Below are 144179 nucleotides of genomic sequence, written 5' to 3'. Positions count from 1 at the left end.
TTCGAGCAAAGCCAACTGTCAAAGCCTCTGTATTTTAAGAAATATTTCAACCTTTTTAGATTTTCGCTCAATATAGATAAAAACGGCATCATAGCCTCTCCCTCATATAAGCTGGTGTCAAAATGTTTGTTCAAATGGAGTCTGATCCACTACAGGCTTCTCTGTCTGCTGTAGTGAAAACCACATATAATTTGACTCATGGTTACAGAGGATGTTTTACACAATTGCTAATGCCCTCTGAATGTATAATTATGCCTTTTTTTTTCTTTGCATGAAGATCAGCTTGTCTCTTATGCAGATAACACAAACTGCTTGGAAGTATGCCAATTTGACACATGTCAAATTGGCTGACGTTTACATGGAAACAAAAGAAGAGGTGGTTGTGAGAGCACGGATTGAAATAATCCAAAATATTGTCTGAAATAAAAAATGTACAAATATTCTATCTGAAGTACTATATCCAGCCTTTTCTTCAAAAAACTGAATTCTTTGAGTGCAAGCATCTGTATATCTGTAGTCCCTTACTGGATAGAGGTATATCTGAACTACAAAAAAAATAGCAAAACAATTTATATGAAAACATTCAAATCCTTTGCAGCGAAATACAACACTAAAATCTATTGAAGTGTGCATCTAGGGGCAGGTTAGGTTCCCTAAAACCAATACGTAATAGGTCTTGAATAAGTATGGTTATTTGAATAACTGTGAGTACATTTGAAGCACAGGAGATGAGAAAGTACATGAAAAGGAGATAACTGAGAAAGACAAAGAGGAGACTGGATAAACTGCTTTAAATCTATATGCTGCTATTAGGACAACAACAAAAAAAAGATCTTATATATCTTAGATGACTAATGTCGAATTATTTTTCTGCTTGTGGCAGTTACAACTTAATTCTGGTTTTATTAAAAAAACAATACTTCATGTTTAATCAATATGAAATGTGGGAATAATTTTTTCAAATTAATAAATGTTACTGTAATTATTTAATATATGTTATAACAGACGTGAAATTTAGTTTTAAGCATTCTCACTCAGGCAAAATCACACTCCACCAAAGGAAGAGTGTATTTGCTTCTCTTTAGATCTTGGCTACACTTTATATATATGTGTATATTCACATACACACTTCATATATATGGTTATACTTGGCCGTACTTCAATACAGCTGTCCCATTGGAGTAAAAAGGGGGAGGCAGGTGAAGCTTTCATGTTCAGAAGGTGGATGGGCTGATAGTAAAAAATAGCAGACTTGTGTATAGTATTTGTTTTAAGATTTTTTTTCAGCTGACTGTCTGTAATTTGTCTGACAGAACCATATCCCACACTGTCCATCTGTAGTTTTAGAGGAAGCCATGACTAAAGACACTGTGTTAACTGATTCCTTTATCTGGGAATGTTCTTAAATCAGCTTTGCAATTCTCAGTAAAAACCCAAAGCCTTCATTAATCAGCTACTGTGCCATTGAAAAAAGGCATTATTTTTCACTGAAAACCTCAGTAACTTTTTTTTGTTATACTTATCTTTCAGAAGAATGCCACTGTGTCTCACCGATGAGAGAATTAGTGTTCTTTATATTTTCTCTCCCACTCGGTTTTAAAGGTAAGAGTAAAGGTTTTACATTTGCAGGTGAAAGACTGTAGCTTTTACATGTTTATTTGTTTATATTTTACATTTACTGCAGTACAGGTATATTGTCATTATTTAGTGTTCCATTTGTCCAATAAGAGCTAGCATTATAGAAAGGGGAGATGTTTGTTCACACACATCCTTCTTAAAATAACTATTTGATTGCTAATCAAACAAGATAGTGATTTCTCTTTCCATTTGTTGTCTTTCATGGGTTTAGTTTGGTCTATCTCATTGCTCTTTAAAGGAAAAGCAAAAAGGAAGTGGAAATAAATGTCCTCTCTTCTCGCTTGAAGTTCTTTATTAGGTGGATAACATTTATTTTCCTAAGTATGTCTTTTAACCTTTAGTTTTGTTTTACAGTATTGAAATATTGAAATATCAGTTCCTACAAAGAGCAAATCTAGCCATTCTGAGTGAAACATACCCAGCTTTTAACAAATGCAAGGGAACACCTAATGCTTCTAATGGAATACAGAGAACCTATTTTCTGGCTTTTGGGAGATTAACCTGAAAGGGAAAAAGCTGTCAAGGGCATAAAAAATGAAGTGCTGTAGCATTAAAGGAGGTTATGTTAATTCTGTTTTAAGAATAAGTCTACTATTTCTTGTATACTGAGCTATATATTTATAATTAATCATTTAAAACTTTTCCTTGTTCTACATGTCACTAGTAGATTTTACAAACTGGAGCAAAACGCTCCAATGTAATTTTTATATGTAAAATCCCAGAAGGAACAGGGAAGAAAATGTACAAAGTAGTTAATAACCCACTTCATAACATATATACTCATTAAAAAGAAAAAAAAAAAGAAAAGAATAAAATAAAGTTTGGACCATTATTCTCAGTTCTACCATTTTATGACTCTGGGGTGCTTGCTTTAACAACCTCACTGATGGTCAACTTCTAGTCCAACAGGACCCCTGGGTCCTTCACTGCAGAGCTGCTTTCCAACTAGGTGTCTCCCAGTACATACTGGTACCTGGGGTTGTTGTTCCCAGGTGGAGGATTTTGCATTTGTTGAACTACACAGTCTTTCTGTCAGCCCATTTCTCCATCCCTCTGTATGACAAAACAACCCTTTGGCATATGAGGCACTCCTCCAGATATCAACCAGCCCTCCCAGTGTAGTAGCAGCAGCAAGTTGAAGGTGTGCTCTCTCCCACCACACAGATCATTTACAGAGATCTTAACTCCTTTTGTGTGACTTGAGTGTGGGCAAGCACTGAATTAATGAGTTATTACCTCTTCTTGTAAGAATTCAGGTATAAAAATGCAATCTCACAAGACCAATAATAACTGGCTGGTTTGTCATTTGATTTTGAGGTTAAATTAAGATGTTTGTATCATACAAAATTCTATAATAATGTTAGCTTACTAGGGTCTTCCTCCAGAGTCCAATGCCTTTCTAAATGATAGAGAATGATAGAATCTGGCTTTTCTTCTCCAAGTCTATGTGCAAGACAGAATTCAGCAAGTCCTCCATCCATATGAAAGCTGTGAGCTCTAACATTTGAAACCCACCAGGCTGTGAGGAAGAATGTGCATGTGCATGAGACATTGCACTCTGCTTACTTCTTCATTTGTGCTTCTTCTTACAAGACTCAAATGAAGAAACAGTAGACCAAAAGAAAAAGCACAAAGAGCTGATACAGCTGCTGCACAATGAAAGCATATTTCAATTCCTATGCGTGGCATTCAGAGAGAAGAAAAAAAAGACCTTGCATAGAATTTGATTATATTGGGTAAAAATAATGAGCAATAACTTCCTGAAATTAATAGAGTTCGGTGTTGTGGAGTTTTGTGGGGTATTTTTGTTAATTTGTTTTTGTTCTGGGGAGATTTTTTTGGGTCAAAGAAATATTACTTTTACATTTTAGTAAATACCAAAGTAGTGTTTAGTGCAATGTGAAGTCTGAGATTTTATATAAATATAATTTATGGCATTCATATTTAGCCTTTCCTATGAAGCTACTTTATTAATGGGACGAAATATATTACATAAACAAAAAATTTAAATTGTTCACCTTCTTGCCACTGTCAGGTTAAGATCTATAAAATTAACATACACCTGGTTCTATTTATTTATTTTTAATTTTCCATTGTCTGAGATTTTTTTGTTGCAGACAATGAGTTAGAGCTTGAAGCCTAAAGAACTTGCTCTCAGTTCATTTAATGTTTCTGAAACAGAAAAGATAAAGAAGAACAAAGAAATAATTTCTTCCTGCCACTTGTGCTGAATTGAAGTTAGTTTACCCTTTTTATTTGTATTAAATAATCTGGAAGTCCTGCCTTTTTTTTTTTTTTTAGTTAGTTATTTCAGGGCTGTATGTAGCACCCTCCACCCCCTCTTTTCCCTCATATACTTCAGTGGTGGTGTCTCTTTCTTTGTTACAGATAAAAGGAAGTTTTGCTGGTTTTATTCAAATTCCAGTGAGCTGGGCATCTGCCTGAGTTCCTTTCAGATGCCTTCAGCTCTAACTACTCTCAGCTCATTTGGAGCTTCAGTTCAGCTGTGACATAAGAAACAAAAATATTTACTAACTCAAATCTTTAAGCTTTAATAATGCATGACATCAGTAATCATTAGCATCTCCTGGGCTACTATTCATGTGTTTTGAGTGCATAGCTAAAAACAGTAAAGCAATTAGATATGTCCCCAGCCTATGTGAAAAGAGTACAATAACTGATGTTTTTCTTTCTCCTTTTTACAGACATAGTATTTTGCATTAGTAGCGTATTGAGATATGTTGGAAGTGTTCAAGACCAGGTTGGATGAAGTTTGGAGCAACTCGGTCTAGTGGACAGTGTTCCTGCCCATAGCAGGGGTGTTGGAACTAGATGACCTTTGAGGTCACTTCCAACCCAGAGCATTCTGTGATTCTGTGATTATATGATATAGCAGTGCTCTAGAAAGAATGATATACATTAAAAGGCTGATAGAGGAGGTTAATAATTAAAAATGCACTGAGGACATAGAACCTAGTTCTTAAAAATTACTTCTTCATTTCATTTTTAGGTCTTCAAAAAGCTACTCAGAATGAGTACATGGGGGAAAAAAATGCACCCATGTGGGAAAAAAAAAAAGAAGTGTGCTTTCTTATCTAAGCCTAACAGGCAAGGTAATAAATTGTGTCACAGACCATTAGATACATGACTCAATAATACCCAGTGTTTAATTGCTATGGAAGTATCAAGGCAGATCTGAAAGAAATGGATGCTCATAACTAAGAATATTATCTGGAAGAGGATAAAGATTGAGACAATCCTATGCTTAAAGACACTAATTTTTTTTTGAGATTCCGCAGCAACAGGACCAAGAAGATTTTTTTTTCCTCAATATCTGTACAATTCCCCAGTTTCTGTACAATATCTCACACCATGCTGATCAACCTCAGTTATGTCACAGTTGATGCCTTAAGGTCCATCTGTTTTTTTGATTTTTCTAATTTTTATAATTTTTATAAGTAATTATATATAGTAGAAGTAGACTGAGAAGCAGCAGGACTTATTCCCTTACCCTTAGCACAAAAAGTACCCTCTAACCCCATTCTATGCTCCCCATATCAATTCTGCCCCTGGATTCCATTAGAACACGTTTAGTCTCACTCTAAGATAGGCCTGTTTTGTTTGGAGAATGTTTGTATCTTAGCCTAAACCACAGAACATGGTCAGAAACTGAGTCACCGTGTACCCTCTGTACCCCGAAGAAGATGAAGATTGATGAAGAGAGGGTCTCAAAAAGCCCCCAGCCCCAATTCCCAGGGGGCAGGATGGGGGTGGATCAGGGCAAAGGCCAGGGGGTGGATAAAATCATTGATTGGATGGAGAGTCTTATAAAATTGTAACATCTGAGATAGAGAGCGTGCGTCTCGTAACTTTATGCGTAGGTACAAATTAAATCCTTTCCTTATCTCACCTTCAAAACTAAATTGTCTCGGAGTTTTTTCTCCCTGAATTTCTTTTAGGCAACACAGTGGAAGGCTAAAATAGTGCCACTTTCTATGTTACTCAAGGTAACACATTCTTGTGGAGAAATGTTTGCTGTGCAACCACCCTTTGTTACTTGGTGTGGATTTGGCAATGACAGTCAAATTGTTTATTGCTTTTCATCCTTTTCTGCTTTGTAGCAGTCTTCTCTTTTCTGTAATTCAATTACATTACTATCTGTAGTGTTATTACATTTTATGTATGACAATATTTGATCTTTGCTTCAGAGGGTAAGGTATGCTTGAAAATTGGGCATTCTGATGTAGCATATGAGATGAACAAAACTTAGATACAGCCCTCAAGTAGTTTATGGGAATGTTACTCTGGCCACTGTGAAGCAAATAGTTCTGTAGGTGATCTTGCAAGTTTTAAACTGATTATATACTTTTAAATCTTTCAGTATACATTGTGCTTTTGGACTTCGGTCATGTAAAATATGTAAATAGAAACAGCTAAATAAAAGATATCAGAGAAACATCAACCATGAGAACTTCGCTGCACATCACTCTTCATTGAGGTCTCTTGCTTTTTTCAGAACACACACAGCACCAGTGCCACCGCCACCAAACAAAATGTTACCATAATCTTCCCAATTTACATTTTCTTGTTTAAACACCCAGGAATCACAGTAAATTTTTCATTTTACAGCTGTGTTCTGGGAAGTCCATTTAAGATTATTCATCTGTCGTTACCAGCTGAAGTCTGGCTACTGAAGGCCAGGGATGGTGGCTCCCAAAACCAGCAGGAAATTGGGATGTCATGTCAGCTGATAGCCTTGTTTGCCACTCATGCAGACATGTAGTAACAGCCCAGCACTCTGTGGCAAAGGCAGGAAGATGCATTTGGCTTTCTCTGGAAGTTGGGTGAAGCACACCTGGGCGTTTGCTCATGTTCACGTGAGGGTAGGGGTGGGCTGTTTCTGTATCAGAAGGAAGAAGTTGCCCGACATTTGGATATGGCCACAGCAATTGCCACACTTTAATACTCTTCGATATTAACAGGAAAGACAGAGTTCATGGCAAAGGAACAAAATTCAGTTAAATGAAGAAAGAAATGTATCTAAAACTTGAGAGCCCGTTTCATTGGGGAGATATAGTATTGGTTTTTAGTCAAGAGGTCTAGCTATTTCTGAGTAACTTTCAAAAATACCTAGTTTTTCCTCAGATAGTGATGCATTTCAATGATAATGGTTTTACCCTGTACCTAATAGTGAGTCATTAAAATTGACATGTCATTTGCACCACCTTTACAAAATGCTGTCAGAGAATTTGTAGTTATTTTTGATGCATTCAGACTCACCATGCTGGTAGAAATCAGATTTTTCTGCTGATACAGCTATGTATTAGGATTGTCTTGCACTGATATAGTGGCAAATGTGTTTTATCTCATTCCCGTGGAGGCAACATGAAGTGATGTTAAAATAAAATCTGTCATTTGACCTAATATGAACTTTATTTCTTTTCTATTATTAAACTACTTATTGTCATGATGTTTTGATGAGAGGAAAAGAGAGAAAACACTTTTTTTTATAATGAAGTGTGAATTAGGATTTTATAGCTGCAGTGAAATGCAGAAAAAGAAAAGGTGTACATTGACTTTAGCAGGCTTTGAATCTTGTCTTCAAATGTTAGCCAGAGACCATGTGAATAGATTCATCAATGGTGTCAAGTACTAGCGCTTGCTATACAAAATTGATCAAAGCTTCATCTCATAAGATCATTTGTCTTTGAGACCTTATGTTTTGGGGATTGTTAGGTTGCTGGAACATTAGAATGTCATATTACAGCAAATGAGAAAATATTGCTCTCAGTGAGGGTAAATCAACTCACGTCTGTGTTAGTCACCAAGGAGCTGTCTGGGTGCAGTACAGTAATAAACGTAAAGCAGATCATCCTTCATTCATTTGTTTTGTAAAAGTATCAGAAATACATATATTTGAAAGAGAGTCAAAGTCAAGAAACAGAAGCAAACATCCCCATAGGAATGCAGCCCAATTTCTTCAAATTCGTTTCATCTTTTTCTAAAGTAAAAGTATTTTTGTTTGCTCCAAGCGTGACGTGCAGCCTTACATACCTTTTAGTACTGCTGTTAGTTTCATTCTCTCATATTCAGTGTCTTCTACAATGTACAATTATGATATGATTCTGATTTTATTTATTTTATACTCACTGAAAGTAAGTATACACCTAGTGGAAGGTGTCCCTGCCAATGACAGTGGAGTCAGAAGGTTGGAACAAGATGACCTTTGCTTTCCTGATATTTCAGCAATCATTTTCTCTCAGGTTTTAGCTTCCACTGTTTATAGAAATATCTGGCTCTTCTAGTGGTTTCTCTGATGCAGTCCTTGTCCTCTAAGGATGCCACTGAAAACATTCATGAGGCTATCAAACAGCTACCAGTTAAAAATAAATTTTTGCACTTAACATGGTGTTATTCTTCTTAAGAGGAGACCCAAAACGCTGGCTGAAGGACATTATTCCCCACATCTTAATGCTTTTCAGTGTAAGACTGTCTTTAGCTTACTCCCTTTTATATTTATTTATATAGTATAGTATAGCATAGCCATGGGAATATTAAGAAAAATAAACCAGTGGAATAATTAATTGGTAGACCCAAGTGTCTGTTACCCTCTGTCTTCTCTTCTACAAGATGTTTGCTTCAAGGGGATCAGTAAGACTAACTGATCATTTGGATCAGTCCTAAGTCTTTTCAGACTTGCAACTCTCTCACAAAGTGTTCTTTCTTGCCCAAGTTTAAAGTTGTCATGATGTCCTATGGCAGGGGGTATCACTTTGGTTGGTTTGGGTCAGCTGACCTGGCTGTGTCCCCTCCCATCTGACTGTGTCTGTCACAGTTGAAAGATGTAACAACCTCCCGATTGCTGACTTGGGGACAATTTATAGTTCAAAATTTTAAGCTTTCATTAAAATCCAGCTGATTCAGCTTTACTTAAGTTATATATACATGAAAGTTTATTCCAGCTAGCAACACTATGGCTTCTCAGTACACAGTAAGCATGTTTCAGTGCTGAGTATCAGAAATTTGAAGAATTGGGTTCAAGAGAATGGAAAATAAAGAAAAATTTAAGTATAAGATCTGAAAGCCACTTCAAACCCCAATGTACAATGTGGTATTTCGTATACCAGAACTAGTTTAATACAAATAGAGCTAATTAAAAAAAAAAACTGAAATTATCTCTTTTTAAAATGAGAAAAATCCGGGTGAATACAAGAGTTGATGTTGAACTTATTTTCAAGTCAGGACAAGGAAACACTAATAGTGGAATAACCTAAATAAATCATCACAGAACATTGCTACTTAAACAGTTGCTACTGTTAATTACTATTAATTCAACCTGTAGATTTTCAAATCTGAACCTTGCTTGAAGGAGTTGGATATTTTAATTTTTAGAGTTTTGGGTCCTTGCTTAATTCTATCTAGAACCATGTGAAAATCTGAGGAAAAAACCCAACAGATTTTTATGTCCTTTTTTTTTGTCTTACCGTTTGCTTACCCTAAGGATGAAGTCAATATAGCCTTTAAGAGAAGAAAAGTTATAAATTCTTTCTATTTCCTCTAAGAACTGACAAAGCTATCATCTATGAAAGATTATTACACCATTTTATATCCGTGTTTGTTATCCTGTTAAGAGCATGGCTGTTTGCTTTGCTAGTAAATTGCTAATAAAATGGAATTTTGAAGTTAAATCCATTCACATGTATATTTAAATATTCACAATCTCAGTTCTTGCTGCTACAACAAATTGCAATAATTGAGAAATAATCTGTTGTTTGTTTTGTTTAATATGTGGGCAGAAAGATCTTTCCCAATTTACAAAGCTGTTTTTAAGAGAGATGAAGAATTGAAGTCTGAATTCAGTATAGAAAACTCTGACTCTTTTTGGAAACATACAAATTACCTCACAAGATGCAAAAGTAGAAAAAAATTTAAAAAATAAATGCAGTTCTTTCCATAAGAGGAGGAAATAATGTGGTTTCTGATGCTTTATTGAGTATTACAGTGCAGCTGTGCAGTAGGACTTGGTCTCAGTTATGTGAACACAGCAATGCTAGTGTAAGTATTGAATCCACTCACATGATAAGAGCTGGATTAACAAAGTAATCTGCAAGGAATGCACAAATATGTGCTTAGTTTCGTTAAAAAATGGGATGTGAATTTTTTATCTTCTGCACACATCTTTGAAATGCATTCCTTCATTTTTCCTTGTGCATTTCTGAAGCCTCAACCAGCTGACAGGTAGGATGTGCCTACATTGTTAAAAGTTACTGCTCAAAAAATTTGCACTGAATATTTGCAGCCTCTGTACACTGAACAGAATCACTAGAGCCATGTGGTAACAACTCTAAAAACGTATTTTGAGGGTGAAAAGTGAAAACTTTAAAGCTGTATATACAGCATGTCTCAGTAATTTATAGGCATCAAAACATGGAAGATTACTTACATTTACTTTTCAAAGATTTGTATCTAAATGCCCAGGTTTGCATCCAGGGATGACATTTGTTTTTCCAGAAGGACTGTCCTGCCTTCAGCCACCACGGTAACACATGCTAAGCTTGTCTTTACTGCTCTGCTTGATGCATAAGACCTAAGCTATGATGTATCAAAGGGCTGGAGAATGAGAAAAGACTGAAGATTCCCCATCACAACAGATTTTCCAGATGTGAATGAAAGGGTGCTAGATAATCACATCTAGGCTCCCTTTTCCATGAAAGGTTGGACCAGGTGATCTCTTGAGGACCCCTCCAGCAGGAGCCGTTCTGTGATCCTTAGTAACATGTTGAGTGGAGCAGTGTTTGCAAGATGCCTGTACCCATCTTGCTTCTTCCCAGTGACCTTTATAAAGGTGGAAATGATTACAGAGAAGCCTCTTGTACGATCTTGATGGTAAATGTCAATGTTGTTCTCTGTTTAATTCTATTAAATAACACCAAATCTCTTGTGGGGCATTGCAATATTTTTGGCTCAGTTGGTTTTGTTTCAGAACAGTTTGTTGGAGGTTGCTTTCAGAATTTCTGTGTTCACAGAGTTCAGATTTAAAAGAATACAAACTTGATGTGCTTGGCATGGTGCATTCCAGCAGTAACTTTAAAGCACCTGCTGTACATGTGGTATTCAAGGAGGACATCTAGATAGATACCAGGTGGCAATAACAATTCACAGTGTTTCCTTCAAGAGGGCAGGTGGTCTGGGACTTAAGGAGTTAGCACAGCTGCCCTGGCATTAAGACTCAAAACCTGTCAAAATTAGTGTGGTTTTGGTTCATAGGATTTGCTAAGAAACTGAAAATATTCTGCTATTAGAGCTGAACTCCAAATGGCTGAGTGGCTCCAGTCCTCATCCAGTTAACACTTGCTGACACCCAGTGGAAGGGCTGCTCAATTCTGGTTGTGGAGGATCAGGCTATTTGATGCCATTTTGAAGTGCTGGTGTTAATGTTAGTGTGCTTGTGGTGGAGGTTTGATATGACCTTAAATGTTTATCTACCAACTGTGATTGTGGGAAATGTGCCCAAAATAACAATTTCTTTATTTTTTTTCTCCCCAAAGGTCATGTATCTGAACTGGATTTGAGTATCCATGAAGACAATGGAAGGTCATGGGATGATGAATTATAACATTTAAATTTAAAATAGCTTGTAAGTTTGAATGGCGGCAATTTTACATCAGTGTTGTATGAGGTTGAAGGGTTACATATGTTACCAACCAAAACTTTATATCCCTCCTTCAGGTAACATGTATTTCAGAAAAGAAATTCTCTTAAAATTCCTGAATGGGAAATTGTTTTCAAGCCTTTGAAGGTGTCTTCTCAAAGTGTATTCTGAAAATTACATTGAGTGATGTTCTCATTTAGGCTCTGTTTAAACTTTCCATAAGTAAATGTTCTCTGAGCGTCACACCGAGTGGTATTCAAACTCCCTTAGTTTAAATATTCTCTATAGAATTAATGGTAACAAGCAGCCCTTTCTTTACTGGGATATAACTCCTAGTTGTGGTTCTGATTTGTCACTTCAAAGGTATTCAGACCTTACATTAGCACAGTGATTTCTACCTATTTCATGGGCCAGGTTTCATTTTAGTTCCTCAAAGAGTAATTATTTCATCTGGTTTTATGCCCTTTCATAGGATTTGAGTGAATTCTTTTTAAGAGAACCAGATAATTTTCATTCTGGTTGAGTGTCTGTATTGAAAACTCTACAACCACCTTAGGCTGCCTTCAAAATAAACATGTCACAGCTTTTACCTGAAAAGGAATGCCATTTCAATGGCCCTTTGTCTGTGATCCTCAATTATGCTTCTAGCATGAAGAGGAAATTCATTAATATGAAAATAACAGAAAAGATAGAATGCTAATCATAAATGTCTTCACTAAGTTCTGCTGTTTTGTTTGGGTGTGATGCAAATACAAAGGGCTTTTTGGAGAAATAATCACTGTAAATATGTCTCTTGCAGATAAGCCAAAGATTTATGAGTTTTATTTCTATTTGGGTGATCTTCTATTTAAATATTCTCTTTATGCTGCAGTTTATATACGTCCTAAGTGGAAACTGTCATTGCACATCATAAAACCAAAATTATACTACAGAGAAATAAATAATCCACAATAAATTATAGCAAATGTGGAGTATCCTATATATGCATCACAAACAACTGACAATGTCATTCTCCAGTACACAGTGTCAAGAAATCCCCTTCCAGAGTAATTATTAACATTAAACTATTCTGCATGTAGCTGTTGTTTTTATCTTCTCTGCTTAAATGAGTTCCTGCAGGACAGCCAAAGGAAGTGGTGAACCATCCCCAAGAAAGACTTTATATTTGGTTTTAAGAATACTTTTACACAAGCTTACTGTGGTTGTTTCAGCAGCTACTGCTAATATTTTACCCTGCTAATATTTTACCTTCTTTTCAAGTGCAAAAAAAAAGTCCTGGAAGTGACAAAATATTAGCAGTCTTGCAAGTACCAAAAGTTATGCATTAGGTTTGATAGAATTTCTGTTCAAGGGGAAGTAATATAGGCAATTATTTGATATTTTCCAAGCTACTGATATCATATTGCTATACAAAACCTGGTAAAAAAATCCTCTGTGTTTCCTGTTGAAGTGTTGTCTCAGTTTGAAGAGACCTGAATGTTTGCTAAAGAGGATGAGTTATGAGACAGACCAAACTCCTCTCTCTCAGCAATTGTAAATTCAAAAATTAAGGGGCTTTAATCAAGGAAGTGTGGAAACAAAGAAGAAATAACAACCCTTTATTAAAAGATATATGTATATTGGCAAGAACAGTAACAGAACAAAAAAACAACTAAACAATAGTCCTGTACCCAGAAGTTCCCTTCAAACAAAAGAAAGTCTGAACACTTCTCTGTCCTTCAGCGCAGTTCTAATCCCGGCCGGCAGGGGGCGCTGTTGGGTCACTGGAGGTGCAGAGCCTGCAGTGCTCGGTGTTGCCCTGCAGGGGGCGCTGTCGGGCTCTGGCGGTCACCGCGCGGGGAGGGGTCTGGGGGTGTCTCGGGTCGCGGGAGGAGCCGAAAAGAAAATGGGGACCCTTCCCCCAGAGGAAGAAAGAGGGAAAGGAAAACAGTCCACCCCCAATGGAACTCACTGTCGTTCCCAGATGACGGTGTCTCAAGGCTCCTCTTCTCTCCCCCTCAGTGGGCACAGAGTTCTCCGATGAAAACATGGTAGGCTCCGGCTGGAGTCATGAGGCAGTGTGCAAAGCCAGCCGAGACCAGGGATTCCGGCTTCACCAGGGCAAGAAGCCAGAAAGACAGGCCTCTAGGCCTTTTCTCTAAATGCACCCACGCAGACCTCTGTATCCATCCCAGTGAGAGAGCTCAGCAGTCCGACCTGTCCTGTGTGAAGGCGGCCAGCAACTCCCCCCGTGAGCCGGGCCAGCTACCAAAATCCCAAACTCCTTCCCCCCCACTCCAGCCTTTGATGGGTCATTAGCTAGGAATGCGGCCTTGCTGACTAGACTTTTTGTAAAGCTAATTGATTCCCTTCCCCCTTCCCTATTTGAACTCCGTTCTTCCCATACCGGAGCAGGGGAAGAAAAATACCACTCCCGGGATTTATAGCCTATAACAAGTGTATTTCTAGGTGAAAGGTTCTATGTTGCTGCACTGTGGATGTGTGCATTGTATTGTTTCATGACCTTTCCTGGTGTATAATCTCCAAGGGCTTTCACTATTGAACTTCCAATTTAATTTGAGAGAGCAAAGTGCTCTTGGACTGTGGTTGCTGTCAGCCTAATAAATTGGAAAAATAATACTGTCATGTACCAGCATGTGATACTTGTCTTCTTAGTTCAAAAGAGCTGTGGCTTGATAAGAGAACTGTGTAATTTTTTGTTTCTCACTATTGCTCTTTCAGTACTCTGTACAGTTTGTTTGTTCAGGATGATGGAAAATATTCATAAATTTGGATCAAATTTGCTGAACAGCTTTGGTCACAGTGCACATTTCCTTTGTTAAAAATTCTTCCAAACCTCAGACCACAAAATGATGCAATACTAGTTGTAAGTCAAATGAGCAACTCTGAAGCTAAAAGATATTGACATCAATGAGTCTCACCTGAGTAGGTGGGAAGTGCTGCTTTCCTGTATGATGAGATGGTTCTTTTTTTGAAGTCCCACTCACAGTGCCTCTGAGGTGTGATTGTCCCAAAAGAATCATGTAATAAATGGAAAATCCAATCACTTAAAGATAATTTTAGTAGCAGAAAGATAGTTATATACCTGAGGTATATAACTGACAACAACAATATAGGTAAGAGACTATCAGTTGGGAAGAGTCTTACAGTGTCCTTCTCCCACAGGCTGAGACTTATTCCAATAGTCTAATTCTAATTCTGCCAGTTTCACCTCTTTGGTAGAGCCCATCCTGAGATCACTGAGACCAGTGTTAGATAATGAAAAATTCTGCTGTGAGACAGAGCCTTCAGTAAGCAAACACTCACCATACAGGGATGGGCCTGATCTCAAGGCACCAAATAGCCTGATCCTCCACAACCAGAATTGAGCAGCCCTTCCACTGGGTGCCAGCAAGTGTTAACTAGATGAGGACTGGAGCCACTCACAGCCATTTGGAGTTCAGCTCTAATAGCAGAATATTTTCAGTTTCTTAGCAAATCCTGTTCACACAGGCTAGGACTCAGAATTTAAAATGCCACCATTACCTAGACTGTGAAGTGAGTGGTCAAGGGAGCACACCAAGTATTTTTCAAGACCTGATGTTTGCAAACCCACTCAGACTACCCAACTTTTGTGATCAAGTCACATTTTTACACCTTGCATCATTTTATATATAAAATATGTTCAGATAAACTGTAAAGATTCCAATCTAGAATTTAAAAATTGTTTCTTTGGTATTTTTGTGTATTTTTAGAGACAATTTCTCTCTATTCATTGAACTCCAGAACCTTGTCAAATATCTCACTTAGCTGTTAATGCTGCTACCCTTAGTCATATGAGAGGTAATGTGTGAATCTGTCCCATTCCAAGCCTACAATTTTGGAAATGTGGTAAACAGGTAAAAAAACACAGTGGTAGCTGTTTTGCTGCTAATGGTTGGAAGTGAATTTATAAGCTATCAATACCTGTGCAGTGCAATCCCTGGCAGCACCAATTCTAAAACACTGTCTGGCACAAAAGCTGTGTCTGCTCACTGACATCTGCTGAGGATCCTAAAACCAACCACAACCTTAAAATTCCCCTGGTTATTTTTACCAGCCCTAAGTGGTCTGCTGAGTTAACAAGCTTGCTGCCTTGACCCCGAAGCTTAATTGTGTCTTTTAAGCTAGTGTTGCCTTTCACTTTTATCACAATCCTTGCCTGTTCTTAACCTAATCTTAGCCTATTTATGTAGACACAATAGTAACCCAAATCAATGGAGAAGTCAACTGATTCCTTGGTAGTTCAAATTTAATTCTGATTATTAAACACTACTATAGCTTTTCCGGTTGGAATGTGGGCCTATAGAGTAGACTGACCTATCTCTGCTTAATGAAGACATCAGAGAAGGGTACTTATTAATTTTTTATTTACTTATGGCTACAATTACCTTAAATGTCAGATCTAGGCCCAACCTCAGCCTTTGCTCAAGATCTGCCTCATTTAGCAGAGGCAGTTTCAGATATTACCACATCCGTCTGTCTACTTCACTCCTTTGCTGGGTGTTACCACTTTCATAACTGAAGGGACAAAATGAAATGTATCCTTACTTCTGTCTAGCCCAGTCTATTAACACTTTTTGGTATTTAAAAAAAAAAAATAATTCAGGCTGTAAAGTATGATAGCTGTAGTTCAGAAATGCTTTTTGCTCTGTTATAAGGCCTGCTATACAAATCTGCTCCTGTCAAATACCAGCTGTGGAGCATGTAAGGGAGGATATGTTCAGAATAACACCCAAGCCCTGAGTTAGAAATCAGTATAATATATCCTTATTTTGCATCAAGGGCATCTATCTAGGGAAGGATATAAAACAATTATCAAGAAGTTAATTAACACCTATGTTTACAGCACACTGATTTCTGCAGATAGGCAAGCTGTGGGAGACTAGTAATTGGCAATAGGTATGATCTTATTCAGCGATTTCATAAGTTTTCCAGAAAGGGGAACAAGCACCACATTGAGGAAATATGCTGATTTTTTTCTAAGCCAGGAGGAGTTGTGAGCTTTTTAAAAAGAGGAGTACCACAAAGGAACCTAGAAGGAATAAAATCCTCAAAATATATACTGGTGTATCAACTAATAAAAATAAACCCCACTACATTTTAAGATGAGTTTGAAGCATGAGACTGTGAAGCTGCGAAACATGACTTCAGCTACTAAGCATCATACAAGAAATGAGTTTTCAAAGACATACTTAATTATGTTCAGTCATATTTCCTAGTACTTACAACCAAAATCACTTTTCATGTCATAGACATCGAAGTGAAGGCTTCAAAATATGTGGTTCAGCTGCAGTTTAGGCAGAATTTACTGCAGAAGAAAGAGGCAGATGCAAGCTGTAGGCTTGCCTTAATGCTGACACAAAACAGTTGTGTCAGTAAGAACATTCAATACAATTTTATGGTCATTTAATCCACAAAATAAAGCAAGGAGATAATGTGTTATATAAGATCACTTTTTGAACCACCTTCTTGATAATGTCTGGAACATTCTGTTCAATGTTTATTACTAGAATATTAGAAATAAACTTACTTCCAGGAAAAATCTGAAGTGATAAGGCCATTATAAGGAAAGGTTTATGAAGTAAGAGAAAGGGTTAAGCTAGCAAAGTTGGCAAACTGCTGAGAAATGAAATGGGAGTTACCAGAACCATGAAAGAAATAGCTAATAGCTAATACATAATATGGAAATAAATAGGGATGGAATCAGCTGAAATTGAGTGCTTAGTCTTTTGCATAGATGAATACCTAAGGTCAGTGGATGAAATGTAGAAATAAAGCCTAACTGGTAATATTTCTTTTAGCTGTAGAAAAGGGAAGCGATGCAAATCCTCATAAATTTACTATTTATAGACTTACTGTATCAGTCTTACAGTTCCTAATTATATGATGAGTCCACATATATGATCTATCATCCCCATTTGTGTTTTCATCTCATGTGACTCTTTTCAGCTCAGTTAAAATATCTTCTATTCAGCCTTAAAGATCTGAGTCTGTTCTGAAGACTTCTGTTTTGTGTAAAAAATCTAAGACTATGTTTAACCCTTCCTTTTTGGGTCACTTTTCTCAAATAGCTTTACCTGTGTGCAAGAGAACTCTGCATGCAAGATGTGTATGCATTTTTAAAGTATGAGGCACATGCAAAAGAGAGCTAGGATTTCCTAGGTGACCAGGCAAAGCATTATTTGCTCACTATCCTGATAAAAAACTTCTACGGTGACAGGGTTGGTACGTGTCTTCCTTATATGTGCCTTCTAGCAGTGACTAAAAGATAGGAAAAAAAGAGAGGAAAATGTCATGTAGGAAGAAAATGGAAATGAAGAGCTGATAGTTTCAACAGACTTCTACTTAGAAATTATTTTTAAAAAATCCCTTTATTCCACTGTCTGACATCAACATCAACAAAGTGGATGATGCAGACTTTATAGTTATTGTGAAATTACCTAGTAAGTATAGGAGATTCCAGGAAATTCCAGGAAATTTATTAATGTTTGCAGTTTTCCATTATTTTCAAAAAGTAGAGCAGCGGAAACAAGCTGAGGTTTACCATATCTCACCTATCTGAATGTCAGTTCTTGTTCTAGCTGGGGCTGGCCTTCCAGCTATTTTTCATTTTTTATAGTTTCTGATATTTCTGATCTAGGCTATGCTGCAACGGTTAGTTAGTGCTACAAATACCTTATTCTTCTATTCAGAAATGTAAATTTGTAATTCTTACAAGATTTCATGTCAGAAAACATATTAAAAACTAATTGATGCATCTGAGTTAAAAAAGTCTGTTGAGGAAAAGAGAAGCAGGGCCAAATGTTACAAATAATAGAGGCTTTAAGGTTATCACATTTACCTCAGCATTAGGGCAGCATCATATGCACTGTTGAGGAATTGCTTTCCTCTGTTGCCAAACACCAGGCTGCTTCTGGCTCAGGTGTTTTATAAATTCTCTCACTCTCAAAGTTCTTTCTCAGTTTCACTTTTGTTCTACAACCCATTTCTTTCTGAGACCGAAATGCAATATCCCACTAAATTACCCTTCATCTTGGATGCCTAATTCTCAATCCTGGTCTGCATTGCAACCCTTTATAATATTTCTCTGTTGTTAACTATATTGGTGGGTAGCTGGAATATAGCTGAACTGGAAAAGAGTAAGAGCCAGCACCACCAGCTGCAACAGCAGAAAGAACAAACCCTCTCCAAAATAGGTCTCTGACACTGCTTAATCTCTATAATTTCCCCTAATAGCACAATGTTTCATAAGCAGCAATTTAAGCATCTCATAAATAAATAATGATTCTACACCCACTGCTTAGGTAACATTTGTGTTAGGTTATAAGGAACATTGGTTCTTAATTCATGTCTTTTTTTGTCAGTCTTTAAATTGTACTAGGATGGGATCAGTTACATGCTGAAATCCCAGCAGTTTATGTTTCTCACATTTTAGTTCTATACATAAAAATAGGATTCCTGAAATATGTTATAGACTGAGCTACATGAATATCTCTAAAATATAAATGTCAAAGATGAGAAGGAGCAGAAGACACAGGGGCTTTCCAATAGAATCTCATCTTGCTTTCACAACTATGAAGTAGAATTTTTCCAAAATGCAAATCTCTTTATTTGAATTGTCTAAAAATTTAAGCACCAAGTATATAATACTGTATTCTCACTTCTGTTTGAAATGTCTTCTAGGAATATCTGAAACAAAAGCAATAAAAGCAATGTTTGTTGGCAAGCCTAACATCTAATTATATTTTCAGAAGAAAATAAGTACTTCTGCTGTTTTACACTGAACCTCAAATCCTCTCTTCACAAGAGACCACAGTTTTTAAAATAAAATATCAAAGGTAGTTTTTGTCTCTAACTGCCATTTGTATTATTCTGCGAAGTGTCATAGGCCATTCTAAAATTTCTTTTCTTGAACTTCAATATGATGATTTGATTTTAGTAGCATTTTTTTTCACTAGTGGTTAATAAATCACATAATTCTATGGATAGAATGACTTCAGGATATTTAATTAATTATGAGGTAAAGGATTCACCCTATTGTCCAAGTTTTGCACATGCAGAAAACTGTGAAAACTAATCCCTCTGAAGTGAGAAGCAACACATGACAACAACACACAGAATAAACTGCTTTTAAATCATGGTCTTTAGCTGGATAGAAACTGATGTCCTACAGTTTGAATGTTAGCATAAAAGTTCCCTATTTATTTGCTAAAAGTAGGTAAGTTCCATAATGTATTTTTTGCCATAGAGAACAAATTTGTGCAAGAATGATGACAATAGATAAGTTTCCTCCAGGTCTGAAAAAATATTGGTCAGCTGGACGGATGGTGGTTCAGTACAGGGTAAGATCTTAAAAAATATCTTTTGCCAAAGTGAGATACAGTTGTGAAAGAAATAAAGTCTAATGTTTCTTTTTAATCAGCAGTGATCTTAACTTGAAATCAGGGTCCCAGTCTCTCCTAGAGAATTTGCTTATAACTAAACTTTAAGGAGTACAGCTCTATATTCATCTGTATTTATTTCAATGGAAATAGGAAGGTTCTGTGCAGGGTTTCCATGCAAAAAGGATCCATACTTATGACTTAATAAGTCAGTGAAACAATACAGTTTTTTAATCTTGTGTACTCAAATAATTTGGATTTTTTACCCCTCTTGTAAAAGGAAAAATGTCTACACTCCACTGATCTAAGAAAGTCAAAAGAAAGAGCAGAACATATATGGAATTATTTTATAAAACTCAAAAATAAAAATAAATACACAAGATGATGTAAGTGTCTAGAAGCTTCTTATCAGGCAATTTCCTGGACTTCTAAGAAATATGACTTAACATCTACTTCAATCCCATTTATAATAATTATTATAATAAACTATTTAAATTAATAGACTTTCCCCATATTTTATCTTTTTCCTATGATTTTTTTTCTAGGTAATGGAAAAAAAAGAATACTAAAAAAACCCAAACGGACTCAAAATTTAAACAGGAAGATTAAAATATTCTATTATGAAGAAAAAAAGAAAGACTTTCAAAACTGAAAGGCTGTAACAAACTTCCATATAGATATTTTTACATGTCTATATGGAAGTTCAAGAATCAAGTGGGATTGTTTTATGTCTGTAGAGCCAAAAATGAACCTCATTGTCAGGATGTAATCCCTTAGACAACAGGTTCTTTCTTCTGCTCACCAGGCTTCAGATGTCAAGTGTCATCTGTTTGTCACTGTCCTGAGCTGTATGTCATATTTTTACATACAAAATTTCTATTTATACATCACTCACTGCCATAGTCCCACAAAATGACATGAGGGGAGAGGAAGGGAAGGGAAGGGAGGGGAAGGGAGGGGAAGGGAGGAGAGGGGAGAACAGAACATGAGCCAGCAGTATGCCCACGAGGTCAAGAAGGCCAAGGGCATCTTGTCTTTTATCAGCAATAGTGTGGCCAGGAGGACCAGGGAAGTGACCGTCCCATGTACTCAGCAATGATGAGACTATGTCTCAAATCCTGGATTCGATTTTGGGCTCCTCACAACAAGAAAGACATGGTCTTTGTAAGAATGATGCTGTCTACTATCTGCTGGTGCCCCTGAAGCCCTCCTGTGGACACTTTTTCTGCCTGTAGCTGAGCACTTAAGGGAAGTGACCAGCAAAGGACTTGTTCCTCCTCCACATAGAGCTGCTTTGTACCTGGATAAGGGAGCACTGCTGGAGGACATGCTTCCTTCACCATGTCGAGGAGCAGCTGAATCTGTGTCCCAGTCTCCTAAGCACCCTCTGCTCCAGCCCCCACCTGGCCATGGAGAAAACCCCCTCTAGTTCCAGATATTTAAATTCAGCTTGGCGCGCTTTGAATCTGTCGGGACCCTGCCGTCTGACGGTGCTGCCTCCCAGGTGACCCTGCAAGCTCTGGCTGACAACCTCTTCGCATAGAACCCTCCCGAGGGAGCTGATGCTTGGGTTGCAGCAAGGTGACTCGGGCACTTTCCTAAGCCTCGAGTATGAAGAAGCCAATGCTTCCAGCAGCACCTATCCTGGGACCTGATGCAGCTGAAAAAACCATTTGCAAGAAGCCTTGCAAGAGAGAATCCCCCGCCCTGCTGGGATGGGGAGGAGAATTGGTTTTAATAGGTTGTTGAAGCTAGACACCAAGTTAACTTGCTTGGTAAACAAAAGAGCGATCGCACTGTGGTTTTCCGGACTAGGCGGGATGGAGAAGCCGTGGCAACAGCTGCGTCTGAGCCGCCCTGCACCCCGAGCTCGGTGCTGGTGCTCGCAGCCACCCGGTGCCGCTGTGAGACAAGGAACTGGCGGCTCCGGCCCTGCTCAGCCCCTGCCCAGGCTCACCAGCGCCCACCGCCTCAGCGTCCACCAGCATAAGGAAGTGGCCGGAATTTTAAAGATGGAATTGGTGGTTTCCCCAGTTTACATTCCGCCCCTACCCCCCCTACCCCCCCCTCTTTTTTAGCCATTCTTTTCTTTTCCATTTCTGGCACCTTTTAGATTAGTCCTTTCTTCTCTTTGAAAAATCTACCTTCTGTTGATAGCCCCTCTCAGCTTCTGTCCTTTCTCCACCATGATGCTGCACTGCTGCTTCTGGGAATTAACTCTCTCCTATGCTAATCTAGAATCATAGAATCACAGAATGGTTTGGGTTGGAAGGGACCTTTAGAGATCATTTAATCCAACCCCCTGCCATGCACAGAGGCATCTTCCACTAGATCAGGTTGCTCCAAGCTCCATCCAACCTGGCCTTGAACACTTCAAGGGACGGAGCATCCATGGATTGTCTGGGCAATCTGTGCCAGTGCCTCACCACCCTCACAGGGAAGAATCTCTTCCTAAATTGTTCAAAGAAATGTTCGCCACAAGTTTCTCCCATGAGCTTAAAAATGCATTTTTCTTATTCATGGCAGTCCTGTTTTGACTCTTGTTTTCAAAAACCTGAGCCAGAGGCAGTGATTGTGCATATAGAGGTTACACTTATGACAGGACTGTCATGTTAACTTTAACGAAAAACAATTTAAATGCAGGGGTTAATAGCAAGTCTATTAGTTCCCAGGATGAAGATACTGACTGGGCAAGCTTTCGGGTGTATCCTTGATGATGAGGAAGTCAGTACGCAGCCCTAATGGAGAAAACAAAGGCAGGCTGTAAAGTTGGTAAGCCTAGGATATGGGAACTGCAATAAGGCCTTGAGCTTTGCCAAATGTATCACCAATAGATCCTAGCCAATGAAAACACTGTTGCTTGCTTACCTAAAATAAGGTTACTGCTTGCTGCTAGCAAGGGGTATAAAAAGGCAGATGAGAAAATAAAGTTAGACATCTTTTCTGCACACAACTAAACTCTTTGTGTCTTTATCGACCGCCATGACTCTACACCAACATTTAAAGTTTGTCAGCTTTAACGAGAAACATGCATGCCTCTTATAACTTTTTACATTTGTTTCAGAATTTAATTGTTTTCCAGAAAAAACAACTTCCTTATCTGCTCCATTTTCATCCATACAACATCTTTCTTGTTTTCTAATCCTCTTTGTCTTCTCCTATTCCTAGTGGTTTGGTAAGGACTTAGCTGGATGCTTTGAATTTTTGCCTTTTAATTTTGAAAGACACTGTGCCCATAAATATGATTGAAAAATTTCTAAAGTTTTGAAGCCTTTGTGGAGATTTCCTCTTCACTTTTAATACTGCTCATTCACATATAATTTTTTTACAATAAATGAGGCTGATGTTCTTTGATCCTGGAGTGGCAAAGTTTTTCAACTTAACTCCTGAAAGAAGTACTGGAAATTGTATGATGCAGAAGGTATCTGAGTATTTAATCATTTTTGGTAAATGTAGTTTGATTACATTTTTAACCCATGTTGCAACTTGGTGTGTCTTCACTGAAACTACATCAATTTGTATCACAAAAAGAATCAAGCTTGGCATAAAAGGTACCAGCAATTTTGAAATATTAATAGACATTGGCATAAGCAGGGACCTGAGTATGGTACATTTGTACTTGTAACACATACTTTTATTTTTATGTATGTTATGGTTTAACCCCAACCAATGCACCATGCAGTGCCTTGCTCACTTCCCCCTCCCTCTCCCAATAGGATGGAGAAGAGAATCAGGGGAAAAAAACCCCAAAAGGTGAAACTCCTAGTTTGAGGTAAGAAAAGTTTAATAATAGAAACAAAGTAAAACATAACATTTGTAATAATAATAATAATAATAATAAATTAGTAGTAGTGATGCCTCAGAGATTTTTGGTTTTTTAACTTTTGTAGATTTTAGTACTTGTGTAGTGAATGTAGATTTTAATGTAGCTGTATTATATTCCTTACTCTTAACATAGTAGTTACACATACCCAACTCTGTTACCCCATTCCATATCAATCCCTCTAAATTCCATCAGCGTGTTTAGTCTTCTTTTCAAGGTAGAATTGTAGGAAAATCACCCTAAGGCGTGGATCAGAAGATATCACACAGACACAGCGACCTTCAAGCCCAGAACTCTGGAGGAACTCCAAAGACTGTGCGTGCTGTGAAGAAGATGAAGATGAGGAAGAAGGGGTCCCAAAGACCCCAGACCCAATTCCCGAAGGGCTGTGGTGGGGGGCAGAACCAGGGTGGACAGATCTGGGATTGGATGGACCTTATTACAAAATCATAGAACCACTGTCTGATGGTGCATGCATCATGTGTATTCCCTGGGCCTCAGGCCTGAAATTAAAAGGCCTACTCTCTTTATCTTATATACTAACTTGGCCTGGAGTCTTTTTTTTTTCCACAGTCGCTTAAGGTAACGGTAGACACAGAGTCTAGCTGTCTGCTACATCAAGCAATAGCTCATCTAAACTGATGAGAGCTGATCCTGCTCTGTCTTGTAAATGTATATGTTACACACTAACTTCACAATGTGTTTTGTCAGCATCTTTCTCTTCTGATGATTAAAGCTGATAATTTCCAGACAGATTTTTTTCACAGCTGTTTTTTTTTGTTTGTTCATAATATGTGTCCATGTGGATAATTTGACTCAAGATCACATCAAACCAACATCAGATATACTTTGCTCACTATTTAAAAGTCTCTAGTTAGCCAAAACATGAGTTTCCTCGTAGTGCTTGGATTGATAGGAATATTGGTGCCCGTGCCAGTACACTATGGTAGTGGGTTGACTCTGGCCAGATGCCAGGTACCCACTAAAGCCACTCTCTCACTTTCCCTCTGCAACTGGACAGAGGAGAGAGAAAAATAACCAGCTAAGGATTCATGAGTTGAGGTAACAGCTGGGAGAGGTCAGTTACTGATTACCTTCATGGGCAAAACAGACTCAAAGTGGGGATAGTATTTATATTTATTAGTAACAGGATAAGAGCCAAAGAGTGAGAAATAAAACAGTCTTAAAGACATCTTCCCCCCACCCCTCCTTCCATGTTCTCCCTCCTCCCTCCCAGTGGTGCAGGGGGACAGGGAATGGGGGTTATGGTCAGTCGTTGTTTCTGCTGCTGCTCAGACAGAGGAGTCCTTCCCCTGCTCCTGTGGGGTCCCTCCCACGGGAGACAATCCTTGATGGACCTCTCTGGCGTGAGTCCATCCCTTGGGCAGCAGTCCTTCCCAAACTGCTGTCCCATGAGTCACTCCTCCATGGGGTACGGTCCTTCATGAATGAGCTGTACCAGTGTGGGTCCCCCACAGGGGCCACAAGTCCTACTTGGGAAAAACCTGCTCCAGCGTGGGCTTCCCTCTCCATGGGCTGCAGGTCTCCGGCAGGACCCTGCTCCATCCTGGGCATCCCATGAGGTCACAGCCTCCTTCACGCATCCACCTGCTCCAGCATGGGCTCCTCCATGGGCTGCAGGGGCACAGCTGCTCCACCATGGTCTGCACCACAGGCTGCAGGGGCCTCAGCTCTGGCACCTGGAGCACCTCCTGCCCCTCCTTCTGCACTGACCTTGGTGTCTACTTTGTTGTTCCCATGTTCTCACTCCACTCTTCCCTGGCTGGAATTGCTTCTGCACAACAATCTTCTGTTCTTAAATATGTTATCACAGAGGTGTTGCTATTACTCCTGATTGGCTTGGCCTTGGCCAGTGGCAGGAAGTTCGTCCTGAGCTGGATGGCATTGGCTCCACAAGACAGGGAAAGCTTCTAGCAGCTTCTAACAGAAGCCATCCCTGTAGTTCCCCGCTGGTTACCAAAACCCAGCCACAGAAACCCACTACACCTACCTTATGTTTGGTTGATGTGAAAAGTAGAACCCAAGTTCTGGGAAGGAACATGAACTGGTCATGCTGTACTTACATGACAATCAGTATTTTAAGCAAACCTTGCAGCAGTGAAATAGCCTAAGGTTCATTAGGTCTATATCTGCCCAGCCTGATCTCATAAATGCCTCTAAATTTACATTCTTTCAGAGGTATTTCTTCAAAGCAGATCCTGCGGGTGTCCACCTGCAAAAAACAGCTTTCTAGGTACAGACTCACAGAGTCAGGCACTCTTTAACAGAATGACCAGTAAGAGACAGATAACTGGTGAGTCCAGATTAGAAATTTCTGTTCATGCTTTCTGCCAGAACTGCTGTGTTCTGACCTCTTTGTCCAGTTCTGATGTTCTTCTCATTTATTCACAAAGTAACCTAGAAATGGACAACCTAACCCCAAAAACAGATTTCATGGATGAAAGTCCATCTACTCAAATACCACTGTTATCTGGGATGTAATTTTAGTCATTCTAATAAAATTTGAGAAGAGATAATTGTTGGAATAAAATCTCCTTAGGCAATATTGAAGGCAACTCGAAGGGAATAATTGTCACATAATTGTTATGTTTGTCTTTGGACTGTAAGCATATGCCTTTTTCAGTTGGTTCAATATATTTTTGATAATGAGACATACATGTTTTTAGGTTTTATTAGATGTAAAAATAGCTGTTTAAAATAACAGAAAACTCACAGCACAATATTTCTTCTACTTGTCTACATGTTAATTATTCTGGTTGAACTCATGCTAATTTTTAAATAGCATAAAAAGTTTAAAATTTTGAGAACTATGTCAGTAAAAGTCCCTGAATGATTGTCTCTGAGACTTTGTTTGCCGCTTTGAAAGTATATGTTCTCTAACTTGGTAATAAATCACCTTGAATTTAGAAGTTCTTTGAAAATTATGTAGAGTGCAGAGAAGTAATTTTAGAACATTTCTTGGCAGGAAACAAAACACAGTGTTTTACTTGTATAGCCATAGTGTTATTTAATCCAGACACATAAATTTTTGCATCTTATCTACAGGCCATTTGGAGAACACTGGTTTTTTTTGCCTATGAAGATAACTTTAAAATTCACCAACTACTAGGAAGGGGAATTCCATGTTTTAAAAAGTTAATTCTCCAGATTACAAAGTAATGCATAAAATCCAGCCAAGAAACTAAATTATGACACAGTAATAGATATGTGATGTGATATGCAAACAAGCCAATTCATAAAACTCATATCTGGGAAATTTACAAGTGTCTTGTAAATAAATGTCTTGTAAAACATAGGTTAGATTATAAAAGAACAGATCTACGTTTTTAAAAGAATGAAAGCCCCGATCCTGCTAAATTCTAGGCATTAAAATAGTCTGAGTGCATTAAGTTCTTTGATGGGTTAAGGACTAAACCAAAATTTGTTTTTCAAAGATGAACAAAAATTATTATCAAAGATGATAAAAAATACACCAACTGTACCAGTAAAGCAAATGCTTAGTATTCAACCATAAATATTTTTTTATTCTTGAATCTTAAAGCAATTTATTTTCTTTTAACAGTTTTGTAAACTCCTTAGTTATTTCTTTCTTCTGCTTTTGTCAAAATATCGTAAAACCATTTCCATCAGGCCTATGACTCTTTTCTATGCTTTCATTTAAGAACAATATTATAAAATACCATTATGTTTTAAAATCCCTAGTTCTTGAAGTTGTATAACTTATGTTTTTATATCAATATTTAATACTTCCCATTTTACCATATTTTTTAGGTAGTAGAAGGCTTCATATTTTCAAATAGTATAATACCATACTTTCTGTCTATATGACATCACTGTTTCAAACCACAGAAAGCTAAGCTTTCGGATCTTTATCAAGGTTCTTTTCCACACTGTAGAAAAATTAAGGAACGTGGTGGAAGATCTGAATGTTTTTTATGACCATATAGAACAGTATATAACACATGAGGTTTTCAGGAGTTTATTTACTTAAGAACATGTAAAAAACACCAAGATTTTTGATGTATGACAAGAAATGTATTTCCATCTAACAGATGAGAAAGGAATGTTTGAGAATAAGAGCAAGTAGAAACCTTTAAATCAAACGTTATTTCTTTCTCCATTAATTTGACACTAAGAATTTTGATTCCTTTCTTCAGTCTCTGTTGTTTCAGAATAAAGGTTTGGACTTTGGCGGTTTGGACTGTCTGGAAAGGTCCCAGCAGAAAAGGACCTGGGGATGCTGGTTTGCACTGGCTGAAAATGAGTCAGTGTGTGCCCAGGTGCCAAGAAGGCCAACGGCATCCTGGCTTGGGTCAGGAATAGTGTGCCCAGCAGGACCATGGCAGTGATCATCAGGACACTGGTGAGGCCACACCTCGAATCCTGAGTTCAGTTTTTGTCCCCTCACAGCAAGCAAGACACTGAGGTGCTAGAACATGTTCAAGAAGGGCAATGGAGCTGGGAAAGAGTCTGGAGCAGCTGAGGGAGCTGAGGGGGCTCAGCCTGGAGAAAAGGAGGCTCAGGGGAACCTTATGAGGTGGAGGTTGGTCTCTTCTCCCAAGTAACATGTGACAGGACAAGAGGAAATGGCCTCAAGTTGCACTAGAAAATGTTTAGATTGAATACTAGGAAAAACGTCTTCACTGAAAGGGGTTGTCAAGTCCTGGGACAAGTTGCTCAAGGCAGTGGTGCAGTCACCAGGAGGGATTTAAAAGATGTGCAGATAGACATAGAGCACTTGCGGACATGATTTAGTGGTGGGCTTGGCAGTGCTGGGTTAAGGGTTGGACCTGATGATATTAAGGGTCTCTTCCAACCTAATTGATTCCATGATTCTAAGACATGGAAAAGCAGTTTATTCCAAGAATATGTAACTTGATTTCCTAGGCGGCAGATAAAGTGTTAAATTTCTTGGAGTTTGATGAGCTGAAAGACTTCGCTTTGGATTTGGTCTGACATCCAGGTTAGGCCCATAATCTTCCATCTGACTCTTGTTGGTTAAACAAGGGAAATTCAGACCTGCTGTGTAGAGCACCCAGCAGGAATAACTGTTTATCAGTTCAACAGAAGTTTCAGTTCACCAGAATTTTAAGTTCATGGCTATTAGACATGTGAGATGCCAAGACCACTCAGTTACTATGAGAAATAAAATAGTCTGGTTTTATTATAAGTAGAATTAAGTAGAAAGCAGGGGTGTTGGGATTTTTTTCTTTTCCTATCTCTCATTTGACTACAGGAATTTAGGTGCCCCGCGAAGATTGTAAGGTGGAAGAGCCCCATCAGGGCTTGACACCAAGGGAATGTTGCAGCAGAGGTAGGATACAATATATAAAAATGTGGTAGGTCTTTGTATGCAAAACACCCCCCTGTACTGTACAGGGGGATACGTCATCAACCAATCAGGCGGGAGGGCGACACCCCTCCCCAGTTTGAAAAATTACCTTTTAAGGTAAAATACCTGTTACCTGTTGAATATTCAACATCTTAGGTGGCCAAGAGTACAAAGGGACGTGCGTTTTTGAATTCGAGGTGCTTTTTCCAGGCATGTAGCTTGGGACTGCACCCAGCGCTGCAATGAAGTATTCTTTCTTGTAAGTTTCCCTGTCCTGCACGTGTTTTTGCCAGTTCATAAATTGGAAGAAGAGATTTTTCTCACATTACAGATACAGCAAAGACAAAATATGTCTTTGGACTATTCTGTCTAGGCTTTCTGCATGTGTTTCATTTATCTTTACCAGCCAGTGAAGCAATACAAGCCATATTGATAATTGCAGTTAAGTTAGTCTTGTATCTGTTCAATAAAATCCACTTGTTCAGACAAAAAAACCAAAGTACCAGCAATGGTTGCAGAGGGTACTACATGTTTTCTTGCGTATTTTTATGTCAAGGAATTTATGGTCTGAAATGGCCCTGATATTCTGTTATTGCAGAAAGCAAAGCTATTCATAGCCCAAGTACATCTTATACACACACAGAACTTAGAGAGGAGAAGCATTTAGGAGCTTATTATGCCCCAGTCTGCTCAGTGGGTTTTAGGGCAAGGTTGTTTTCCAGCCACAAAGTTGCACGTATGCCTTAAAATACAATTTCAAAAACTTCAAGATGTCCTTCCTGTTCTGAGCAGTACAAGACAGCAGCCATGGACTTGCAGCTTTGTCACTCTCTCTAGGGTCAAGCAAAGGGAGTATGCAAAGTTGCAGACTTCACAATAAAAAGGATCAGCAGAGACAGGCAGCCCTGTTTTCTGCCTCGGAAATAGGCATCAGAACTACAGAGTTTCTTTTGCCACACATGCAAAGAATAGCCCCCCACAGATTCATGCACAACACAATCTTCTCTTTGCAGCATATCAAAAGCCAAAAAGGAGGCCAACGCTGACAGGTGCGCTGAAAGGCTCTGTAGAAGCAGAGGACGACTCAGAGAACTACAGAACAGCTATGCAAGCCATCCACAGGTCTGCAGAAAGGAGTAAAAAAAGCCTTCTGACCTCCAGTACTACCACATGGCCCTTTGACAAGGGCACTGCCCGGTCCAACAGATACAGCTTCACTGAGCCAAGAAGCCAGATGCCCACCTGGATGCACCAGCTTTTTGGTCTCACCTGATGGACTTGCTCTTGCATTTCTGCCTTCTCCTCTGCCATCATCATCAGATCCACCTGCAGCTCCTCCTGCTTCTCCTCTGTTTCCCAGAGTTGCTCTTGGAGTTCTGCCTTCTCGTCAGCCATGATCAGCAGATCCACCCACAGCTCCTCCTGTTTCTCCTCTGCTTTCTGGAGTTGCTCTTGGATTTCTGCCTTCTCATCAGCCATGATCAGCAGATCCACCCGCAGCTCCTCCTGTTTCTCCTCTGCCTCCTCCAGCAGCTGCTCCAAGTAGGTCTTCTTTGCACAGATCCCTTTGTTTCCTCTTTCACGCAAGTTCATCTTCTTTGCCATAGGGATCTTTGTTCTCTCCGTCTTGTCCACTTCAGCTGATGGAACTTCCTTCTCTTGCTCCAGCTACACTTGGAAGCACGGAGGAAATCAAATACAGGAAGATTTACCATGAAGAACGTTTGGCTCTCACAAAAAAAGGAACATTGCCATAGTCAGTCAGTCATGCTGCCAGAAGGCAAGAGGTCTGAGGAGGAGAAGCAGCTGTAGACAAACAGCCGGAAAGTCCCTTGGCAGCTCCGCTCACCTGCAGCACACGCTGGTTCAGGTGAACACAACGAGTGCAAGAGCCCCACCGATGCCACCCATCTTCACTGCCGCAAGATGGAGATCTGCTATTTCTGTGCTCAGCTGACTCTGAGCCCCTGTCAGCTCTGCTACTGACTGCTCCACCTGAGGAGACCAAAGAACAGCATGACAACAAAGGCAGCAAAATCCCTGACTTCAAGGAGCAACTCCACATCCCCAGTGTGTCTCTGACGTACTCTCAGCTCAGTGCTCCCAATAAGCTCGTGGACACTAACCACCCCAGGGAACCTGTGTAGTTGGATTGCCATTTTCCAAGAAGGAGAACAACATTGTCCCCGTCTTCTACTGCCCCAAACACCATCCATCTGTGGTGGTCTGGCTACCACAACTTCTTCTCCCACAAGTGCTGCCTAGGAAGAAGGTGACCATACCTTCAGCAGTTCCAGGCCAAACTCCTCCTTCTCTTCTCTATCTCTCAGCAGATCCCTCTGAAGCTGTGGTTGCTCCAGTGTCTCTCTCACAACTCCCAGCTCCCTCTGTAATAGGGAGTGCTTCCTCTCAAGGGCAGCTAAGCCTTTCAGTCTATGAGAAGGGGAAAGACAAACAAGCTTTTAAATAGCAAAACAGTCTAATTTCCAAAACCAAGACTACGCACTTGTCGGTAAACTGACAAGCCCATCACACACTTAGAACTCATATTCGTAGCAACACGTCCTGTTACGGGGGTTGAAATAAATATTTTTCAAAGGAGGTACCCCTTTCATAGCACTTTGAACAAAAACAGACTATCCCAGTGCGTTGATCTCAGTCAAAAAAGGTTACAAGTAGAAAAAAGGGAAATAGAAATTAAGCAAAAGCAGGCTGGTGTATTTTCTTGGCCTTTGTATCTGTGTACACATTCACATCTGAGCAGTTTGCCCAGAAATATCCACTATATAGTTAAATCAAGCGTGTAGTCTGACAAAAAAGAAGTAACTTTACTGTGATTCATATGCCTTCTTTCACATCCTCCCTGGTCTTTCATGTCCTCCTTTCAATCAGTCTTACATAACATAATGGTCTTATCCAAGATTTGTTCTTAAATCACACCAATTGACCTGTGCTGTATCTAGAGCTCTGGACCCATGCAGCACAGTGGGATGTATTAGAGAACAATGCATAAGTAGCCAAAGAATCTGCACATCTTCTAAGGAGACTACTTCACATTCAGCATTGCAAATGCTATTCTATACTTCCTTAATCATTATTTTCTGGAAGAATGGAAAGCTTGCTGTAAATTCAATTATACATTTTTAATGTGATTAACAGATTGATACACTAACTTATAAGCTCTATTTTACCAAGCCAAACACAGACTAATAGATTAGGAGAACCAAAAATACATTCTTGGTAGAAGCAAAGATAAATTTTACTCTACTCCTTAGTTTATGCCTTATATACCTAAGGACTTATGTTTCAGTACTTTCGTTATAGCTTTCCTCTGTTCATTAAAAAATCCTATTAAACAATGAAACAGTTGGAAAAAAATAGCAAAGTAAGCACTTAAAGCAGGCACATCATGAATCAGATACACTCAATAAAACAAGCCATACTGGTACAAGTGTTTTCTGTCCACTACACCCAGCTTGCACGCAGAAACACAACATAACTCTTACACTCATAACTGTTAAAGCAATAATTTTATTAAAAGCATTTAAAAATAAAAAACAAAACAAACATTGTATCAGAAGTTTATCTTCCAGTGAACTCTTTTGCATTTTTGAAATCAAGAAGTCTCTTAGGAAGAGACTACTCTCTATTTTAAAATTTTAAAAATCTATTTTATGAGGTGAAAAAACAAAAAATAAACTTCTTGCTTTATCAAGAACAGGAATTTCTACAAGCAGAACAGCCAGCCTCATTTCCTTATGAGGGTGTTCTTACACAGGATCACAGTGACAGCTGTCTCTTCAATCTCACCCCACACAACTTATATGAAGTCTAGAAAATTAATGTGTTTGTTTGGAGGGAAGGGTGTCAATCAGGACAGGGGAGGAGACAGAACAGAAAGGGGTTTGTTTTGTTACTTGGATTGTAGGCTGTTTTTTTCAAATGGTGTTGGTTGATAAGTCCATATCAGAAGACACACTGAACATACCAGATTCAACAGCACATGCATTTCCTCACTCCATCTTTGGCAGAAGTTTCGTGTGTTCTTTATTTGTGACAGGAAAACTGAATTAAACTCCATACAGCATACTTTGTATGGAGAGCCAAGTCATAAAGCCCACTACGGACTAGTTCTGATACATCCTTCTTCCTTACAGTCAGGTATCGATTTGCTCCTTTTCTGGGAGGGGAAAAAAAAGTATTTTAGGAGTAAGTAACCTACTCTAGGTTCACTTTTATCTGTCAATGTACGGGGTTCTATGCAAAACTCTTGAAAAAAACAGAGCGGGTCATGGTGAGAAGTCTTTTTTATGGACCCATGAAATCCACAAAACAGTATAAGCACAGGCTATCTCAAACTAGCAGGTCACATGCTCCACTGGGGAGAGGAGTGGGAGTGTGTGGCTGAAGGCAGAGGGTTGGAACAGGATGATCTCTAAGGTTCCTTCTAACCCAAGCCTTTCTATGAGTCTGTGATAATCAGCCCTTCAAGTAGTGAAGAACTTTGGAGAGACTTTTTCTGTTTTAACTAAACAAAACCAAACAATTTCTAGCAGTAAAACCTAGTACTACATGGCAACATTTATATTAAGAACATCAGATTCTTTTATTTGTTTTTTTTTGTTTTGTTTTTGCTTTTTGGGTTTTTTTAAACAGAAGCTATTTCTACTTGAAAGATCATTAAAAGAAAACTCCTTACACTGAAGTTTTACATACCAAAAAAACCAGCTGTTAAGGTAAGAACAAACATGCACTTAAGAACTTATATGGCATCCACCTAAGTCCAGAATGACAATTAATTATTTTTAAATACTTCACTGCCTTCTTTTTACAGCATTAAAACTGTGTGCATTTTTCTGCCAAGCCAGAAAAAATATTATAAATAAATATATAAAACATTTCATTTTTTCACTCTGGCCATGAAATAGCAAATATTGATACCAACTTTCAAAAATACCACCTCATTCTGCAATATTTTTGGAAATAATTGCACTATTGCATGGATAAGTGTCCTGGTTCTGGCCAGGATAGGGTTAATTTTTGCAGTAGCCAGGAGGGGGCATGGCTAGGACACAGACGTTATTCCATGCCACCTCATGTCATTGCCAGATAGAGGGGAAAGGGACTCATTTCCAAAGAAGAAGTTCCTTCAGGTCCAGAAAATGTGGCAGGTGGAGCTGCCCAAAGTTGTCTATTGTCGGACGGTTTTTCCTATCTGAGTTGTTTATTTTCTTATACTCTCTGTCATTGGTATTGTTGCTGTTATTGTTCGTTTTCTTACCCCACTGCTGTTTCCAGTAAATTATTCTTAGCTAAGCCCGTGATCTTTTCATTTTGTGCCTCCAATTCTCCTCTCCATCCTGCCACAGCAGAGGAAGATAGGAGAGCAAGAGAATGGTGCGTGATTTGGAGAATCTTGGTGGAGCCACTGAACTGGGGAGTACCATTCCTAAAGCATGACACACGGATCTTGTGAGGATAAACACCTCTGAGACAGAAGATAGACAGTAACTCAGCTGTGCCATGCACAAATATAGCTACATGGCTTCTGGAACACGGAGAGAATAGGCAGGGTGAGCCCATATCAGCCTACAAAAGACATATGTAGATGTACCCTTGCTGTGACAACATACAAAATCAAAGTCAGCTTCAGGGAATGCAAGTAGCTGTTACTACCTTATTATTATGAAATTATTATTATTCTGCTAGAGCAATACCAAATGAAAAGGAGGTAGGTGTTGCCTCTTAGTACAGGAGAAAAGCATGAATATCTCTTGGAGAGCATTGAAGAAAAAAGCAAACCACATGTGACATTTGTTCTTACAACCACAGCTCCACTGATGAATATCAAGTGATTTACAGTAAAAGTCAAAGGTTTTCATCCTAGGATGTGGTAATTTACATTCATTTTAATGGCTAATGAAGCTAAGATTTTTGTTTTGTTCTGGGGTTTTTGTTTGCTTTGTTGATTTTTCTTTTTTTTGTTGTTGTTGTTATAGACATAGTTGATAAAATGAAGAGTTTCTTTCTTGGATTTTTGTTTTCCAGAAGCTTTCCTAATAAAGAGGAATCCAAGGGAATCAGTTTATCACTGTATTTTGTATATATATTTTGTATACACTATTTTGTATATTGACTATGCTTTTCCTGAGGAACCATATCACAGATTCACAGAATCATCAAGGTTGGAAGAGACCTCCAAGATTATCTAGTCCAGCCATCAACCCAGCATCACCATAATCACCCCTAAAACATATTTCCAAGTGCAATTTCCAGAACACTTCTAGAGACGGTGGGTCCACCACCTCCCTGGACAACTTTTTCCAAACATAACCACTTACTCAGCAAAAAATTTTTTTCTAATACCTAATCTGAACCTCCCTTGGTGCAATTTAAGACCATTTCCTCTCGTCATTTCACTTGAGACATGGCAGAAGAGGTCAACCCCCACCTCATTACACTTTCCTTACAGGTAGTTGTAGAAAGTAATGAGGTCCCCCCAGAGTCTCCTTTTCTCCAGGCTAAACACCCCAGCTTCCTCACCCAATCCCCATCATACTTGTGCTGCAGACCCTTCACCAGCTCCATTGCCCTTCTCTGGACTTGCTCCAGCACCTTAATGTCCCTTTTGAAGTGAGGGAACAAAAACTGAACACAGGATTCAAGGTGTGACTTCACCAGTGCCCAGTACAGGGGCATGATCACTGCCCTGGTCCTGCTGGCCACATTATTGCTGATCCAAGCCAGGATGCCCTTGGCCTTCTTGGTCACCTGGGCACATGCTGCCTCATGTTCACCCATCTGTCAACCAGCACCCACAGGTCCTTTTCTGCTGGGCAGCTTTCCAGCCACTTTTCCCTAAGCTAGGAGTGTTGCCTGGGCTTGTGACCCAAATGCGGGACTTGGCACTTGGCCTTACTGAACCACATCCAATTGGCCTCAGCCCATCAATCCAGCCTATCCAGATCCCTCTGCAGAGCCTTCCTGCCCTCCATCAGATCAATAATCCTGCCCAACTTCGTGCCATCTGCCAACTGACTGAGGGTGCACTCAAGCTCCTTGTCCACATCATCAGTGAAGACATTAAACAGGACTGGCCACAGTACTGAGCTTTGGGGAATACCACTGGTAACTGGCCCTAGCTGGATGTAACTCCATTTGCCACCATTCTCTGGGCCTGTCTGTCCAGACAGTTTTTTTATCCAGTGAACAGTACACCTGTCAAGGCATGGGCAGCCAGTTTCTCCAGGAGATGTTGTGGGAGATGGTGTCGCATGCACAGACACACCCTTTCCCCCATCTACTGAGCAGGTCACTTTGTCACATATATTGTCACCGGTAGAGGTTGCTGGAGGTAGACAAAAAGTGGTCTTTAAAAGGCCTGCTTTATTTCTATGATGCCTCCTGTACTTAAACCTGGTATAGAAGCACAGGGTGGTGTAGGAAGTACTGTGTGGTTCACCATACCGTACATGTATCTTTATCTATATCACGAAGTATCTAAACTGATGTCTTTTAATGCATATCACACACGCTGAATGTAAAATAAAACTGTGCAAATTTAGGCTTTTTGTTACTGTGATTCAATATGTAAGTAGAAAAAAAACCCCTCAGATACTAAAAAAGGTCTTGGATACTTGCATCACTGCTTCTTTTAGTGATCATTACTTTTTTCCACAACTTTGTAGGACTTCACCTTTAAATGGGAATTTAGTTTTGCATGTTATGATCAATTTCTTAAATCCAGGTCTGCTATGCCTAGAAGAAAATTGTGATGAGCACATATAGATGAGGCAAACTTCCAAGCATACACATATATAAAGATGGGGTCAGGAAATTGCTAAATTGATACAACGCATGGCAGTAAAGATAATATTAATGTATTTGAACTCTCTGACAGAGTCCTATGTAATTCCCAAAACATAAAGTATATTTTCTAGTGTTTTTTCTCCTTTAAAGACCTATAAAAGTACACCATGCCTATATCAGAGAAAGTTACTTTTACCCTTCATTTAGGCTAGCTGTAGAACTGGTCAAAGTCTTCTCCCACGTCAAGTCTCTTACATGCACACATACACCCAGACAAACAAAATTCTGCCTTTGCTCCTAAAGTAAACCTGCGGTGCGCAAGTCGGGCGGGAAGAGCCGTCCGCGGTGGGACTGGAGATACTGTCCACAGGGGAGCAGCTCCCGGCTCAGGCATCCCACCTGCCTTCTGGAAAACAAACCTCGGCTGCTTCCCAATCCAGCAGCTCTTCTTGTACCGGCAGCGCCCCCTGGTGGCCGCGTGCGGCCCCTCCCGCCGCTCAGGGCCCGTTTAGCGCGGTGCGCGCGCGCGCGGCCGCGGTGACGCACGGGGGTGGGCGGGGCAAGGCCACGGGAGGGCGCCGGGAGTGGGGGTCACTCGTGACAGACAGCAGGGGAAGCCAATGGAAAGCGGCATGGCGGGCGGGGCGGGGCCGCAGCGCGCCCGGAGCCGCGGTGACGCAGCGGGTCCGGCCCTTTGTGCGCGCAGAGACCCGGCCCGGCCTGTCCTCTGACGGGGCCGCCCCGTGGAGCGGGAGGAGGAGCGGGAGCAGGAAGGGCTGAGGAGGAGGGCGAAGGAGAGGCACGGAGGAGGACGTCGCCCGCCCGCGCCGCCGCCGCCTCATGCCGCGGCCCCGTCCTGCCGCCGGGGCTGAGCCGCGGCTGAGCCTCCGGCCGCTCCTGGCCCCGCTGGGGCTGCTGCTGCTGCTGCCGGGCGCAGGTACCGCGGGGGGCGGGCGGCGTTGGGGCGGGAGCGCAGCCGGAGCCCCTTTCCGTCAGGTAGAACCTCTCCTGAGGAGAGACGCGGGAGCTGGGCCTGTTTATCTAGCTGAGAGGGAATCTCGTTAAAATGTCTCCAAGGCGGATGCCGAGAGGATGGTGCCAGAGTCCTCTCGGTGGTGCCCAGCGACAGGACGAGGAGCAGTGGCCATGAACTAAAACACAAGAAGTTCCACCTCTACATAAGGAAAACTTCTTTACATTGAGGGTGGCAGAGCCCTGGAACAGGCTGCCAAGGAAGGTCTCCAACTCTGGAGACATTACAAACCCACCTGGACGCGTTCCTGTGTCACCTGGTTTAGGTGACCCTGCCTCGGCAAGGGGGTTGGACTGGAGCATCTCCAGAGGTCCCTTCCAACCTTAACAATTCTGTGAATCTGTGATTTATTCAGCTGTTGACTTGACTGATTTGCTCAGCTAGCCTGATTTATATATGCTCAAAACAATATCACGAATACAGCTGAGGGGAAATAAATTCATGCTTTGAAAGTCTGTCTCTGAACCCACGATTACCTGTGTTATTTTGCCTGCCATAGGGTGTTTTTGTTTGTATATCAGAAAACACAGAATTTGATTGGATTTTGTGCAGGTTTTTTCTGTTTTTTGCAAAGGTACATACAACTCTACGGTTGCACAATGATGCACAAAGATGAAGAGAAAAACTTTCTGCTTACACAATTCATGGTCACGCTTCGCTGTAGGTGTAGAGTGCCTCATTCTACTCTGTGTTGTCCTGGGATTTTGACAGGAGATTTGTGTTAGCTGTGCATCACTGGGAAAACATATTGCCCTTATAAATTCATGGTTTGGATATTCACAGTAAGTCATGTGAGTACCGGCTCAGGAGGGTCAGCTAAGGGGCAAGCAAAGAAATTGCTAATATCCTCTCATCACTGTGTGAATTGCAGAAGACAACTGTTTAAGAATGAAAGTGCTACAAGACTGCTCTGCGGTCCGTTTTTTCACTTCTCATGTCTCAGGAGTTTCTGTTAAATATATTGCATTTTCCCTTTTTTTTTCACACTTCCATTTATCTTTGGAGGCATTTTTGTGGTATTCAAAATCTGTTTTATGACAGTTTGAAATTACAGATTAATGTTTCCGCAGTTGAGTTTTATAGGTCATAAAAATAACAATGCATCATGTTTTTAGTACGTAGTTTTGCATGCCTGGAGAGCTGTTCCATGAAGTTGTGCACATATTCTTTATGAAGGGTCTTTGGATGGGAGGGAATCCTAGGCTAGAATCCTAGACTAGGGTCCTGGTTTTAAGCACTGTGAACCCTGTGGCTCCATTTCCCTTAGTGTGTGTGCAGTCTTTCATTTTGTTTCTGCTCCTGGTAAGTTCTTGGGTAAAAGTCACCAGCAGAACACCATTGCTATGTGCCATGAGAATCTGGAAGGATTTCAGATCATGTCCGTGAGAACTGTGGAGGAGAGGACTGTACAACTCCAGTTTGCTTGCTGTGATGGTAATTGTGCTCTTTTGTGGAAATCAGGTGATCAGATAAGGCCTAACTGCTTTTTTCATGTAAAGTGAACTGTGTACCTGTTGTGTACATCTGGTAAGTACTTCAGGCTTTCGTGGGGAAAGGGTTTCTTCGGCCCTAGTCTTATTATTGAATTACTGTGTAAGAGAGGCTGCTATTGTTTAGATGTCTTAGCTGGAAACTTGCACACTGGACAGCTGTGGGTTTTTTTCACTTATTAGCTTCCAAAAAATGAGCAGTGAAGCTTTAGGTATGATAGTGCCAGAGAAATAAAGCAAACTGCCTGCCCAGTTTCCTACCATCCTCCCCTCTGCCCTGCTTTCTAGAAGAGAAACTTTGGTTTCTGCTTCATTAATTCTATTTTCACTTGAACATATATTGCTTTGCTGCCTTTACCACATTCTTCTGAGGGGCAGCATTCTGTAACTTGTGTAAAGCATTGAATGACTAAATGGAGACTTTCTTACTAAGTGATTAACTGAAGCACAGAATTGCATCATCACCTTGATATCTGAAAAGAAATGTTTGGCTTATACTTGGCAGGCCCTAGTGCTCTTTATTTTCCTCTAGACAATATCAGGTGATGGATTAAGACATGCACGGGTCCTGTCATCATCTGAGATACTCTCTCTTCTCTATCTTTCTGTCTCACAACACCTTTTTCTCTATTATGTATTGTTTTCCTAATGGGTGAGCACTGTAAGTTTCGTTCAGGTTGTTTTCTACAGCACCTGTGGGTGTGGAATGGGGTATTGCCACCCAAGAGGTTTGCTTGATTTCTCTCTGCCGTCTCTTTTTGTGCTTAGGTGACTGCCAGCTGCACACATCTTGTGGAATCCAGAAGTGCACCACTGATTTTGTGTCCTTCACTTCCCATCTAAACGCAGCTCTTGAGGACTTTGATCTGGAGTTCTGCAAGGCCCTGCGCGCGTACTCTGCGTGTACCTATCGCAATTCCAAAGTATGCCGTGGAAACCTGGTCTACCATTCTGCAGTACTCGGGATCAGCGACCTCATGGCCCAGAGGAACTGTACCAAAGATGGACCAACATCCTCCACCAACCCTGGAATGACCCATGATCCTTGCAATTACAGCGGCCACACAGAAGCCAGAGAACATCAGGGAGGGGAGAAGACTCCTGCTCCTACTTATCTATTTTGTGGCTTGTTTGGTGATCCACATCTGAGGACTTTTAAGGATCACTTCCAGACATGCAAAGTGGAAGGTGCTTGGCCCCTCATAGACAATAACTACTTGTCAGTGCAAGTGACTAACGTGCCTGTGGTCCCAGGATCCAGTGCTACTGCTACAAATAAGGTACAGATTTATTTTAAGCTCTGTGCATGCATGGAGAAATAAAAGGCCAAGACAGCGAAGTAAGTCATTTAGCTCTTAACTGTTAAAGAAGTATAACAGCTTGAGAATCTTCTGTGCAGTAGTACAATACAGTAAAACTCTTTCCTTCTGAGCATCAAACGAAACTTGAAACAGGTTCTTTTCTTCCCTCTGCTGCTGCCCACAGCAAGAAAACTTGTGCTTATCACCACATAAGCCTGTAAGGACACTAGATGTAACACTTCAAAACAGTTATCAGATTATTGTGTGACTGCCTCTGCATTAAGTAGAAATTTTAAAAAATCATAGAATGCTTTGGGTTGGAAGAAACCTTAAAGAAGGAAAGAGTGTAAGTCTTTGCTTTTCATTAACTCTAAATGGTATGGCTATAACAGTAGGAAATGAAAAATACTGACAGTGGCACAACAAACAGGTTATTAAAACACACATGGTTCAGAGCAGAAACAAGAAGGGAACTGCAGAGAATTAAAGGAAGCAAAACAATTACGTGGAAGCTATATGGTTGTCAGAAGGTCTTAGCTCCCTGGCTTTACTAAAGGAGCAGTACCCTTAAAATTATGCTGAGCATTTTAAGCCCCTGCTGAGACAGGCAAGACTTAAGATTGCTCTCCTCTTACGTACTTGAGGAATAAATGCACTAGTATTACTAACTTATGCCATTTCCTTAACTTAAGAAAAATACTTCTCTCTCTCTGCTGAATGCAGGCAGCAGATGTCTCTGTCAATAAAAGAAATTACTTAAGTGTACATTTGAAGCTGATGCTGTCACATACCTCATTCCCTTTTTGGAGTGAAATGGCCTTTTTTAAGATGTGGTAGTGTAGCTCTTGTATTGTGAAGGTCAGGCTGTGCGAACACCATTTCAACACTAAATGATGTTGGAGAATTTTCATCATTTAGGTAAGCCTGGAAGTAGGTTTTTTATTACAGAGTTTGGAAGCAGGAGTTGCTGGTCACAGTAGAGCCTGCACATCTTCCATGGAGTTGGCTGTACAGGAGTATTAATAAGGGAAAATCAGCTTTGCTATTAAATTTGTGCTGGATCCTGAGGTACTGACTAATGTCATTGCGTGTGTGAGTGAGCAGAGGTTGGACTGAAACTCAGATTAACTTGTGCCTGTTCAAGAACAGTCTGCATTGTGAATGAGTTCTGAAGGTTTATAAAATAAGGCAATGAGGCTAACCTGAGTAAGCTTTGCAAAAGATGTCCCTTGCAATCTGTTCTAGTGGCTTTTTAAGACTCCTAAAGAACTGCAAGAAAAAGCCTTATTTCATAATCTGCAGTAAGCTTTTATCCTCAGTTTTGCTAAACTCTTGCAAAATTTTCTTTATTTCCTTGTTCCTGGTAGTAGTAGAGGAAAATGTTGAGACTCTTGTGTACAAATTGTGTGGGTGTGATGGTTGTTAGATAGGTGATCTTAACTTTAGCTACATTCTGAAAATGATTGACTATGTAGCATGTTATGCTGGTTATATATCTTTTCCAACAGATAAGAGGACGACCCAAGGAGATAAATGTTTGTACATACTGAGGGAAAATATGGTTTTAAAGGGCATGCCTTCTATCTTTATTTATTGTCCTTTTTTTTGGTGTTTTTCTTTGACTTTTCATTCTGGGAAAAGCAGCAATACATTTTTCTCTTCTGTAGTAGTGTTTTATCATCCCTGTCATTGCACAAGTACAGCTAAGTGTGAAGAAGCAATTAAATAAGACGTATAGCTTACGATATTAGAAATGTCTTTATCAGAAGTATACATGTCTTTCCTTGAATTTTTTTTTTTTGACAGGTAATCAAACTTACCACACCTGTTTGTAGGCAGTGGAGGTTGTTTGAATGTACAAGGAACTTAGCAAGATAAGTTTTAGTATCTCTAATGCATCCTTCTGCCTCTTTTGTTTCTTTATGGAACAGGCTGCTATAAAAGAAATACAAAAGGCTTGTTAAACTGTACTACTACTGCTAATTTCATTCCTGTAACATTTTCCTCTGCAAGAATTCCATTTTTACTGTAGTACACTATCTGCTGCTGGGTGTACTTGACTAATTTTGGCCACAGGGAAGCTTAAAGGACTTTTAAAGAGGTACAGTTCAGTGATATCTACATAGTGTAATCCCTAGCTAAGAGCATCCAAATAGGTCTTCTGCCTTCACAAGAAAAGTTTCCAAAACATTATCCGTTGTTAGTCTGGCTGTTTTTTCATTGCAGTATTTGAAATATAAGTTTGTTAGGAAATAAGAACAAAGGTATGTGCTGGACTTAAATTGTGTAGAAGCCAAAGCAAATACTAACCTAATTAGCCTACTCTAAAGCAGACCTAATGAAAGAAAGGGCAATAAGAGTAGAAGATTTAGTTTTTCCTGTATCCATTTTTCTTAGGGTGATTTATGAAGCTGTAGAAACAGAATATTTAATCTCCACCCCATATGTAGTGGGCTTTTGAAAGGTGTGAACCGTCAGTTGCCCTTGTAGGAAGTTGGTACTTTCGGATTTGTCTGAGCTTTCTGGTGTACCAACCTTTGAGGGAGTCAGCGACTAAGTGAGCGTTATTTGTAAAGTAAGTTTTCCTCTCTCTCCAAAACCTATGAGACATGAATAACCCCAGTAGTGTGAGGGCTATCCATTAAATTCTTGAAGGACAGAGAAGGTCAGGAGGACACCTCAAGTAAGAACATGAAGAATAAAAGTATACTTTTCCTCCCCCACCCCCCAGTGTGCGTCTGGCATGAAAGTATGAAAAGCAGGACTTGGAAGGGCATGTCTTGTGAGAGTTGTGTAGTTATTCACAAAATGCTCTTGGCAATTTGTTTGTAGGTGTTTTGCATATTTGTGTTGCCAAAAAAACATCTGTTTTTCCGCTGTGAACAAAGCTATTGTATATTCTGTGGTCGAGCTGAAACTTGAAACTCCAGGTTTTTTGAGCTTGCCTGATGTTCTTATGCCCCTGAGCATAGGATCCTAGGGCTTTTCAGGTGGAGAATGAAGGATCATCACCAAGGAGCCTGGGAAACTGAGTTCGAGCTCCTCTTTTCTTTTTCTTTCTACCAGACTTCTTGTATGGGTGTTGAGTAGGTCACTGGCATCTTTTATGTGTGATTTCTCCAGCTATAGATAAAGAGGTCCCCTTTCTTGGAACTGGTTTTGCAATTTCCTGAGGATAAATGTCTGTTACAAGGGGCTGTAGAGGGAGTAAGTTAGAAAAGTGTTGCAGAATGCATTACATAAAAGGTTGGAGGTTTTTTTATTTTATTTATTGTTTGCTTTATTTGGAGGTGTATAAAGTCTCTATTGCCTTTCATCTCTGTGACAGGTGTTCTAGATATCTCTAGAGTAGTTGTCCTTGAATAGCAGATGAGGCAGAAGCTTGGGCTTGCCAGTGGAAAACTTTCCTTCTTGTTTGCATTAATTGGAAATGGAGGTTTTCCTATCCAGGTGTTTTGTAGTAGATAGCTTGAGGGTGAGAGTGTGAATGTAAGGACATAGAGAAGGAAAAAACCACCAAACTTTTTACTGCTTTTGCAGCACGATTTCTATTTTTGCAGGAAATCATTGCAGAGTGATCACAGTGTACTTAGTCTCCTGTAAGTAATATTAAAATGTTTATCTCCAACCTTTCAGTTGTTTTTTTAAGTAGGAGCATCAGATGTCTGGTTATGTGTCATTATTCTTTTTATCTTTGTGGACATCTTGCCTAAGGTGGAGATGAATTTGTCTTTCTCAGAAGTAGTACATACTACAGTTTTGTTGGAGGATATCATAGAATCATTTAGGTTGGAAAAGACCGTTAAGACCATTGAGTCCAGTCACAAACCTAACACTGAGAATTCCACAGCTAAACTCGGTCCTTGAGTGCCACATGCCTTTTAAACATTTTTGAGGATGATGACTCAAGAGGCTGGGCAGCCAGTTTCAGTGCTTGACAACTCTTTTTCAGTGAAGAAATTTTCCCTAATCTGAACCTCTCTTGTGCAGCTTGTGGCCATTTCCTCTTATCATGTCACTTGCTACTTGAGAGGATGATACCCCCCTGTCTACAACCTCCCTTCAGGTGCCTGTTGAGAGTGATAAGGTTATCCCTGAGCCTCCCTTTCTCCAGGCTGAGCAGCCCCAGCTCCCTCAGACATTCCATGTAGGACCTGTGCTCAGATCCTTCCCCAGCTCTGTTGCCCTTCTCTGGACACACTCCAGCACCTCAATGTCTTTCTGCACGTGAGGGGTCCAAAACTGAACATGATGCTTGAGGTGTAGCCTCACTGCTGCCCAGTACAGGGGAACAATCACTGCTGTGATCCTGCTCCCACACTACTGCTGATCCAAGCCAGGATGCCCTTGGCCTTCTTGGCCACCTGGGCACACAGCAGTTCATGTACAGACAGCTGTCAACCAGCGCCCCTAGGTCCTTTTCTGCTGGGCTGTTTTCCACTCTCACTCTTTACCAAGCTTAGCAGTGCTACATTAATGGTTGGAGTCCATGATCTTAAAGGTCTTCTTCAACCTGAACAATTCTAGGATTCTATTAAATGCATAGTAAAATAGCAACATGTAGGGATACCTACAGCACTGTGATTGCATTATAGCACTAGGAAAGACCAGTACAAGAACTCAGAGTTGAAAGTCTTGATTTTGTTTAAGGCACAAAAGCCAGGCACCATTAACAAATACATTAAGGTCATCTAGAAACTGCAGTTTGACATCTCAGTAACACCATGTTTGAAAGGCTTTGGATGTGAGTGGAATTTAGAAAATTTTTGTGATCAGTGCACTCATCAGTAGTGGTATCAGTAGCAGTGGGAGGATGAAGTCCAAAATGAAATGTGCAGGTTGGATGTGTGTGTTGTTTGTTTTTGATTTAGTACTCTTACTATAGCTGATGTTTGTTTACTGTATCTTCAGGTAAGTCTCTGGAAACCTTTGTATTCATCTTTCAGAATTCCTCACTGCAGAAGAGCTCTGTATGTGACCACAGAACAAGGCTGAGATACCAATACTTTCAAAAATCTTTCTTCATATGGTATTTGGATTTTTCAGTCATAGGTTTAGAAAGGGCAGCTAGTCTCTAGTCTGTAAACAGTACCCCATAAGCAGTTTTGTGGATGTATTCTTGCAACCCAGCCAGAGTGTAAAAAGTGCTGTAGGTACATAGACACATGTAACACACGTTAAATTTGTTTGAAATAATTTTTTCACTTTCTAGTGCTTTCTGTTACCTTAAGAACTTAGATTAAAGCTTTGTAAGGAAATTTGCTTTATCTCCCTTTGCAACAAGCTCTGGAGTATCTCTTAATACCAGGGCATGATATTGAGGTAGGAGTATGTGATAAGGGAAAGACTGTGCAGAACTCTGGTTTTACTAATCTAGCCTATGGATTAGATGGATGTCATGTGACATACAACACAATATTCAAAACTAATGTCTTGAGCTGCAGTGTTTAAATACAAGTATGTCCTTGGAAAGTCTTAATAATCTCTTGATTCTCTGGAGTGTTCTTGCAGCCTACATGGAGGCCTTTATTCATTTTGTAGTCATTCAGCTCTCATTCACCATGTAATGTTATTGCTAATCTTGAGTTAGGGTGCAGGCTTCTCTTCTCCCTCTGTGTATCTGAAATTGTGTGCATTTCGTTGTTGCAGAGGAGGGGGTTTTGGAGAGAACAGTTTGGTGGCTGCTTGCTGATAAATTTTGCCAGGTGCCTTGCTTAAATGTTTTTATCCAGCAGCCGGTTCTGTGTCTCATTAAAACAATTAACTCTTTTTGACTTCAGGCTTCTTCAGGTGCTGAGCAGACTTAGAGCTTTACTTCTCAAGATGTGTAAATCATTCTCTCCTTGCAGAGCAATACAAATGTGCTCAAGGAAAGAGGAATGCTTCTTTGTCTGAGCAGGTCGAGATAGAAGTCTTTTTCATCAAAACTGCATTATACAAAATAAAAGACCAGATTTACTGCATGAAGGTCTGGATTATATACAGAAATACTAATTCCTTGAGAGATCTCAGGTTTCTCTTCTCTGAGTTGCTGAGATTACTTTACTAAGCACAGAGTTGTGAGGTTGTGTTTACAGCGGTGAGGGCACTTGTGTGTTTTCTGGATTTTGAATGTAGGCGTTCCACAGCTTAGCTGTGGTCCACAGATATCAGTTTACTAAATGACTTGACTACAGGTGGTCTTAAGCTATATAGCTGATACAACTCAAGCTGTGTAACTGATTGACGGAAGGAAAAACCATTGGAAAAATACAGTCATCACCAGTGGGAACATACAAAACCAAAATAGGAAGTATCGTCTGTGTTGTGAGACAGAAAGACGGACAAAGCATCAGCCACCTGGGACAAGCCAAACAGTGAAAATAAATGTAATGCTCTTATTGCAGTAAGAAGTCTGCACACTCCACAGGAGAAACTGTTGCAATGGGAGGAGGGAGATGGGGAGACTTTTGTTTTATACAAGTAATATGGAGAGGTGAGGCTAATGAGGGTAGAGGTTTTATCTGAATTGTCTGTAATCGGCTCTTTTTGAACCTCTACAGCTTACTTCAAAACAGAGGGGCAGGAGACAAAAGCTGTTGTGCAGAAGTGTGCTGGTTAACTGATACTAGTTGTTCTTCCTGGTCGTGATTGTACCTTTCCGTGATTTGGCACAATCTCATTCTGGTTTTGCCACAGTGGCCAACATTGTGGGAATTACTTGGCACTTACACTTCTCTGTCATTGCAGGAGGCATTCCAGAGCTTTAAAAAACTATCAGGCAGGAGGGAGTTCTGATACCTAATTAAATAGAAAGCCTTTTCCTTTCCAGACATCACAGCTGTTGCCACATGTTACTAGTCCTTCTTCCAGGACAACCTAAGAACAAATCTAACAATTGGTAAAATATTACTTTAAGCATGTGTACAGTCTGTTTTCCTTTAAGACATGACTTGTGGACAACTACCAGGCTCTGAGGTAGTGGTCAGTCCCAGACATATTCAGCTGCAAAATGGAAAAGGGGTTGAGATAATATTTTTTTTCCAATAACTTTGCTTTTTTTTTCCCCCTTCCCCTCCAGATAACTATTATCTTTAAATCATACCAAGACTGTACAGAACAGAAAGTGTATCAAGCGGTGACTGATGACTTGCCTGCAGCTTTTGTGGATGGTACAACGAGTGGAGGTGATGGGAACACCAGGAGCTTGAACATCGTGGAGAAGGTCAGTGGGAAGTACATCGAGATGCACGCCCGGCACATCGGGACCACGGTGTATGTGCGGCAGCTCGGACACTACCTGACGCTGGCCATCCAAATGCCTCGGGAACTGGTCATGGCCTACGAGGAGGGCCAGGACCTGCAGCTCTGTGTCAACGGCTGCCCCTCCAGCGAACGCATTGATGACAGCGGTCACTTGCCGTTGCCTGTGATGAGCAAATTGCTTCCTCAGGGCAGTGCTGCCCATCCCCGATCAGGGTACACACTGGAAACCGCCACCACCAAATGCCATGAGAAGATGCTGGTGAAGGACATCTATTTTTACTCATGTGTATTTGACCTGCTCACTACAGGTGATGCCAGCTTCACAGCTGCTGCTCACAGTGCCTTGCAGGATGTGGAGGCGCTGCATCCCAGAAAAGAGCACTGGCATATCTTTCCCAGGAGTAGAGCTGGTGTTGTGGGGAGGGATAACAAATTCTTTGTCCATCTTGGACTCGTGTCCTTTATCCTTGTTGTGTTTTTGTAGTTTGTTTTTTTTTTTTTTGTCTGTAAACAAAGTTTTGAAATATATATTGTCATAATATATTGAGTAAAGAGGAGTATATATGTATATACCATGTATATGAAGGGATGTTTTGTCTTGGGACACCCACCAGATTGTACATATTGTTAACTGTTTTCATATATGTTTGATGCAGTGTTCTTTGTATCTATTTGTTTTACAGTTGTTGAAATGTTTTATAATGTCCCTGCACTGGGACCTGATAGACAGCACTTTATTTTTTACATATTAAATATTTAAGTGTGTATCTGAGTAACTGTGTATTACACATAAAATACTCAGTGCTCCCTCTAAGTACTACTTGGTTTAACACATTTTTTTAAATTGAATTAACTTGTGGGTTTTTCCAAGAGAGCTTTACTTAATGCCAAACGTGAATATTTTGAAGCTAGTGAATGGTCTCTGGAGAGAGCTTAAACTTAAAGGGAATGCTTGCTTTTTTTCACAGGCCCTCCAGTTGTCTGTCTTTTAGAAGCCTACAGATTTATATTTTTTTCATGCTTGGAAACCCCACAGTGTGTCAGTCTTTGCAAAACATTTTAGATGTGGTTCATCAGTATACCAGTAAGTATATGTGTGTATGTGAAAGAGTGGCTATGCAGTGTATAAATATTTTGAATTATTACAGTAGAAGAATAGTTGCCTGCCCTGCTGAGGAACGTCAGTAATGTGGTGTGACCCCTGGTGGGGTGCAGAGAAATTGGGGATGTAGGCCACATACTGGGCAGGCAATTTATAAATAAAGGCTGTTTGTCTCCTAGCCAAATAGTATGGATAGGATATTGGATAGGAATGTGCTGAATACAGTTCTTATACTTCTTGCAGATGGTTGTTTTCCCTCTACTAAATAAGATGTGTAGTTAAATTTATGACCAGCAGCTGTAAACCAGGCCAGTTTATTAAAGAGATAGTGTGTGAGGAACCAAGAGCAGGAACCATCCCCTCAGGATACCAGTTTTACAGTTCCTTTGCAATGTTTGTGGAGATACTTAGAAGAGCTTTAGCACAGTTATCTGTGTTACTGCTGCATTCCTCCTGAGAGGTGTTATAAAAATCCTCTTTTTAAGTTAATGGAGAACTCTCAGACCAGAAGAACCCTGGAATAGAAAATTATTTGCCATAAAACTAAAGAAGAGGTGGTGAAGTTGGAAGAAAAAATTATATAGAAGAGTCCATAAAATTACAGAACAGGATGACCTGCTAAGTATATATGGAAGCTATAATATTTCATCTGCAGGGCTAATCACACAGTGTGAAGGTAAATCGAAAGTGCCAAAAGTCAGATGCATACCAAGACAGACCTAAAAACGACGACTTTGAATGTTACTTTGCTAAGCTCGTGTTACAGCTAGGATTTGAGCTGTGTGAGGAACAATCTTATGTGGTAAATATATCAGCAAAATGATCTGTAGAAATTGCTGTAGAAAGCAAAGGGAGCTTTAAATATATATATGTTTACTGTACACAGAAGGCAGCTGTCATACCTGCAAGGATTCACTCTCCCAGGTGTTGATCTATCACCACAAGCTCTGCAGAAGGCAGTGTGACGTTTATCAGTATTTTAGTGCCACAGCCTGTCAGCTGTTACTGACACTACGTGTTGTTTGTCTTCAACAAGCTGGGCAATGCCTTGGATATTAGTGGCTTATCCAAAACAGTTTTTTAAGTATCTTCTTAACCAGAGTGTTTCCTAACCATATGCTAACAATGGCTGATGATGGTTCTCTGTAGTGTGGAGTCTGGCAACTTCTATAGGAAGCATGTTGCAGGACTGAGCAGAGACTGTGTGCTTAATCCTTCATTTTGTATGTACAGAAGGCTCCTAAACAAGGATATTATGAAAGGAAATAATAGGTTTAACTGCCTGTCAAACCAAAAATACTTTTTTATTTCCTGACTGGAAGAAAAATCTGTATAGAGCATCTGTTAAGTGGAACGCAACCTGAGAGAACAACCTGGCTTTTGTTCTTATGGTCAAGTTACAGCCCTTCAGTATTGCATTTCCTTTCAGACTGCTGCTGTACTGCCAGAAAGTAGATCATCAACTATTTACATTTTCTTACCTTGGCATTATGGTTACCATGCATTTGTTTTATGAGTTTTGAGGCTGTGCAAGTGCCTATTTACTTATATACACTGCAAAGTGAAGCAAGCAGTGTTGCAAGCTTTGTACTGTCTAATGAGAGTTTCATTAGTGGACATGTTTTGAAAAAAAGCCCAGGAGTCTTGTGGCTTTCTTCTGTTTTGTCACACACACAGAACAGTTTACAATCTTGAATTTGTTTTCTTCATGTAAGTACAGCTGTGGTGTTTTACTGAAATTTTCATGCTTAGGTTATTTAATTCCCATCTCTATCTTGACTGGTACGAATTCTTTTCTGTCTTTCCCTATTCCGGTTATTACAGACTGCTATCTACACAATGTCCAAACAGGACTAGTAATGATTTCCTTTTTTTTAAAAGGTGTTTTTTACAAGGTAAATGTTCTCTGTGTTGTGCTGCTACTTCTCTCCAGATGTATTCAAAACAAACAAGAATTGTGGGGATCAGTGTTGTTCATTAGATTTTATCATTGTTATTAGTTATCATCTTGTGGAGAGCAAAATAGCCACGGATCAAGTACAAGTATGCAGGTAAATTTGTGATGCTGATGTAGAACAATTGCATCTGATCTGATTCTGAATTCTTTATCTTTGTAAACTAAAGTTCATTGAAATTAAAAGCTGCTGATAGTAAACAACTGTGAACAGTAAGATTGATTACAGTCTTCGTGCTGGGCTGTGTATCTATCATAACTAGATATAAAAAGGACATTGTGTCATATGTGGAGTGCCAATAACATTTACAGGGATTATTTTAATGATTACACTAGTTTTAAAGCTTAATTTCCACTTTTATCTATACTCCAACAGTAGACAAATACTCCATTAAATACACAAAATATGTACATGTCATTGATTCTAGTATGTGCTGAGGGCTGGATCTGTGAAAGATTTTATATGTATGTTTGGTGTGTCAAGCATTTAAATCTGAAACTGAGACACACAGTTTCAGCTTGAACCCTGATGTTTCTTTAGGATCTCTGCTTTCCTTCTTAGTCCAGTAAAGCGTCTCAAGGAATCTGTATTTTGCTGCTGAGCAGAGGAAACAAATGCGGTCTTGAGTTTGTATCTGCACACTAGTCAGATTTAAATGTTGTTCATTTGTCTGGTTTACTTGTGGGACTTTTTTGGCAGTCACCTGACCTGCTCACTCGTGTTTGGCAGATAATGGTAAGAGTTATTTAGACTGTAGTGGTGTTAAGCACTCTGCTGGAGTTTGGGAGAGGCAAGTTGAAACTCCTCTTCTGTCTTGGTCTTTCACATCTGGTGAGACTAACAGCTGGGAGCTATTATGGAATAGTGCCATTCTGTGGTGTTACCAAGGGATAGCTTTATCCAAACAAGGTCTTAGTTGCCTTAAAGGAGACGAGGCATACTTTAGTGATTGAGAGGTATTTCATCTAAATTAGGTAAACTAAACACGTAAGCCTTCTCTGTATTCAGTGAAGTAAATAGCAATATTGTAGGTTGGGTTGAATTGCCTTCTGGAGATGCCTACTGCTATTGTTCTGTAGAGGGGGAAGCCCAGACAGCTATTTTAAAATGAAATTAGTCTAGCCCTCAAGGGTACATTTTAAATTCCAGCCTAGGTTTGTATCCAGCGACAATCTGCTTACTCGAGACAAGCCAGCTGATCCAGCACTTGCTGCATAGCACCCCATCTGTCTCCCAGGCCTATCTGATGGATAGATACACCTTGGCCTCTGAAAGCCTCACAGCAGACCTGGGCCTGGCCTGTACTCTTTGATTCTCTTGAAAGCAGACCTGAATAAGGCAACAAAGCCCTCCCTTCCTTGCTGTCCTGGCCCCTTCTCCCCTCCCAAGGCAGGTTTGTGCGAGGCAGGGGAAGGCCAGAAAAGGAAAAAAAAAAAAAGCTGAAGTTGGGACAAAGGAGAGAAACTGAGAGGGTAAAGTCTTAGTGGTAAGGCTTCTGATCTTGATTTTGGCCTTTAAATCCCAGACTGTTTACTTTTTCCAGTGAATGATGCAAAGTATAGAAAAAGGCTGCATAGGAGCAAGGGCTGTATTTTCTAATTGGAGTGTTTTATCTTTTAGACTGTTCTTTGGTGTCCTGTGCTGCCATTACCATGCAAGTGTTTTATGGAAAGCAAAAGTTTCAACAGCTGAGGTTGCCAAAACCTTAAATACCCTGCAGCCAAATTGTTAATGTGTTTGACTAGAAAGTAAGAGATAGTGTGTGTTTGAATCCCTGCTCCAAATTGTTTAAAGAAGATGTGTAAACAAGGTTTCTTGCCTTCTCAGGTGACTGTAATAATCTTTATCCTGCTGGGTTTATCAACTTTTATCTGGCTAGATCCATCTGCTATCCTTTCTCAGGAAAAATGCTAAGCTTTTTCGTACCAGTCTACTTGGAAGTGTATGAGACCTGCCTTCAAAGGGTGTGTTAGGTTTGAAACACACCCCTCCCACTTCCTGTAGGTGGGATGCATTGGAGAAATAACTCTTTCCATGACCCTGTCTCTCTGTAGAGGGAGCCTAATGGTGGCTACCCTTGTGGTGCATAGGGCAAGTTAAAAAGTGAGGTACATCACTGTTTGTGATGCCATCTCTTATCCCTTGTTCCTGACCTATATGTAGTTCCAGTGGTTTGGCATGACCTGCCTTCATTTAGTTCTTGCTTCTACAGGTGCTGCCAGTCATCACTCCCCAGCCTCCTGAAAACACAGTGAACTGATTCCCTTAAAAATAAGTAAGTTGATCCGAAGGCATGAGAGAGAATTTGTTACCAGGATAGGCTTTTTGAAAAACATTTTTTTTTCATTTAGTAATTTTACAATCCTTCAGCAATTATAAATTCTGTAAAAAGGCCCTCCCTAATCATTAAAATGTGGCTTGCACAGTAGTGTTTGAGATCTTTGGAATGCCAGCATTTTTTTTTCAATACTTACGTAAAAAAGAAGTCACAAGTCTCACCTCTTCTTGCAAATGAAGTGGCCTTTATTACGGTAAAGAGATCAATAATTAGTCCCAATGGGAAATCAGATACAGATATTCCTCTATAATAAGAATAATTGCTGAAAAATCAATTCAGATGTGTCTGTGTAATCAGTCTGCCCTTTCTCCACAGCTAGTCAAGGCTCCTCAGTCAAAAAATATCAAATCCTTCAGGGATTACCCTCTGTGTGTGAGTCCTTGAAAGTTTTCCATATGCATATTCGTTGACAGAAGTGCTAAGAGTTTCTTCTTTGTCAGCAGATCTTCTTGACAGACTATTGATTACTTTTTGACTTTCGTTGGGTGCACTGTTTTGTATGGTTGGCAGTCCTGATGTGGCTGATTCACTGACACAAGCAGAGGGCCTGTACAAGTGGAAACACTTTCTGCTTTGGGGTTTAGACTCTGATAAAAATCAGAAAAGCAAGACAAATAGAGCTTTCTTCAAAAAAGTGTTAGGATATTGCTTCTACATTGTCTGATGGGAGCAGAAGTGTAAAGAAATCTCTACTTCTGTTTCTTTGACTTATTTCTACACTGGCTCAACCAGAGCAAACTGTTGTCAGCAGCTGGAGTGTGTTACATGATCTTCTGAAACATTTCTTCCCATTTAGTTCCACCAGGAAAGATCCATTTCATCCAGTCAGAGATGTGAATCAAAAGCAAAGTAAGAGGGGAGAGTGTAATAAGGAGGTTGACTTCAAAAGTGAAAACATTACCAGCTCTTTCAGTCTTAAGAGAAAGTCTTGTCTGGTAGTGCTAACAATTATAATGCAAATTCTTAAAATCAACATTATATGTAATACCTCTCTGGGTAAAAAAACAATCAAACCCCACAGCCCTGCAATCTAAAACCAGGTCCTTTACAAGTGAATGAATTATCTAATGACAAGAAGTAAAAGCCCTCCCTGTTTCAACTTTGCTCAGAAAATATTTTTACTGACTATTTAAAATGCCGGTTAAATGGCAGTACATTGGCCTCTGGTGGAGTACTTGCCTTAAACAAAGAGCTGTTAATTGCAGTCTAATTGTGGACAATAAGGGTTATCTGAACAGTCAGTAATGAAACTTCCCCAGGTAACAATGTAAGTATTTGTTGTTTTTTTTTAAAGTAATTTCCCCTCAGTGGGGGGTTCTTTATTAAATGTGCATATGGGTCACTATGTACATAGAGAGTCTCCTTTATTTTTAATCTCTGGATATAATTTTCTAATGTGCTAGAGTGACTATTTGGTGATTTAGACACACTAAGACAAGTAGGAATTTCTCCATCTTGCCTTTTCATCTCTTCATTACCCATAGAATCAGCATTCAGTCTACCCACTCACGAAGGAGGAATACAATTCCTCCATTCTTCATTTATTTCATCCTTACACATAGCTTTGAATATAGGGATTAGAGTATTGTGTATCAGCTTTGGCTGAATCTCTGAATTTTGAGGAAGCTCTTTCCCCTGCCTGTGACCTCCAAAGTTTTGTTTCAAGCTTATAGCACTCACCATTAGCTGCATTTTTCTGTAAAGAGACAAAGCACTTCTCATAACTTCCTTACAATGAGGAGGAAGCGGAGTTGAAGTTACCATTCCATCTATAGCTATTCAGCAATGCCTTCCCACTCTGCCACCCACAAAATGTAATTCAAGCAAGCAAATATGCAGCCACAAGAAGAAATTCACATTTCATTTTGAAGTTAACAGAGCTTTGCATTTTCACTTTACAACTCTTACAGATTTTCTACCTAGACAGAAAAAATCCATAACATAACCTCATACACATGGATAATGCCTATTCTGTTTCTGGGGTTATATCAAGAAAACCCTTGCCAAAGGCTATAGCCCCTGCAAATTTACAAACCCCAGTTTTTGCACATGAGCCTTGATTTTGAACATCCACAAATCCATGATGAGATGCATCCCAAGATCCTGAGGGAGCTGGCAGATGTTGCTAAGCTGTTGAAAAGCCATGGCAATCAGATGAAGTCTGTAGTGACTACATGCTCTGTGCATGTAGAGAGGTGCCCAGTCATCATGACTTTCTGGAAAGGGGGTGAGAACTTTCACCATCATTCAGTCCTCTTTGCACATCCTTATTTGTGTGGAGCCAGCCTCCTGCCCTATTTTGCTGGCTGCAAGGTCTCTCTTGTCCACATCACTCTGAGACCTTTGCTTGTGAATCCATGTCACAACTACCTCTCTTGATGGTGGATCATCATCTCCCCCTCCTTGCTGTTCCTAATTCAAAGCTCTTCTCACTAGGCTTGACAGACATGAGAAGCTGTTCTGCCACAGTCAAGTCACGTGGGACCAATTATCCATTCTTATCTTCAAAATGGCCTGGTGGTCATAAAAGCTGAAGCCTCTGAGACCAGCTGCAAAAGTGGTTGTTGATCCACAGGATCTGTCCACTCCTCAAATTCCTCCTTTTGCTGGCAAATGGTACCACAGGACCCTGGTGCCCTTGGTCCTCACCTCCAGAGCGACACAGTCATTCTTGTTCTGCTCCAGGTCCTCCCTGGCCACATGGGTGGTGCTTGAGTTGGCCAAGAACCAGAGAAGCCTTGGCAGCCTCCCCACAGAACCCATGTGAAGCAGCAAACCTCTTTAGACCTGGGTCAGTCTGGTCACCAGGACCTCTGCCCACCACAGGCAGTTCCTCTTTGCTCTCACTTCCCATCTCCCCCTAGCTGCTGCTGCCAGAGGCTCAGAGGCTGCCAGATGTGGGGGTGTCATCAGATGGTGATATCCCAGCCCCTTATCTGTTACCAGGGCTCTGAATCTCTTCTATAGTACAGATCTGCAGGTGGGGCAGGATACCCTCCAGTTTTTGCCCCCTGTGACTCTGCATTTCCCACACCTGGATGCGTGCACGGACTTTGCCTCCATTCTCCAGTGCAGCAGTTCAGGCTCCCGAGTCAAGCTGACATATCCCTTACTGCTACAGTTCGGAGATATGATTGCCTAAGGTCAGGCACAGGTTAACAAGACTCAGAAGCACTGCCGTGGACTGTAATTAAGATTGGTGAATTGCTGGAAATACTCTCCTTTGCTCTTGTCATCTGTCTGCTTTGCTCTTTTTCATATACCCTAATGGTTCTGCAATTCTATTACAGTATTAACCAAACACATGATGAAAGTTTCACTTTCTTTATCCACCAGCTGCAGCATTGATCTTAAAGGTCTTCTCTTAGGTTATGTGATTCTTTGCTCTTCTGTTCTTGTCCCTCTTTCTGGTGTTGTAAACTCTACCTGAAATATTAATCAATAAAGTACATCAGAAATAGCCATAATGATCTCCTTGTATTTGTGTTATAGTGGTCATTTTAGATGTTCTGTCAGTGGGACTCACTTCATAGTCTAGAAAGATCTGCAACTAATTGTACCAACCACCTAGTTCTCAAATTGTTAGTTTTTTGATTCATTGCAAGAATGTTTCTCTGTTCTGGAGCTCAAGATACAGTTAACATACATATTTTACATCTGAATTAGGTTTGAGAGAAATACACAGACCATAGGAAACATGAAAATTTGATGTGTGAAATTTTACTATTCACAAAGCTGAAAATTAATACAAATAATCTCATGGTTAATCATTACAGATTTAACATTAATAAACAGTTGAATATTAACAATGCTTTGGGGAAAGAAATCATCCATATTAAAAGCTTTCAGAGTACTGTATTCTTTGAAATTACTGACCATTGCTAGTAAGTTTAGAGAAATCAGTACTTATTTTTTTACATATCACAGCCCATGCAAACATTTGCAAGTAGATTTCTTTTAACCATTTAGGCATTAAGCTGTCACAGTCACACAGTCTCAAAGAAGAAACCATGCTCTGAATTGTCCAAGGGAAGCATTTCAGCAGCTCACTTGCTGTTCAACACATTTGGAAGTGCAGTGACTCTTAACTGCTCCTCTGAATATCTGACAAGAGAAGTAACATTCCTCCTGTCCCCACCCACATCTTCTACTCAAGATGGAATGGAATCCTAATTATAAGAATGTATCTCTGTCATATGAGAAGGCTGAATAGCAAAGGAGAACAGAAAGCAAATCAAACAAAGAAAAAAGTGAATTTACAAAGCAAAATGAATCTGAGCTTTGTAAATAAACATCTTGCACTTCAAGAAGTACTTTCTGAATAGAAAACAGTGTAATGCTTGCTGCTCACTCATAAAAACCTCTTCAATTTTAGCTTTCTAAGATCACATTAAAAGGCAAAACCAAGAGCAGTTGGTATCTAAAAAGTGGCCATAGAAATAGTAAAGTGTTTAAGAGACTGAAACTTACAAGAATATATAATAACTTCTATAGGGCTGTTTCTTGGTGACACGTATGCAGGGAAGAAATAATCATGAAGAAGAAATGAGGATAATCCATCAGAACCTCTCTTTTCAGCCACATTCCACTTAACTCCATTAATTAAGTACAGTAATTTTTGTCAAGTTTTACTGGAGAGCAATTATTTTTTATGTAATACAGAATATTTGATGTAAACAGACAGTGCCTCACTGTCTCATTAAAATTCTTAATTGATAAGCAAAAATCTAACAACACCTAAACCAACTGGTACTGTGGCACATTTGCACCCCTGGGTGGAAGACCTGGAGTAACCACGAAAGCACTGGAGTTGGCACAAAAATGGAGATGTGATATCCCTGCATTGGCTGGAAAGCACCAATTGGGTGAGACCTACCCATGATCATACACTGAATAATTATGAAATAGATAATTTGTTTCATGCACTCTGTGCAGTGTACTGTCATGATGTAGTCAGTGCAGCAGATGAAGTGGGCTTCCCTAGAAAAAATAGTTTGGGGCACTGTCATTAAAGTTGCATTATAAGAATTGCAGAGAGGGGTCTAAATTAAGATTCTGAAAGCAAACTTCGTTCTGTAATCTCCTAACTTTTAAGTGATTTGTTTTGCAATTATGCAAATGTCAAGTCATTCTTAAATTTATGGAAGTGAAAATACTGTAATCTAAAAATATTCTTGCCTTGGTTTTGAATTTTTTGTGTATTTATTGAAAACATGGATTTTTGTAAAGAAATGGTAGACTGTCAGTCCATCTGTTTATTCAGTATGTTATTACTACAAACCCATATTTTAAGCCTTTAGGTTATGAATGGAAAACTAACTTGACTCACAGTAAATGTAGGCAAATTTCAAATTAAGGACAATGTCTTTTTTTGTAATTATGAAATATAGGTTGTGGTTCTAATAATAAGGTCTGGTTTGGGTTTTATACATAAATAATGTTGTGATGTCCCTATCAATATTTTTTCCACCAAATTATGAGTGATCCTTACAAGTACAGATAACATACTCAAAAATTTTAAAGCGAATTAGGTAGTTTACAAGTAAATCGATGCTCTAAGAGACATCACACTTTCTTGTGTTCAGTAGTGGCACTTGAAGTAATAAAAACTCTTTAAACTTCACATCCTCTCCCACTGTGACAAGGTTAGGTTTTTTCCCGCTTGCACTCACATTTATGGAGTTTCTCTGGAATTTTGAAAATGCAGAAGGACAGTCATCTATGACTGCCTGATGTTACATCCTTGAAAACTGTCACAGCTGAGCATATGGTGCTTTTCTGATAAGTTCATGTTCACTGATAAGAGTAAATTAATTCATTCAAAACAAGATGAGGAAGGCTGCACTGTCAAAGAAAACATACCAGGTAAAATCTGTATTTTAAAAACTTGTCCAGATCATGCTAGCATATGGAGGACCCACGGGGTGATCTGTTGTACTAGCTCACCGATGTACACTCCAGGCATCTACCTGTGACTGTCCCAGTGCAATACATTTGAAGGGAAGAGCACAGTTTTAAAACCCCAAACTAGAGAATGCTGTGCTTTGTGTGTGTTTTCGTTTTCATTAAAGCTCACGGAGTATCGCCTTCCTGTGCATGTTTCCCTCTGGCATTATGGTTAATGAATAACTGCACCCTAACTCTTCAGATGTATTTATTTGGAATTTGACATGATTTATTGAACCCTTAAGATCTTGGGAAATAATTCCCCAGCCCTTTCATGCCAAGAAAAAGACTGAGTTAGACCTTACCCTTCTAGATGTGATAGTTTTGATAGAGTTCAGCAAGGCAAAATACAATTTTCTGTTTGAGAGCTTTCAAAACTGACTTCCTGCTTATTCTGTTCTGGATAGAGAATTCACCTGCAGATTTCATTACAGGAAGAATATTGTCAACCCTCCCAAGTAAAATTTAGTGAAAAATTTAAAACAGAAATCTCTCTCTCATATTAACAACTCCTTTGCAAGCAGTACCAGAGAGATGGAGCAGTTAGTTCTGAACTGAAAGGCATTTGAGGCTGTGGACCTCTAACAGTTCTATTAGGGGTACTCGGTTCCATGGTAGTTGTATGTGTTGCTCAGACATCAACTACGTTTCACAGTTCCAAGAATGGAGAAGAATGCTGTTCTAATATGCTTACAAAAATCAGAGCTTTGAAGTCCTTTTTGCTCCTCTGTGATTAAAAGGAATGTTAAAATAACATTTGATCTATACAATACAGGTAGTCACTTACCAATACTAGAATTTCTGCAAACCAAAACCAGTAGCTAATTTTAAGTGACCAGTGAGGAGATTATTTTGCAAATGCTCCAGTTACTTCAGCAAATACTAACTCTGTTGCAAATAAAACTCAGCAAAAGTCTGAGAGTACTGCAGAAATAAAAACTCTCGTATTACTTTCTCATATGTGATCAGTGGTATATGATTTTCTGACAGGATTTCTGGATGTTTATTTTTGGAGAAGACAGACTTAAAACTGTGCTTGATGAAAAACCTGTGTCAAATAACATACTTAGTTTTAGCAAATAAATAGTAATAATAATGTCCAAGTGTGCTCTTTGGACTTGAGCCTTAGTGCACAAACTCAGTCTAGATCTAAAATTTATACTTTAAAATATCTCAAAAGTCTTGCATCAGCAATTTCTTGTCTTCAATAATTATGTGTTTTTTATCTCACTTTCCATAAAGCTCATAAAATGTGCTTTGACAGAAGCTGCTCCTAGGACAACAACTTTTTGATTGCAGTATTTAATCCACCATGAAACTACTCGGATGATCTAAAAACTGTCAAAAAAAAGGGCTAAATGCACCATTAAGCAGCATCTGTATTAAACCTCCATGCTCTGGGACACACTGGTTTTATCTGTTCTAGCAATTTTGCCAGCTCCTTGTTAACAGCACATCTCACCTTCTCTTTCTCACTTTCATCACTCTACATGACTTTTAGACTAGCAGGTAATCCAGTAAGCCCCTATTTTAGCTGTATGAACTTAAACCAGATTGGAACTCTTCATTAAGCATTTCCCAAAAATGCACTGTGCTTTGCAGAATCATAGGTACATTATATGAATGACTTTTCTGCTGTGTTGTCTTCCTTTTCTATTCTCTAAAATTTCCTGTGATTGATTCTGGGGAGGAGTAGTTTGCCTGGGTTTCCAAAATCCTCACCAAAATGAGAATTCAATCTCTGAGAGCATAAGGATGGATGGACCAGATGGTACTCTCCATTACTCAGCTGTTCTCAAATATCTTTAGTAATTGGACTACAAGAGAAAAAAAAATTAATTCCATGAACCTCCTCTTCATTCTGCTCCTATCAGTGTCTCACACAATTGTATTTCTTAGCTACTGCTTCTGGAGTGTTTCACAAATAAAAGCTTCAGCATAAAATTTTGAGAACAAAACTTAAATTCAAGGTGCACCCACAGTAGCTTGTTGGAAGAATGCAGACATAAAGTGACAGCACTACATACCTGTCCCAACACAGTTCAGTAAAACAAGGCTTGTTTAGTACAAGTGGATGATTCATGACCAGGTATTACTGATCTTAAGACTTACTACTCTCTAACAGAAGGAAGCAAGAGATAGTCTGCATTTATTTTTGTAAAGGACTTTATTTCAGCTTAGTACACAAAAATAAGCCAGGTTTTAATTAATTTGTTGGTCAAATAAAACTTGATCATGGAGAAGATTGCAATAAAATGTCTCATCAAGACGAACTCCGTTGGTGTCTTCAGTCTTGCCAATCTTTCCAAGTAATGGTGAGGTAATTTTCTACCGAAAAGAACTGTTGCCACTGAAGACAACACTAAACGTAACACTGGTGATAGAAATAGCTCCTTAGAACTGCCTTGCTACCAGGGTACTTCACTGTGATTTTATAAGGCAAGTGGAATCCTGCAGCCACACAGCAAGAGCTGTAGAAGTGACAAGATCCATTTGTGGATGACAAACTATCACACAGGGACAGAGCAAGCCAATCGAGATTCAGAAATAGGGAAGACAGGCATCAAAGATACTCATCAGGGAGTCAGTGTCTCAAAGGGAGGTGTGGTGGGTCTGGCTGAGCAGGAATTTATTTCCCCATAGTAGCCCTCACAGTGCCGTGCTCTGCATCGGTAGCTAGAGGAGTGTTGATAATACACCCATGTTTTGGCTACTGCTGAGCACAGCACCAACACTGTGACATTCCTTCTTCAATCGAGGGCGAGATCCTGGGAGGGAACACAGGTAGGCCAGCTGACCCACACTGACCAAGGGGATATTCCATACCATATGACATCAACCCAGATATAAAAGCTGAGGCAAGGAGCAGGACCAGAGGCATTAATTGTCTCTGATGTCTGCCTGCTGACAACTGTTACATGTGCTGGAGCCCTGCTTCTCAGAGAAGTGGCCGACCATCACTGCTTATGGGAAGTAGAGACTAACTGCTGGCTTCTGCTTTGTGTGCATGCACATGATGCTTTTGCTTTCTTTTTTGCATAAATATAAACTACCTTATCAAGACCCATGTTTTGTGTTTTCTTTTCTCACCTTACTCTCTCCCCTGTCCTGCTGGGAAGGGGAGGGATAGAGCAGCTGGGTGGGCACTTGGCATTCAGCCAAGGTGAACCCACCACAGGAAGTCAGGGCACTCTCCTTTTGTAGGAGCATCATGTTCCTGCAGGTTCCTCTTGTGGTTGGTGCTTGAATCCTTTCCAAGTCCTGTTTGTGGTGAAAGGCTCTCAGGACTCAGGAGCTGAGTGCTCCTCAGACACCAGGACATCTGCACTGAGAATCAAAATGGGGAAAACACAGAGCAGCTGCGAGCAGGCAAATGATGGTCACATCATATCACAGCCCCTGACAACTAACAGCAGCCTGAACGTGCATTTCCCTCTCCTTAAAACTAAGAGCAGCACTATGTTTTTTAATGTGCTTTTTCAGACTGACCAACAATCTATTCTTTTAGGTAGTACTGGGAATGGTAGACTAGAAATATGCAACAGGATTAAGATGGAAATCTTAGACTTCCATGTGTGGTAGATGACACCAGAATCTTTTATCAACAGCTGTCTGAGGAGTTCTCTTGCAATCATCAGAAATCTTACTTTCCAAAACCTCTGACAGATAGGCAACACTAGTATCTGATGGATGCTTCAGAACTTGACACACTGCTTGGAGACTGTTCATTACAAATGAACAAAGGAAGGATCAAATTTATGTGCATTGACTGAATGATGTCTCATTTGCAAAGGATATGGGATTGAATAGTAAGATACACCACAACAGGCCTCATAAGCAATGGACTATCAAACTTCCAATCATCGTCATGCTGGGCTTCGTGAACGAAGATTTGGGAAGGGCTCTACCCAGCGCTACAAGTGCGCTGGTGGCTAAAAAGGCCAATGTGAGATAGGCAAGTCAGTCTGCAAAAGGCACAGCAGAAAGACTCCTTAGGTGGTATTGACAAGACACGGTTCTTTCTGCGTTGTCTTTTCCAATACTTACAATTTAATGGAAAACAGAGGGGAAAAATTAAATGGAGGCAAATGCGATTTGTGTATCTGTAAATATGATTGAATAAAAGTTACAAAGCCTAAGTAGACTAATTCCCAAAGATCTACATCATCAAAACCACCAAGTATTCGAGAGACCTGAGGTATCTTCACTGCAAACATCTGCAGACCAACCACAGTGACGTTGGTCACAGTGAGAGAGATCACAGTGCCGTAACAGCTGAACTGGTGTAGGCTTGGTGGGATGCCCTGTCTGTGCTCTCCTGATGGATCTGTACAGCACTTCCTGAGCAGGGAGAATTGGGGCAGGGATCAGAGTTACTCCTGCTTCTAGATTTTCCCCCCTGGAAGTGGAAGGTGCACAACCTTATCAGACACCACTCTGCTGCCTAAACACTGCTGCAGCCATCAAGCTTGAAAGCAGAACAACTCAAACCCTCTAGACCCTGTCATGATGAAGAGTTAAGAAATGAAGCAGCATTAATTAACCAAGTCCCAGCCTACACACTAAATGAGCTTAACACTTAATGTGCCTACACTGAGATCTAAGAAATACTCCATGGACAGATTTTTGATTCTATATTGATGCTTTCATACAAACCTGTCTAATTGGAAAAAATGCTTAACATTGCAAGAGTGGAATAAAACTAGAGCAACAGACACAGCTCCTGCCAAATGATGCCAGGCTAGGTATTCTCCCTACTTGTCACAAGGATTAAAATTTAGTACTTTTAATGCTTTTATGGGTAAATGTGAGAAAAAGTAACACTGTAGAGAAAAACATAGGAGAAAACTACAAGACCCACATGTCCTTTTAGTTTAAATTTAATTTGTCAGATAGAAGTTATCTATGTACAATCAGTGTGCATTGTAACAATTCTGTCAATAAAGTCATAATTCAAATCTTCTAAAATATTAACTAGCTGCATAGCACATTTGACATTATTGCCCATGTCGAAGAGGGAACACAAATGAATTTACAATGAATTTTGACTGATCTGGATACTGAAGTCTTCTGATACTTAACATTCCTCCTTTAAAACCAATGCACCTGAAAAGCTTTCCAGAGCACAGTTTAGCTGGGTATTTCTTACCATTTCATTACAAACAATCACAACACTGACAGTTTAATAGGGAAAAAAACCCAAACAAAACCCCAAAACGTGTTTCTAAAGTATCCAATAAAGGGAGCACTAAGTGGAATAAAATGTTCCCTTTCCCCATTTTTACATTCTGAGGAGTGACTCCATCAAGATCTTTTATTGAAACATATAAGTACACTGATTTTATTTCATACTTGTGACAAGAAGGCCTGAGTTGGTGGGGAAAGGAACAGTCGAAAAAAGCCTGAGGGGGGGGGAAAGCTCATTTAATAAATTTACAACAATTTACAGCCATTTGTTTGTGTTTTGCTTTTTTTTTTATTATTTGTTTGTTTGTTTTGTAAAAAGGCATTGTAACTGATCACAAACAGGAGAAATCCTGGCTATTTTACAGTTATAGGTACAGAATTTAAATATTCAAGCTTGTGATGAAAAGCGGCAAGGTGGTCGCAGTGTACAATGTAAACAAGTAGCTTTGGAAAGTGAACAAAGTCCTTGAGAGTTCTTTACTAAGAAAAAAAAATAATCTCCCCATTCCCTCCTGAAATATGAGCACAGGTCAGTGTTTAAAAGTTCGTTTACAAACATAACTTAAAACATTATCAGCCTCAAACCACTTTGACATGAAGAGTTTTATAGTAAGATCCAGTCTGAAATGGGCAGTGTTGAGGTCCCTGTAAAAGTAAACATCTTCCATTTCTTAAAAAAAGTGCCACAGCATTTGCAGCACAGTGCAGCATAAACTTTAAATACAAAAATATTTTTCTTCTGTTGGGATAATAGACCTTGCATCCTGGAAAGAGTAACAATACTGCTACTGATAGAATATCCCGTCTGTATCTTTCAAGTCATGTAAGGCAATTACTGTGTTAGTTTACTGTATATGGCTAAAAGAAGGTCCAGCAAGTGTCAGTCTTTGTTATGTTTTCCGGCTGCTCCATGTATGTTCAGGTGTACTTTTGTGATCTGATGAGTGTTCAAATGGAGATCTGTGACCTAGGGGAGATCTTGAACCATAAGGAGACCTCTGATCCAATGGTGACCTTGGGCCACTACCCGAAGCTCTGTGGTCCATTTGCCAGTCTGAGTGATACCTATAGTCTCTAGGTGATTTATGATGGCTGTATTCGGAAGTGGAACGATGATCCAAGTGTATCCTGTGGTCTGAATGGGAACGGTGATCCGAATGAGCCCGACTGTCTTTTAAACTTCCCTCCAGGTTTGACCTGTGGTCTCTGCTCCTGTAGTCATCTAACTTTCTATGTTTAATATCACTGTAGTATCTATAAAATATGAAATTATTCATATTAGAGTTACTGAACACATTAAGAGCCACAATTATGTCAAATCGATAGACTGGCATTAGAGACACTGTTGCAACTTTGCATCACTCAGAAGAGACCGTGCAGTGCTTGCTACAAAAACAGGAAAGGAATTCTGACCAGATTTCAAAACTGGTTGAGAAACTGACCTGCTGTCTTGTTTGTAGTGATCCCACTCTCTGTGATCTTTTCCGTTGCTGAAGGCTGAATAGGGCCTTTTCCTCGAGTCGCTTTTCTTATAACTGTCCCCCTGATGCCTGTCTTTGTGATGATCATGGTATTGTGACAAATGTCTGTCAGAAGAGTAACTGTCCCTGCTACTGTCATCGTGGTTTGTATTCTCCTTCAGTCTTTCTACATCTGTTTAATAAAGCAGAGGTTAAAAGGAAGTCTCATAAAGTCTTTACTTCACCTAATTCAAACAGCACTGCTACCTGTCTGATGCAAAGGAGTATGAAAGTGACACGATTTAAACGAAACAATGTCTAAGCAGTTGAAAGACAAATGCACTAACGCCAGTGAATGGAAAGAAACCTTAAAAGTAAGAGGGAAGCAAGGTGGAATGTAGATGTGTAGGACCTGGAAGCTGAACTTCTCAACCTCCGCATTCAGCCTATGAAGCAAAGTGTGGTCCAAATGAGCAGTGAGTAGAGGTGCCTCCAGCAGAGCAATTTTAGATAGAACAGCAGCAACTTCCCCTCTAAGAAGGGAAGGACTTTGTATGGGTAACAGTTTTAAAGGTACACCTTGTCAGCAAAAGAATTCCAGTGGTATTCCCAAAATACACGATGCTGATTTTAAGGCCATGAAAATTTACTCGAAGTGTTCCGTCACACCAGATAAAAAGAAGTATTACATACGAGAAGGCAGGTGTGCTAACACAGGAAAAAACCTAGTGATTTTGTCAACAATAAAAGACAGCCTATGTAACTAATGACAAACTACGACTGCAAGGAGTAACTTGCCTTCTTACACTGGAGTGACATTAAAACAGCTACAAACAGGCACAGAATTTCCAAGAAATTTACAGTTTTTGAGGAGACCTCTCATCCTTCCCAAAATTTAAAACAAAAAATGTTTCTGAATTTTTTTAAAGGATAGTCAAATAACCCTGTTAAGTGCCAGCTTCAGTCTACACTCAGCTGGATTTCATCAGCAAACTGGTGAAACCAGTGAAGTCTGGCTAATCAGCCTTTCTTTATGGTACTTAGCAGTGTGGAAAACAGACCTAGGAGACATGTGAAATGAAATAAACACGAAAACTTAAGATATCTAACACAAGATTACACTTAAGGTTATACTTAAGGTTTCTTACCTGGATTTCTAATTACATGTGTATTCACATTGGTACTAACATTCTGGTCATTGTGTTGCTAAAAGAGACAAGTACAAAAGCATAATGGTAAATCCCAAAGTTCATCTGGATACACTAGAAAAATATCCTAACAAAAGAGACTGCAATGATACAAACACAAATGCTACTTGAACTGTATTTCTGTGTTCCTTATAATCCTTTAAAGATAATGGAAGAGTTATAAAACTTAAAATATGCATATATATATAAAATATATTACTTGAGACTCTTGGCGTTTTTTGATTGCATGTTTATACAGTTTGTGCAGCTTTCTGGCATCAAATTCCGTAAACTTGGAGACAAAAATCCACAGATTTCTGAGGAAGAAGAAAGGAGAGAAGTTATAATTCTTCCATAAATTTATTTTCCCCATATTATGCAACAGAACATAGATTTAACTGAAATAATCTGAACAGTACTTCAGTAAACCAAAAATACTATGAAATCTACACAGTATTGCCTAATTGCACAATAAATACTATGTACCTGAAAAAATAACATTTGAAAGACTAATTCCTTTAACAATTAGTGACTTCTTAATATTTTTTGTAAGTACTTCAGACTGCAAAGTGCATGGAAAGTAGTACTAATAAATTCTGTTAATTTTCATGAAATGCTTAAAAATGTAGCTATCAATCTAAATATGTCTTCTAAATGCTTGTTTGAGTTTTGAGTATTTACCACATTGTAAATAAAAAAATTAAGAAAGAAAAAGTAGTAAAAATTCTTTCAAACTTGAAATCTCTTATCTTGGCGAACAAGCTTTATTATATGAGAATACTGGGGAGAATTAAGTCTGGTCAAAGCTTTTGAAACCAAGTGAGAACTGTGAAAGACAATGGAAGTCATACAGAAATAAATTTGTGCCTAATCTGTGCTTGAAGGAACCAAAGAAAAACAAATCAGGTCTTGTGTTGTCAGGATGTCAGAATTGTTAAGGAAACATTTGCTTCTATAATCACAGGTAAAGCTCTTTCAACAGATACAGAATTCTTTTAGTCAAATTTGGAGGTGGAATGCTTAAGAGTCTACAGAATACTGGTGTTGAGAAATATTTGAAGTGTGTAGGCTCAGGAAGCAACAGTCTGCTCCTTCACTGTGATTATTTAAACATAGTAATTTCTGTCTAGAAGTTTGCAAAAGTAGACAACCAGTCAATGCTGACCATTATAACTAATGAGACCATTATAACTTTATACAAGTTACACCACTTCTTAGAAAGGATAGCTGAGATACGTATTTTATGAATCTACACATAATATTGTAGCATTATTACAAATAATAGCTCTATTTCAAGTTCCCACTTAAAGATATAACATTTACCAAAATGTAAGACATGGATCTTACTTTTGTATCTCAGATCACCTAAATATTTTGAAGTAAAGGTATTAAAATCAGCAGAAGCATTCTACACTAAAAGAAGTCTTCAAGAAAATGCAACCCTTAGCAGAAGGAAGCACAGGATGTACTTTCAATCTCAATAAAGATATTAAGTGCACATTCTGATAGAAGCAACTCAAATTGCATTAAGAACGTAACAATGAAATACAGTTTACAAAGCAAGATTTTTTTTTTGAATTGTCACCTCATAAACTGTTCTCTCACTTTTAAAATGCATCTGAGCACATTATGATAAATACTTCTATCAAGTCAGTTAATATGTAATATGTAATTATTTTAGAATACATTTTTAGAACAATAAAGAATTCTGTAGCTCAGAATCATAAAAAGTTCAACACAACTGTAGAACTGTGTATTTTCAGCAGGAATTATAAACCACCAAAACCATCTAAAGTTGAAAGTTGAAAAAGCAGATCCTTAAGGGTAAGAATGCTCTTCCACTAAACACAGTTTAGTGATGAGTTCCTCAGTGTCTGCTTTCAGCATTAAGTAGTGAGATGTCTCCACCCACTGAGCAAAATGCACTGATGTGCAGCAAATGCTTAATGTCAATCCATTTAAAGTCAGAACAATGTATAATCACCTTTCTATAGATTCCTATTTAAAAGAGCAGAAAGATACAAGAAAGAGAGGAAAAAAAAAGGAGAAATAACTAAAAGCTATTCTGCTTAATAGAAGCAACTACAGATTTCCCTTTTTCAAGCAAACCTAAGGAGAATAAATAACTTACTTTCTCCACTGTTTAATTTGTTCAGGATTTGTGTACTCTTTTAGACATTCAGTAATGTGATCCCCAATTTTGATAAGACACTGTCTAGTGTGTTCCAGCTGTTCTCTTTCAGAAAGGCCCTTCTCCGGTCGATCCAGCTGTTTCAATGCTGCTTTGACAGGTCTCATTCTTTCTTTGCACTGTAAAACGGAAAAAATTAATCAAGTGATTCAAAATTCAAAATATCAATTCAAAAGGAAAAAAAATTCTAAAACATGATCCACCTTTTACTGTGATATATATATGCAGGTGAAGACAATATTGTCAAATGAAACACAAGACTTTCTCACAGCTCCTGAAAATATTTTGCAGGTTTCCTTTGGAACAAGTTGTATTATAAACCAAATTGGAAATTTATTATCTATGAAAGATTGTATAAAATACAGATATCAAGGTGCAGAAGCCTGGAAGATAAGGGTGCTAATGTGTACGTCTCAAACACTGGTAGCTGGACAGCTGTGGAGCCAGCAAAGGATTGTTGTGGCTGGAGAAGGGACCCATACAGAGTTAGGGCGGCTCTTTTCTGGGACAAACATCCTTGTTCTGGCTCCTGAAGATAAGCACAACACAGTACTGTGCAGGCACAGGAGTGAAGATGAGGCATGGACTGTCAAGGGGGCAACAAGACCACCCAAGACCCCCAGAGCCCTCCAACCCATTTCCAGTAAGGCCTGGAAGGACTGACTGCCCATGGTAACTGATGTGCGTAGCGAGAAACTTGACCTCCAGGGAGGGAAAAACTTATCTATAAAAAGGTTACCCCACAAAGCCCAGGTGTGTGGGCACCCCAAGGGCCCTGGATACCTTGCTGGATCAATGCTAGAGCCAGGACTGCTGATAGCTGTTTTTCCCTCCCTTTCTCCCCACCATCTGCTCCTTTCTCACTCCCTCCCTCCCCCTTTCACCCCACCCCTCTGTACAAAAACCACTGCAGTGGGCTTATCTGGCAGGTCAGGGACTAACATACCAATTTCCATGTCAAGGGTATAATTTAGTAAAAAAATACTGTAAACTTTTGCAGACCCTCTGACTTCTGTCATTCTTTTTGACCACGAGCATCTATGAATCTTGTGCACTCCCTTCCCCTTAAGGGTGGGATGCCACGCAAGCACTGATTTAATATACAGGATTTCTGTGGAAAATTATTACATTATTACAAATGGATTTTACAATTAAAACTTTGAGCACAATCATGTAGGACAAGATTTACACTTTTTAGCACCTAGAAAGCTATACAAACTCAATGGCAAAACTAAATATGAGAGTTTTCAGTACATTTCAAACAAATACTTTCTGCAACAATTACACCTGGCATCCAGCAAAGGATCAAAATCGCTTCTATAGACATTTTTCAAACCTCACTCCTATGCAGATACTAGCAGAACTTGTGTTACCTAGAGGAAAGCTAGTTTGGGTATAGAACCATAAAGATAAACAACCTCCAAGATCATTAAGTCCCATCTTTAACCGAACACCACCATACCCACTGAAGTACTATGAAGTCCCACATCCAGTTATTTTATTTTTGAACACTTCCAGGGATGGTGACATCACCACCTCGCGGGGCAGCCTGTTCCAGTGCTTAACCACTCTTTCAGTGAAGAAATTTTCCCTAATACCCAACCTGAACATCTCCTGGCACTACTTGGGATGCTTCTCCTTGTCCTGTCACTGGTTGCCTGGGAGAAGAGGCCAACCTCCACTTGGCTACACTTCCTTCCAGGTAGTTTTAGACAGCAGTAAGGTCTCCACTGAGCCTACTTGTCTCCAGGCTAAACACCCCCAGCTCCCTCAGCTGCTCCTCATAAACCTTGTGCTCCAGACCCTTCGCCATCTCCATTGCCCTTTTCTGGACACACTCCAGCACCTCAATGTCCTTCTCAAAGTGAGAGGCTCAGAACTGGACACAGCACTGGAAATGTGGTCTCATCAGCACTGAGTAGAGGGGATGCCTAGACCAGCAAAAACAGTGATGTCAACTCAGATAAAGGTTGCGCATTCTTGAGTTTTCACACCTGGAATCCAATGTTTTAATAATAAATCCAGATAAACCCAGTTGGCAGGGTTTAAATTACAGACACTTGCTTAGGAATAGTATCGAAGTACAGTGGCATGGTAAACGTGACATGCATTTTCTGCTTGTCATAATGAGTGAAGTAAGTTAAGCCTGAACAACTCAATTCGATTTAAAAGTGCAGTTAAATGTTTAATTAGACTGCACCTGACCATGGCAGCTGATGATAAACAGAACACTTCCCCCCCTTCCCGGTGCCATTTCTGTATACGCTACCAAACCTAGAAAATCAAACAAATATCTGGAATGGAATGAAATGAAATATTACGATTACCATGTAAGCATCTAGGGACAACTCAGAAAAATTGGGGAAGCTGTTCCATTGCCAGCTCATGCCACTAAATTAATTAAGCATTTGGATTACATATTGCATTAGCCACAGATTAAAGTAGCCTTTAAAAAGACAGCTTAAACAGTGCACTTCTTAAATAAAGAAGTGATCAGAAAAATATAACTTATGATTTTCTGTCATTAGCCACACAAACACATCCACCTGAATTACTGAAGGCCAATGCTGAAAATCACAAGTGAGTTACTTGGAATGTTCAGAATAAAACCATCGACCAGTCACTACCATACTGAAGAGAATCCTATTGGCACGTCACAGCCAGCACCCACAACAGCCTGAACAGATCTGGCTGGCAAAAACACACAACTGTTGCAATCTGAATGACAAAAGCATCACAGGAGAACAGCTGCTCAAAGTAACTCATTAATACTCTCCCAAAGGCCCCAGCTAACCTATAAAACTTCACATAAACTGTGTGTACATACATTATTCTCAAATGTTAATTCAGAACTTAGTCAGAAGTAGTGATTAAACAGAATTATTTTAGTGTCATAGACATTACTTCAGCAAGGTATTTCTAAAGGCTTTAGCATTTTTTCCTTCCTGTGTCTACTAAATGAAGTTTGCAATACTTCAGCAGACAAGTGCTGAAACCTAATTTTTCTTGCTATCTAACAAAGAAGAAAAGCATATATGATAAGGTGAAGCCAGAGACTCCATCAATTGCTTTTAAGTTCATTCATGTCTCCCCTTTAAGAAGAAGGATACACAAGTGACTCCTGAGGATATATCTGTAGAGTATATTCATCACACAAAGCATGGGATATTTTTTTGTACTATCTTGAGTAAATACAGTAAAAAAGCAAAATAGAAGTGCTGGAATGCAGTAAAAATTATTTTTGTACACTGTCAATAGCATTCATTGATCTGAGACTTTATCTGGGAAAGATCACCTGCGCTACTGTGCTCAGTAAGAGTATCAGGAATATCAGAAATTGTCCTCATTTAGACTATTAAGTATATTAAGTATAAACTTAAGTATAAACATAAACTGACTTATCGAAAGGGGACTTACCACACTAAAAGTTTTCTGATCCAGTTCTTCAGATTCTTCTGATATAGGAACTGGTTCACTAGTTGCAGTAATATGAACTGGAGTATCCAACAATGGAATTTTTTTAGTTTTTTCTTTATTTTCAGATTTGATTTCATTTACCTAAGAACAAGATACAAAAATATTTAAGTACACTTTATTCTGGCTCTGGAATTACCTTATAATATATGACAATCCCCATAACTACTGCATTCTCTTCAGTAATAAGAATAAAATTTATGCTGACATTCAGTGACAGTACGTTTTACTTTCTCTGGGATGGAAATGGAAAATGGAAAAGGAAAAGAATAATTTTTGCACACACTTGTACTCTCAGTCCAACTAAGGGATGTATCATTGAAGATGTACTTTCCCATTTCAAGTGCCTGTCCTCATGGTTTCAGGTAGGAAAAATAAAAAACTTCAAATTATGTAAAAGACTATAATGAAATGACAACTGATCAGATCCAAAACACCTTTTAATCTCAAAATCATTCACATAAACCTAGTGGCCTTTTCTAGTGCTATGTAAGACAAGTAAACCTAGTTACCTTCTCTTCCTTTACTTCTTTTTCTTTCTGTGTGGATTCTTTTACTTTGTTTTCTCTCTTTTCTTTAATATCCTTTTCTTTTAATTCTTTCTTATCCTCTTTTTCTTTTTTCTCCCTTTTCAAATCCCTCTTATTTTCCTTTTCTTTTGTCTCTCTTTTTTCTTCAGCTTCCTTCTTTATACCAGTATCTGGCTCAGGCTTTTCTTCATTTTCTTTCTCTGCTTTAAATTTTTTATGCAGATGTTTCACTGAAACAATCTCATCCTGCAATATGCAAGCATATATGTCACATCAAACTGAGTTCCTATCTATACAGTTTCACAACTATCAGATTAAAACACTTTTTATCTGTTCATTCTTTCTTTTGGGACACACAATTTAACATCTATCAAATAGAACTGAATGCAGTTGCAAAGACAAATGAGAACTACACACTCACTTCCTTGATGTGACAAAGCAAGTACTGACTTGGCAGAGGCACTAGGTGTGAGAAATTGTGTCCATTTAACTTAGAATTAACTTCAAATTCGGTCCCTTTAAAGGTACTTAGACTCTGAAGAGCTAAAATCTAAAAAGAGGCAGGTCTTGCAAAATTGAGCTGATTGGTCAGGACACTCAAGTGATGGGGATGTTAGAAGACCTCTGATCTAGTTAGATTTGTCCTAGTAACTTTTTACCAATCCCATATTAAACATTCACAGGAGAAGGTAACAGAGTCCCGAATTTCTCTTTTCCAGAGCTGTTTGTTTTTATTAGGCTTTAAAAAAGCATTAGTTACAGACTGTCTGATAGGGGCCCATTCAACTACTTGAAGGTGAAAATCTCAGTTCATGACTTCAAAGTGTTCACCTATAAGGCCGGAGACAGAAACTAAAATCCTTCCAGACACAAGAAAAATATGACAGTAAATAACATATTGTAACACAGGTGTAAGAATCATTATCATCTCTTTAAACACACGCTGGAAGGGCACATATAGAAACTGTTGCAGAAAAGCAGGCCAAGGAATGTCCAATACCTTAACTGAACAAGTACTTAGATCAGGTATGAAGTAATCAGCCCAAACAGGACTCTAGTGTTTAGGTATCATGGAAACCTTCTAGCAACAATCCAGTGACTTCAGAAGTTTCCTGATAATTCTAGCAGTTAAACAGGTAAGTTTTAAATCCTGTATGCAGTATGGCAGCTAAGTAGCTGAGGCCAATCATTTAGGTGTCTCTTGTATATAGTCTAGTTTTCAGGAGTGCAATTGATACTCAATGTCCAAAGGTACTGAAGTGATGAATACCTGTTATTAAATACACAAAAGGAGACAGCATTCTAGGCAATTTCCCAAAACACAGTAAGTCAATCAACTGGCTGGCAGTGTCTTCTGAGTAGAGATGAAGTCTTAACACTTATTTTTAAGTGGTATGAACCCTTTAATCTGCTTAGTTTTAGGGTTTAGTTGCCCGCATTAATTTACTGAAACTAGTTGACACATACAGTTCTTAAGTCTTTTCATTCCAAGCAAATTAGTTCAGCTATAAACATAAGACAGTCTACATTGATTTTTTTTCCCTCTGGCTTTATATTTTGTTTTCATTGTATAATTTTAATACATACAGGAATGCTTTTGTTAAAAATTACTATAATTTTATAAATTTATCATGGTCCTTCTAACACTGAATAAATTTTAACTTTGTTTTTCTGGAAGTATTTTTTCCTTTAGAACAAGTAGACAATTACAATGGTTTGTAATAGTTTACTTCAAAGCTAGTAGGGAGTAAATTATTGGTACATATAGATTTCCACTGATTTATTTCAACTACTTTCAAAATCCCCAAATTAGCTGTGACATAACCCTAACTTTTTATATCTACTGGTTTTCCTGTGTGATAAATGACAAAAATAAAAAGATCTAACAAAAGCAGAGGCCTAAAGAAATATCAGAAGCAACAGAACACAAAAAGATTAAACAGTTGATTAAACAGTCTTTTTGGATAATGAGAGCTGTGATGTATACAGGAGCTCCCGCGTGCAAGCCTTGAAATATAATTTTTTCATGCTGCTCTTTCTAATTGAGCCTGATGATTTTCCAGAGCCCGAATAAAAAAAACTTTACCTTAAGAATCACTGTCAGTAGTTATAACACACTAGCCAAAACACTTAGTTTCACAATTGTGTGATACATTAGGCTTCCATTTCTATCAAATGCAGTGTTGAAATCTGTAAAGAATGCTGAAACTGAGCAATACCACCAGTAACTAGACAATAACATTTTTTATAAAAATTTGGAAAACTACTCATAACTTCTGAGTTATGGCTTATCATTAGAACAGATACAATTTTCCATGTGCCTACACTGATACAACATCAGTTGTAGCGGCCACAGGAAAAGGATGACGTTCAGGTGCTTTAATTTTATTAAGCCAAGCAGAAGACAAAATATATATTGATACTAACAGGAAAAACTAAATAGCCATCTTTACCATGTGAAAGATACTCACCTTATTATCCTCCTCATCATCTTCATCAGATTTTTCTGAGGGCTGTGGTGAAGAATCACTTTTTATTTCTTCTTTTATTTTTGCGGCCTTTAGCATCTTATTCTTTTTAGTTCTTGCTTTCCGCCTCTTTGAATTGCCCTGAAAGCAAATTGATCTCTTTAACAATGTCAAATGACAAGCATGTTTGCACTACAGTTGCAAAAAAAGTATTTGTTTTTACATCAAAGAGAGGGTTCCTTTTATTTATTGCCACTAATGACCACTGCTTTTTTCAGGACTGGAGACAGAGCATAGTGCAACAGTAGAGAATACACACAAATAATAAGAGAATAATATAGTGTGAAACTTGCAATAAATTTCCTGAGTTAGTCTCATGTACTATGATTAGCAATAGAGTAATACTACACAAATAAAAAAGAGCAGAACTAAAAAAAGAAAAGGATCAGCAGACACAACTAGAAGCATATTGTTTTATTTCACTATTGAATGCCAAATTTTACTTACTGCTCCAGCAAGCCTTTGTGCTTCCTTCCTTGCAAGGTCTTTATTCAGTAATTTAATGAGGTAGTCTGCACGGGTCTGCAACTGCTTGGCCTGGGGTTTCTTATCAGGATCATCAGGCAAAATCTGAGGAGAACAATGGTAGTTTCACAGCTGTGAGTACATATTATCAATCTTAGATGTTAGCCTGCAGCACACAGAACAGAAAAACCTCTGCAAAAGGAAGCGGTAAACAATTCACTCCAGCTATACCTAACAAATATGCCAGAATGCTTGGAGCAATGGAGAATTTCTTAAAGTTTTCACTCCTCTCCGATCAAGCAACTAATGAAGAATCTTGGAAATTGTCTCACAGTCTAACATTAGCTCAAAAAAACAGCCTCAGATTTCTGTCTCCACTCTGACAGTTCATCTAAGAAATTCTGGGCACCTATACCAGTCAGTCACTGAACTCCTGGCTCTGACTCATTCATCTTCTAAATGCAGAACTCACTACAGTACATTGCAGATGCCAAAAATACAAACGTATGGTTTCAAAAACCAGACAAATTAATGGAAGGCAGGAGTAGGTATCATTATTAAACAAATGTGGACAGAGACCTGGCTCCTCACATCCCAGATCTATAGGCCGGTGCCACAAAATTTACTTCATTCACCCCAGTCTTTCCCTCAGTACCTGTCTCTCACTATTGCTAAGAGGCTACTGCACTAATTCTAGCATGGCTACTCTCAATGTTGGGAGAGAAAACAGCTTCAACTGAGGAACCTGGGGACTAAGTGGGGAGAGGGAAACTGAATAAAATTTCTAGAAAAACCTCCCTTCTCAAAAGTTCAAGAACACAAAATTAACAAAACCAGAACATCCAAAACAGTGAAGGAAAAGACTTGAAAAGAAAAACTCAAGTGACAGACGCCCAGCCACATGAGAACATGGCAACACAACTGACTGCAAGAAAGATACTGCAACCAAATACACGAGACCCTAAAATATAACAACATAGAAGGATGATCTGAAGTATAACTGATGTATAATATAACTGCAATTTCATTTATTATAAAATAAGCTCTTTCAGTAACTCTACTTAATAGTATCACTACCTAAACAAACAGTCCTTAATGAAATGTTGTAGATGACATACCTTCTGTGTCAAACTGAGATCAGGATCCATTTTTATCATTTCCCAGCTGCCATAACCATATTCATAGATGCCTATTAACAAGTTGGAATCATCTTCCTTCCCCCATTCTATATCAAAATGAGCAGCCTTCGTGTGGCATGGGATGACATATCTAGAAGAAATGGATTAGAAAGACAAATAAAGGATTTTTACATCTGAAACTTAGTGAGGGAGAAGGAAACATCCTAGAAGTGATGTAACTAGATTTATTTTCTCTCCTAACAAGCTGGTAATTTTAAGAAATTAATCCAAGTGTTTATTATTATATTTTATTAATATTTCCATAAAGTATTTATTGAAATCAGCACTGAAATGTCTTTTAAAGCTTATTAAGACTAAAATATGAAAACCAGACATCTGTCTGTTGCCAGAAGCTGCATTACAGAGTTTCTTAGGCATTAATAAAAGTAAAAATGATCATCCAAGTGTAACCACTAACTAAGTGGATAGTTTGGAAATTGTGATACACAAGGTGGCAAGGGAAAAACTTCAGAGAGCAGAAACAACTACTGCTGTGCTTTGAACATTCCTCCCAAGCAGAGGTATTTAGCAGCTCCTGAGCAAACCTGAATTCCAGTTCCTAATTATTATTAGTAACTGAACACAGTTCCTAGTGAATACAGTTGAGAAGTCAAAGCTGTTACTGGCTTCTATAGCAAGGGAAGAAAGGATGAAGTACTGATGTGGAACAGGTTACTGCTGCCACTTTTTACGGGGATTAGAGGGATAACACTTTTAACAGTGTGCTGTGAGTCCAAGTTGTCAGAAAAACGGTAATAAAATTTAACAAGTTTTCTACATTACTGCGCCCTTTAAAAAATATAAAAATCAATACCTTTTTCTTTCTTCTGGATCTGAAGGAATGGATTTGTGCAATGGTGCCAATTCTTCTTCATGAGAGATAACTAGCTTTGCATTCACCTGCACTCCTGAGATTCGGAATGTTGGGCCTTTAACCTTCCCAAGTCTCCCTCCTAAAAATAAATACAAAGCTATTAAATTATTTACCTTTACAAATACCATTAGAAAAATGTAAAGAAAACAATTATACCAAATGACCTTTTCTTAACTAAATGCTTGAAGTAAGCTCCAGAATGAAAGAATCTTCCAGATAACAGGATTATTTTCAAATTTCACAGCAAAGCAAAAACATATTGCATTCTTCAGTCACACACAGAAAGGGAAAACAGTCACCTTACTATAACCCCGTTTTTAAATCACCCAGTATGCCAACATTTTTGTATTTTCCAACAAAACTGTTTTCTGTTATGATTAGAGTGTATGAGCAATTCAGCATTCTTGATGCTTTTCAATGACCTCTCAAGCCCCCTGAACACTGTACCTGCTCTTTCTTGTCCAGATGAATTGTCCTTTAAGGCTTTAATGCATCCATTATGTACAAGCTCCCCCAAACGTCTAAGATCTGTCTCTGATTTATCAACTAGCTCAGCATCTCTAGCTACAGCATCTAACCTGTAATAAAACAAATACACAATTTTATACCTCTGAAACTTTGGCAACTTTGAATGACTCCTTCAGACTTTGGTACTAGAAAAATGATCAAATAAGTTACCAATAATAATATCAAATAAGCCACCTGTGCTTTCTGCACAATTTTGAACCAAGAAAAAAAAAACTGTATATGATTCAGGTAACAAAGGATGGTAAAAAAGGAAGTGTAAAGGACACTAACCCTAGTGTTGAGTTAAATTACTGCACATTTCTTTAGAAAAGGAATCATTATATCATATATATATATATGTATCATATTTTCATATGAACTATTAATATTTTTAATGAAAATAAGGTTGGGAAGTTTTTCTTAAAATAGGAATAATGAAGAAATATGAAAATTTCAATATGAAAAATGCAACGTTGACAGTGGGTAAACTGATAGGCTTTCAACAGGTTATCAAACCTGACAACTGAATGACTATCACAAATGAAGATAAAACAAGTCAGCAGGTAAACATAAAGAAAGAGAGTAAGTATTCCTGCAAATGGAAAGGTCTGTTGGGTAGCTGTTTGCACACATACCATACACGAAAAAGTGAAAGACTGTCAGCTAAGGTCATGCTATATTCAAGGCAAAAACTAGATGATGTATTTTCTCTACTGCCTAAGGTTTCATGGTACATTCCAATTTTTATGAAAACAAGATTCCAAATTGCTACACAAATAATTGCCAAACAACTTTACCTTTCAAGAGGGCCACCAAATTTCTTGTAACTCTTGATAAACCTAGTAAGAGAAAATAATTTTGCCATTTAAATATATTCTTAACAAACTACATTGCTTTTAAAATTGTTTAAAAATTATATATTGGCAATGGGGAGGAAGGTACAGTGAGTAGGGCAGTTTCATATACTTGGATAACCCAAACAAAGTCAGTTTTATCAGTTTAAGAAATGATGTAAATAAAACAATAGAAGGTATAATTTATTTCAGAAATTACTTTATTAATTTCAAAACTCCAAAGATTCAGCAGCTGTATGTATCTAATCATAAAAAACTGAATGCGGATTTACAGTATATCAATGTTTCAGACATTATGTTATGCATTATATAGTGATATAGTTCTTAAAAGGAGCAATCTGCAACAGGTTAACTGGAAGATTTTGGAAAATGACATGAAAAATACTCTGTGTTGAAATGTCTAAGTGATGGAAAGAAACTGGAGACACCCAGAATAGAAAGACAATTAAATAAAAATAAATAAAAATAATTTAAAAAAAGAAAGAAAATTTCCTCAATAACCAAGGTCTCAGATTGCTAGTGCAAGCACAATAATAGCCTTGAAAAAAGTCCCAATTCGTTGTCTTGTCAGATGACATGGAAATGCAAAAAGGATTTTAAAAGTTATTCTTCAAATCAAAATATTTTGAAAGCTTTACAGCATTTTAGAGAAACATGCATACTTAGATTGCAGAAGTAAAGTAGCATTTCACAAACCCAAAAATGTAAAGCAAAACAATTCCTCCTACTACCAAAAAATATTTTAGCAAATATTTAGCAAATACTGAAGGGACCAATAGTAGTACAAGTTTCAAATAAGATTTTATATATTTTAATTTTAAAAAGCATGATATAACAATTCAATTACAGTGCCAAGAATTTAAAAAACCCACAAAATCCACTCAATTTTTTTTTCATTTGTCACCAAATACATTTACATATTCTTTCAGCACTGCAGTTTTTAGATAAAATGGTGAGAAGTAAACTATTTTGCTTATTTTTTTACAAAAGAAAAGTTCACCCATTGTAAAATCACTGTCAGTGATCACACAGTGAAATCACTGTCTTCATGCATTGCAGGAATTAAAATAAACCAATCAAGAGTATTTTTCAAACCTAATTTTATACCTCATTAAAATGGGTTCACATTCTTGCCATGACAGTTCACTATGTCAGCACCACAAAGTACAAAAAGTAAAAACATTAAATCCCTAGAATAAAAAAATTTCAGACAATTTCCATAAAAATAGACTGCCTTCTGTATTTTCAAGCCTAATAATAATAAACATGTTAATAATAATGGTAATTTCTTGCCCCTTCAAACATGACTTGTGGTCCTGTATCTTACCGCCTGATCTCTGCATCGCTAAATCCTTTAATATTTTCTCGAGGAATAGTTCGTGGTCTTCCACGTTTTTTTGGCCTTTTTCTTTCTGAGATGGAATCACTATCAGATCCAGAGTATCTTCTGCTCCTACTGCGCCTCCCTTCACTTCCATTAAAGCTTATCTAGAATTCCAGAATAAGTAGTTAAAAGCTATGTGATTAACAAACATAAGTAAATTTTACCTACCCTGTCAAAAAAATGTGTTCAGAAAAGGAAAAGAAAACCCAAATCCCAACAGCAACAAACTAAACCAACAGCAACAGAGTCAACAACAAGTCAGAACTAAGAGACACCTGTTTTGCACAGTTTCTCATCCTTGGGAGCATGTATATTTCTTCAAGTTCTTTCTGTCTTTCTTCCTCTTCTATTCTTCGCCTTTGGACCTCTGGAATTATTTCTTCCCAATTTCTTGAATTTCTTTCTGGTTCCAGCTCAATATCATCTTCATCCATATTGGAAAAGTTGGCCACCTTGTATATCAGAATATACATATTTTCATCAAATTAACACATGACTCTATTTGAAAAAGACTGATCAACTACTATATTAGGAACACAGAGTTACGGATGGCATATTTTATGCATTTATACATATTATATATTTATAGTTCTATTTATATATATGCTCTTGTTTTATAATCTACGTAAAATTTACACATAGAACTTGCTTCATGAAACAATGAAACAAGTCTCTCATGAAAGTATTTTTCTTCATTTAGGAAAGATAAACTCCTTTCAACATGGGTTAAGATGAGAAATGAGAATCTTTTTCTTCATTTAAAAGTTGACTAATATGGATGCACAGTGAAACAACTCCCTTGTGGCTGTATGATTGTTGTTTAACCTCAAAATAGGGCTAACAACATTTGAATGCCTGACTTAATGTGAAACTATAACAACATAAAACTAACCAAACATTAATACACTGTAGATATCAAAATATGTTGTGAATAAGCAATCAGCAGGAGAGTTATTTCATAATCTCCTGAACTAAACAAATATATCATGCTTTGCTTTTTTTTTCTGTACACATATTTAATGTGTTTAACTGATAACACTCAGAAATACCTGATGTTCAAGTTTACTTCAGGGCTAAAAGCTACTTGGAGAAATTATCAACTACGAAACACAAACTATATATTGCATTCAGTGATACTAGAGCTGCTTGACAAAGGCAGTAAATAAAACACATAACTACTTAGAAGTCTAATAATTAACACACCCATAAATATATCTTTTTATTATCAAAATGCAGCACATATTTTTAATTGCTTATACTGGTGGTAGGTACCATGTATTGGTGAAGACATTTTATTAGGAAGTGATAGAGAGTTGACTCACGCATCTATTTCCTAAGAATGAAGAGACAGGTACACAAAAGAGAAACGGTACTGTTTATAAACAGAAGTATAATTACAGTAGGAAGGAGAGAACAAAGCCATACCTTGAACTGTGAAAGCAACTCATCTCCTACAGTTAATGGACCTGGCTCATTTTCCCGAGTTTCAGCTCTCTTCAAGATTTCATCTATATCCATTTCCTATGGATAAAAAAAACCCAAAAAAACACAGAACCCCAGAGAAGTTTTTCTTTACAGTTAAATAATTCATACATACTTTTAGCTGTTTTATCTATCTAGTCCAGTAACACTGCTTACTTGGGGCTCCTGTTCTTCCCCTTCAGGTTCTTTAAAAAGTTCCTCAGCACCAAACTTCAAGATCGCTGATAACTCCTCCTTATTAAAAGGTGTTGAGCTGAAATAAATGACATTTCAGGAAAAACACTTTAACTTATTAACTTGAAAAAGTTCTCTACAATCATAAGTCATTTAAGACTTTTCACTGTTAAATAAAAACTCTCCATATATTTAAGATATATATTAAACATGCAAATAAAAATCTACAAAGACTTTGCATCTAATTTAACCTTATTTTGCCTTTCATTAACAGAGTGAAATATTCCTAAGGGTGGGTTAGTATAGAAACAAACACAAATATACCTTGAAGGAGTAGAGCCAGTATGTAGTACAGTTTTCCCTGTAGTGTCCATTCTCTGAATTACTAAATGATCTAATACCATCTTTTTCTTGGCTCGTTCAAGAATATCTTCTTCCACTGATCCTTTTGTGACTAGTCGATAAATATTTACCTGTGTGTATTTAAAAAAAAAGTAAGCAACAGCAAGGAGAAATCTCAGTCTTCACGGCATATCTTCAGAATTTATTGATGAGTTTCAAATATGAAATACTCGTTCAATCATGTTACCACAGTCTTTAGAGAAACATTTAAAAAATCTCAGATAAGTAAACTCTTACACCTATCTTTCATTAACTTCAGTGACTGCGCACAAGCATTGCTACAGGCAATAATGTCATATTTCTAATTGTTATGGTATGTCTTCTGTAAGAAAGAAACAATCCTGAAGAGAACTAAGAAATTCTTAAGCAAGGGGGATTTGTCTGATATAGCAGCTATTTTCTACAAGGACATGATGCCAAGACAAGCCCACAACTCTTCTCCCTCTCCCATTCAAATACCACAGTTGCCATATGATTTGTCCCTATATGGAGATTTAGAAAAAAAAGTGAGCACTCCTAATATATTTGGCCAAATGCAGAAAGTATTAGTTATTCTCAAAAATACATGAAGACAGAATAGTGCAGCCAGAGAGTAAACAGCTAATGTACATAACCCTGCTTTAGGTCTAGAGCTTAAAGCTGAGTGTGTATACCTGTTTCTTCTGTCCAATCCTGTGTGCTCTAGCCTGTGCTTGCAGATCGTTCTGGGGATTCCAGTCAGAATCAAATATAACCACAGTATCAGCAGATGCCAAGTTGATACCTAATCCTCCAGCTCTGGTGGACAGTAAAAAGCAGAAGTCCTGAAATCATAAAGTAAGAAATAGTTTTCTATCCAATGACTGCAATATTCTTAAAGGAACCAATATAACACTTATTTATGCAGTACGTAGGGTAGACTACAAAATCACATACTACCAATTCCATAACTGTTTTATGGTTAAAGCTTTTTTAAGTATAAAGCAAACACTGATTATCATTTTCTTTCATTGATAGTTACTGACTTCTCAACAGTTTAAAGGAAGCAGCATCCTAGAAGATGACCACTGTCATGGGTTTAACCTGTGGCTGGGTTTTAGTAGCGGGGGTGAGGGGGCTATTAGGGTAGCTTCTGTTAGAAACTAGTAGAAGCTTTCACTGTCCTGTGAAAAGCCAATGGTAGCCAGTTCCAGGAGGGATTTTCTGCTGCTGGCCAAGGCTGAGCCAATGAGATGGCGCTTCTGTGAAAACATATTTAAGAACGGGTGAAGAGAAGGTTGTGGCACAGAAGAAACTCCAGTCCGGGAGAACAAGCAGTCACCAAGGTTGGTGCAGACAGAGGGGGGGGAAGAGGGAGGGGCTTTCCCCCCCTCCCCCAGAAGCAGGCCAAAGACTTAAAGCTGAAGACCCTGCAGCCCATAAAGAACCACTGGGGCGCAGAAACCCTCCTGCAGCCTATGGAGGAGTCCATGCTGGAGCAGGTAGACACATGAAGTAAGCTGTGAGCCCTCCCTGTGGGAGGCCCAAAATGGAGCGAAGTCCTGCTGGAGACCTGTGGCCTGTGGAGAGGGAAGCCCATGCTGAAGAAAGTTTTTCCCAGGTAGGACTTGTGGCCTCAGTGGGAGACCCACATTGAAACAGCTCAACCCATGAAGGACTGCACCCCCTTGGGGAAGTCATCCACAGGGCAACAGACTGAAAAGAACAAGGGGTGGATGGACTCACTCTGGAGAGGTTCATCAAGGACTGTCTCCCGTGGGAGGGACCCCACAAAGCAGGGAAAGGACTCGGAGTTGCAGAGACACCCCCCTGTAGCCCGTGGTGAAGACCATGGTAACGCAGGTGTCCCCCTATAAACTATGGAGGACCTTCGGACTGTAAAGAGCCAGCTGCAAAAAGCTGCTGCCCAAGCGATGGACTCAAACAACAACAACCCCTCCTTTCCCTGGGGTTCCCCGGCTACCTGCACCGCAGGGGGAAGGAGGGAAGACCTGAAAAGGAGGGGAGGGGGGAAGGTGTTTTAAGACTGTTTTATTTCTCACTTTTTAGCTCTTATTCTGTTAGTAATAAATTTAAGTTTTATCCTCACTCTGAGTTTGTTTTGCCTATTAACACTGCCTTCTTTCAATCCTTATCTCTACTCATGAAAATTCTTTGCTGGTTTTTTTTCTTCCTTTCTCCTCTATCCAGCTGCAGAGGGGAGGAGGAAGGGTGTGTGGCAGGAACAGTGTGGCCAGCAGGAGCAGGGAAGTGATCCTTCCCCTGTACTCTGCATTGGTGAGGCCACACCTTGAGTATTGTGTTCAGCTCTGGGCCCCTCAGTTCAGGAAGGATATTGAGGTGCTGGAGTGGGTCCAGAGAAGAGCAACGAGGCTGGTGAAAGGACTTGAGCACAAGTCCTATGAGGAGAGGCTGAGGGAGCTGGGGTTGTTTAGTCTGGAGAAGAGAAGGCTTAGAGGCGACCTCATCACTCTCTTCAACTACCTGAAGGGAGGTTATAGCCAGGCGGGGGTTGGTCTCTTCTCCCAGGCAACCAACAATAGGACAAGGGGACATGGGCTCAAGCTCTGCCAGGGGAGGCTTAGGTTAGATGTTAGGAAGAAATTCTTTACAGAGAGGGTTATCAGGCATTGGAACGGCCTACCCAGAGAGGTGGTGGATTCACCATCCCTGGAGGTTTTTAAAAAGAGATTGGACGTGGCCCTTAGTGCCATGATATAGGAACTGGAATTGGATCAGGGGTTGGACTTGATGATCTTGGAGGTCTTTTCCAACCCAATCTATTCTATGATTCTATGATAATGGAGTGGTTTTAATAGGCCCCTGGCATCTGGCCAGGGTCAAACCATGTCAACCACTGACCAAAATATCCCAACAAAACAAAAGACTGGCCCAAAAGTACAAAAACCTTACTCTTAAAGCCTCGAATGTCACAAAGACTCCCTCCTACCCTCTGCCCCAAGCCCTGGAAGACTAGGCAACCATGTCAGAGCAGGGAAGGTGCTTGAGCCCACACGTAACTGGTTAAGAGACAGGAACTAGAAGTCTTCTGCCAGGTTTAATGCTGTTCAACACACTCATGAATAATATGAAAGTGGGATAAGCAAAGTGAAAAAAACCTGTGACAATATGGAATTACTGAATCACAGATAACTATGAAAGACTGCAGAAGGATCTTGATACATTGAATAAAACAATATATGAAAACCAAGATGAAATAAAACAGGTTAAAAAACACAAACACAATTTTCAGTACAGTTACAGGAAACAGTAAACCATTACGCTCAGGAAAGAGTCCTGAAAATTGTTTTAAACATTTCCAGGTAGCCCTTAGCCCAGTAACATAAAAACTACACAAAACCCATACAAAATGTTATGAAATTTTAGGAAACAAATAAAAAATAAAATTAAGAATGTGATTTTTTTTGTTGCACAAATGCATAGTTTGCCTCAATTTTGGAAATGCATGGTTTAAATTCCTCTTCATTTCAAAAAACATACAATGTAACTGAAAAGATTTCAGAAAAAATCAACAATGTCTAGGTAAGAAATCTGAAATAGAATTAGCTTCTGCATTTCACAAATATGGAGGTCAGTCCTTCTCCTCTACAATGCAGAAACAAGCTCAGAAGCAACTAACAAATGCTATCCTTCAAATACCAATTAAAAAAAAATCAAACAAACTGAACCCAAAAACCAATGACCAGTCAAACCAAAACAACCTCCCTTCCCCCAAATCTGCAAGTAGGACAAAAGATTAAACCTGAGCAAAGGTATGGAATGGCTTGCATAATAGGAATGCTAAATAAGCTACCAATGTTCAAGTTCAGAATCTAAGGAATCACAAGAGACACCTACATATTCACAGGCTGCTCACAAAGGACTGCTAAACATCAGTTCTTTACTAGATTTCTTCCAGGGCAAGTAAACAGGTGGCAACAAACAAAGATAATAGAATTCGTATTTGAAACTATTCAAATACAGTTGTCTGTGCAAGGATATATGAAGTCAGTTCTGCCCACTGCCAAAGGAATTTTTTGATGCTAACTACTTGTCTAAGTTCAATGCTCTAACACTGTTAAGTTCTACACAGGAACAAAGCTGAGGTTAAAATTCTGCACCATTTACAGAGTACTTCGCTACCATTTTCCTAATTTATGTTTTCTACTTAACCTCTTCTTAATAAAAGAGTTTATATAAACCTCATATGCTAGGCAGTATCAATGAATTTTCAACACTATTGATATATTCCTCACTTTTCTCAGCCTTCCTTTTTTGTGAAATGTTTTCTTATACTTCTTGGGAAAAAATAAAACAGATCCCTCAGGAAAAAAAATACCATACCTCTGATCCTTCTGCATTAAAATGATCCAGTGCTTGTTTCCTCAATTCCCCTTTTATTGATCCATCAAGTCTCTAAAGAAATGAACAATTATATTTAAAAAGTAATTCTTATACTATATTCAAAATCAGAGCAACTTAATTCTCATCTGCTAAAGCTGCTATGTGAAGGGGAAAAAAATAATCAAACACTTCACATAATTTTTAATTAATCTATTAAATTTCAAGGTACTATTTATCACAGAGCAACAGGCAGTTAGAAAAAGAATACGTTTTATTCCCATGTTTTCTTAAGCCAAGGGGTAAAGGTCAAAAATCACAAACAGTTTAGGTTGGAAAGAACTGCCGGGGTTCATTTTGTCTAAACGCCTTACTCAGGCAGGGTCATGTCCAGGTATCCTTTGAACCTCCAGAGGGATGGGGATTTCTTAACCTCTGGATAATCCTGTTCCAGTGCTTGGGTACCCTCACAGTAGAGAAAAGATTTTTCTTATATTCAAGATCAAAGCTTCTCACTGCTACTACCACCAAGATTCTTACCTGAAATGGGAATTGACGGTATTTCAGATATTCTGCCAGGATGTCCAGCATCCTCACCATCTGTGAGAAAATCAGAACCCTGTTGCCGCGTTCTCGCAGACGAATCAGTAGTTTGTCAAGAAGGATTAGTTTCCCGCTGCTACGTATTAAATGCTACATAAAAACAAGAAACACATATTGCAAAATAAATTAATCTCAACACCAATATACTCTGAGGTTGGTTATAAGGTTTGCTTTTCTTTCTATTACTGTGAGCAGAAAAAAAAAGGCAAATTTCAACACTCTTAAGACTTCTACAGTTTAAAACATTCATTATGATAATACGTAATTGAAACGAGAGAGATTTATTGAGTCAATTCTCTGTTAATTATTCAGTTCCAATTAAGAAACAAAAATTACTTCAGTGTAAAAACCCAGCATAAACATTTTCCAATTCAATAAGAATTAATAAAGTGCTAGAGCACCATAAAATTGTGTGATGTAAAATTTCTTTTTTTTTTTTAATTCAAAAGTGACATTACCTGTAAGGCCTCCTGTTTATTATAGAATTCATTATCATCTGGTGGTTTAATGAGGTAGCAATGGTTGCAACACTTCTTGAGTTCCATCATGATGTTCAAAAAGCCTGAGGTACTGCCTTTTGAACCTTTGCTGAGGGCTTTGTAATTTCTGGTTAAAATCCACCTATGATATAAGAGGTACAATATTAGTAACTTCTAACCATATGTGGAAGCAAGACAGATGTAAACTCTCAAAATACGAACAAGGTAAAGAAAAAGAGCAGCTCCTAAAAGAATGTCTAAATATTCCAAACAAAAGAAACTACGTGAATAGACATTAGACCACCGTAATTCCTGCGCCCTTGCTTCACAGATTTGTCTTGCTGGGAAACCCTGCAGAAGCCTTGACTTCTGTACAGTATAAAAACCATTATAATTCAGTAAACTGCAGGTAGACATATCACTGAAACAGCACAATTTACAACGAAATGGTACATACTTGTAGTATTGCTTCTGCAATGCACTCATTTCCATTCTCAGAATTTGTTCAACTTTAGCAGGTAAAGATTTTTCTACATCTTTTTTAACTCTTCTCAGCAGAAATGGCTCAAGTTCTTTGTGAAGACTTGCATAACCATACTCTCTCCCTTTGCCATGCTCCTCTTCAAAATCTTCCCACGAGGAAAACCTTGAACATAACAATGCATGAGTACAAAAGTGACATACTATAAATAACATAAGGTAAGAAAGGTAACATAAACACACAACGTGCATAAATATATCGTAAAAGCACACACACATTCAGATTTCTTCCCTACTCCCTTCTGTTTTGTTTATTAATCTACTTATGTGTTGCAGCTTGTAAGGTCTAGCTGAAGTGTAGCTGTGGTCTGTGCTAACAGACTAGGACAGACTTTGTGATCAAACGAAGCCACTCAGCCACAATAGCTTTGCTTGTAAAGTTCCAAGAAGTCAGTACAATCCACGGCTCCAAGAGAGCTATGGCGCTTGGCACTTACAAGATGTCTGACAGGAACATGTGCTTTTACACGCAGGCTCTAATTTACCCTAGGTCTAAACAGATCAGTACAAAATACGGTCAATACAGTAAACTTACTGTATGCAAAACATATGGGAAAACCAGCTATCTGACTGAACCACAGGATACTGGGCATCTTGGTACAAATTTGTTTTCATTAACAGTGCTAACACAGAAAAAATTCCATTCTGCTTCCTCTGAGTAAATCCATGCAGTTCTCTTCTTGGGCTAAGATGAAGCCTTTTTTCTAGGTTCTGATTCATCAATCCATCATTTTTGTGCACTTTTGATAAAATGGGAAAAAGTGACAACTTCTACCAGCGTTATTTACTTGAAGCAGCATGAAAAGATATGCACCTACTTTACAAAGATTATTTAAATTACCTTTCAGTAGAACTCCCTACCTCTACTGATTCTCAAATCGCTACTCTACTTCACAACAACAAACTTGACAGAAAACTCTTTCTTACTTTTCTGGCATGATGAAGTGCAACAAAGACCAAAGCTCTTTGAGGGAGTTTTGCAGAGGGGTTCCAGTAATAAGAAGACGGTGGTTAGACTTGAAGTCTATTAAAGTTTTGTACAGAAGAGAGTCGTCATTTTTTAAACGATGCGCTTCGTCAACTCCTATGAATGCCCAATTCAGACCACCCAGGAATGACTTAAAGAAATGGAGAAGAGGGGAAACATTATACAAATGAACGTATTACGTAATTTTCCACACTATATAATCAAGCTATAAACAGCATCATTTCTTGGTTTATTTCAATAAATTATGGACAGCTATATGTTTTTAGTACTAATTATGGCTTTTACACTTGCCAGGTTCAATGAAGAGCATGCAGACATCCCAAGAAAGCCAAGTTAAATTTATAATTCAAAAAAGTGGCCAAAAGTCTGACCCAAAATAATATTTATATAGCGGGGAAAAAAAAAATCACTATTGACTACTACTTCCCAGCATGTACAAAGGAAAAATGGTCTGCTTTCTGAATATCTGTAAAAATTTTCACATACTGTTAGGAGGATTAACAATAACTCTGTGTGCTGCCACTACGCAGACAGTATTAATAAATGAACATGTATACCGTTTGCACAATATCACAGAATAACTATATGTGATTTCATATTTCTGTATCATATTTGGGGCTAGGGGTTGAGTTCTTTTTCAGCTCCTTGAGAGTGGTCTGCAAAGAAGTAGAGCTTGAAGATGGGAGAGAATTATCACAGTAATGAGACTCAAGAAAACTGGAGAAAACGAAGTGTTGCCCACCTCACAATACGGAAAAGGGCTGAAAGCCTTATCATACATACATAAAATCCTGAAGTGCTTAAAAAAGAAAAGTCCTTCCAAGAAATAAAACTCAAAACCCCAAACACTCTCCATAAATTTAATGATCCACAAACGAAATACATGCAGGTCTAAAGAGAATTCTATACTAGAGAAATTATTTTATCTCCCCAAAGAAGTGCGATTACCTTATCCTTCAGCAAAATTTCATATGTTGTTAGAAGTATGTTAAACTTTAATCTCTTGGTCTGTGGATGCATCCATTCATGAGTTCTTATCTACAAAAAGAATCAAACAACCTATAAGCTACAGAAAAAAGGTCTTGTTGACTGGAATCAACACTGCAGTGATGTAGATGTTTAGTAGCGTACATTAACATGATAACAAAACAGAAGGCCAAAAGACATATTTACATTTTATATATATATATGTATATACACACACACGCGCGCGCGCGCACACACACACACACATATATATGACATCCACAATAATTTTTTACTTTCATGGATAGGATTACTAACATTAGGAAAACAAACCAACAACCTTTCAGAAAATAAACTAAGCTCATGACTGGCTTTCTTATTTATTTTTACTATACTCACCTAAATAATCACACAAAAGAAGACAATTAGTTTTCAAATGCAAGACTAAATTTTTAATTCTGTTTATTATTAAGCAGAAGAAATTTCTCACACACATTTACATCAAATCAAAATCTAAGCTTTCAATTTGCATCTTAAAGTCAGGGAATATTTGCTCAGTCCTAACCAAAAAGGTGAGTCTTTTTATGTACAAGACTTTCCAATGATAAAGAGAGACACTCACCATATTTCTGCTAGTTATATCTCCCAAGTAAACTACGGCATTCATCTGAGGAGCCCAAGTTTGAATTTCTCTTTGCCAAGATGTCAAGGTAGAAAGTGGCACGACCAGTAAGAAAGGCCCATACAGCTGATGTTCGTGAAACAGGTAGTTCAGGAAAGAAATTGTTTGTATTGTTTTACCCAGACCCATTTCATCTGCGAGAATACAGCTATTCCCCCTAAACAACAAAACAAAACAAAACAATTCAGGGGACGTGTAAAGAGGGGGAAGGATTGGATAAGATGAAACTATTCTCTTTTGAGTGTAAGACCCACTGATGATCCACGTTTTCAAGATTTTGCAACTATACATTCTGAAGAAACTTACTTCCATTCTTTTTCCATAAAAGCTAATTCCACTTCCCCCCTCCTTAAATTAACAAAAAGCTTGCAAGTATTCCTTGTGAGTATTATTTTAAAAGTATAACACGAATGTTGACATTTCAGAAGAGCTTGCTCTGGGTTTTCTTGTTTTACTCTTTTAGATTTGTTTGCTTTTCTAAAAATATGACATCATATAGAAACTAAAAGCAAAGTAACAACAGATCTCAGTTGGGTTTTTTTGAGAACAGCTACAGAATGGTAAGCAAAACCACTCCCCTCAGATCTGTACTTTGAGCTTATGGTATGAAAATGTTTTACAAATGCTTACAATTTACAAACAAACAAACTCATTTCAGACTATACTTACTTGCACCATGAATGAGCAAGCCAATTCAATCCATTTAACTGATAATCTCTTAACTCTAGATTTTCATGTCCTCCAATGTAAGACGGTTGCTTTTTCAGTGCAACAAACCGTGGCCTCTGTTTTAGAACCTGTGAAAAGCAAATTGATCACCAGTCCTAGTACTGGCTGCAGTTACCAAAATGACTTCCTACAGAAAAAATAACAGTAGGTATCCCACTAGGTCATCAACTCTAGTTTTTATCCATCGAGGCCATATAAAACCACCAAGTAATTTGCAAGTTGAAATTACTTTGATTGCTAATCTAAATTTCACAACAGGAGTGACTCATACAAAGTTTACTTTCAAAATACACTACAATACTAAACAAACCCATCTTTGAATGCTAGTAAAAATGCAGGGGACTGGTATCCACAAAAAACTACCCTTAGTGGTGTTATTTTCCATACGTAGTACTATACATCATTATTGCTATTCTGAAATCCTTCCAGAAAAATTCATTGTATGTATCTCATATCTAGATTCATAGAAGAATTTCACCCTTTTACTATTGCAACTGGTGTGGTAGCTTGAACCTGGCTAACAATCTGTTGGAACCAAGCTGCCAACCAGTTGCTTGGTTTTCACCCCAGAGAGACAGGGGAAAGAACTGACAAGGTGAAAGTGAGAACAAAATTGTGGGTCAAAATAAGAAGTTTACTGGGTGAAAAATAAACCACCCATGCAACCAAAATAAAAAACCACGAAGAAAATAAAACCCCACAAGTGACAGAAGGCAAGTCACACATTAATTCACCAGCAGACTGATGATCAGCAAGTCTCCAAGCAACAGCCACCTCTTGCTGAGCCCACCCAGTTTTACTGCTTACACTAATAGCACCAAGTGTCTCGGGTCAGTTGGGGGTCAGTTGTACTGCTGTGTTGCCTCCCAGCCCACTCATGGTGAGGATGACACAAGGCACAGAGAAGGCCTTGATACAGTGCAAGGGCTGTTCAGCAGCAGCCAAAACACTTGCCTGTTGTCAACCCCGTTTAGGTCACAAATCTAGAACACAGGCTGTAGAAGCTGCTCTGAAAAAAACGAATTCTATGTCAGTCAGACCCAGTACAACTGCTTATAAATCCATTGTGAATTACAAACTCACCTTGCAATCCTTAAAGGGAGTGGTCTTGGATTGATTTCTGCTGAAGTACTCATCAATGCGTGCCTGAAACTTTTTGGCAATGAGAGCTCCATCTTCCCAGCTACATTCTGAGTAAGGGAGACCCTGCCATTTACAGTAGTAGTCTGGATAACCAGCTGCTGATTTCTGATTTGAATGAGCTGCAGAAAAGTACCAGAGAGATCTGATCAGCTTTTTACTTCTATACTCTTATGAACACGTTCATTTTAGGTAATAATACAACAGAAGCTAGCTTCACGGCACAGACAGTATGACAGCTTTTCTCTTTATCTGAAGTTTTGTATTGGATTAGAAAGTTAGTGATATCCATATTCTAAATTTCTTAACTACCAATACAACATAACCTGAGAACATACAGAATTCTTGACCTTGTTTTCTGTCTGCAAGTTTGTAACATACCAATTATTCTTTCCACTATCTGATATTGTTTATGTAGATCATCTGTAAGCTCCTGCTGGCAGTTGTAATATTCCACATCTTCTGGAGATGCATTTTTCAGCCTGTAACAGGAATTAATTTACAACACTTAACATGCTGTATAGTTCTAAAACTAAGAAAAATCAGGAACTCTATAGCTCTGAATGTAACCATCATAGGGAGTCTTCCTTATAAAGCTTTTTGGAAGGGACAACATAAAAATTCCTACTACAAAGTGGCTGCATCTGGCCTAGGTGCCTCATCATTAATGACTGAGAATACTTATTGTTGAGAATAAGTATTCTCCATTAGCTGCATGACTAATACCACTGGTAGCTGCAGGACTTAAATCTCTTGACAAGCAGTGTACTTTACAAGGTATTTTCATGGAACAGTATTCAGGGTGGCTCACTCTGTAAGAATCCATCTTATGATTAGTTGCCAAAAATCCCACCAGCATTCACTGAATATATTAAATATAGTAATAAAACTGAACATGAAAAAGGTGACTTTAAAATGCATGGACTTCTTCACGTTTTTGTTCTCAGGCTTGAACCTCAGGTTTGAGCCAAGAATGCTTCAAAGTAATCAAAAATGGCTAATGCACCAAGAAAACACTGAGCCCTGCAGCAATTCCTGGAGAACTCTGATCAAAGTATAATGGAAATATTAGTAAAAGGTACAATTTATTATTTATTTTTAAACATTTACCCTTCTTGTTAAAAATCCATTTAAAACACACAAACACAAATCAGGTTCAGAAAATTATCCTACAGGAACATATTAAAGAGGCTTCAATTTTTAAAGTTTTTGTCTTCCTGTTGCACAGACACTCAAAATTATGTCCTCAAAACCAGGCAATAGGTCTCAGAAGCACAACAGAGCATCTATATTGTTTCAAAATAAGTATCATGGAAGTCTACATAAAAATATTCACCATCGTTTTGTTTCTTGATCCTTTTTCTTATAATTGTCCAGTTTCTTCATTCCTTTAACATTTTGTTGCTTCAGTGTTTCTTCAGTTTCCCAGGTGTTATGGATGTGTGACCAACCTTTCCATTTAATAAGATACTGTATTTCTCCTGGCTCCTTTGACTTTTCAAATCCAGCATTTGGGTCACCATCTGCTTCAACTGCATAGATGGTGGTTGCAGCACCTGTGGCTGAGAAAGAAACCACATCATAAGCCTTGAGTAAAGTGTGCATTGTCATAAGTTAACCAGTTAGAAATGCAGCAGAGAAAGTAACTGATGATACTTTAAGACGAGCGTATAATTCACTAGCATTCTACAGTACTCGTGATTATTTGAACAATTATAATCTAGGTGTGTCAACACACACACAAGTAATCAAAAGACAACCAAAAAAGCAACCAAAATTTCTACACCTATCCTGCAATATCCTATCTTTCCTCATGAGAATTTTATTTGGATTCCTAGTTTCTAAAGAAGTCACCAGGGAATGCTCCACTAACACTGTCATCTTCTGTTATATTACTCCCATCTCTGAGCATACAAAAGATGTTATGCTTGGTCAACCTTGAGACATGGCAAACCTACTACCAGAGACACTAGAAATCTGTTTCTTTCTAAACATGTTTCATTACTTTTTCTGCCTCTGTTATCTTACTGGGGAAAAATGTAAATTAAGTACAGACTGTATTGCAGCAGCAGTAAACAGGCTCCTTTTTGTGAAAACAGCCTGATAAGGAAATGAGCCCCAGCTGCTGGGGCCAGATAGTCACAGAGAGAGGCAACACCAAAAAGCATCACAAGCAGCAACATTATCTGGGCAGGAAGAATGTGAGCAGCTTAGTTCTTAAGGTTTTGACCACAGCAGTAACACTAAGCACTGGAGGAGGATACGTTGAATTATGGGACAGCATTGGAGAAGGAATTTGAGAGGAAGATTAGAAGTTCTGAGAGCGGTCAAAAACTTTAGATAGTGGATATAACTAATGCAGAAAGGTAGCCCTGAAGTGCAAGGGGCTCAGGGTTTACATGGGAGGTTTTCTGTGTGTTTGTTTTTGTAATTAGAATCCTAGTATGGACCCTCAGGGAGAACCAGTTACCTAGGACATGGAGAAGGCAGAGGTAACTCAACAACTGTTTTGCCTCAGTCTTCACAAGCAAGTGCTGCTGCCACACCAAATGAGGCAAAGGCTGGAACTGGTAGAATGAAGAATCACCCGCTGTATGAAAAGAGCAGGTCTGAAACCAGTTAAAGAAACTGAAGGTGCACATGGATCAGATCCATGGGATCTGATAAGATGCTTTGTCGAGTCCTGAGGGAACTGGTGGAGGAAGTGGCTAAACAAACCACTACCCATCATCTTTGAGAAGTCATGGTGTTTCAGTGAAGTTCCCACTGACTGGAAAGGGGAAACATAAACTTCATTTTTAACACAGGGAAAGAAGGAAGACACAAGGAACTGAAGGCTGGGCAGTCTCACCTCAGTGCCTGGCAAGATCATAGTGCAGATCCTCCTAGAAACTGTTAAGGCACGTGGGAAATAAGGAGGTGACTAGTGACAGCCAACACGGCTTCACTAAAGGCAAATCACCCCAACAAGTCTGGTGGCCTTCTACAACTGGGGATACAGCAGTGGTGGAGGAGGGAAGGGCAATAGACATCTTATAGCTGGACTTGTGCAAAGCATTTGACACTGTCCTGCACGACGTCCTTGTCTGTGAACTGGAGAGATATGGCTTTGACAACTATACCATTCAGCAGACAGAGAAGTAGGCAGATGTTGCATTCAAAGAGTTGTAGTCAACGGCTCAGTGTCAGCTGAGGACATGGAAGAGTGTCATTCCTCAGGAGCTGGTATTGGGAACAATGCCATTTAACATTGTCGTCAGCATCACGGACAGTGGGATTGAGGGCATCCTCAGCAAATCTGCCCATGGCACCGAGCTGTGTGGTGCAGCTGACACCAAGCTGGAGGGAAGGGATGTCATCCAGAGGGAGCTGGACAGGCTTGAGAGATGGGCCTGTGTGAACCTTATGAAGTTCAAAAAGGTTAAGTGCAAGGTCCTGCACCTGGCTCGGGGCAATCCCAGGCTGGGCAGAGAATGCATTGAAAGCGGTCCTGGGGAGAAAGACTTGGGGGTGTTTGGTGGATGAAGAGCCCCATAGGAGTCATCAGTGTGCACTGGCAGCCCAGAAAGGAAATCGTGTCCTGGGCTGCAGCACAAGCAGAGTGGGCAGCAGGTCAGGGGAGGTCATTCTGTCCCTCTGCTTTGCTCTTGTGAAACCCCACCTGGAATGTTGCATTGAGCTCGAGCCTTCAACAGAAGAAGGATGTGGGCCTGCTGGAGCATCCAGAGGAGGCCACTAAGATGACCAGAGGGCTGGAGCACCTCACCAATGAAGACAGGCTGAGAGAGTTGGGGCTGTTATATCAGGAGAAAAGGCGGCTCCAGGGAGACCTATAGCACCTTCCCGTTCCTAAAGGAGGCCTACAGGAAAGCTGGAGAGAGACTTTCTATATGGGGATACAGTGGTAGGACAAGGGGTAAGTGGTAGGACAAGGGGTAATGGCTTTAAACTGAAGGAGGGTAGGTGTAGGTTACGTATTAGGAAGAAATTCTTTACTGTGAAGGGGGTGAGGCACTATAACTGGTTTCCCAGACAAGCTGTTGATTCTCCATCCCTGGAAGTATTAAGGCCAGGTTGGATGGGGCTCTGAGCAACCTGGTCTAGTGGAATGTGTCCCTGTTGATGGCAGAGGGGTTGGAACTGATGATCTTTAAGGTCCCTTCCAACCCAAACCACTCCATGATTCCATGATTTTAACTTGCAGACACTAATACAAAGCAGAACTGCTAGACACTCCATCCCATTATTACTGGAAATATTACATGCCTACCATTATTCACATACAAGTGCACCACTGAAATTTTAGATGCATTTTGTAGCCATTCCACACATTGTTCTGCATTTGTACAGCAAAAACTGAATTTTTTTTCAGTTTTCAGAATATTAGTCAGCTCTCCCATTTAGTCCACATTCTCCAGTCCACTGCATATAATTTATACTGATCAAGTATCACTGAAGTGTATAAACAGTGGCAAAACAATATGGTGTGCATTTATGCAATACAGAGTTATCTTCAATTTTTATTTTCTACTTAGGTACGCAATTTTTCTATATTTCTCTCTTCAATACTTAGAAGGGACTTTAAAAAGGAACATCCTTATGAATATGGAAGGCTAAACAATGTGACTTTTTAGTATCTTTAAAATTATTGCTGTTTATAAACCTCACGGGTGACCTATAGCTGAGAAGATTTGCTGAAGTTACCACAACGCACACCAGGATCTTAAGAACACTGAAAAAAATACCTCCTTTTCGGCCAACTCGACTATCCATAAACTTTTCTATAGTTTCAAATTCATCTTCTTCAGGTTGTGGGACATCTTCTCCACAAACTTCTAGCAAATCATCAGAATCTGTCTTGGTTTCTTCAGCTTCTTTGTAACTGATGTTGACTGTTGCTTGGCGACGAGATCCCCTCTTATCATAATCGTCATCATCATCATCTTCCTCCTCCTCATCCTCTGACGAATCAAGTTGTCTCTTTTTCGGTCCTGCGCTCTTTTTGCCACTTTTTGGCTTAATTCTTAAAGACAGTAAGATATGACACAGCAATGCGTCAAAAGTGACAACAATAAATCTGCTACATTGCTTTCTGAATACCCATATTTCATGCATGCTCAGTTACTCCACTTTCAATTAAAGCAGACAGGACAAGATACTCACTAAAAAGTATTAACATGTTATTATTATTATTATTCTTTAAAAAAAAAGGTACTTTTTTAAAAAATAAGCATTAATGTTTTCAGTCACATGTATTGTGTAAATACTCAACTGCTTATTAGAAATAGTATCAGAGTATCCAAATGCCTGACTTCTTACCTGGTTGGAGGTTTCCGGCTTTTGACCTTGTTTTTTGGCTCATAGTCAGATTCACTCTCCTCACAACTGCTTTTCTCATTATCTTCTGCCGATTCAGAATCAGAACCAGTTCCTGATACCGACCCAGATCCTGACATTTGCCAGTCTTCACTGTACATATTGAAAGACAAACCAGTAATTTACATTATTGGGTTTTTTAGAATAATTATTCATCCACAAGGGATCTGCTGTAATTTCAACATTCTTCCCAGAAATAAAAATCTCGTAACAGTTATTTCAGCTAAAGAGACAGAAAATTGTCATCAATAAATACTAGATAATTAAAAAGTGACCAATGGGAGCTGGACTACGTTTTCTGTTATCAAGTAGATTTAAAATCTAAAATAACAACAGTGTAAATTTAGCATGACAAATGAGTTAACATGACATTAAGAAAACAGCACTTAACAAGTCAAACTGGAAAGATACACAGTAATCAGAACTAACATGTGTTCAAATTATAAAGTCCTGTCATATTATATTCTGGAGAGACCCATACTGTCTAATGCCTATGCAACCGATGTGAAGAATCAGCAACTTTTGCATGAGAATCAAAGAATAATAAAGGCAGTTTTGAGAAACACTCAGAAAAAACTGAACTGCAGTAACCTGTGAGCGGCACTGGCTCCCAAAACTTCCCACTAAGCTCCCACATCAGCGTTTCATAGGCAGGCAAGGTATTATGAGTAAGACACTTGTGACTGACCAGCAGGATCTCCTTATTTCTGCTTAACTGAGATCTTCTACTTCGCAACAGGAAAGATGTACCCAGTGATGACAGTATCTTGACTCAAACTCTGACATTATACAGGTGAATTTAATCTTAATAGCTTAATGTACAAGAAAAAACAAAGAGTTGGGCATACACTGCTGAGATACTGATAAATCTTTATACTAATATCAGGTTTAGGTCTACTTGATCGGGGTGCTAGAGCAGTAGTACTGTTCATCAAAGGTGTAATATTACTAAGAAACATCTTCCTTAAATTTCGCATCGGGAAGCGTAGGAACGGGCATTTTGATCCCTCCTCCCTTTCTTGTCTTTCAGGGCATTGTCTCCTGGAGGAAATTACATTCTCATTGTTTCAGTCATCCCAAATACATCTACTGTACAGATGACACATAACAATGGTACAGGATGTCTTAATAAACAGAATGGTTTGGATTGGAAGGGACCTTAAAGATCATCTAGCTCCAACGCACCTGCCCTGGACATGGACACTTCCACTAGACCAGGCTGATCAGAGCCATAACCAACCTGGTTTTGAATACCTGCAGGGATGTGGCATGCACAGCTTCTCTGGGCAACCTGTTTCAGCACCTTGCCACTCTCACAGTAAAGAATTACTTTCTAACATCTAATCCAAATCTACCCTTCTTCAGCTTAAGGCCATTTCTCCTTATCCTATCACTATATGTCCTTGTGAGAAGACTCCCTTCAGCTCTCTTATAGCCCTCCTTCAGGTACTGGAAGGTGCTATAGGGTATTTCCAGAAATCTTCTCTTGTACGGGCTGAATAGCTCCAACTCTCTCAGCCTGTCTTCATTGGTGAGGTGCTCCAGCCCTCTGGTCATCTTAGTGGCCTCCTCTGGATGCTCCAGCAGGCCCACATCCTTCTTCTGTTGAAGGCTCGAGCTCAATGCAACATTCCAGGTGGGGTTTCACAAGAGCAAAGCAGAGGGACAGAATGACCTCCCCTGACCTGCTGCCCACTCTGCTTGTGCTGCAGCCCAGGACACGATTTCCTTTCTGGGCTGCCAGTGCACACTGATGACTCCTATGGGGCTCTTCATCCACCAAACACCCCCAAGTCTTTCTCCCCAGGACCGCTTTCAATGCATTCTCTGCCCAGCCTGGGATTGCCCCGAGCCAGGTGCAGGACCTTGCACTTAACCTTTTTGAACTTCATAAGGTTCACACAGGCCCATCTCTCAAGCCTGTCCAGCTCCCTCTGGATGACATCCCTTCCCTCCAGCTTGGTGTCAGCTGCACCACACAGCTCGGTGCCATGGGCAGATTTGCTGAGGATGCCCTCAATCCCACTGTCCGTGATGCTGACGACAATGTTAAATGGCATTGTTCCCAATACCAGCTCCTGAGGAATGACACTCTTCCATGTCCTCTACTGTGACACTGAGCTGCTGACCACAACTCTTTGAATGCAACCTCCATCTAATTTTTTATCACATATCCTTCCTGAGAAGGCTCACATTTTCCCTAGTCTTTCTTTTATCCCTGATGTACCTAAAGAAGCTTTTTTTGTTACCATGGATATCCCTGGCAAAATTTACTTCTGCTGGTCCTTCAGCTTTCCTAATCAGATCCCTGGCTGTTCAGACATTTTTTCTTTATCATTCCAAGCTACCTTTCCCTGCTTCCATCCTTGGTAAGCCACCTGTTAAAGTTTGTCCAGGAGCTTCTTGTTCACCCATGCAAGCCTCCTGGTGTTCTTCTCTGATTTCCTCATTAGAGGGATGCATTACTCTTGAGCCTGGAGGAGGCAATCCTTGAATATCATTCAGCTCTCCTGGGTTCCTTTTCCCTATAGGGCTCTGTCCCGTGACATTCTGCCAAGGAGATCCTTGAAGAGAGAAATCTGCACTCCTGAAGTCCAGTGAGCTTGTTGTGCATCCTCTCTGCTGCCCTGAGTATCTCGAGCTCCACCCTTTTATGGTCACTGCAGCCCAGGCTACTCTTGAGCTTTACATTCCCCACCAGCCCCTCCTTGTTGGTGAGAGTAAGGTCCAGTATAGTACCTCTCCTTGTTGGCTTCTCTATCACTTGGAGAATGTGAGGCTGCTCCTCTTTGCCTGTAGATGGCCTCATTGGCTTGGTCTTTCTGGTTAGGCAGCCCACTATAATGGGCAGACCCTCACTATAATGTCACCTGTCCCTGCTCTCCCTTTGATCCTGATCCCTAAGCTCTTAGTCATCCACCTGCAGGGGGAGCTCCATGCACTCCATCTGGTAATTGACACGGAAGGCAACAGCACCTCCTCTTCTTCCCAGCCTGACCTTCCTGAAGAGCCTGTATCCTATCAAAACTCCAGTCCAGTCATAGGAGTCACGATGCCAGTAAGACAGAGCCCTGCAGGTGTGCACACATCTCTCATTCCTCCCATTTATTCCCCACACTGCTTATGTTAGCAGATAGGCATTTACACTGGGCCCCCAATGAAGCTGTCTTTCTGTCTAGAGCGACTGGAATTCCTTGGTGCTGTCCTTAAAAAACACTTTTTCTACAAGCAGTAAATTAAAAAATAATAACATGAATCCACAACCTGTATTTCTTTTGAAATATAATAGATAGAAAGCACCATCCTCTAAGGCTTGAACATGTACTGATTTATATATTGAGAAATCTCTGATCTGTCTGTCAGATAAGAACTACAGACAGACTTTCTCATATGAGCCACAGGATAAACATTCGAGCAGTGGATACATGAAGTGATTTGGTTACAGTTTCCTACACTTTAATATCTTTCTTGAATGGAGTATGCTATTAGATACAATCAAACTCATAACTAACAAAAGAGTGTGAATAACAGCTCATTGCTAAGGAAGTACCATTTTGCAGAGTGCTTTTTTTTATGTCTCCTTTTTTTTTTCCACTCAACTAACATTTCCTGAAGACATTATACTGGCAGCCCTTAACCCTGAAGTGATTTATGAATTGGGAGACGAAGAATGATAGAATGGCTCAATTTTTACACACTGCTCATAAAAAACACAGGTCACTGATTCTCCATAACTGTCACAATTATAACATATAACCTATCATTTAGAAGGAGGCTACTTTCAGTAAAAGCTCTTTGCTAGTTAATAAAGTTATTTACTATCAAAACTATAAAAACTTTTAAACATACCAGAGAGGGAAAAAAACCCCAAAACGCAAACAACCCCGCACAAATCCAAACAAAAAGAATCTGGCACTAACTGAGGGATTATAACTTGAATTTCCTGTGAGACAACCCATTTCTACATGAATTTTTAGGGAAGGCCTTTAGTTCAAAAACAAACTGCAACAAAGTATTTTAAAAATAAAAGCACTGATTAATGTTTTCAACAGTCTAAACTCTTCTTATAAGAAACTAATATGATGTTCATTTTAGAGTCTATTTTAAAAACTGCAAAACTGGATATGAAAGATCAAGACGAATTAAAAAGGGAACATAAGCACTTCAAGGATGAGGAAGTGAAGCATAAATTATTAGCACATGTCTCTATGATAAAAAATTTGTGCTAATACTTATGAAAATATCTTACTCTTTATGTTTTTTCTTCTTGTTTTCACTGGATGAGTCATCTGCTGAATCTTCACTACTTGAAGAGTCCTGCAGGTGAAGGAAAAAAACCCCAAACCCAATTCATTATCACAAAAATAATTAAGTACTTCTAACATTTAAAAGATAAATCAGCTTTTACCTCCATACTGGAGGCATATGATTCATGTTTTACCCTCTTCATCCCCCGCAGTGTAGTGTTAATACAGAATGAGATAAAGACTGCTATTGTTTTTGCATTTATCCATCTATGAATACACTGTGCCACCACAGCTCTGGAGAACATCAGAAAAAAAACCCTTCTTAAAAAATTAACATTGTGACTACACACATGGTCATGGTTTAAGCAGCCTCACGTTAATCAAGACGATTCTATCAAAATTCTAATAAAATCTCCTACTCTGAGAAGGAGCCTTCTCACCTTCCATATTGTTTCATATTAAAATAGCAGTTTAAGAAAACTCTCAGAATAGTGTGCTTCTTCTTTCTTTACACTCAAAGAAAAAACAAGAATCCTCTTAAACTTAGATTTTGCTAACACCAATCTCATCAGCTTAAGTTTAGATTTAGATTAACTTTTATCCTGAAAAATATCTTTCAGGAAGAGAGTGCTTAACCGGTGTAAATTAATGTTTTAATGACAGGTGATTAAATTTTAAGTTTAAATGAGGAGTTGCTAAATCACATAGAACTAGAAATGCAACCAAATGACTGTGATATCTGGCATAGCCTTTGTAATGAAGGACAAAAAGACTGCTTTGCAAATAATTTCCATTTCATAGTTCAGACTAGTGTTCTTAAAAGATGTTCATATAGCATGAAGTCAACATTTCTTTAGCCTATGATTTAGATTTTGAAACACCTGAAACACAGGCCTCACTTAAAATACAAAAATTCTTTTGTGGTAACTATTAGAAAATTTATAAAACCGTAGTTTTCTACTCTACATGGAATATTTGAAAACTGCAGCAGCCACTTTATACAGAAACAAACTGAAAAAATATTTTAGCATTTTTATCTGTCATTACAAAACTCAAGAAGCCAAATATTCAATGTAAGGCAGTACTGTGTAGCTTAAGACAACACAGAATATCTATCTAAAAATAGCATGGAATCGAGGCTGCTCTAATTTTGAGACAACTCACTTGAAAACAAGTAACTAGAGATATTTTTATTTTCCTTATAAAATTGCCAGTTATTTGAATATTACTGTTACAGACTAAACCCAGACTTGTACGCACACTCAGAGAATAGCAACTGGCCCTACTAATTTTATTCTAACATATAAGACAATAAGACAGGCATATTTACATTTTTAAAAATCTAAATTATGCTAATCACCTCTTCTGAAGCACTGTCTGACGAGGCTGCCTTTTGTTGTTGCTGTTGTTTCTTGAGCACTGCTGATCTTTGCACAGCAAGTATACTCGGACTAGACTTCCAAAACTAAACAGGAACAGAGATGCCAAGTCAGTTAAACATACTGAGTATCCAGTTTACCACATATTTACTTTTCCTAAGTAGCATCCTATTAACACTGATCTTTATCAATTCAAAAAATTCATTACAAAATACTGTATTAACTAATAATATCAGCTAGCTTTTTAAAGTAGTAAGATTTCTGCAAAAGAGAATGTTATATGCTAATTGCCAGGACAATTACTACAACGATTTAGCAACAGTTGTGTAGGTATTTTTAAGGTAAAACATTTGAAAGTTTTAAAGTTAAGTTTTAAACTGACACAGATGAATTCTTTCAGACCACTTAACTGCTAAGTTTTTGTTTCATACAGTAATACTAAAGTACATAAAAAAAAATAACACAGAATTCTTAACAGTCTTCAATTCTTGTGGTAACTAATAAACTACTACCTTTCATAAATATGGTCTAACACTCCAGTGAAGTCCATACAACATAGGAGAATGCAGGTAACTCTGGCCCACTGGATTAAAGGGATTTCTAAACACTACTTTTTCCTGCCTTTAGCTGACTTACTGATAAAGATGGCCAACTGTATGTAAGCTTGACATTTTTATACCATCATTTACTGATGCAAGGAAACCAAGCATTAGAGAAAAAAATGTAAATTATTGATACAAGGAAATCAAATGCCAGAGAAACAATGTAAAAATAAAATCTCAGAAATAACATTACATGTGTCTTTATCTTCTGTAAATTCCAATAAATTAGGGTACGCTTCACTCTGATGAAATTTAGGTAGGCTTTTAACTCAAAATACTTAAAAATGAGAGAATTCTAAAAGCACTAATTCAAGTATTTACACATGAGAAACTTGTCCAATGTTTAAGGCAGATAAGGAAATGCATTCACTAATCCAATCAAGTTAAAATCTAATTAAGAACACTTCATTATGTTCTTTTATTTTTTAAATGAACACTGCTCTTGAAACTAACTGCACAGAAAGATTGTTTTTAATATTCCCCCGTCCCTTCCTCCAAAGGGTTCATTTATGTGTCTTCTTTACCTCAGATCCATCAACTTTTGGTGGTTTAGATTGAATTTGTTTCTTCTCTCTAGATGTGTCAGACTCTGATTCTGACTGAGAGCCTGACTCTGAACCAGAGTCAGAGTCACTGCTGCCTGACTGGCTGCTGCTTCCATCACTGCTGCTTCCAGAGCTTGAACCAGATCCAGAACCTGATGCTGACCCGGAATCTTCATCTGATCGGCTGCAATGGCAAGTTAGTAGGATATTACACAACTGCCAAGGTAACAGGATTAAAAGGAAAAAAAAAGTTGCCTTAGCTTCACCTATAAGTCAACTGTTAAGTTAGACCAGACATATAGGTAGCACAAAAATGGATGCAGACGATTAAATAAGTTCAGATGAATGAAGTTAAAAATATACAGGATATAAAAATTCAAAGTGTAACCAGATACTCTCTGTGAAGCCAAAAAAAGGAAAGATAATGCAAAGACATTCAAATTAATATGGCAGAGTCAAGCAAGGAAAATAAAACGTGACAGAAATGTTTTTTACCCACACAAACTGTCCACCTTCACCCCCTCCAAAATCCTTACTTAGCTTCATCAAACCCCATTTTAACAGTTAAATCTACTTCATAAAGACCTGTCCAACTAAAGATTGTTTTCAATCTTTACAGATTAGCAGTACTCCTTAAAAAAAAAAACCAAAAGGCTACACAGACCATGTTTTTCTGTTAAACAAAAAGACAATTTTCCCATGCAGACAATTCTGAATTTGTCATGTGTGGTATGACTTGTGCCAAGCCACTTTCCTTGGCATACACTTGAACTGCCAGATTATTTCACCTGTATATTTGTTTTACACCAGATTTAACATACTTAGAATGCCCAATATTTATTTTATGACCATTCAAAAAATTTACATTTGTTTGTCTAGAACAACTTCACAGAGTAGCTGAGTTAAAACTTCAGTAAGATTCCTCAGTAAATTAATACTACTAATACTACTAATTTCAAAGATATCGTGAGAAAAGAAACATCACATAGCAAAACAACTTTAAATTATGTACACATTGACTGCAAATGCTTAAAAACCAGAGTAAACATGAAGCAGAATCAAACATATTAAAAAGTGGTATCAAAGCCCGGCCAATCTCTGCCAGCACAATTCATCTGACTGACAGTACAGTCAGCTGGACATGGGGCAGGGGAGAGGGAAGTGTGTGCCCTAGAGCACACTTAACTGACATTTAAAGCTACAAAACAAAGCAAACCCACTCCTCTTTCTGCTTTTGCTGGCACCAACAAAATTGTGCCAGTGCAGAAGAAATGAAGCTATTCATAAACAGACCCCTGCAGGCTGCACTTCCATCAGCCATCTGCAACTGGTAACGCTGAAAGAAAGAGAGGCAAACAGACACACCATGGTGAAACTTCCTTGCCCTGGAGGGGGAGATGTGGGGAAACACACTGCTACTGGGCTTCCTTGCACCTGCTGAGAGGAAAACTGGGAAGCAACAAGGCTGCTCCCAAATTTCCAGTTTCCTTCATCAAAGCCTTACTTCAGGCATGGTGCTGTAACACTGACCTCACCTGCCAATAAAGCAGGTCATCCACTACAGAACATGACTGGAGGTTAAACTGTGCCAGAAATTAATGGCACTTGATGACAATTGTTCAAAGAGATTTTCATTGTAATAATGTTTCTGTACACAAACGTTGCCTTACCTTAAATACTGGGTAAATCACACCATTATAAAACAACTGCATTTCTCAGCAAAACAAAGTGCCATAAATGTCAGCGGGACTACAGAAGGCAGCACTAACTATAAATGAAGAGAAATAGAAAAAAGCTCAGCATGAAGAGACACAAGTAAATACCAGCCAAAGTTACGGTGATAAAAAGTCACCAAAAATGTGTAAATCCTACATAACCTTGCAGGAGGGGAAAGGAATCAAATACCTCCATGCAGGACAAGACTTGCTCAAAGAGGACAATAATAACGTGTAAAATACTAAGCCATATGGATGGTAATTAAGTCAGCTTTCCATACAGCAGTAAAATAGTTCACACACATCAATACAGTGCTAACTATAGGTTCAATTACTCAAGGAGCCTGAGGCAACCAAAACAAGGTAGTGTTTTCTAAGGTAGCATGGGGAAACTAACACTGGAATAAGCCACCTTGGTCAAATTGCTAACATTATGAGAAACATGTGAACAGGAGACAATGGTGGAGGGAGAACAAGGAAGAAAAGAAAAAATAAAATTTACAGTCTATTTAGATAAGTAAGCAAAAATTACACTGACTAGACAGAATCATAGAATTACCAAGGTTATAAGAGACCTTCAAGATCATCCAATCCAACTGTCCACCCAGCACTGTGACTGCAACCTCTAAACCACTAAACCAGAACACCCAGATCCAGACCGCTCTTGTATATCTCCAGGGACAGACAGTTGATGAGAAGTTTTGTTTGTTGTTCTTCCCAGGAAGAATTGAGTGGTAATTTCAAAACCAAATGGACTGAGATAAGGAAAATAAAAGTCTAGTGGATAATGCTATTTGCTGTAGAGTTGGACGCAAAAAAACTACCTAGTGCTAAATCTTATTATTTACGAAGAGATCAGCTATCATCTAAGGTCTCTGTCAAATAATACCAACAGATGTGGATCATATAATATTCAGAGAAAACACAGAGACTCCTTATTTTGCCAGCTAGCTCTCAACAAAGCTGGGATTCTGGTAATGAATTCCCATTAGGCTTTTGAGAAGGACCAGCAAAGTAAGAGCAATTCCATAATTCTTGGAATTGCTCACAATAGATTGGCCTGATTTGGACAAAGCAAACTCATACAACTCAACTGCATCACAGTAACATCTGATGAGAGTAAAAATTTTAATTCAACCACATTACTAATAAATGCAAGACTATAAAACAAATCTGCAGGTAGAAGTAAAAGGGATGGGGAGAGAAAGGACTGAAATTAAAAGAAACAAGAACAAAGAAAAAATAGCAACATTCACCACAGCTGGTTTAGAGCTCCCCTAGTGATACCATTTATGAAGGATTTCTACCAGAGACTAACAGCTAATTGGTACACAGAATTGAAAAAAACAGTAGTATGAAATTCAAAGGCCTTAGTCAGCATCAGATTAGCAGAAGGAAAGGTGAAAAGACAAACCAAGTAGCAGCAGGTAATTTTAAAACTATGGAAACAGAAAGGACTTGCTGAAATATTTATCAAAACTTAGGATGCTACAGCAGTATATGCACATGCATATTAACTCTTAGAAAGCACTACAGGAGTTCCAACACACAAGGCTAGTCTATGCTGGTCAGAGCCTCCTTTAACTATAATCATCCAAAGTAATGCAGACACGTGAAACTACTAGGTTCTGCCTGTACACTTCCCCATGTGCACCACATACTCTCTGACATCTTCAGAGAACTACAGCGCATACAAAAAAATCAGGTAAGATTAACAAATACAGCTTCATTTCTACGGAATTGTGAAGAACTTTGTGGATCACTGGCCACAGGACAAGTAACTAACAAGCTCTGAGGATTAGAAATGGATTGTTTATTTTATCTTGTCCTTTCATACAATGTTGCAACCTGGGCTTCAGCAGAACACTGACTTGGAGGCACTCTACAACTCTACAAAGACAGCACTGTAACTCAGAAACGTAAAGCTCCTGTTTGCAAAGGAAGTAGGAAGCGGAGTAATAAATAAGTAAACTCTGCATGAACATATGCAATAAAGGCAAATTGGAGACCATTAAGACAGTACCAAGCAGCACTGTATGATATGTAACACCTATAAATCCCCAAATTTTGATATGTGGACTACACCAGTCCACATATCAAAACACTCTCCTCTTGAGAAATTTAAAGGCTTTGAATGAACAGTAACAGTGATGCAGAGCCTAAGGCAAAAAACACACCCTACACTAAGAGCTAGAGAGTTCAAGTGCTCAGTTTTCAGCGTATAAAGTATTTTCATTATTAGAGAGAAAATTAGTATTTTTCGTCTTATCACTTAAGTCACTGAAAAGATCCAAAAGAGAACATGTTTATGCCAAGATTAAATTATTATATACTTCTCAGTGAAGACTGTCCTCTTCCTTTTTCTACTCTAAAAAAAAAAATTGTCTAGCACTTCTCATAATAATATTTTGTGTAAAGGCAGTTTAAAGAAAACCTTTTTGTATCAACACAACAAAAAACCTCGAAACCCTCTACTGTCTAGAATTTTTCAGCCTAAGAGTTACTTAATTATCTCTAAAGCTCTGAATCTACAAGGCAGAAAGAAAGAACAGACTTGATTACCAACTGGGTTTTTTCTGCTTCTATCTCATGTAAAGCAGTTTTAGACTAACACCAGAGCACACCAGTGATCAGCTTCTGACATAAAGGAGCACCTTATTTGTTTTTTACAAAATACCTGTAAGAAAGCAGCAGCAATAAAATAAAAACACAGATCTAGCTTTTTCTAAAAATCAAGAAATCCACCAGAATATGCAGACTTGTTTGAGACAAAGGAAGATGAGTTGCATAAAGAGGAGAATAAAGAGCTACCTTTCCCCTTGTAACAAATGGAAAATTGTATCTGTGGCATTTTCCAGCCACGTCTCTTAAGCTGCGTCCATAATGAAGAAACGAGGCACTGAAAATAAAGTCCTACTGAACCCCCACTGTAGCAACATGTTGCCATTTCAACTTCCATTCAGCATAGATACTAGCAGTTTACTATATCATATCAATTCAACATACAGAGACCAACTGTTACTAGCACTTTGCCTCCGCAGATATAACATCGCCAGGACTTTGTTTGTACTTTTTATCTTTTTTTCACCTGTAGTGCTGATCTACACAAAACTTAACAAGTCATTGCTTCCCATTATCACAAGAGCAGGGTCCAGTGACGCTGCCTCAGGACTTAACTGAGAATCTACCTCTGAAAGCCAGCCTCCCTAGTGAGAAAGACAATCCATACTTCTGCTAATTGATGTGAGGAAAGCCAGGATTTACCTAAAGGCTTTATCATCCTCTAAGGAACCAATCTTTTTAGCTACACTATTTGCCCTTAAGGTGTTCACTGAAAGAGAAGAGCTTCCCGCTCTTCCAGCCTGCACCTCTCTGACAAGACAAACCACTGAACATGAAGGCAGTCTTCAAAGAGGGGTGCACACAACCAGAAGGTGTGCAAGACAACCAACAGGATATGTGAAGAACATACTGGAACTTCTATTTAGATTTATTTTTATCTAAAACAAACAAATGAAGTCAAAAAAACCTACCCAAAACCAAAGCCACAACAAAGTAACAACCCAGGAAAAAAAAAAAAAAACAAAACCCAAAAAAACCAATGACAAATTCACCTTTACAAACATTTAATGTTTGGTTTGTCACTGGTAAGCTCACTCAGTCCACAAGTCTGAGGGCCCTGTGTCAGGTGTGGGATCCCGAGGGAAGTTTGTGCTCCACAACTCAGAGCAGCGACAGCAGTGCAATCATTCCATTCCTATTCTGTGCAGTGAGATGGACTTCGGACTGCCTATGCCTGATTAGGTGTATTTATGGATAGTATTACTCAGCTTTAATGAAACTAACCTTTACAAAATGGAGAACTGTTTTAAAAAGAGCCCTGTAAAGAAACAGTGGAAGGTAACACTAATACTGTGAGTGCAAGTGAACAAGAAAATGGCAGAGCTGACACTTCTCTTCCTCCTGTACAAGCTCTTCATCAGTCACACTACAAGGTAAAATACAATGACAATCTAATGGCATCTGACAAGAAGTTGGTTAAAAAAAGTTTCAATTATCAAGACTATCTGAAATAGGTATTTACGTCCACCATTGCTAAGAATTGCTCTCGCCCTAAATGCATACTGTGCCTTGAGACACTGGCCAATGGTAGCATGAAGCCATCACAATCAGAAAGACATCTGAAAACTAACCATCCAGAACACAAAGATAAACCTTCATTTTTCCCAGCAAGCTTTTAAGTCATGTGATATTCAATCTTGCACTTTACGAAATTTCACTTAGTTTAATGATAAATGTGTAGCAGCCTGAATTCTGAAGTTATTTTACCTAAGATAAAGGGAAAAACATGCCACATGCCATCAGAGAATTTACTTTTTGCTACTGTAAAAATGGCTAAAATAATGCATGGAAACCTACAGCGACAAACTGAAGTGCATTTCTTTGTCAGCAAATGGTGTTGAAATACAGACAGAAAACAGTGGTGAAGATCCGAAGAAACAAGTATTAGAAGAAATCATCCACTGTAGGAAGTTTGCTCTATAGCTGGATGAAAGTTCAGATGCTTCTATCATGTCCCAACTTCTGGTATTTACTACTTTCTCTTCAAATAATGAAATACACAAAAAACTACTTTTCATGAGCCACTGAAGGAAATGTATTAGAGAAGCTATGTTATGAACAGTAAACTATTTCTTTAATTAAAAAAAAAAAGTTTTATGGAAAAACTGTGAAAACGTAACCAGTAATGATATGGTTGCTGGAATAAAAATTAGAATCTAGTAGGGGTGATAGATATTGCAGCACAAATGAAATTCATCCATTGCAATTTATTGCAGCAAAGAATCCGGAGCAAGAAGAGAACAGGATGTCACTGATGTTCTTACTTTTATGAAAACAAGACCACTAAACAGTAAAGTACTTACAATACTTTGTGACGAGATAAAGAGTCACCATAAGAAAGTTTTATACCACAAGAAGTTCAACTGCTTAGAAGCATTGTTGACCATGAATATTAGTTTTTGGTGGCCTCTGGGAGTGTTGCTGGTTTCAAAAAGAAGTGTTTCAAATACAGTGACTGTTTCTGTGGAATCCATTTGTTACCAGTAGCATGCTACAAAACAGACATTTTTGAAAAAAATAAACAAACTTTGTGTACCCCTTCCAGGTGAAGATGACATTTCAACAATAAAAAAGCAACTGGTTTTCAAAAGAAACTCATGCTATAGAGACAGTATTTTGAAAACAGATATCTGGAAATATTTCCATCATTATATCATCTTATTACCAAAATCAATGCATGTCACCTATAAATGCTATTGTATTTGTACATTTTAAAAGCTAGGAGACAGAAATTTCTAATCTGTTTGAAAATCTGCCAAAAAGTTTCAGTGGGTTTTGAATCCATTTGTTAAAAACACTCATCTGGAGGGACTGCAAAGCTTTAAATATGTAAGAACTGATTGACAAGGTAGATGGAAATTTATTAGACAAAATTTAAGAAAAACCTTTACACAATTAGTTGATATGATTTAAAAAAAGGTACTGTGATTTAATAAGCGCAGTCAACAACGCACTTCTTCCCCCTGAAGCCATTTATCTTTAGCTATCTTCTTCAGCTGTGTCAGTCATTAAAACAAGATTTTCTTTTTATCTTACCTAAATAAACTTAAAGGAGAACCATACCTTCAAACCACTGTACCACAAAATGTTAAACCAAGATTTTAATTAACAAGAATATTCTTCATAATTTTTTCAGTGAGTGCTAAAAGGTTTTTTTTTACCAATAAACCTCCAACATTTTCAAAAATTATTTAGTCTTTATCTCATAATTCTAAATCTTCTACTTCTTGTGTACGTTTTGTAATGTAGGTACCAGTACAGGTATTACTGCATGTATATAATTTATAAATGAACTATATATACATTAAAGATGTGTGCTTAAATATTGATAGGAGTGCAAAACCAAGAACTTTGGAAATCACTGCACTATGTGATAAAAAAACAAGGAAGAGAAGCCTTGATTTCTCCTTAACCCAGACATATTAAGCAAGCCTTGGCTATTAAAAATGAACATAGATCTGTAATCCCTTTTGCAGAATTAACTACAACTCTCTTCCACGTGAGTAGTAATTCAAATTAAATCCTAGTATGCTAGATGCTAAGCCTAAGAGTAAAGATGGAATTATTTAAGAAAAGGTACGCACATTTACATACACAGAATTCAAGAGCATTTACATCTGTCATCTCTTCACAGTAAAGGGGGAAGGCAGAAACAAAATATGCAGAACTGTAGAATTTCTCCTTAACTACTCCTACCCTTGCTCTGAGTTAGAGAAATTTTTGCACAATTCAAACACCACTGGAAACAGTATGAGCTATAACACTTTGAAAACACATTCAGTCCTCACCAGTGTGTTCATTTTTATTGCTGCCCTCTTTATTTTCCTCTATGGTGTCAGTACCACCAATAGGAAGAACAGATAAACCATTTTAAAACACTCTCAAAAGTGCCTATGGAGAGGGGGAAAAAACAAGCAGGAGTGAATAGACAGTATTTCTTGAGACTCCTGTCCTGAAACTGAAGTATAAGCCACTAGAAATCAATAGAGAGTTATTAAAAAAAGCTAAACAGACTTCAAATGAAAAAGGTATTTTTGGTATTTTTCAGTTTTAGTACATGCATCCACATTGAATTGTGACACACTGCAAGTCCTTTTCCAAGTCTTTAAACTACTACGTGGCGTAATACCTTCTCCCTTTTTCCATGAAGCATGGTATTGTGGATGTAGAAAATGAGCAGCAGCACGCAGAACTCCCAACACACTGCATTGTCTACCAGCATCACTGCAAACTTAAAAAGCCTGTTCACCAGAGTTTTTGAAATGCAATTGAGTTTTTGAAGTTTGTAGGAAAAGACAAACATGGTCCAGAAGTTTCATCATATTTATAGTAACTCAGCTGAAATTTTCCTATCTGCTGAAGCGGACACCCTAGCAGCCAGCTATATATCAAGGCAAAAATAATCATAATAGCCCTGAGAGAGGTCTAAAAGCTTTTTCAGAGCTTGAAGACAAGTAATCTCTTATTTTAACAACTTTTATCAGCAGAATTCCAGAAATGGTTTATCTTCCTTGAAAAGGAAAGGAGATGCAAAATAAGAAAACGTGTATTTTCTGTAAGTAGCAAAGGAAGCTACCATTGCAAACCAAATGATAAGTGAAGACATTTCACACTGTAATAAAATTTGATTTTTAAAATCATTGCTGCATTAAAGACAAAAACCCTCTGTCTGATAGCAAGAAAGTTTACTTGCATTAAAGAAACAGAACCTAAGCTCTGCAAAAAAGATGTTAAAACATAAATTCAGGGAGCTAAGAGCTGTGAGGTCGTTACAACACCCTTGGTTGCTTTTTTGTCCACTTTTGCCTATGGGATTCTTTAATTTTACACCTGTGTTTTTTGAAACATAAGCAAGTCTATAAGCAATTTATTTTCTAGCCAAGGAGCTTTAAGTGTCAGCTGATGTAGTCTAACTAGGGTCTGTAATCTGACTAACTTTCCTTGCAACAAGTAATGCCCATTCGTGCAAAGCAGCATCACTGACCTCCAGAAAATTAATCACCTGAATTGGCATTACTAATTAGTAAGATTCTGGTATCACATCTCCAGGAATAGGATACAAGGAACATTACATATTTCCTCAATGATGGAGTATTGTCACAATTAGCTATCTCCTGCTGTTTAATGCTGTTACATAAATACTGTCTCAGGAACAGCGCTTCCAGTCCCTTCTCTTCAGAGTCCCCCTTGCAGAAAAGGAGATGCACAGTGTGTTATTTCTTGACAATTCCTCTTCCTGTATAGGCCAGGGTCTTTGCTTAAGATGATCCTATTGGAAACAGTTCAGCAAAACACAAAAGTGGTTATCTTACCATGCTGCCGTAGACATTTAGGGTAGAGTAAGAGAGATGGTTTGAGTACAACCTAACCAGCCTTTTTTTGTCTGTGCTCTGTGCAACTGTATCCACCTCTTTCTTCCAAACAAAAGCCTGATTAAAACCGGAAAGTAAAAGAAAACCTATGCTATTTTCAGCCAGTTAGCATAAATGAGGAAGTTTCTCTCTCCCCCACCTTTTCCTAACTTAGTCGAGAAGGTCTCTCTGCAGCAGAGTCCAGAGCTGGAACCTGCTTTTCTTCATTCAACTCTTCTGGAGAAAAGTCACACTTTAATCAGCCAAATAGCCAGCATACAAGACTTCTTTCTCAGTTAACTGAGAATGTTTGCCATAAACCTGTGTTTGTCAAATTCACCCTATTTTACTGTGTCACATCATGTCTTTTTGCTCTGTTCTTGTACTGCTGATGTCTTCTAACCAACTTTACTTGGTGGTCCAACTTTTTTTTTCCTTACCTTCTTCCAAGATTGATGGATTCCAAGAAGCAAAATGCCTAAGAAATTATGAACACCATAAAAATTAGAACAGGAAGTGTAGATGAAAACAACGGGGCTACAAAACAGAGGTGGTGTTAATATAATAGATACAGTAAAAAAATGTTTACCAAGATTAACCAATAAAGACCATTTATGCTCTTTTAAGATACTTAACTCCATTACTCAAAATGAAATTACTGCTTTTCTGAGTCGTCCTTCTGGGCATTACATAAGCTTTCTTCCCTCCTCCAGCTCCAGGCAAATTAAATATATTACTTATTAAAAAAAAAAAGGTAATATGAAAATGGCATGCTCCTGAGTAAGAAACCTTACATTGCATTCATTTTATTCAAAAGAAAAGGAAAAAATGAACACCCAAAAAGCCAAAACAAAAAACCACCAAAATAAACAAAGACAGTAGGAAACAGTGGACCATCATAAGGCTAAGGAAAATAGAAACAAACATGACTGATAAAGCACCAGTGATGATCTCAATACTGCTGCAGTGAGACTTTTTCTCTATCCTGCAAACAAACCACGGCAATGATTAAAAAGTCAGCTGTCACTAATAACTTTCAGCAGCAGGCAACAGTATACACTGAAAATGAGTAGCAGTTCTCAGGATGGAATTTCTACATGAAAAATTATAGTTTCATGCATGTTGACAAACTGAGGTATAAATTCTAGAAAGAGCACCCTTCAGGACATATTAAGAAACCTCTTACCTCTAGCCCTTGATAGTTGCATTTGTACACAGCACATGTCAAATCTGATTTGATATGGAAGTCTGACACACTGAAGGAATTTTTCTGTTCTTTTTTATAAACACTGTTTCTGGCTAGTCCCTACATATTCACAACAAATGCATGCCTGAATGCAGTATTTATTTGCAGACTCTTTTGAAAGAAAGCACCATAGCTTAATGAAGGTATCAGAAGAGGTAAAACGTTAAAACAAACATGAAATATTATCTTTTTTTCCAAACTACCACCCCTTAAAATGAAAAAGGGGAATGTTTTGGGAGATGACAGGCTTAAAGCAAGTATCCTGACACAGAACCATTAGTTCTTTTCAACAGTCTTAAGTTTAGCTTCACTAGCTTATCCCTTAAAACAAGGTGCCCCTGAGAGGATCACACAATGAGGAACTAGGCACCAGAAATATAAATCCTAAAATGGAAAGCTAAACAAGTCACATTGCAAAAGAACTGGTTGAGCATTTAAGCTCCCGTGTAAGGTCTAGGATAATAATGAATCCAAGAGCGGGTGGTTTATTGTCACAGATTTTAAGTGCATTCATTAGGTGAAGCTACCTTAATAATGTTCTTTTTCAAGAACAGCAGGAGAGTACCAAGTCATGCAAAATAAAGTTCAACATACTAAAAAAGAGATTACTTTCTGCAGGGCCTTTGATAAGCATCTGAGACTACAGTGGACTATCTGGTTTTTGTTTGGTTGTTGGTTTCTTTTAAAACAAGCTGAAGACAGGCAAGCATTTGAATATGAAATGCACAGAAGTAACAGACTAAGTACCAAACTCCTAAAATTGCAAGTTCACAAGCAAGTTTCTTTAGGCAGATATCATGTAAGTCGAGGGTTTCTTAATTTTATTTTTTGCAAGAAATCTTCACTGTTTGACTTAGATGCATAAGGATGACTTATGTTATTTATTACTGCCAATAAAAAACAGAGGGCACAAAGAGTATTATGTTCGATCTACCAAATGTTGCTGATTACCCACCAACTTTCACGATGCTATGAACCACATTGCAAGTCTTTGAGAGACAGAAGTCACACATCTTAAGAGCAACCTTCAATATGCAGCTGGACTGAGACACAACACCACGATCTCTCTCCCAGAAGCTCCTTGCAGACCACCAGCAAAAAAGTATTAAACGGAATTTAACTGGGAAAAAAGAAGCCACTTGAGGGGCCACATCTGAATAGGTCTGGTGTATAGACTGCCTGTTTCACAGAACCTCACTCTGCTTTGAGGAATGCAAAAAGCTTGCATCGGCTAAAATCGTGAAACTCACAGAATGGTGGAATTGCATCTATAATATGTGGAATAGGTATCTGCCATCCAGTTAGGTTAGACTATAAGCAGGACCTGGATAAACTCAGCAGGAGCCCCAAAGCCAAACTTAAAACCATGTGTATGATCACATCTGGATCATGAGTTTATAATTTCTTGTTTTAGCTGGAAAGGTTTCTAGATGAAAAGCCCCAACAAACAAACAAACAAAAAAGCCCACACCAAAAACCACCACACCAAAAACCACACTTGGGTTTTAATACATGTTCTATCCGAACTCTTCCAAAAAGAAGTCAAAAGATGTTTTAACTTGGATAGTGACACCTTACCATGCTTTAGTACGCTCAATTCTGTAAGAGATCACTCCTGATAAAAGAGCAATTTGCTAATTAAAGGGAAAAATACTGCTAACAGAAGTGAGGAGCTTGCTTTAGTCACTAGCTGTTTACAGTAAGTTCTACCAATAGTTTTCTTTACCATTCAGGTTCTTTTGTTGATCTGAGAAATCCTGTGCAGTAAGTATCCATCTACACACATATAGTTTTATGTATATGCTCTCTCTTGCTGTATACACAGACTTATATTATGTATTAAACTACTATCAAAAATAATCCAGTGCATAATTCTGCTTGGTCAATCTCTGTTTTAACTCCCAATTACATTTCAGGAAAGCAAGAACCTAAAGTTGTGACTTTTAATATATCTTTTTTCCTTCCTATGAAAGGTATGAATTTATATAGCGAATTGAAACCTGCTGACAAAGTCTTTGGTCTTCACTTAATTACCTTTTGTGGTCCACAGACTATTCAATCCACAAAGTGAATTAAACCCACTGAAATTACTATCTTCTATTAGCAATGACTTTTAAGTGTGTAAACACTTGTAGAAGTCTTTGGTGTTAGCAGCTGCCCTCTGCTTACTGCAAAAATGGGAGAACTACACCCCAGGTAGCTACCATCCAGTTATACTGCACTGAGCACATGTCTTACTACCTACAGAAAGGAAGGTTTCATCAAGGCCTCTATACGTTGGTCTGCAAGAACACAGGAAGAGCAATGAGATGGGAAATCAGATTGTTATTCAATTAGCACCAATGTTTCACTGCTGCAGTCCCTGTTCTACCTGGTACTTACCTTGCAGTTCAGGCATAACTGCCCTTCCTTGCTGATTAAGCTTTCTTATTACTATATAACTTGAATGTATTTATTCATATTGAAGGTTGTAATGGAGCTCTTTTCAAGAACACTATACAAAGATGCTTCGCTTAGGAGTCAGCTTCGCAGAGTACTGCTGTAAACTCTGTGTGTCTACACTCGCTCTCCAGACGAACAGTACCTTTGATATTTTACCTTGAGCTACTTAAAAATACTAGAGTAGTTTTTTCAAGTAAACAAGAAGCTGGAGAATAGAATCCACATGATTATTGGACAAAAATCAGAACACCAATCAACAAGACTAGGTAAGTGTTTATGATAGCCTTCAATTTCCATCATGTTTGGTTCTAGTACTGATCTAGAGCTTCAGAGGTTGCTGAAATAGGCAAGGAAAGTCCAAATAGTGTGGCCATGCACTCTTCCACTTGTAACAAAACAGAACTTCAGGATCAACCCCTGCAACAAGGGAAAGTTTTCTAGTCATCTAGCAGACAGATGAACACATGCAACCCTGGCAAGGTGTGCAGAAGAATTGCAAACTGGTCATTCCTCTCACACACTTCAGAAAAAAAATCATCTTCACAGCCAGACACAGTGAGTTAAGGAGAGCTACCATTCTTTACCACAAAGCAGATCCATGCATAGTTGAAGGTTTATGATCAACCTTCTCCAGCCCTTGTACTGCTGAGAATACTAGAGACTTTCCACACCTTTTGCAAGTCATAATTATTTCCATAAAACGATATGATGCTGTGTCCTCTGCCTGTGTATTTTTGCAAATGCAGCCCTGATCCACTGCTTAACTGTCTAGAGTTATGATGGTGGCTCCCCTAAATCAGGCTGTATTTATTATCAAGACTGTCACTCCAGAAGGATAGCCACAGGAGTTTACACCAGACACGAAAGGCTGGTGAATGGCTTTACTGCACTTTTAAAGTGTTAAATTTGTAAATTGACACAAGTTTTCAAAGACTTCTTGTAGTTATCACCAATGCCACTGCCCAGATTATCACTGGTTTTGCCTTCATCTCTTCTTTTATCCTACTAATTTTTGAATTTGATCTTCTTTGCAATTTACTGCCATTAGCAGTGCTCAATTGCTTTCTTCACTTGTTTCACTTCCCTCTCTAGCATTCTGCATGGAATGGGACCACTAGAAGCTTAGTAAACATATTCTGTTAGTGACCTCTACTTCCATTCTGTAAAATTCACATTTTCAGATTTGAAGGCTAATTACCGCAACACTTCCCAAGTTACAGTTAGCTATCTGTCTGCAGCTTGCTAAGGCAACTCCCCTTGGAGTGAAAACCATCTCAAGTACTGGAAACCTACAAATTAAAAAGAAAAAAAAAAGACTAAAAACCAAGGGCAAGTCATATAAGGATATTCTGTATTATTTTAATAATGGAACTAGGTTAGATAGGACAGAGTTCCATCATGTAAAATGTAAAGTTTTCACATTTCATTTACAAGAACGGTTTCCTGATAATGCATGCCAAACATGAAAGTAAGCTTTCCAAGACTTGCCTGTGACTTAGGCTATGGGGTTAACAAGGGACACAATCACAGGAAAAAAATAGTTTTTTGCATTTTAAATCTTTTTGAAGTTTTAAAATGTGCTCAGCAAGACATTTAAGATGAAGGACAAAGTCTCCCTCGGCAGGCAACTATCAAAATTTGAGTACTATGTATCCTTCTGATACCTACTTTTTACTAAGCTGCTGAGAACTTCATGACATTTAACTTGTTTAGTCTCTTGAACTGCTACAGCTTTTAAATATTTTTGATACACTGGTATTTATGGGCAGTCACAGTTCAATACAACATAGTTTTTCCACAAATCTTTAGCAAGGTGGCTTGTTTCAAGTAGTAAGAAAGTTCACACATAAAATCATCAGATTTGTCCTGGGTAAGTTCGAGTTTGTTGGAATTTTTTGTTGTTTGGTTGGGTTTAAGTAACAAGGAATATTTTGCCCCTCACCAGAAGAACTTCAAACTTGTTTGCTAACTGAAACAATATCAACTTTTATGAAAGCAGATATTTTCAAAAATTATTATGTATTAGAACGTACAAATTATTCACAAGGTTGAAAGTTTACTGTCTTTCTGGGACAATCCTGTGTACACCAGCAAACTTGACATAAAAATACACAAGAATTATTAAAGTATTTTCTGTTTTACTGTTCATACCTTGCGATTTGCACCTAGAGTCACTTAAAACACTTCTTTCTTCCCCTTCTTCCCAGTCCATCAAACACTGTGGTAAGTTGCAAGCTTAATGGGCAGCACATGATCAGCTGGCAACTATGTTCTTCTTGCACTTCTTTATTTGAGACAATAATTTAGATCTCTGTCTACGCAACTGGAAGTTTCTACAAAGACTGCAGAACATAGTTTTCATTATGACCCTCTGACTGACACAATTAGCTAACCAGTTCACCAGGCTGTGATCAGACAGAGAGCGGGGCAGAAAAACAGCATGGTCACAATCATCTCTTAGAACAGAAGCCTAAAACCCACCTTTTATTTGCAAGTTGACTTTTAAACCTTTAGCGTTCATCATATTTCTAGTTTTAGAAATCTAAACTTTGTAGCGCAGGAGGGACTTTTTGAACTTGGAACCATTCTAGTAAAAGAACTTAATTCCACCCCTAGAAATTGGCTGTCACTCTGCATGGATGCGAGGATGTTCTAATCAGGCTTTTCCAGACATGCGAACCCTCAGCACTTGCTGTAAGAGTGTAATTTGACATTAGAGGACTGATTTTTATTTTTTTTAGTTAAAAACACAACTCGAAAGAGTACTTTCACTTCGGATAACAAATACAAAGTTAGCACTTGCAGTTATACTACTGTGACAGTTCTGAAGACTAACAGAATCATGAACAAAACTGAACAAACCACTACCCCACCTAGAGACAGTCTAGTTAGGGTTTTATACAACACATATTACCCATGTGTGCCTTGCACTTTATAGACGGTAGCTTTAGTTTAACATTTGAATTCAATGTTTCCACTTTTGACACTTCACACACTTTATTTCCTCAGAAGAGTAATACTATTCTGTTGGATGCTGATGTGGCTTTAATACTTCTTAAGCTTTATTATGTAACACGTATACAAGATCATTCCCATTCTTAGCTGAAACCATATGAATGTAACAAGCAGATGAAGCACCTGTAAGAAAGCATGTCCAGTCCTCCTAACTATGATCCACTTGTTAACCATGAAGCTTTAGAACTAAGTTCAAATATAAACTAGTTTTAGTAAACAAAGTATAGGAGCCTACTAAATAATCAAGAATAACTGAGATGAGTGAGTGCTTACCTTGACTCTCCACTACTGTTTCTTACGCTTTCTTCATCACTGTGCCCATTCATTGTAAATAGTAAGAAGTATAAAAGATAAATAAAAGTCCACTCAGGTTACAAGGTGGATATTAGGAATCCACTTCTTGGTACTCTGTACGTCTTCCAGACTCTGTACGTGTTTGCTTTAGTGTTCTCACTGGGTATTCAAGATTTCTCCAAAAATACCTAAGACAGTAAAGAAAAACATTAACACAATTTTAAAGTATGTTTGCAATTAAAGAGATACCAAAAATAAGCTGGTTTTTTCACTAACAGTGAAAGGGGGCATGTTTGACATCATGTCTGTAATTCAAAACCAGCTTTTTTTGTGCTACCTGTTCATTGTCGATTCATTTTATCATCATTTTCTTGTCTGAGAAAAAAAAATTGGTTTTCCTGCTGTGAAAACAAACAAAAATCAGGTCTTTTTACTAGCTACACTTTAAAAAAATGGAAGAGCTAATTGAAATATAAAAAAGGCATAGAAAACCTGTCCAGCTTTTTGTCTGACTGCATCTGGGTCCCAACATACACTTCTTTATGTCATTATGCTTCTTTATGAAACTTTTCATGGATGATGCTATGAAGATGGTGATTTCTGCCAAACCACTAGCTGCAGAATAGGAAATGTTATGGAAATTACATTTTCCTTAGCTTTTGCAGGGTGAGAAGAACAGTTTACTGCATATTTGTACTATACCTCATGTCTTAACTTTTGCCATAGTATTGACTTCAGAACAAAGTAAATCTAAATTTTAAAGAAAAAAATGCCTACTTGTACACGTAGGTAAAACCCCATAAATATTAAGGTTCAGCTAAGATTTGCTTAGTAAAATGTATTTCATACATAAAACACAGTGGAGGCATTTCCAGGTACATACATAATGCTTACATACACCTGTGGGCAGCAGCAGGAAAATTAAGACTGTCCCGTTTAACACAAGAGTCCCCACTAAATCACACCAGCAAGATCTCACAGATGGAATGATAATTATTCCACATACATGCGCATCTTAAGTCAGATCGCTGCAGTCAGTATCCGGTGAATCCAGAGAAAGTTTGGGTTCACGGGAAATGGGCCGCAAGTATAAACTCACTGATAATCAGATCAAGAGTTGCGCCCTCGGAATCAACGGTGTGAAGGCGATTAGGGTCTGCCTGCCCCGGGGTGCTCCCCTCGAACACGCCACAGCCCCAACCTCGGCGGTGAAGGGGGAACCCTCGCTGAGGGGCGGGCACTGCCCTGCGCTCGGGCCGCTCCGGCCTGCGAACAATGGCGATGAGCGAGGGCAGAGCGACTAGAAGGAGCTCCGAGCCCCGGCGGGGCCGCGCAGCGCGCTCAGGGATCCCGCGGAGGCGACGGCGGCGACCTGGCCGCTCCCGCGCGGACAGCGCCGCACCCGCAGCGCCCCGGGGAACACCGCGGGCGGCGACAAAACTTTCTCCCCGCCGCCCGCTCCCCGCTGATCCCGATCCCTAGCCGTTCGTCCGCAGGGAGTGCGGGCAGGGCCGTCCGCCTGCCCCACTCTCGGCGCGGCCTGCGCGGCCGCCGCTCCCTGGCAGCGCCTCCAAGGCCGCCGCCGCCGCCCTCCACGACTGCCTCCCCCGGCGCCCCCCACGGCCGGAGCGGAGCCGCGGCCGCTCTCCGGCCGCCCGGGCGGCTCCGCACTGGCTCCCCCCGCAGGAGCCAGCGGGAGCAGCTCGGCCCCACTGCCCGTCTCGGTCCCAGCGGATCCCTCCCTCCCTCAGCGGACAACAGCGAGCGGGCCCAAGGACCCGGCCCGGCGCCGGGCATCCACCCCTCCGCGGCCGGCAGCGCGCCTCGGGCCGCATCTCCTCCGCACCGCCCGCCCCCCCGCCCGCTCCCATCCCCGGCAGCTGCACGGCTCCCGACCGGCGGAGGCAGCGGAGGAGCCATGGCGGCCTCTGCCTACCTGCGGTGCGCGGGGCCCGGCCGGCCCGACCCTCCCCGGGGAGCCCCCGGCCCGAGGTCGCTCTGCGCCCCGCGGGGAGCTCGTACGCAGCCCCGTGTCGCGGGCGGCTCCCGTGGCCGCGGCGGGGCCTGGGTGGCCGCCGCTCCTCTCGCCGGCTTCGCGCTGCCTCCGCCGCGGGCTCGCTCGCTTTGCCGCTCGAACAATGGGGCCCGGGCCGCGCTGGGAGGGGCGCAGGGAGAACCGGAGTGGGCGCCTCTCTGCTCCGCCGCCGCCGCCTCCTCTTAAGTGCTGCCGACCGCCGCCATCACGCCGCCGCTCCGCGCAGCCTCCCCCTCCCGCGGTCGGATGGAAACCCCGGGCGTGATGTCAGCCCTGCGCCCTGGGACCGACCGGCAGCGGGAGGAGGAGCCTCGGCCGGGGGTGGCGGGCCGCGCCGCGGGGCTTCGCACAGCGCGGCGGAGGTGGGCCCCGGCCGGGCGCTCGGGGAGCTAGCGGGGCTCGGCGGCAGCGCCCGCCCGCCATCCTGCCGTCCCTCCCTCACTGCCTCCCAGCCTGGCGCGGGGAAGGGGCTCCCATGGTGGTGTGCGGGCGCAGGGCGCGGCCCAAGGGGCGCCATGGCCCGAGCGCAGCCCGGCGCGGTTCCGCGCTACGCGGCGCGGGAGGTTGTTTGGGGTTTGTCGGTGTGAAATCACAGCCCGGCGACAAACGCGGCCGCGTTTCTCAGTCCAGCATCGCTGTCAAAAGTGGTATCGGGGCTTGCACTGTACCCTGGATGGGGGCTGGCCTTCCTCCTTGAGTCCAAGGAGATACGCCCGGACCTACGCCCATGCCTTGCAAAGTGGGCAGCGTTAGTTTAACGAGACTCCCGGTAGTTATCAGAAAAAAAAAAAAAAACCAAACCAAAACCCCAAAAAACACACACACAAAAAAAGCCGTTTAAGTTGCGTGCCCAAAAGCTCCCAGGGCGGCAAAGGAAAGTAGCAGCTGAATGAGGGCGTGCTGTAAACAACACCGCGTTGGGAAGAGGAAGCAGCTTACCTGCCCTCTGCCAGGCGCAGGCACACCCGGTCATAAGGCTCTGTCGCTGCAAGAGGATTATGGGGACATTACTGCCTGACGTCTGGCACCAGACCTTTGAACACCTGCAAGGGTGCAAGGAGTCAGATCACCAGGAAAACACTGCTCATCAACGAAGGGAAGCTTGGAGGAAGCCAGTCACCGTGTGGGTATACGAGAGGAAGGTGGTCACAGCAGCTGTCAAATCAGTTCAAGCTTGAAGAGCTGTGTTGGCCAGGACCCAACATTAGAGCCACAGTCTGTCAGCTGGAGACCTCTGGGGCCTATAGCTTACCTCATGGCTGCCCTTCCAGGGTGAACAGTGCTCAGTGGAGTGTGGACAGCTGATGTACCCACTACCCTTCAACTGAGTTGCTGGAGTTTCCTGGAGCCTACCAAGGAGCCTTCAGCCCACCTGGCCCAGTGTGGAGTTGGCTGTCATGCACTGAGGCACTGCAGAGGCCAGATGAGGCATACACACGAGCCCAGCTCTCAAGTACTACGTAGGAAATTACCACAAAATCTCAGTAGGGGATGGCAGAGAAAAAAAATACCTGTAGAGTTAAAAAAATTGCATTAGGAATTGGTCAGACAAGAAAACTGCTTCAAAATTTACAAGAAGGATATAATTACACTATGTTTCTTCCTGAAGCACTTAAGTTTGCCCAAATCAGCTTGAACGAGAATATTTTGTGATAGACAAGCTCTGCGAGAGCAACGGACTGAAGTGTAAATTCAAGAGTCTCAAAATGAAAGTAACTGTTTTAAATTAAGGTAATTAATAACAAAATAATTTTCCTAACCCCTGCCCATGGGCAGGCAGGTGTTCAGCCATTCCCGGGAGAGCAGGGCCCCATCACATGTAATGGTGATTTGGGAAGACAAATACCATCACTCCAAGTGTCTCCCCATCCTCCTCCCTCCAGCTTTATGTACTGAGCATGATGCTGTGTAGTCTGGAATATCCCTGTTGTCAGTTGGGATCAGCTGTCCAGGCTGTGTCTTCTTTCAACTCCTTGTGCACCTCCAGTCTGCTCACTGGTGGTGCAGGGTGAGGAGCAGAAAAAGCCTTGACTCTGTGTAAGCCCTGCTCAGCAGTAACTAAAACATGCTTGTGTTATCATCACTGCAGCACAAATCCAAAACATAGCCCCATTCTAGCTACAGTGAAGAAGATTAATTTTATCCCAGCCAAAACCAGCACATCTACATGTTTAGTTATGTTTTACTCCTGGATTCTTTGGTTTCCTTCAGCTAGATTCCTTTGGTAGAGTTTCTCAGCTGCCTTGGAAATCCCTTTTGAAGGTATGGTTTCACAGTGGTTTAAATAACTGGTGTTAGAACTCCTGTGATTCCATCCTTGTCTGCCATATGAGCCAAAAACTAGCCCCACCCAAAAACAATTGCTTTCTGGTCCCTTAACTTTCTGAACTGGGTCACGGCATAGTTGCACATGCAGCAGTTGTTATTTACAGTGGTTAAAAATTGTCACAACAGTATCTGGAGATCTTTCTCCACATCTGTGTGAGAGAAGGGCTTTTCTTTCACATCAGAACTTCTTCGTATCTCATCTTTAACCAATTCTTTCTTTCCCAGATGGATGATATTCCTATCTTAGCAGCATTTTACACCTTATTACATAAGTAATACTGACTTCTATTACACACAGCCTTCAGTCTGCATCAAGAGAGAAATGTGACACACAACATTTTAAGGACAGAGGGACAAAGCTTTTTGTTATTACAGAAAGCTACCACCCATGGGAATAAGCTGTCTTCTTCTGAAACTGTATTACAAGTTTCTGTACCTCACCAGGATGTGGGCAAGAGTATTTATTGTGCCCAAGGTGTCACTGATTTACCCCATACCTCACTCCATAGCTGTTCATGAGTTGGATTTTTGCTTGTAGACAAGACAATCAATACACTGTCCAAGATAGGTGCACTGTTTTGCAATTAGCATAATCCATTTCAATGTCTATGTGTTCAGGCTACTTACCTTAACGTATCTTTTTAATAGTGCTAGTCATTCATGTTTATCATAGCATTTATATTTATAAGCAAACACGGTATGTTTAAGAAAAGTCTTTGTGTTAAGAAAAGTTCTGTTCGTAACATTTAGAAGTTCTTCTGGACAAAGAAGCTTTCTCCATTATAAAGTTTGGAAACTTTAAATACTGGATCTAGCAATCTTTAGTGAGGCAAGATGGATACAAGAAATATCCTTAAGTTTTAACTACACAAGAAGTTATATACTGGTTTTTCGCTTTTTCTTCTTTCTGAACAACTCCCTTACCGTACTTTGATTTTGTCCTTCTACCCTTCAGTTAGTTCTAAAACATGTCCCAGAGAGCTCAAATACAACAACTTGAGATATAATACACTAACAAATATTTTCCTTCTCTTCAGCAGACATTATATGCAGCAGGCATAGCCTAGTTTGCTTCTTTTCATTAATTTTTTACCCCTACAGTTATTCTATTTTATTTTACATTCTCTCTTCTACTAAAAAAAAATAACAGTTTATGTAAGCCATTATCCTATGACTTAAATACTACATCTTTCTTGACTTCTTCACCTCTGCTAGCTCTCTCTTTTTTTTTTTACCGTGCTCAGAATCCCTTCCTCACTGGGGCCTCACCACCCAGCAAGCTGAACAGCGTTAAAGATTATGGAGATTGAGAAAAAAACAAAGGTAACAAAAAATAACTTATTTTATAGAATTAGCTAAAAGAAAAATAAATGGATTCAGTTCTAGGAGGAAAAAGCTAGTCTAAACTTTTTGTCAGTTTAGCCTGTGGGCCATTTTCAGACTAGCCTTGTTAGAAATGAGTTTGGGTTAAATCTGGTACTTACTTAGGTCTTGTTTACACATACAGCTGATCAGAAGTAGTTATGTCAAAAGAATTTTGTGTAAGATACAAAGTCTTGTTAGAATTAAATTTCATTAATCTGTCAATACTTAATATTTAAAATGCAGGTAGGTTTGTTAAATGCAGTGCATAGAAACTGAAATTATAGAAGAAAAAAATTAACTGGTGACTAGTTTAAATAAATTGGCTAAGTTTGACCAACTCAGTATGGTTTTTTTCATAATTTAATTATAAATTTCTTAAATTATTTGTGCAATTCCTTTAAAAATATGTCAGTACATCATCTTCAATTAAATGATTTTCAAGTTTAAAAAGCCCAGCTTCAACTGGTATGTGTATGCATAAAATTTCTTAACTGTATGAGTTTAATTAAAGTGAACAACAAACTGGTAACTGGACAAGCATGATTCAAGGCTTTACTTACACCTGATCTATAGTACTATCAGGTAAAGTTTGAACAGATTGCTGCCTTGTCTGAATAGAGTATCTGTACGTGATTAGAACATTTCAACAGAAACATTGGATCAATGCAGCATTGGCTGAATATTTTGCTGAGAAGATCAGAGAAATAGTTTAAACAGTGGCATTTAAATGGTTATAGTGAGACTTTAAAGTTAGCATCTATCAGGACAGCTAAGAATCTTTTACAGTTTTCTTTAAACTACTGTTTTGTAAGGTCTGTCTAAATTACCATTGATTTGTTGGAGGCATTAATTCTCCAAAAAGGAGATTCTGGACTTTTTGGAGACTTTGCCTGCTTTATATACATAGTATCTATTAATGTTTTCTTCTCAGTGTTTAGCTAACAAAAGTGTAAACTGAGTTTGAAGCAAACTTTTTTTTCTGCTGCTTAGGTGATAACCCTTGGTATTTTCAATGTAAAGACAAACCTGTGACTATTTTTTTACAGTAACCTGCTTTAGACTATGTTCTGGAGCAGGAGACAGAAATTATTTACTAGAGACTTACTTAATCACAGTAACCACTTAAATGTTTGTGCATAAAAATTTTGATTATAATGTTTAGAGTTAAAAAAGAATCTTACAGTAATGATTCTTCAGGCCACAAGTAGTCTTTGTATAAAGAATTGTCAGATGCTAGTTTTAAATGTGTCTGTTTTCTTGTTATCATACTATTTTTATAGCCTTTTTATTTCAAGTCAGAACGGTCATAGTAACTCTTTCAGAGGATTTTAAAAATAAATATGGAACTTTTCTATTGAGAAGAAATGCTTGTTATGCAGTCAATTCTAGATTTTTCTTTTGTTTAGCTGTGGTTTGGATTCTGATAATGAAAGAAGTAGACTGTTTTTTCTTAGTTGCCTTTGTTATCATCATTATTTGATGATATTGCCAGTCTTTAGTTTCCTGTAGTATTGGTGTGTCTGGAAGAGAAAGACATTTTCTGATATGAATGAAATGTGGGTAGCCTTGATTTGTTATAGCGTATTGGATGACTTTGGTTTGTTATGAATATATTTATTTTTGGCCTATGCTTTCAATTCTCCCCACTTCTGTTTTCAACAGCCTTGGATTGTTTTGCTCATGGATGTGCAATACAGCTGTTGCTGTAATTAATAAAAGTTGCAGCCCTAGTCCATGTCCATATGAGAGACTTGGTTGTTTTAGGTCTTTGGGTGGTTTGCTTTTGTTACTATTTTGTTGTGGTTGTTTGTTTTGTGGTGTGGTTGTTTGGTTTTGTTGTTTTTTTTGGGGGGAGCAGGGGAAACATGCAGTGAGTGAACATGCTTAGTACATGCAAAAGCCAAAAGGCCAGAACAGATCAGAGACATTTCTTGCTACTTTTATTTTGGAGTCCAGTAAAGCCTTCTTTGTTGCTATGGTAGAAATTGTTAGCTATTCTAACAATGACCTCTACGAAGCTATTGCTGAGCAATACCACCATCTTCAAGCTATATTTCCACTTGCCACCATTTTTTCTTTAGGACAGGTTGTACTTTCTTGCAATGTTTATTTAGTGTTTCAGTTACCTAGGAAAGTATATGTGTTCAGCTGCAGTGTCTAAGACTGGATACGTCATATTTTGATTCTTGCCAATCACTTTGAAAATCTTATTTCAGAAGAGCACTTCGGTTTAAAATCATTCAAGCTTTAAATTAAAAACAGAAGTGGCTATTTTTTAGAAAAGAAAACATGATGACATGAGCAGACCGAGTCATAAGCACCCTGGGTAGTAGATACGGGTTTTTTGTTTGTTTACAGAATGAGACTAGTTACCTTTGTTGCAGGTTCATACCATGCTGTATCTGACAATCTGCAAGTACTTGAAAGAAGACAAATAAGTGTTCCAGGAACAGCTAGCTAAGATCTTTATTTCTGCACACTTGTGTTCTATATAACACCATCTCCATCTTTGTTTCCTAATCTTTCTCACTCTTCAACTCCTCAGGTTCCTTTTCATGTCTACTAACTGTGCTGTGCTGCAACAGGGTAAGACAGGGTAAAGGCAGGGGGAGGCTGACTTGGCTTTGTTGGATACCAGTGGATACCAGGGCATTCATTTAGACTTTAGTTTATAACCACACACTTGTACTTTCAAAATCCTAACACTTTTGATAGATTGAACTTGCGAGCTGATTTCAAAAGTTACTGCAGAACAAGATAGTGAATGAAAAAGTAAATAAAGTGTCAATTCAACCACATGAGTGTTTTTCATTAGGAAGCTCTAGTAGAAGAGCGTCAGTAATGTTTGGCAAAGAAAGTAACCAGTGTTTTAAAGATACTCTCTAATGTCACCTTACGAAATACTCCTAAAAATCTATGTTTAAAGTTACTTAAAACCTCCCTTCAACAATCAAAATATGTCAGCTCCTACATGTAGACTTAAGACATCAGAATTCTGTTTTAGAGAGCTGTTATACCATTTCTAGGGCAGATTGCCTTTTTTTCAGGGTTTGCAACAGTATTATCATACAAGTCTTGTTCAACTGGCACCTTTCTTTCTTCCCTTGTTTGCTTACTGGTGTATCATGTACTTCTAGTGGTCTCGTTCCTCATCCGTCTTCCAAAATTCAGCTGGTTGGCCAGCTGGACTGGTTTGTATGGCATTGGCCAGCTCCACATGGCAGGTGGAGTGCAACAGCAAAAGGCATTGTACTGGGCAGCTGTCATGAAATATGCACCTTTGCTTAATGAGCTCCTTCCATAAGGTGTTTTCTGTGCTGCAGGCCCTCTTCTGTCACCGTGTATTACTTCGAACCAATTTTTCATTTGATAAGCGCTGTCACGTGGCCCTATCCTTAAAATGCCTATTATTGGTAACATGTCACTGTAGCCTTAGATTTTGTAATTCACTGGAAGTTAAGAAGCATAAAGTGAACTTAGCTATATGCTACTGTATATAACACTGTATTTACATCTGGAATTGTTGTTTGCACAGCTATTTCAGTCACAAGCTTCCCCTACTCGTATTCCAACCTGACATAGCTTATACTACAAGCGTTTACAATGCAGATGTTTGGAGCTTCCTCTCTGCTGCAGGAATGCCAGTCTTAGGTGTCAATTTTAGTAAACTAATATATTTTACTCTAACATAATAATTATACACGGTCAAAACCTTAAACATTGTGCCTCGTGTACTGGAGTAATGCAATTCTCTCACTAGAGCAAATGAAATCATGTACTGTGTTACACTTGGTCCAAGTTGTATATGACTGCTTTTTCCTTCTTAGTTATAGTAGTATAATGGTAGGTTATACTAATGATTAGTCTTTTAGTACTTCAGTACTTTTAGGTGTAAATAAGTTTATAAAAAGTAACTGAGTGTTTTCAGTGTTTGAGCTACTATAGTCTAGGTCCGAGAAAAACAGCTAGGAGTGTGCAGAAGTCAGCTCAAAGCTAAGGTTTGTTCCTTCACCCTACTGCTGATGGGAAAAACAGACCAAAGAAATTGAAGGAATCATATGTGAACTGTTTATTCCAGTTACTAAATGGAGGATAAACAGGAGTTCTGTCTGAAAGAGGAATCATCCTTCTGTACTTAACCATATAACATACAAACCATAGGGAAGTCTACTGAGAAGGCCTGCACTATACTGCTGGGTAAAACAGTGGCTGTTTGATGTAGGGAGTGGTGGAAAGCAGTGATTTTGAAGCTGAGAAGAGTTGCGAAAATGCAAAATATATTCATTCCTTTTAAGCATTTGTACTGTCACTAAGAATGTAATCCTCAAAATATTCCTGCAAGGCACAATAAATGAGAATTAAAATGATACAATAGCAGCAGGAGAAAAAGGCTACAAACTGTTAACTGCAGAAATTTTACAGCAAGACACTAAAGACAGAACTGTCTGTGTTTCTGTGTCTTTTTTCAGGACACTAGTTATGTAGTCCATTTACTACTAATGTAGATAAAAGAATGGCAATGGGACCTTCTCAGATTTTTGAGTCCTTGTCTGATACAGTTCATTCATGTATTAAAATATAGATCCCTGTCTTCAGGTTTTACCAACAAGATGGGATAAATGTTCTGTCTGAAATTAGTGATGTTAATTCTTCTACCAAAAGATTAGAAGTTAGTGACTGTAGAGCTGAGCACTCAGTATAGTAGAAAGAAACACTTAGAGACAGGAATCTGTTAACTGAAGTAAAAGAGAGCTAAGTCAACCCTAAAACTCAAAGAAACGTAGGAGAGATACTTCTGCTGTCAGACTATCATTTAAGACTCCACTGCCCAGTCTTACAAGGCAAGGAAATAGGAAGAGACGATTTACATAATGTGCTAGAAAATATTAAGCTGTATATGAGGGCACAAGCAGAAAAGATAAAGTTCTGTGAGTTCATACTAAGTGTGAACTGTAGAGAATATTTGGCTCATAGAGGCTCATAAGCTTGCTTAGAAGGTGATATGAGTGAGGAGAAATTGTAATGTGAATTTTACAATTTTCTTTTTTGTTTGTTTCTTTCTACTACAATCTGTGATTTTAAGTGAACAAGTTATTTTTGTCCTTATAAGTTGTCTGTCAATGAAACTGGATCCTTTTATCAGACTGTTCTGTTTCTTTGTAGGGACAAATTCCACTGCATATGGTGCGTTGGCCTTGACTGCCTGCTAGATACCCACTGAACTGTTTTCTCCCTCCTTAACATCAACAGGATGGGGAGAAATCAGGAGTCAAGATAGAGAGAACACTTACTAAGTACACAGGATGAACAGACTAGCGTTGGGAAAAACTAATTAAAATGAAGTTGAATGGGGAGAAACAAAGACAAAATATTGATACTGCCTTCTGTTCACCCTCCTCCTTTTTCTCAGGCTCAACTTCACTCCTTCAATCCTGACTCCTCTACCTCCTCTTCCTGAGTGGTGCAGGGGTATGGGAAATGAAAGCTGAGATCAATCTGTAACAGCTCCTCTCTGCCACGTTTTCATTCTCACGCTCTTCCTGTACTCCCATGTGGCTCCTTCCCTTGGGATACAGTCCTTTGTAAACTGCTCTAACATAGGTTGTCCATGGGCTACAGTTCCTTCAAGATAAACCTGCTCCAGCATGGGCTTCAGGGGAATCACTGCTCCATGCCTGGAGCACCTCATACCCTCTTTCACTGAACTTTGTGTCTGCAGAGCTGTTTCACATTTTTCTCACTTCTCTCTCCCAACTGTTGTGCAGCATTTTTTACCATTTCTTAAATAAATTGTCCAAGAGGTGCCACCACTTTGGCTGCAGGGCTCAGTGTGTCCATTGGAGCTGACTGAACCACTTGGGGCAGCCTTCCTCACAGAGGTTGTCCTTGCAGTTCACCCCAGCAACCAAAATGTTGCCTTGTAGACCCAACGCAATAAGATACCAGGTCAGTTTCACAGTAACAAGGGCTCCAGCGTCTACAAAAACTTTCATATTGTACCCTCACTGAGCTGCTCAGTGTCCTTGAGAACTGTACTCCATAATACTGAGAATAAGAAGTTTTTTCTGATGGCTGACAGTAGCTGGATATACATCCAGGTAACAGTGGCATTTCTGAGCCTTACAGGGAGTGTGTAGTATTTGTGCTGAGACTGAATAGTCGTTTTCAGCACAGCTTGGGAGACACAACTCAGGACTCATCTTTGTCCCATGAAGGGCCATGAATTATGCATGCACCAAGTTATGCAAAAGAGATTTAGCAATTTTCCTTTTGATGGCTCTGACAAAGTCATTTGCTGACATGCTTCTCCGTTTCCTGAGGAAGTCCTAGTAAATTGCTAGCTGTGTGGCAAGGCTGAGGGATCTGATGACTGGAAATAAGAGCACTGTATTGCATTGCAGGAAATTGTGTTCTTATATCTTTGCATATATATGTGTAAAATAAAAAAAGCCTTGTAGCAGCAGAAAGCAGAAGGTATAGAGCTGACAGAGAACACAAGCTGTGCCTTGCCTGCCTTTCTGTCACAGGAGGCTGGGAACAGCTGGCCCCTCCACAGCTAACTGAACTTCTTGTCCTTCTTCAAGACATACAAGATCTGGAGGGAACTGGCGAAACTGTTCAACCTGTTTCAAACCTGAAAAAGACTCAGTGTTTGAAATTTAAGTCAATCACCCTAGAGGGATCCAGTAAGGAGCTGAGAAACCATGTATTGTTTTATACATCTCAATGTCTGTAAGGTTGGACACGTGCTTGCATTTAGGCAACATAAGTAAACTTGTGTATTGGTATAGTGGCAGATCAGATCCCAGACTTTTCAAACTACGCATACAAAATTACAGGACATCTTCTCTAACTTTCTGCAGTGTGACTCTTAGGTGCAGAGTGGAAGTGAAAGTGCTGGTATAACTCAGTGAGATTTCATCAAACTTAGTAAATTATTATGAAACAGGAAGATGCAATAATATTGTTTGTTAAAGAAAAGCATCACAGTGAATTTATACTTTCATGTTCATGGCAGGAGCACATTTGGCCATTCCATGTTTCTAAATTGAGGACATCCAATGATATGGATACCAAACATTCCTCTGCATACTGGGTAAAGCAGCAGTGTCATATCATTTCAATGTATGACTGTCTTTAAGAAGCCCATAGTCATTTAAAGAAACGGACAACTTAAAATTCAAAAAGTGTCCAGTCAAGTATATATGGACAGTCTTAATCCAATCTTTTAGTTGGAAATTAATATAGAAATACAACTGAAAAAATACATGTACTTTTTTTGGGATATCCGTTAAAAGGAAGACAATCTCAAACCCAAAAACTTTACTATTGATGTAACTGTTGTGGTTTTTTTCATTGAAGACATGAGGAATAAAATAATATGACCAAATTAGAGAACCGTGCCAGGCGTCTTTATTTAAATAAATCTTTAGTGCTCTATTGGTTAGTCCTCCTGATCAGTGTATGGGATCCTGATGATTCTAACTATTATTGCAAGTATAATAAAAGTGTTCACATTAAATGACACAACTCAATTCAGCTGGTCACACAAAAAGCTGCTTTAATTTTTTTTTGTTGTTGTTGATTGAAGATTCTTTCATACACCAGAACTCCATCACATCTTTCTGTAAAGACAGATATAATAAATAATTCTATTAAAATAATTAAATACAAATAAATAAAATACATATACTCTGCTCTCCGCTCTCTCCTCTTCAATGTCAAAATTTAAAGAAAAAAATAAATTCAATTATTGAATTTGGAATAGACTAGGTACTGAGTTTTAGCTGAAGAAAAGAAAAAGGAAGTTTTAGATCAGGATAAAATGGCAATTTCTATTTTAAAAGTCCAGGAAATGTAAGTCTAATAGTAATTTTAAGTTTGATTTTGCAGTGAATACCATACAGGAAAACATTTTCAGAACATTAAATATCATGGTAGTGTAGAATAGGAATGAATTTATTTTGATTTCATATGGTTTACCAAGCAGTTTGATAAATCCTTTAAAATATATGCTGACATTAAGGAAGTACATGCATAGTCAAAGGGAGAAAGCTATTTACTTATGTTGTGTGTTACTACATTTTATTCCTGAGCTCCAAAAACGAGAGAAATGTAAAGACTAGTGAGAAAGACAGAGTGCTCCAAGACATAAAGAGAATATATGTATGTGCCTTGCTTTGGCGCACTCTGTTGCTATGAAAAAATTCCAGAGTTGCATTTATGAGTGAGAAGATAAATATGAAAGTGACTGTGAATTGCTTGAGATCACACAGCTGTGTGAGACAGATCTGGCAATTAGGGAAAGTTTTCCTGGATACAGGAATAGTGATGGATTATGTTTGATGAGATACCTTCAAAATCATGTGATTAAGGGTGTCTTATATGGATTTTTAAAATATTGTCTATTTCAAAACTTTTCTTTTTTTTTTTAACTAAGTATATCACAGTCATGAGTTGCTTGGGGCTCATGATTCCAAAACATGAATTCTCCTGTTGAAAAATGAAGATACTGGTTTGTATAAAGCAAACCAAGGAATTGAATGAGCTTGTCCTAAATGGTTGTGTATAAAGAAAGAACTATGTCTTAAACTCATTGCTCAACTAGGTAAGAAATATTTGCTATTGCAGTACTGGGGGGTGTGTGTGTGTGTGTGGTTTTTTGTTTGTATTTTTAAAATTTTTCTGAAAATCAGCACTTCAAAAAAAGTCTTAGGGGCCCATGTACAACTCGTAAATGAAATTGACAGTATATCTGTCTCTACCTTTGGTAGAGAAGCCTAGATTATACAGACACATGTTGCTTCCTTCAATACACACTAATTCTTTCACATCTTTAAAGGATCTAGGATTCTGAAGTAATGGTATCATGGAGAAAGGAGCATTGTGGAATTTTGCTTACAAATGACTATATCAATTCTAGTTCTCCTATATATTTACATAGCATATCTTCACCAAAATGATACAGAAGAAGATGTAGTTTCTTCCTTTCGTAAGAATGTAATCTTGGGAATCAGCTGCCTGAGGGGCAAAAAATGTTTAAGGAAGGGAGAAGTAAGAGTAATCAGAAAAGTTAGTAAATCCATTGTTTGGGTCCTCAACTGACATTTAAAATATCAGTTTGATTCTTTGGTCTCTGATTCAGAAGTGGAATTTGCACGTGTTTTCCTTGTGTGGGAACCTAGACATTAAACTTTGAAGCAGTCATCAATCATTCTTCTAGAATCTAAGATATATCACTAGTGGGTTTTTCCATTATAAAGTCAAAACCAGTGATAATGAAAGGCCTTATGGCAAAACATAGCATCCAATACTGGTAGCTCATGGGAAAATCTTAGAGCAAGGGTATTCCCTAAAATCTCTAAAATAAACCAAATTTTAGTCAAAAGTTTAACTTAAAATTCTTCTTTGCTACTGTAACTGAAGTATAAAGCCTTATAAAATTGCTGCTGGGGTTAACCATACTGAATTTGTTAATCAACACTTTTTTCTTTAGTAGAATAAAAAATGGGAAAAAATATTTTCTGTATAATTAATTTATTTCTTTCAAGGAGATGTGAAGAGGCTGCATACTACTTTGACCTAAAAAGTAAATACATCTTCTGTCCCAACCCCCACATTCCCATCCACTGGTATGGAAACTTTTCGAGATAATCCATGGACTGAATTAAAGAGGTGCTTCTTGCTTTTTGGATAAAGAAGAAGTTATGGATTGAGATAAGGATAGTCTAGTAATGAACAAGAGAGGAAAAATCCAGCAAGTGATGCTATGGCAATGTCTTGCCATCTCCAGTCAGCACATAAATGCCTAGCTTGTATCCAAGGATTGGCTACTTTGGAAACACTGCACATCCAGTTTTGACTGCTGAGCATGTCATTACATGGCACATGGAGTTTGCAGTTGGTCAGTTTGGGTCATCTGTTCTGGTTGCATCTCCTCCCAGACTCTTGCTCACCCCTGGCTTACTCAGAGAGAGAGTCAGAGAGGCCTTGACTGTGCAAGCCCTGTTCAGCAACCAAAACACCGGTGTGTTATCAACACTGCTTTGGTCACAAATGTACAGTACAGCATCATACATGAGCTATAAAGAAATGTAAATCTATCCCAGCCACAGACAGTGCAAGTTACATTTACTCCCAAATGATGTTTTCAGACTCTAATGCATAACTCTGTTACTACGGTGCAACTTATTATTAGACAGTCTTCACTGCTTAGTTGCTACTTCCTCTTTTCTGTACGTAGAGAGCTTTATTAGATCTCAAAAGTGCTTTCAAGCACAGTTCTGTTATGCAAAGTAGGTTACCGTTCCTGTAGGGTTCACTGAGAGAGCTTCCTTAAAAAGCATCCCCAGCTGCATTGTGTTTGCACTGAGACTTGGGCATTGCAGAAGTGAGTGGTGGAGGAGACAAGGCTTCTGCTGTTGTGCCTTGGAGAGGTGTTCTGGACAAGGAAGCTGTCATCAACAGAAACGACTAGAAAGTGCTCTTTAGCATCACTAATGCAGTGGAAAGGCTGGAATGAGTGTCATGAGTCATTAAGTTCAGGGAGCTGAAGTTGCACTGGTAGTTAATATGCAGACACTGAATGTGGATTAACAATCTGACACTGTCCAGGTCTGAAAATTGATGGGATTCTAGATACTAAAGCCAATGTTATGTATTTATCTTTTGGTTTTGTTTGTGCTAAGATTAGACTTGAGTGATGTTTTAAAGTACTTTAAACAAGTGTTACCTGCCCCTAATTCCAATCATCTGTAGGGAATTTTCATTTTTACATCCAAATTGTTTACATTATTTCATGAAACCAGTCTAAAATCTTAGCAAACTTTGCAAGTATGTGACTATAAATTCAAAGCACAAATGCAGTGCAATGTAGATATCATAGTCTGCTTTCAGCTTTTGAAGAACTCTGTCTAACATATTTTAAATTAACTTAGTTATGACTTTGCTGTCTTTCTGCTACACTAGCAAATCTATGAGAGTTACTTTCCCTGATAAAGAGTAATTACTTTCCTACTCTCTTGCACATTTTTCCCTTCCAGGACAATGAGATTGGATGAAAGGTAAAACTTGTTTAGGTAAGTAAATTGAAATTGACTAACAAAAAACCCACTCCAGTAAGGAACACTAAGAGGTATTTTGATGGGAGCATTAACAATTCCCCCAGAAGATAGCTTGATAATTTCTTTCATTAGAACCCAAGGACATGTTACTTTCAAGACTAACTTCTTTTTTTTTCCTTCTTCTTCTTTTTTAATTTTCTAATGTCATAGATTCATAGAATCCTAGAATGGTTTGGGTTGGAAGGGGCCTAGTTCCAACAACAACAGCATTTTGCTTCTTATGTCCCTTTCATATAGAAAATAACCTAAAGAAACAGCAGTGCATGGTGGTTTATGCATTAGGGTTGATGTGAGCGGTTGTTAGTCCTAGATAAATTATCATAAACAGCCAACTATAAAACCAAAGAGAAGAGCAATCTGGATAACAACTGAAAACTAAACTGTCTTGTATAAAATTTTTTAGAGGGGCATAGAAGATTTATAGCTAAGAAAAAATAAATTTTATTTTCAGTAACCCAAAGGCCTTAATATTCAGAAGGTATTAAGGGGGGAAAAAAGGAAAAAGGAAAAAAGAAAAACCTGAAAAAAACTTCCAAACTCCTAAGTCCCCAAATCCAGTTCTTTTATTCTCTGTATGAAGTCTTTTGCCAGATAGAAATCCAATTTAGTATTACAACAAAACTGGAATGATCATGGATAACATATGAAAAAAAGCTTTTTCACACAATCAAAATGCTGGAGGAGATAACTTATTCATCCTGAAGGCCCATTTGAGCATTCTCCTTGTTACACTTGAAATTAGCACTATGTTCTCCAGCTGTAATCTTTTGTACATGGTTAAGCCAGGCTTGGCTGTGTAGTTTCCTGTATAATGGCTTAGCAAATGCTGCCTTTGGGTTACTGCAAAATGTACATCTCATGCGTCCAGGCTGCAGTAACATTGCACCATGGCTGATCCTGTTCTCAAACTCCTCGTCAGCTCTGAGGCCTCATACAAAATCTTTCTGTGAGAAGGACTGCTAAAGTTGAATGATGAAAGACTTACTCTGGCTATTTGTTGTAATGTCCCTCATACTTCCATGTAATCCCTATCCCTGCTTTGCCTTGGCAAAACTGAGTCTCAAATATACCTGTCCAATAACAAGTATTAGCAATGCACTCTAAAGTTGTCATGTGTTCTAAATTGTTTTCTGTCACTGAAAACAGAGATGCTGAGACAGCCCTGTTCTGAGCATGAATTAGTACATGAGATGATTAAATGTAAAATAACTTCTTCACTAGTGCTAAGATACAAAAGAATAACTTGTTGCTATATCCAAGACTTTATGTTTAGTTGCCAAAATTCCTGTGAACCTGTACTAGCAGGAATAAGCCAGTATCTTTTTAATGTCCTTTTTTTAATCCTGCAATAATATATTACTGTTATTAATAATAAAACTAATATTCCTGCAGTTGCACATTTATCTTTACCACAATAACTGCTAACATAGGACTAGACTGAAAACTTGGAAATATCAATACTTAAAATTACGTATTTAGGGATTTTGGCTCCCTCTAGTGAAAAAAGGCGTGAACGTTACGGTGGCACATTGGCTCGTCTGTTCAGATAGGAAAGGGAAAAATCATTCCAGGATTTTTAACTAATTCATTGCAGCGGCTCCAACTGCTACACAAGGCGATCAGTGTGGGACTTGGCTGACATAAAGTGTCAGTACTGGATGATCTTAAACTAAAAGACACCTACATTTTTCTAAGGAGAATTTTTTTTTTTTTTTCTGTACAAGTGCATAGAAGGAAAAGCTGCTGTGAGATTGACAGCTGTTAGTGTGGGGTTTAGTTGTGAGGGGTTTTTTTTGTGTTTATTTGCTTGGGGTTTTTGTTTTTCTTTTTTGTGTGTGTGTATGGGGGGTTTTGTCATTGTTTTTATAATTTTTAACAGCTATTCCTTTTGCATTAAATTACATGTGAATACTCAAAATAATAAAAAGAATCAAAAGAGGAGGGGAATTAGCTGGAGTGTGGAAAAGAAGACAGAATTAAAAAAAACAAAATCAGATCCACTTCTGGATAGAAGTGGACTCTGGGTACACCTATTCTAGCTGCCTTAAATCAACTTAATTTTTCTTTTCTTCTTCCCCCTTTTTTTTTTAAGAGTAGAATAGAAAAGCCAAGTGAGAGTGAAAAACCGAGGAATATAGCAATACAACATGTCTAAAGAGAGAACAATAATATTGTCAATGAGACAAGATAATGACTATTGTTGTCAAATGTTCAGCTGAAGAATGGCTTGTCAGATCTCAAGCTCTGTTAGTGTGGTTTAAACTATTTATTTCTCCTAACTGACACAGCTTTGCTTAAAGTGATTCTAATAAATGGCAGAGACACAAGAAGGTACCTTTCATGTTGTCTGAGCAGGAGAATTCTATTCTTTTTCGTAATTTGTCAAGATTTTTTAAAATTTCTGTTTTCTTCCTTTTTAATTTTTTTTTTAAAATCAAGGCATAAAAAGTAAAACCTCACTTCCAGTTTTCTGCAAATATCAAGAGAAAATAGGCCATCGGGGTTTTTGTTCTTTTCATTCCAACCTATTCAGAATTTAATAAAAGAACATTTTAAGCAAACATAATTTTTCACAAATAAGCTTTATTTTCAAACACAATGACTAGCCATCCCCAATATATTTTTCATTCTATTATTCAGGAACATAGAGAGTTTAAAAAAACAAAACAAACAAAACAGAAGAAGGGTGAGAAAAAGGACTAAATTCATTACCTGTCTGAATGCCCTTTTTAATTTCCTTTAGATGCATCTCAAGTAAATCCAGTTCCTTAATCTACTGTTATTGTCCAAAGGCATATATCAATTTCAACAGATGACTATTTGAAGGGTAAACAAGCATGATCATTTTCTTGGCAGGTGCTCAGGTTTTTCTTTAATGGTGAAGTTATGGCAATTTATGTGTATTATGCAGGTAAATTGCTCTTTAATTTGGGCTCCTTTGTAACATACATACATCAGAGTGTAATAAACTACCTTGAATTTGAACACTTAAGTGTTCACAGGACACAATGGAGAAAGTAGGAGGAAGTAAATGCTGGAATAAAAGTCCACAGAAACATGTATCAAGGAGAAAAGCTCAGAACTTCCTAATGTGGTAACTTATTTATAGGCATTTGCAGAACATGTGGAACTGCTTCCACGAAACGGACTGTTTTTTCTTCTGCACCACACAGGACTAAGAGTGCACAAGCAGAAGTGTCTAGGCAGTGTTTTTCTTTGGGTGAGAGAGAAAAGCTTAAGCCTGGTTTTGTCAGAAAACTGATTACCTAGTCTTAGGAAACTGCCTGTCCACAAGTGAAGGTGTCAGTAAGAAAGAATTCATGATGCCCTTTACCTGTGGCTGGAGCTGCACTTTTTTTTAAAAAAAAGGAGAAAATTGATTGTTCTACTAGGAACTTGGGAAGGGCTTATAAGAATGTTGCAATTTGAAGTCTCAGATGATGAGCTGCTTATGACAAGCTGTCCCTTTTAAGTAAAGGTGCAAGAACAGACTTGGGAACTTGGCGTGTTTTCTTCAGAGACAGAATGACAGTGCTAGGTTTTCCTGCTCTAAAAGTAGGACTGAGTTCAACAGAATGAAAAGAATTTTATAGGAAATAAAAGGTAGACCACCTGAAAGCTTTGCCTGAAAAGGGTATCAATTTACGTTTGCTGCTTAGCAGAGCATAATAGCTGTTGACAGTAGTATACGGTAGAGGAAGGTTGAACACTAAAATCAAGTTTGAGTTAGGTTTCAATGTAGTCAGTGATTATAAACATGCAACAAAAGAAGTTTTTCTGACAGGTGAGATTTTCAGAATTAATAGAAATCAGGGAAGATGAAATCATTGTGTAACATACTGAAGCTAGATTGTAAATTATTCAGTAAAATACTACAATGGATTTTAAACTACTTAAGCCTGATGTGATTTATGTGGGGTGGTATAATAATTTCTAATAATATTTAAAATTTTAATAAAATAACTTGCCCAAGGTGCTTTATTTTCAGCTAAACATTACAAAAAAGACAATTAATTTTCCTCTGTTTTTTCTAAGCTTCAGTTGTGCAGCTGAATTACACTTTCTCCATAACTGAGGGACTAAAACCATGTCAAGGAAGCTAAAAGTAGAGTTTGTGAGAGAAATAACAAAGGCACTTTAGCTCAGAATAAAAAAAGGCAAATGTTGTCAATGGAGAGTAACCAAAAATACAGTACTTGTGCACAGTGTAATAATTCCAGGTCTGTGGAATATTGTTAGTCATTGACCATACATATACGTTCTCCATTCATTCAGAAAATGAGGCCTAGGTTCTATTAACAACTGCTGTTTAAGAAATAGGGAAACACATTGCAAACATTATTGATGTTTATAATGGCCAAGTAATTAACGGGACAAATCTAAGAACTCTGAATAATTGGTGACTTGAGCCACATGGGTAATATCTTTCCTGTAATTAACCAGAGTAAAAGAAAATACAGACACTCTAATAATAAATTTAAGACAACTAGACTTTCTGAAACAGTCACTTTTGTCTCTCTTAAACAGAAGCTTTTCCCTTTTTGTCTTCCTAAGAAATATGAAACTATGAATTTTTAAAACCATGAGATGATGTATTTTACCTGATTTCTGGCTCTTTTTCCATTGATATGGTTGTACTATAATGTAGAAGACGGAGCAAATGCCCTGTAAGGAAAGACTGAAATAGCTGGTAGAACATCTTTTGGAGAAGAGGGATGAGGAGCAATGCAATCAAAGCTAACAAAATCATGAAAATGATGGATAAGACGCATACAGCAAGTACTATTTTTGTCAAGTCTTGGAATAAGAGGCACTAATTGAATTAGTAGGAAATAGCTAGGAAGAAAAGCATTTAAAACTTAGAAAACAAAGCACTTTTCTTTTTTCCTACAAAACTGGCAGTAGACTGTAGAGACATAACATCAAGAAGTTCAAAAGGGATTTTAAAAAAAATCACAGAGTATGGTCTGTATTGAATATGAAGTGGAAAAAGGTAGAGATATACCCTAAATAACCTCTGGTTTTTACTGATGTCAGAGACAAATGGAGAAGATGGACCCCTATCAACATTCTTAATAACTCC

General features: G+C 38.9%; 3 protein-coding genes and 1 pseudogene across 5 annotated transcripts; 2 read left to right on the top strand and 2 right to left on the bottom strand.

Annotated features, from left to right (window-relative positions):
- Positions 1 to 29835: 29835 nt before the first annotated feature.
- Positions 29836 to 30859, bottom strand: LOC135406553 (ciliary rootlet coiled-coil protein 2-like). The gene is made up of 2 exons (XM_064640870.1): positions 30718 to 30859; positions 29836 to 30536 (listed from the first exon to the last, which is right to left on the bottom strand). Exon 2 carries the CDS (start codon positions 30471 to 30473, stop codon positions 29961 to 29963), a length of 513 nt encoding a protein of 170 aa, XP_064496940.1. The 5' UTR covers positions 30474 to 30536; positions 30718 to 30859; the 3' UTR covers positions 29836 to 29960.
- A 6512-nt stretch (positions 30860 to 37371) lies between these two features.
- Positions 37372 to 56608, top strand: RGMB (repulsive guidance molecule BMP co-receptor b). Of its 2 annotated transcripts, none has more exons than XM_064640867.1 (3): positions 37372 to 37614; positions 40050 to 40480; positions 47562 to 56608. In XM_064640867.1, the coding sequence occupies exons 1-3, from the start codon at positions 37518 to 37520 to the stop codon at positions 48228 to 48230; spliced, it is 1197 nt and encodes a 398-aa protein (XP_064496937.1). In that variant the 5' UTR covers positions 37372 to 37517; the 3' UTR covers positions 48231 to 56608. The 2 variants fall into 2 exon arrangements, with proteins under 2 accessions (XP_064496937.1, XP_064496936.1); XM_064640866.1 differs by having other exon boundaries at positions 39969 to 40480.
- A 7343-nt stretch (positions 56609 to 63951) lies between these two features.
- CHD1 (chromodomain helicase DNA binding protein 1) lies at positions 63952 to 124320 on the bottom strand. Of its 2 annotated transcripts, XM_064640864.1 has the most exons (37): positions 124182 to 124320; positions 122225 to 122433; positions 105540 to 105744; positions 104395 to 104499; positions 103037 to 103104; positions 98731 to 98880; positions 98157 to 98434; positions 94748 to 94973; positions 93793 to 93893; positions 93355 to 93533; positions 92212 to 92339; positions 91483 to 91699; positions 90843 to 90932; positions 89834 to 90024; positions 88824 to 89012; positions 88346 to 88508; positions 87825 to 87977; positions 87288 to 87359; positions 83618 to 83767; positions 82887 to 83035; positions 82545 to 82641; positions 82332 to 82427; positions 81182 to 81358; positions 80850 to 81010; positions 79466 to 79507; positions 78609 to 78739; positions 78102 to 78240; positions 77228 to 77378; positions 76092 to 76214; positions 75588 to 75725; positions 73099 to 73362; positions 72530 to 72670; positions 69053 to 69231; positions 67142 to 67238; positions 66883 to 66940; positions 65717 to 65927; positions 63952 to 65528 (listed from the first exon to the last, which is right to left on the bottom strand). In XM_064640864.1, exons 2-37 carry the CDS (start codon positions 122275 to 122277, stop codon positions 65165 to 65167), a joined length of 5436 nt encoding a protein of 1811 aa, XP_064496934.1. In that variant the 5' UTR covers positions 122278 to 122433; positions 124182 to 124320; the 3' UTR covers positions 63952 to 65164. The 2 variants fall into 2 exon arrangements, with proteins under 2 accessions (XP_064496934.1, XP_064496935.1); XM_064640865.1 differs by lacking the exon at positions 73099 to 73362.
- On the top strand, positions 84593 to 85664 carry LOC135407260 (uncharacterized; annotated as a pseudogene).
- Positions 124321 to 144179: the final 19859 nt, after the last annotated feature.

This window comes from Pseudopipra pipra, chromosome Z, assembly GCF_036250125.1.
Source record: "Pseudopipra pipra isolate bDixPip1 chromosome Z, bDixPip1.hap1, whole genome shotgun sequence".
Taxonomy (NCBI): Eukaryota; Metazoa; Chordata; class Aves; order Passeriformes; family Pipridae; genus Pseudopipra; species Pseudopipra pipra.
Note: the sequence above shows the minus strand (reverse complement) of the source record. Positions and strands in the feature narration are given on the sequence as shown.

Bases quoted from the DNA above. Each gene is read 5' to 3' on its own strand.
- RGMB (XM_064640866.1), top strand. From the start codon at position 37,518: ATGCCGCGGCCCCGTCCTGCCGCCGGGGCTGAGCCGCGGCTGAGCCTC. The intron at 37,615-39,968 runs GTACCGCGGGGG...TTTTGTGCTTAG, and splicing joins GCTGCTGCTGCCGGGCGCAG to GTGACTGCCAGCTGCACACA. The intron at 40,481-47,561 runs GTACAGATTTAT...CTTCCCCTCCAG, and splicing joins GTGCTACTGCTACAAATAAG to ATAACTATTATCTTTAAATC.
- LOC135406553 (XM_064640870.1), bottom strand. From the start codon at position 30,473: ATGGCAAAGAAGATGAACTTGCGTGAAAGAGGAAACAAAGGGATCTGT.
- CHD1 (XM_064640864.1), bottom strand. From the start codon at position 122,277: ATGAATGGGCACAGTGATGAAGAAAGCGTAAGAAACAGTAGTGGAGAG. The intron at 77,379-78,101 runs GTATTGATTTTT...CATTTCTTCTAG, and splicing joins GATCCAGAAGAAAGAAAAAG to ATATGTCATCCCATGCCACA. The intron at 72,671-73,098 runs GTAACTAGGTTT...TCTTGTTCTTAG, and splicing joins AAGAAGTAAAGGAAGAGAAG to GTAAATGAAATCAAATCTGA.